The sequence below is a fragment of the Solanum pennellii genome, chromosome 7, assembly GCF_001406875.1.
Source record: "Solanum pennellii chromosome 7, SPENNV200".
Lineage (NCBI taxonomy): Eukaryota > Viridiplantae > Streptophyta > Magnoliopsida > Solanales > Solanaceae > Solanum > Solanum pennellii.
The window spans coordinates 78,798,379-78,938,878 of record NC_028643.1 but is presented as its reverse complement, the minus strand read 5'-3'; the positions used below and the strand labels follow the sequence as shown (position 1 = coordinate 78,938,878).

At 32.6% G+C, this 140,500-nt stretch overlaps 21 protein-coding genes across 32 annotated transcripts in view; 9 read left to right on the top strand and 12 right to left on the bottom strand.

The window, feature by feature from the left end:
* The window catches only part of LOC107024267 (receptor-like protein kinase BRI1-like 3), a 4,196-nt gene extending 3,384 nt beyond the window's left edge, over positions 1-812 (top strand). The window contains exon 2 of the mRNA XM_015225215.2: positions 1-812. This exon is cut by the window's left edge and continues 3,156 nt beyond it. Coding sequence (XP_015080701.1) covers positions 1-591 — 591 coding nt within the window. The 3' untranslated portion in view covers positions 592-812.
* An 8,735-nt stretch (positions 813-9,547) lies between these two features.
* LOC107026015 (probable WRKY transcription factor 2) lies at positions 9,548-14,885 on the top strand. 5 transcript variants are annotated; one of them, XM_015226835.2, is made up of 6 exons: positions 9,548-9,708; positions 10,656-11,153; positions 12,684-12,872; positions 12,949-13,811; positions 13,914-14,072; positions 14,168-14,885. In XM_015226835.2, the coding sequence occupies exons 2-6, from the start codon at positions 10,701-10,703 to the stop codon at positions 14,718-14,720; spliced, it is 2,217 nt and encodes a 738-aa protein (XP_015082321.1). In that variant the 5' UTR covers positions 9,548-9,708; positions 10,656-10,700; the 3' UTR covers positions 14,721-14,885. The 5 variants fall into 5 exon arrangements, with proteins under 5 accessions (XP_015082321.1, XP_015082324.1, XP_015082322.1 ...); XM_015226838.2 differs by having other exon boundaries at positions 12,961-13,811; positions 14,168-14,781; XM_015226836.2 differs by having other exon boundaries at positions 9,560-9,730.
* Positions 14,886-15,625: 740 nt separating this feature from the next.
* LOC107026330 (chloride channel protein CLC-f) lies at positions 15,626-24,399 on the bottom strand. Of its 3 annotated transcripts, XR_001457564.2 has the most exons (10): positions 23,852-24,399; positions 22,740-23,142; positions 21,725-21,919; positions 20,108-20,562; positions 19,910-20,014; positions 17,702-17,932; positions 17,329-17,541; positions 16,929-17,179; positions 15,968-16,165; positions 15,634-15,889 (listed from the first exon to the last, which is right to left on the bottom strand). XR_001457564.2 is itself a non-coding variant. In XM_015227261.2 (9 exons), the coding sequence occupies exons 1-9, from the start codon at positions 24,185-24,187 to the stop codon at positions 16,084-16,086; spliced, it is 2,253 nt and encodes a 750-aa protein (XP_015082747.1). In that variant the 5' UTR covers positions 24,188-24,393; the 3' UTR covers positions 15,626-16,083. The 3 variants fall into 3 exon arrangements, 2 of the variants coding, with proteins under 2 accessions (XP_015082747.1, XP_015082746.1); XM_015227261.2 differs by having other exon boundaries at positions 15,626-16,165; positions 16,947-17,179; positions 23,852-24,393; XM_015227260.2 differs by having other exon boundaries at positions 15,634-16,165.
* An 8,172-nt stretch (positions 24,400-32,571) lies between these two features.
* On the top strand, positions 32,572-39,183 carry LOC107025948. Of its 2 annotated transcripts, none has more exons than XM_015226754.2 (4): positions 32,572-32,745; positions 33,669-34,074; positions 34,461-35,604; positions 36,016-39,183. In XM_015226754.2, exons 2-4 carry the CDS (start codon positions 33,923-33,925, stop codon positions 38,908-38,910), a joined length of 4,191 nt encoding a protein of 1,396 aa, XP_015082240.1. In that variant the 5' UTR covers positions 32,572-32,745; positions 33,669-33,922; the 3' UTR covers positions 38,911-39,183. The 2 variants fall into 2 exon arrangements, with proteins under 2 accessions (XP_015082240.1, XP_015082241.1); XM_015226755.2 differs by lacking the exon at positions 32,572-32,745 and adding an exon at positions 32,770-32,979.
* Positions 39,184-48,630: 9,447 nt separating this feature from the next.
* On the top strand, positions 48,631-49,707 carry LOC107025369 (PRA1 family protein G2-like). Its single transcript, XM_015226160.2, has one exon. The coding sequence runs from the start codon at positions 48,774-48,776 to the stop codon at positions 49,353-49,355; it is 582 nt and encodes a 193-aa protein (XP_015081646.1). The 5' UTR covers positions 48,631-48,773; the 3' UTR covers positions 49,356-49,707.
* A 311-nt stretch (positions 49,708-50,018) lies between these two features.
* Positions 50,019-54,136, bottom strand: LOC107024147. Its single transcript, XM_015225058.2, has one exon. It carries the CDS (start codon positions 53,070-53,072, stop codon positions 50,172-50,174), a length of 2,901 nt encoding a protein of 966 aa, XP_015080544.1. The 5' UTR covers positions 53,073-54,136; the 3' UTR covers positions 50,019-50,171.
* Positions 54,137-57,568: 3,432 nt separating this feature from the next.
* On the top strand, positions 57,569-62,037 carry LOC107023957 (WPP domain-interacting protein 2-like). Its single transcript, XM_015224807.2, has 3 exons — positions 57,569-57,696; positions 57,951-59,030; positions 60,664-62,037. Exons 2-3 carry the CDS (start codon positions 57,953-57,955, stop codon positions 61,365-61,367), a joined length of 1,782 nt encoding a protein of 593 aa, XP_015080293.1. The 5' UTR covers positions 57,569-57,696; positions 57,951-57,952; the 3' UTR covers positions 61,368-62,037.
* Positions 62,038-63,539: 1,502 nt separating this feature from the next.
* On the top strand, positions 63,540-65,192 carry LOC107025500 (zinc finger protein ZAT2). The gene has a single exon (XM_015226289.2). The coding sequence runs from the start codon at positions 63,875-63,877 to the stop codon at positions 64,877-64,879; it is 1,005 nt and encodes a 334-aa protein (XP_015081775.1). The 5' UTR covers positions 63,540-63,874; the 3' UTR covers positions 64,880-65,192.
* Positions 65,193-67,787: 2,595 nt separating this feature from the next.
* LOC107026325 (photosystem I reaction center subunit V, chloroplastic) lies at positions 67,788-68,478 on the bottom strand. The gene has a single exon (XM_015227252.2). The coding sequence runs from the start codon at positions 68,346-68,348 to the stop codon at positions 67,908-67,910; it is 441 nt and encodes a 146-aa protein (XP_015082738.1). The 5' UTR covers positions 68,349-68,478; the 3' UTR covers positions 67,788-67,907.
* Positions 68,479-69,431: 953 nt separating this feature from the next.
* On the bottom strand, positions 69,432-71,670 carry LOC107025331 (uncharacterized WD repeat-containing protein C2A9.03-like). The gene is made up of 9 exons (XM_015226115.1): positions 71,461-71,670; positions 71,158-71,328; positions 70,994-71,080; positions 70,760-70,894; positions 70,559-70,669; positions 70,353-70,444; positions 70,141-70,246; positions 69,940-70,026; positions 69,432-69,845 (listed from the first exon to the last, which is right to left on the bottom strand). The coding sequence occupies exons 1-9, from the start codon at positions 71,668-71,670 to the stop codon at positions 69,432-69,434; spliced, it is 1,413 nt and encodes a 470-aa protein (XP_015081601.1).
* A 1,491-nt stretch (positions 71,671-73,161) lies between these two features.
* LOC107025624 (uncharacterized WD repeat-containing protein C2A9.03-like) lies at positions 73,162-78,531 on the bottom strand. Its single transcript, XM_015226389.2, has 13 exons — positions 78,449-78,531; positions 78,226-78,331; positions 78,047-78,133; positions 77,646-77,964; positions 75,083-75,141; positions 74,821-74,991; positions 74,631-74,714; positions 74,392-74,526; positions 74,200-74,310; positions 74,040-74,125; positions 73,827-73,932; positions 73,649-73,735; positions 73,162-73,566 (listed from the first exon to the last, which is right to left on the bottom strand). The coding sequence occupies exons 1-13, from the start codon at positions 78,529-78,531 to the stop codon at positions 73,162-73,164; spliced, it is 1,839 nt and encodes a 612-aa protein (XP_015081875.2).
* Positions 78,532-81,092: 2,561 nt separating this feature from the next.
* Positions 81,093-83,012, bottom strand: LOC107025623 (uncharacterized WD repeat-containing protein C2A9.03-like). The gene is made up of 8 exons (XM_015226388.2): positions 82,860-83,012; positions 82,676-82,759; positions 82,408-82,542; positions 82,212-82,322; positions 82,051-82,136; positions 81,838-81,943; positions 81,630-81,716; positions 81,093-81,560 (listed from the first exon to the last, which is right to left on the bottom strand). The coding sequence occupies exons 1-8, from the start codon at positions 83,010-83,012 to the stop codon at positions 81,144-81,146; spliced, it is 1,179 nt and encodes a 392-aa protein (XP_015081874.1). The 3' UTR covers positions 81,093-81,143.
* Positions 83,013-85,615: 2,603 nt separating this feature from the next.
* Positions 85,616-91,996, top strand: LOC107026085 (actin-related protein 8). The gene is made up of 12 exons (XM_015226935.2): positions 85,616-86,091; positions 86,264-86,349; positions 86,521-86,591; positions 86,753-86,820; positions 87,420-87,481; positions 87,808-87,905; positions 88,742-88,823; positions 89,282-89,424; positions 90,113-90,261; positions 90,705-90,838; positions 91,014-91,132; positions 91,542-91,996. The coding sequence occupies exons 1-12, from the start codon at positions 85,742-85,744 to the stop codon at positions 91,617-91,619; spliced, it is 1,440 nt and encodes a 479-aa protein (XP_015082421.1). The 5' UTR covers positions 85,616-85,741; the 3' UTR covers positions 91,620-91,996.
* A 526-nt stretch (positions 91,997-92,522) lies between these two features.
* On the bottom strand, positions 92,523-94,106 carry LOC107026084 (pentatricopeptide repeat-containing protein At5g66520). Its single transcript, XM_015226933.2, has one exon. It carries the CDS (start codon positions 94,104-94,106, stop codon positions 92,523-92,525), a length of 1,584 nt encoding a protein of 527 aa, XP_015082419.1.
* Positions 94,107-94,625: 519 nt separating this feature from the next.
* Positions 94,626-97,406, bottom strand: LOC107024049 (GPI-anchored protein LLG1). Its single transcript, XM_015224929.2, has 3 exons — positions 97,000-97,406; positions 96,858-96,914; positions 94,626-95,232 (listed from the first exon to the last, which is right to left on the bottom strand). The coding sequence occupies exons 1-3, from the start codon at positions 97,079-97,081 to the stop codon at positions 94,871-94,873; spliced, it is 501 nt and encodes a 166-aa protein (XP_015080415.1). The 5' UTR covers positions 97,082-97,406; the 3' UTR covers positions 94,626-94,870.
* Positions 97,407-102,108: 4,702 nt separating this feature from the next.
* Positions 102,109-108,461, bottom strand: LOC107026507 (phosphatidylinositol/phosphatidylcholine transfer protein SFH13). 2 transcript variants are annotated; one of them, XM_015227491.2, is made up of 15 exons: positions 108,108-108,461; positions 107,124-107,236; positions 106,720-107,017; positions 106,351-106,450; positions 105,995-106,261; positions 105,424-105,501; positions 105,216-105,320; positions 105,059-105,108; positions 104,865-104,964; positions 104,645-104,743; positions 104,451-104,564; positions 104,186-104,345; positions 103,027-103,415; positions 102,850-102,924; positions 102,109-102,497 (listed from the first exon to the last, which is right to left on the bottom strand). In XM_015227491.2, exons 2-15 carry the CDS (start codon positions 107,128-107,130, stop codon positions 102,477-102,479), a joined length of 1,863 nt encoding a protein of 620 aa, XP_015082977.1. In that variant the 5' UTR covers positions 107,131-107,236; positions 108,108-108,461; the 3' UTR covers positions 102,109-102,476. The 2 variants fall into 2 exon arrangements, with proteins under 2 accessions (XP_015082977.1, XP_015082978.1); XM_015227492.2 differs by having other exon boundaries at positions 107,124-107,233.
* Positions 108,462-115,928: 7,467 nt separating this feature from the next.
* On the bottom strand, positions 115,929-119,158 carry LOC107024501 (ubiquitin-conjugating enzyme E2 28). The gene is made up of 5 exons (XM_015225488.2): positions 119,035-119,158; positions 117,758-117,849; positions 117,234-117,361; positions 116,347-116,451; positions 115,929-116,256 (listed from the first exon to the last, which is right to left on the bottom strand). Exons 2-5 carry the CDS (start codon positions 117,825-117,827, stop codon positions 116,113-116,115), a joined length of 447 nt encoding a protein of 148 aa, XP_015080974.1. The 5' UTR covers positions 117,828-117,849; positions 119,035-119,158; the 3' UTR covers positions 115,929-116,112.
* An 885-nt stretch (positions 119,159-120,043) lies between these two features.
* On the bottom strand, positions 120,044-126,740 carry LOC107026148 (KH domain-containing protein At5g56140). 4 transcript variants are annotated; one of them, XM_015227012.2, is made up of 8 exons: positions 126,502-126,712; positions 125,005-125,090; positions 122,944-123,089; positions 122,775-122,798; positions 121,968-122,087; positions 121,767-121,895; positions 120,850-120,993; positions 120,044-120,739 (listed from the first exon to the last, which is right to left on the bottom strand). In XM_015227012.2, the coding sequence occupies exons 1-8, from the start codon at positions 126,606-126,608 to the stop codon at positions 120,584-120,586; spliced, it is 912 nt and encodes a 303-aa protein (XP_015082498.1). In that variant the 5' UTR covers positions 126,609-126,712; the 3' UTR covers positions 120,044-120,583. The 4 variants fall into 4 exon arrangements, with proteins under 4 accessions (XP_015082498.1, XP_015082499.1, XP_015082501.1 ...); XM_015227013.2 differs by having other exon boundaries at positions 121,767-121,883; XM_015227015.2 differs by lacking the exon at positions 122,775-122,798 and having other exon boundaries at positions 121,767-121,883; positions 126,502-126,740.
* Positions 126,741-129,741: 3,001 nt separating this feature from the next.
* Positions 129,742-135,401, top strand: LOC107026158 (THO complex subunit 3). The gene is made up of 11 exons (XM_015227023.2): positions 129,742-129,887; positions 130,028-130,123; positions 132,180-132,309; positions 132,879-132,970; positions 133,241-133,309; positions 134,040-134,097; positions 134,204-134,303; positions 134,619-134,705; positions 134,800-134,878; positions 135,013-135,145; positions 135,227-135,401. Exons 1-11 carry the CDS (start codon positions 129,825-129,827, stop codon positions 135,259-135,261), a joined length of 942 nt encoding a protein of 313 aa, XP_015082509.1. The 5' UTR covers positions 129,742-129,824; the 3' UTR covers positions 135,262-135,401.
* On the bottom strand, positions 135,299-136,952 carry LOC107026159. Its single transcript, XM_015227024.2, has 2 exons — positions 135,973-136,952; positions 135,299-135,882 (listed from the first exon to the last, which is right to left on the bottom strand). The coding sequence occupies exon 1, from the start codon at positions 136,769-136,771 to the stop codon at positions 136,097-136,099; it is 675 nt and encodes a 224-aa protein (XP_015082510.1). The 5' UTR covers positions 136,772-136,952; the 3' UTR covers positions 135,299-135,882; positions 135,973-136,096.
* A 2,723-nt stretch (positions 136,953-139,675) lies between these two features.
* LOC107025845 (proteasome activator subunit 4) overlaps positions 139,676-140,500 on the top strand; it is a 20,531-nt gene continuing 19,706 nt past the window's right edge. The window contains exon 1 of the mRNA XM_015226610.2: positions 139,676-139,967. Within this exon, the coding sequence (XP_015082096.1) occupies positions 139,807-139,967 (161 nt within the window). The 5' untranslated portion in view covers positions 139,676-139,806. The remainder of the gene's footprint in view (positions 139,968-140,500) is intronic.

The window sequence follows — 140,500 nt, the reverse complement described above, 5'->3', positions numbered from 1 at the left end:
GCAAGAGGGTTAGCATTTCTTCACCACAGCTGCATACCACACATAATTCATCGCGATATGAAGTCCAGTAATGTACTTTTAGACGAAAACTTTGAGGCGCGAGTTTCTGATTTTGGAATGGCAAGGCTGGTAAATGCTCTGGATACTCATTTAAGTGTGAGTACACTTGCTGGTACTCCAGGTTATGTTCCTCCAGAGTACTACCAAAGTTTCAGGTGCACCGCGAAAGGGGACGTGTACAGTTATGGTGTCATACTGTTGGAGCTTCTTTCAGGGAAAAGGCCAATAGATCCCCGTGTATTCGGTGATGATAACAATCTTGTTGGATGGGCAAAGCAACTTCATAATGAGAAAAGAAGTCACGAGATTCTTGATCCTGAGCTAATAACAAATCTATCTGGTGATGCTGAACTCTATCATTACTTGAAAGTTGCATTTGAATGCCTCGATGAGAAATCTTACAAAAGGCCAACAATGATACAAGTGATGACCAAGTTTAAAGAAGTACAAACTGATTCAGAAAGCGATATTCTTGATGGCATTTCAGTGAAAGGTTCTATACTCGAGGAATCGCAAGAAAGGGAACCGTAAATCAATGATATTTGATCTTTTTGTGGTTAGAATTCTCTTCTTTTTTTCTCTTTTTCGCCTCATGGATAGTAGTAAAAGCTTTTATCTTTAATGGTTCTTCACCATTGAGATCGATAAGAGTTTATACTTCAGATTTTGCCTACTGTGTAAATATTAGAACACGACTATGAATGGGAGATGTGAAGATGTTTTTATATGAATGTCCAATGAATTTCCCTTTATCTGTTCTGTTTTCATTGATAAAATTTGACATTACTATTTTGTCTGCCTTAACAGTGTTGCTCGGAACCTCCAAAAATCGTGCAGGCTATTGTATTGGATACTCCAAAGGATCCAACACGAGTACCATAAAATTTTTGGAGGATCAGAGCAACATAGTCGTAACTTGTAACCAACTGATATGTAGCTAAAGCTCAGATTTAAAACCTTTTAAAGCTACTCATCTAATGTTTAACCTATACTTCCAATATTTTTGTTTTCTGTTGGAAAAAAAAAACAGCATATAGATATAACAACCAAGAAGCCCTTTTAGATGTCTACCATAACGCAAACTTAAGGCAACTTGTCTATATATAACAATCATCGAAAGTCGTAATTAGTAAAGTTATTGTCGTGACATAGATCCTAGTGGTCCGACCATGCACTGACTGCCCCTTTTCTTATTCTCTGTAATAACATACACATATAACAATCAAATTTTCTTTGAAATCGACTTTTCATGATATGTTAAATAATGTATTGTCTACAAACAATATTGTTATGGAGAAATTCGATTGTATTAAAATGGTAAATTATCAAAATAATTTCTTTTTCTATTATTACTTCCTTAAACTTCAAGAAAATAACTTGGTTTTGTAAAAAGACTACTGATTATGCTTTTTTTTGTTCTTATTTGGACAAAAACTTTGGATAAGCTGCTTTTTACAGCTCATCAAATTGCTTATCCTTTTTGTTTAATCATAATTCATAACTAATAAAGTCATAAAAACGCCGTCAATCGTGGTTATGATCAACATTTTGATTCCATTTTTTGTTTGTTTATAGTCACAAGATCCTTTATCTAGAATCAATCAAGACATTCATAACCAAGGGGCAATTACACGATTATCGGTAAGATTCGATAAAATTCAGTAATTGTAATTTAAATAGGATATACGCATAAATTTCAATTTGGGAATTCGCACTTCCATTTATAACTTTTACTTTCTCTTTATTAAAAGGAAAGCTACAAACATGTCTACAGATTCATTAAAACTCAATAATTTTGATCTAAACTATAAAAAGTTTGCTTAATATATTACTTTTTAAAAATGTAATTAGGCAGGTATAGAAGATATCCCATTCAATACTGTGGATGAATTATCCTTAGGAGTAAGTTATTGACTTTATTAGGCTTTTATAGCTTATTTGACTTTAATGGAAGGTAGTTCCATGATTTTGGCATATGATATTTTTAAAATGGATAATTTTAATATAATAAATTCATGTTGGATGGCATTATTTTCAAAAAAGTGTCATTCAAAAGTTACATATTTGCACTCATATATCTTTTGAGATTTTTTCTTATAAATATTTCCAAATAAGAAAATATAGAATTTTACATCTTTTTCTATTTTATTTTGTTGACAACTTAAATCTAATTGGATTCACGATCCCAAGTTGATGAAACTCTAAAGTAATTTGTAAAGAAATAAAAATATTAATATCTAAATTCTTAGTCTGCGTTGCAATTTCACATAATCACATTGTATCAAAATAGAGCAAAGGTCAAATCTCATTAAAGGCTTGCCTCTTCCTTCTTTTTTCATCTTTTTATCTAGGTCCGCTCCATTTTTCAAAAGAATTTCTACGATATTAATTTCAAATAAGTTAAGATTGAATATATATGTATATATATATACACACGGTTCTTCAGTTAAGATCATTTCATATCATTATAATGACAAGATAAAAATGACAATAAGTTAAATATACATATAATTTTGTATGTGTAAGCTTGCTCATATTGCTGATTCAAATATAAAAAAATTTATTAATAAGCTAATAAATCAGTATAACTTATCGATCCATAATGAATTTAACTGACCACATTAATGTAATGAAAATATCACATGGCTAGGCCCCAATTTCCAACACTAAAGAAACAAGCTAAGAAATTTGAAGAGATTTGGAGAAGAAAATGTAGGGGAAAATTGATCAAAGTTATAATGACACATGAGTATCATTGCAATTGCCAATTGGTGGTCCTAAAAGGAGTTTCATAGATGGTCATCATTAGCTAATTGACACTAAAGTTCAATAGTGGTGTAATCCATTCTATTTTGTCCTAAAAATAGTGATTAAAAGTTTTGATTTGCCATATCAATTATACAAGCTTTGACTTTACCTTTATCTTACTTTTACGTTAATTGATTGAATGATAACTATATCTTGTCACGTAAATTGATCGTTAAATTTTACTTATAACTTTTAACATAAATTTCTCAATTGAAATAACAAAAAATTGAATTGAGATAAAGATAAAATAAGAGAATGGATACAAATTATATTTATAACATATGATCTTGATCTTTTGGCTCGTCTTCATAAATTAATTTTTCCGGTAAAATAGAAGTTTGAAATATCTCAATATAATAACATTACTAAATTGTTCACAAGTCAATATAACTAAAACTCATACCCGATAAACATTATACATCATCTTCATCGTTAGTAACTTTTTGAAATCCCTCAAACTCTTGCGATGTAAAATTAAGTTATGCTCACATAAAAACTTAAACTTGTGTTCGATAGTTAACACTCGCCATATTTTAGAAACTGAGTTAAATGGGATCATAAATTAAAGATCACCCTTTATGGTATCCTTTTGGTAATCAAGCCCATTAACAAGTGGGCTTATACAAACATTCGATTTCGATAAACAGTTTGGGCTTACTAACCTTAATAAGCCGGCCCACTAGAAAAATGTGAAGCTTCAAAATTCTTCTTTTCACCAAACAAGTTCATAATAAAAAAGGTAACTTTCACATATAGCAAATAAAAAATTCATATTTGTATGTTATAGCAAAGTTTGCATAATTGCGCTCCATAGCAAACATAGAAACTGTATAATTCGCTATACATATACAGTTGAAGCAAATTGTATAAAACAAAGTGTATAAAACAAGAAAAAAAATGACACTTGGGCAGGGAACTGTATAAAAATGAAGTGTATAAAACGAATTGTATTATTATAAGTGTATAGGACGAAAATATATGTACTTGCATGTGTATATACAATTTTCTCATGCTTTATACAAACAGAAACGCAATTTATACATATCGCTTCTGTTTGTATAAGTGAGAAAGGCGAGGGTGGCGAGCGAGATTTGGGAGAGTGGCGAGCGAGATCTGAAAGACGGGAGAGAGGGGAACAAAAATATATGTATTTATACAATTTTCTCTGCTTTATACAATTAGAAACAATTTTTATACACTTGTGTTTGTATAAAAAGTGAGAAAGCGAGCGAGAGATTGGAGGAGAGTGGCGAGTGAGATACTTGGGAGAGAGGCGCCTGACAAATTTTTGCAAGCGTTTGCTATGGAGCACAATTAAATCAAACCCTAGCTACTCCATTTATTTTATGTTATTAATTTGCTATTATATACAATTTTCCCTAATAAAAATCATTTGTTTAAATATTAAATTCTAACTCATAAAATCTAATTTAGATATGTTATATCAAAATAATTAACAAGTAGGGAGGAAATTGTAGCTGGAAACATTAAAGGCTATTTTTTGGATACAAATAAACAAACGTTTGACAATTCATTTAAGAAAGGGAAAAGGGAATAAAATTACCCTTCAATAATAGAAAATGAAATAATTTTTCCTTCCATTTGAATTTGATCCAAAATATGCTTTTATTGTTAGTAGATCGATTCAAATTTAAGATATATTCGATTTTAAATAACTATTATCAACTCCAGTCTCTAATAATTTAAAAATAGCGGAAAACTGCCGGTGGGCATTATTTATTTTTACTATTTAGAAACATATGTTTGTTGCGTGTGTTTATTAAATCATTGTCAAGATTTAATTGTCTTAATCATTTTTGGAAGATTATTCTATTAGAATTGAATTAAAAATATAAAAAATATATACCTCTTTAATAATTGTGTACTGCTGTACAGTGGAAGGATAGAGTTGTGTGAGTATAAAAAAGACAAAGAATTGGTCTAAAATAAATAACCTCTACTGACTGGGTCTACCAAATGCCAAACATTGGACTGCCATTCAATAAACAAAACAAATAGGTACTCCAATAAATAAAATAACATTATTGCATCATGCTTTATCGAAAATATTCTATTTATCTATAAAATATAAATAAGATATGAATATTCACTATTTTTTCACATCTCATTGATTAAGTTATTGTTGTTGCTGTTCTAAAATGTAATGTCCTGTGACACTGTTTATTTATAGGGAAGGAGTCGAATTCAAAATCTTCAGTTCAAATTTTAAATATATATTTAAATTCATTCAGTATATATAGATAGTTTATTCGTAATCTTGTAAGGAAAAAAATATGAGTCTTTATTTATAAGTCAATAATCTGTTCTAGTATATCGTTTGTTCATAAATCAGACTATTCTGTTGTTGTTTTTGCTCCGTCTTGATAGGGTTCGACACTGTCTTTTTTGTTACTTACTATATTTCTTTCATTGTCTCCTTCTTCTTCACTTAGATCGACGATCTTTCAAAAATAAATCCATCTTCCTTCATAAGATAGTGGTTATATTTGATTATATTTTATGTACTCTTTCCAAATTCCACTAGATATATTATATTTATTGTTATTGTAGTGATAAGTCGTAATTAAATTAAATTTTTAACTCTGTCTCTGCTTATTTTGAAGGAATAAAGGTCTAAAAAAATATTTCAATTTTGATCGAATTTGCTGTTACGATACTAATTTTTTCATGAGGATCTATTACCTCCCTAGACTATTCAATACCGTATTTTAAATGTATATATTTGTCCACGTAAATATTAAAGATAATATAAAATTATAAATAATATTATATCCACATAGACGTATATATATCTTTAAAATATATTATTAAATAGTTCAAAAAAATAATATAACATATTTTCTAGACCCTTATCCCCTATTTGAATTTTGAAGTGTCTCCGCAGATGATGGAGAGGTGACAATCTGCACATGACATTAGGACTTTGGAGATGATTAGTACTACATATAAATTAAGAAATCTAATGGCCTAATTGTCAGTTGTTAATGATAATGCATCCTAATTAGTACTAATTATAAAATTATATGTCAGAAAAATAATTCGACTCATTGTTTGGTTCCATAATGAAACCCCCAATTGTCATGTTATTATCACTAACAAACAAAAATGTTAATTTTGCTTTGTCTTTTCTTTATTTAAACTATACTTACTCTAATAGATTCCACTAATTAATTAGTTGTATTATAAATTTCCTTTTCCATGTGATAATCCCTAGGTTAATACTACTACATACACTAATTTATTAGTGCTACATCAATCTATTCATACATACATTAATTGCTTATCTTTTGTTTTTGTTTTATTACTTTTTTTCTTTTTCTTTATCTCTATTTTATTTATATTTTTATTGGACCGTCTATATTATAATCCTTTTCAAAACTTTATTAACGTATAATATTTAATACGTTAGATTATTTTTTTTATTTCTCACTACCAATTCCAACTTTTCGAGTAGTGTTTGGACATGATTTAATTGAGATTTTTTTAAAAAAATATTCTCTAAAATTAAAGTTAAAAGAATATTTGAAAGTTGAAGGCACATTTTAAAATAAAATAATTTCTATATAGCAAATTGAAAATTGAAATCATGGATTAGTTCGGTAAATGATTAGAATAATTTTAAAAATTTGAAATTTCATTCGTGGACAAATGCCTCTTAGAGTTTGCTTTTTCGACGAAATAAAGAGTGTAATAGAAATCTAGTTTGAAAAATGAATAATATATCCTCACTACCCTTATATGCAATTAACAATTTTACAAAAAAGTATTTTGTAGTCAAATCTCTATTTTTAAACAAGTTAAATTAATTATTTGGTTTTCGCCTCATGTAAAAATAAATAATTTTAAACATTAATGATCGTATCGGAAGGTGTTCACATGTTATTTTTAAAGAAATCTTTAAAGATGATTAAAAAATAATACTTAATAAGACAATTTAGTTTAAACCTAAATACAAAATTGTAGAGCATCAAATAATTAAATGATAATTGACACCAAACAAATGGATTATGCAAAGCCATCGAAGTGGAAACAATTTGCTTAATTAATGTCAAGCTTATTAATGGATTAGGCAAAGCTATCGAAGTGGAAATAATTTGCTTAATTTATGTCAAGCTTATTAATGAAGAGAACGTACACTATCATAAACTTATATTGATTATTAAAGATTGTCAATATTATTAAATGTCATTGTTATATTTCATTATTTTTATATTATTCATGTCTTTGACATACAAAATAACAATAAAAGTAAAAATGAAAATTATAACATAAGTGAAACCAATATAATAGGAATAAATTCGATAAACTCTACTATTTTACTTCAAACCCTATATTTATATTAAACGTTCTAATTTTATAAACTGGAAATTCTAATTTTTCTCCGATAAAGACATCATCAGTTATATTTGATTCTTTCCCATTAGCACTAAATTCCACTAGTTCTTCTTTTAATTTATAAAACTGGAAATTTTAAAAACCTTTAGGGAATATTATTATTTTTCCTTTTTCTAAACAGTGTGAATGAAAGTTTTATTTCTGTGGTAGAGAATAAAATAAGCAGTTCATTATCAATCATTCTATATTTGATTAGAAAATAACGTATTATTAATTATTACACTAAAATAAGTCAAATGTTCCCCACCACCCACCTCCTCAAATGATTCCAAATAAATGGTCTCAATTACGTTCTTCCTATTCTTTACTTAATTATATATACTATACCACGTAATACATCTGTCCACAACACCCTAAATTTATATCGGTAATCAAATATTTTTCTTTACGAAATAATAAATAATCATGATTACAGATCTAAAATGTATTTGAAAGGTCTACATGAATAATTTGTTGTTGATCAATGATAGAAATCTTGCCTAGTGGCATTCTTCTTTTTCTATTTGTTCTCGGTCTTTAATCCATGTATATATATATAACATAAAGGCATTTGTGTTACGTTGGAATATAAGATTATATGTTAAATATTCACGACATTTTACTCCAACTCAAATAAGGTCGCCGTTATTTAGTTCTATCAATTAATACATATTTATATATATAAAATCCACATTTGATGATATTCCACAACAAAAATATATTATCTTTAAATAACTATTAATCATTTTTTTCTTATATATTTATACAAGTAGTATAAAATAAAAATAGTTATTTCATAATTATTACGTTCACCTATTTTTAAATGAGGTAAAAAGTCTTTTTTTTTAACGTAAAACTCTCCTTTCATTTTGCCAAGCTACTTTTTCTACTAATAATAATAATTATAACTAGCCGCACATTAACAACAACTAGCCACAAAAATAATTACAACAACAATAAATTGAAAAATTAATGTAAAGTGAATGCAGAGACTAAATAAATTCTTATTTGTACTTGTGTTTTACACTAAAGTGAAACTACAAGCTATATAAATATTAAATATGAGTATATTTGCTTCTTATTCACAGAGTTATTCAAATCACAAATAATAATACACTTCAAAAAAATATATAATAACTAAAAATACGTATATCTAAATACATAAGCATAACATTATTAGTAATACTAGCTAGTTTAGCTAGTACTTGCTAAAAATAAATTACTTCCTCTTAAATCATACTTTTCAAATTAGCTTTTTAAAAGAAGTGAGTTTGATTTATTCTTATATTTATATCAAACTCTAATAATTAATTATTTAAAGAAGTACTTTCAACAATGCATTAAAATTTATTGTTGCCAAAAAGCAAATAAAAATTAAGTGCAATTACTATTGTTTGGCCATTTGTCCATTTTTATGTTAACATGTTAATCCCCAAAATTAGCTCATCAGTCAAACTACTCTTCCACGTGGCTTTCTATTATTGGCTGGTCAAACTTGGATAACATTTGGAGACCCAGTTTTTCCATCTAGCCCGGCCCATCAAATCATTTTTTTTTAAAAATAATTAAGATGAATATTAAATATTGTTTAATTTATTTTAATTTTAATTTATAGATTTCTTTACTAAAGATAAAATACATGAAATGTATTAGAATATCTTTCAATATTTTTATCGAACATGCAACATAAAAAAAGTTATAATGTTGAAAAAAGAAAAAAGATATTTTTTTTAAATAAACTAAGAAGAAAAGCAAATTGTAACGTACGAACTAGAAAAAAATAGAAAATCCAAAGTGGTATCTTTTAATATTTTAGCCTTAAACATTCAATGTAAAAGATTACAATTATAATATTGACAAAAGAAAAGAAGATATTTTTCTTAAATGACCTAAGAAGAAAAATAAATTGTAACGTATAAAAGATTAAAATTATAATGTTGACAAAAGAAAAGAGGATACTTTTCTTAAATGAACTAAGAAGAAAAATAAATTGTAACGCTCAAAATAGATATAAATAGTATGTTTTCCATGCATTTGTATCTTAATGGTAAATGATCTTTCAAATTATTAATAAAAAATAATAACTATTCTATGAAATTATTCGAGATATGAAAAAATTAGTTCAAATAAAAAAAATTAAAAAATTGTGTGTTAAAAGTCTCATAAAAATCCTCAATTTGATTGTTCACTCTTTCAAAAGATACCAAAACATTTAGAGGTCCACCATAACATCCAAACAAACCCCACTCCAATTTTTATTCATATATTCCTATAATAATTTTTCTTTTGGCTAATCAATCATAATCTTGTACCCAATCTAGCCCTTTTTCCATAGAGAGAGAAAAAGAGAGAGAAAGAGGGAGAAAGGATTGCTTTTGCTTTTTCCCATTTGTTTCTTGGAAGAAAGTCTGTGGGTGGAGTTGGGAAAAGAAAATAAATTCTAAGGTGAGACTAATCTGTGTTGAAGGTCAGGCCAAAGGGTCTATTTTCTTCCATTTTATCATTCTTTTTTTTTTGACTCTCTCTTTTTTTTATATATATATATATATGTTTGTTCAGGTAATTTTTTTATTGTTATTCTTTGATCATCATTTCTAATGATTGATTTATGCTCCTGTGATTTTAATCTGTGTGTTTTTATTTGTTTTGGGTATTTTTGATGACCCCTTTTGCCTGAAAATGATTTCTTGTTTCTTTTTGGCTGTTTCCTTTTTTGTTAGATCCTGATGTGCTTCAAGATTTATTAAAGTTTCAATCTTTACCTTGTATAATCAGTTACAGGTAGGAGAAGTGAAGGAATGACATGTTTTTACACCTGCCCTAGATCAAAATTATGCTTTTGTGGAATGTAATTAATTTGTGTCTATTTTGTTTTCCTTTGATGGGCTTTTTTGATAACAAAAGTAAAAATGATGGAGGGGTATATGTGAGTACTGTTATGCTGTTGTATCCTGATTCCTTGATTTGATGACAATCTGAGGGGAATCTTATTAGCTCGGTTAGTTGGTTGGCTACTTGAGCTTTGATCTTGTTGGTGAGTGTTGGATGCCTCACCTTATAATCCCTTCCCCTACCCCAATTTGAAAATAAAAAATGGTAATCCAAGAGTAGTTCGTGTGTCTGGTGGATATAGAAGGAGAATTGATTAATAGAGAGGTTGGTTTGAGATCTTTGCTCTATTATATCTGGGAGAATCTACTGTAAGAATAAGTTACCTTAGATGATTATGAGTGGAGAGCTAAGTGTCTTATGTCGGAAGTAGCTTTAATGTCTCGAGTATCATTCCTCCTTTGTCATTATTAAAAAGCACTCATGAAATAGTTGTTTTAAATATTGTAGTGGTTTAGAATCTTTGTGGCTTTATATTCATTTCATGCTACTCCTCATTGCAGTTAATTTGGCATTTGAGTTGCTCATGATACTAGTATCAACAATTGATGGGTGGATTTGATGATCATGTTGCCATTATGGGAGATTGGATGCCTCCAAGTCCAAGTCCAAGAACGTTTTTCTCTTCACTGCTAGGCGATGATGGTGGGTCAAGATTATCTTTTGAGGGCACCAAAGAAACTAGTGGAAACTTAACTTCTGGTCCTCAAGAACATGTTGGCAATTCCGATGGAGTTGATAGAGCACCAGCTGCGATCAGTGAGCCACAACCGGTGAAGTTGAGTGCGCCGTCTGACCAGAAAATGAACTCTCGCGGAGGAGGACTCTTGGAAAGAATAGCAGCTAGAGCGGGATTTAATGCCCCAAAGCTGAACACGGAGAGCCTTAGACCTGCTGATCTGAGGCAGAATCAAGGAGTTCGCTCTCCTTATTTAACTATTCCTCCTGGTCTTAGTCCAACAACCCTGCTAGAGTCTCCTGTTTTTCTCTCCAATTCACTGGTATGAATACAATTCGTGTATACCCTTTGCCTCCCATCACATAATTGATTTCCCAGATTTTAGGTTGCTTATTATTCGTTATTTCTGAACTATGCTATAATGGTGGAAGTTTAAGAAGCACACCAACAACAAATGAAAGGGACATAAAACTCAAGTTTAAATAGTAATAGGCTATCGATTCTGCAAAGTGACAAGAGGAGTTGTGACTATGATTAGAGTTTCTCTTGGGTGATATACTGGATGAATCAATTGAAGACTAATATTTGTATCTTTTTTAATAGTTCTACCTAACCAACTTCTTTGATTTTTTTAGGTAGAGTCCATGATTGTTCTATGCTGCGATTTGTGAAAATATACTATCCCTCTTTTTCAATTTGCTTGGCTAGTTTTAGAAAGTAAAGATGACTTTTGAATCTAAGATATTTATATTGTACTGAGATCCGCTTCATCTTAACATGTCATGTGGGAAGTTAGAATTAAAGAGATGCAGAAAAAAGGGAAGAAATATTCTTTCTGATACGGACTAAAAAGCAAAGAAATTGAAACAGGAGTTATATATAATGCTGTAGAAGGATATAGGTATACTTGCTTAGATTGCTATTTGTTGCAACTAGTTATTCATTTTCTTTTTAGAAAACACTAGCTCATATAAAAAATTCAGATTCTTGTACTTATTCATGAATCTTTTTATGGTGTGTCGCAATCACGAGCATTCTTTTTTTAAAATAGGTAACTTTACAGTCATGACCATTCTCTTTACTGGGTCTGAATTCTTGCATTTTATCAAACTCCATGCAATTCTTTTCTGCATTTACTGAATGAAGGGTTTCATCTTCTGAGTTTATAGCATAAACATCATAAAATAATTTTTTTACCTGCGGTATCTTACTTCAAGTTTGCCTGCTTTGCAAAGTTTACCTGCAACTTGTCATCCGTCCATCTTCCCCTTGCTTTATATTATACTAAAGCAAAACCAATTGTCAGAGTTTAAAGAAGTTGTGAGTCCTAATTCCACATCATGGTCCATGTATTGGTTTTTACTATTGATTTAATCTTCTAATTTGGAGTTTTCAGAACCCAGAAAAGAGCTTCAAGGTCTGTAGTTACTTATATAGGACAACTGTTAATCTTGCAAGATCTTGTTTCTGATACATATTCTCCATCCGTTTCAATTTCCTTTTTAGGCCATTTAAAGAAGAATGTCCCTTCCCATTTTTGGTAACTCTTTAATTCTAACTTTCCACGTGGCATGCTTAAGTCCTTAGGATTAAAGAACATTTTGGTTCATTTTACATGTCTTTAATTTAAGACCACAGAACTCAAAAGTATTCTTTACTTAAATTTTGTGTCAAGTTCAAACCAAACAAGAAAATTGAAACGGAGTATCATTTAGAGGCACAATTTGCTTGGATCATTTTGGCTCCTCTTTTGGGCGCTTGTACATTTTTGTGAACTCCCATTGTTCTAAAACTGAAGTATTCTTCTTCAAGGTTCTCTTTTCATGTAAAATTTTCTATTAATGTCTTGCAGGTGCAACCATCCCCAACAACTGGAAAATTTCTATTTTCCTCAGGCATTGACAATAGAAACTCGGCATTGATGATGGAGGATACAGATAAAAGGAAAGATAATGCTTTAGAGAGTATCAATTCATCATCCTTTTCTTTCAAGCCAGTTCCAGAGACTGCTCCATCTCTTTTTCCTGGCACGACCAGCAGAGTAATCACTCTCAATCTCTCAAATGCACTCTGCACAGATATTCTGTTTGTTTCCAATCTCTGAGCTTGTTTGTTAGTCTTGGTTGCAGGTGAACCCGTCCAATTTTTCTCAGCAAGGATTTCCAAACATTGAAGTTTCGGTTCATTCCCAGAATTCGCTTGTATCTCACCGTGTGGAAGCTACACAAAACCCGACTCAGAATGGAACGCTTCAGCAATCATCTGATTTCCCTAGATTTTCTGCTGAGAAGGATGTCATGGCTAATAATGTTACCCTAGATTCTAGGACTTTTCAGACAGTTGGTAGTGCTGTGGACCATTCTCCACCTCTCGATGAACCGCAAGATGAGGACATTGATCAAAGAGGAGGTGGAGATCCAAATGTTGCTGGTGCCCCAGCTGAAGATGGTTATAATTGGCGAAAATATGGGCAGAAACAAGTTAAGGGGAGCGAGTACCCCCGAAGTTATTACAAGTGCACACATCCAACCTGTCCAGTCAAGAAGAAAGTGGAGCGATCTCCAGAGGGTCATATTACTGAGATTATATACAAGGGAGCCCACAATCACCCAAAACCCCCACCTAACCGTAGATTAGCCCTTGGATCCACAAATTCACTTGGTGACCTACAGGTGGACGGTGCAGAACAAGGTGCAAGTGGTGTTAATGGTGATCTCGGTCAGGCAAACTTCCACAAAGCACCTGGTGGTGGAGGAGGTTTTGATTGGAGGAACAACAATCTTGATGCAAACTTGGGCTCCGAGTACTGCAACAGATCTGCCCCTTTCTCTGCTCAGAATAACACTCGTTTGGAATCAGGTGATGCAGTAGATGTGTCGTCGAATTTTTCAAATGATGAAGATGAAGATGATCGTGGAACTCATGGCAGCGTATCACAAGGTTATGAGGGTGAAGGAGATGAGACCGAGTCTAAAAGAAGGTTTCTATATCATCGCTAGTCTTAATGAATGAGAATTCCATAATTCTATCAAATTTACCTGAGTACTTAACTTTTTATTATCTCTTTGGTAAATATTACCAGGAAGCTTGAGACCTACTCTGCAGATATGACTGGTGCTACTAGAGCCATCAGGGAGCCAAGAGTTGTGGTTCAAACTACAAGCGAAGTGGACATCCTTGATGATGGATATCGCTGGCGCAAGTATGGGCAAAAGGTTGTCAAAGGGAATCCAAATCCAAGGTTAGTCACATCAATAAAAAAATTTATGACACCAGAATTCCGAATTTTGACTTGTAAAGTTGTTTGCTAAAAATGATGGATTTTCCTTTTGGCAGGAGTTACTACAAGTGCACAAGTGCTGGCTGCAATGTCAGGAAGCATGTTGAGAGGGCCTCGCATGACCTGAAGTCAGTGATTACCACCTACGAAGGGAAGCACAACCACGACGTTCCTGCAGCTCGCAACAGTAGTCATGTTAATTCAGGTGCCTCCAACACTCATCCAGCTTCAGTTACTGCCCCTGCTCAAAACCATTTACATAGGCCCGAGGCTGCTCAACTTCAGAATGCTATGGCGCGATTTGACAGGCAACCTTCATTGGGCTCATTTGGTCTGTCAGGGAGGCCCCAGCTTGGACCTAACCCAGGATTTAGCTATGGAATGAACCAGCAAGGCGGCCTATCCAGTCTAGCAATGGCCGGATTTCATCCTAATCAAAACAAGCCAGGGGAGGTTCCTATGCATCCATATCTAGGACAGCCGCGACCCATGCATGATATGGGATTTATGTTCCCAAAGGAAGAACCAAAGGTGGAACCTCTGTCAGAGTCTGGCCCAACAGCTTATCAGCAATTTTTGAACAGTTTGTCGCTTGGACCTCAGATGTAAATTTACAGTTTTTGTCTTCTCTAAAGAACAGAAAGTTAGAGATGCTGATTTTGGTACTTAATGGGCATACCTCCCTACACAAAGTCCTATAATACAACTTTTTGAAGCTATATTGTCTTTGTTTTAACTTCTAAATACCATATAGGCCGCCACTCATTTGATGTTTGTGCTTCAGCTTCTTGCTATACTGACAACAGTTTCAGGTTGTAACATGGAAAAGTTCCATGTCCTATGGAGGCTAAGGTTTATGTCCTCCTCCGTGTATTTGTTCTTTTGCCTAAAACTCACAATGATGGTCCTGCTCTTATATTTAAGAAAAAAAGTTCCAACAAGAAATTTATGTCTGTTCTCATCAGTTGGCGTATGCATGCAACTTTTGCTGCACTTATCTCTTGTCTGAGAGTTGAAAGTACAGCTAATTTATATGTTTAGTTGGACATCAATGGTGTATGTATATATCCAATTTACTGTATATTGAGGTTCATTGTCGGGCTAGTCATTGCATCTAACATTTCCATGACTTTAACCAACAACCAAATGACCCCTACATAATTTACTAAACGTTACATTGCTAATATCTGCATAACTTTAACCAATTCAAACGACAAGCATTGTGCTCTTTATTTGAGATGTTTCAGAGAAGTAGTAAGTTGGTGCATTGTGCTCTTTATTTGAGATGTTTAAGAGAAGTAGTAAGTTGTACCAATGCATATTTTGTAGTAGTTACGGCACAAGTCTCATACCAATAGAACTACATAAATAAGAAGTTTTATGGTCGAATATTTTCATCATGATTACATTCGCTGCAACGAGGCGACGTAGAGCATCTGCCGGCTTGTAATAAATTTCACAACACTTCCATCAATAACAACAGGTGTAAATGGATAAAAAGGGAACCCACCCAATAGTAAAATTAATGTTAACATATCAAAAGATATATATATGAATAGAATTTCGGCTAGTTACCTCTCAATTTGTGTGTATATATATTAGTCCATGACGATTTCACATTTTGGTGTTACCTTGATCTACCAAGCATATGTTTCATGTACAAAATGTCAAATTTACACTGAAAACTGCCTTTCTGATAAGTACAACCAAAACTATTTGAGGAAAACTCATGCTATTACGCTCTCGGGCTCTGTTGGCAGCCTGGTGCAGCATGTTCGCTCCAGAAACAAACAGGAAGGAACCTCAACTTCTGCACACATAATTAAGTCAAAAATATACAGTAAATTGGATATTACCTATACTGATGACCAACTAAGATCGTAATTTCTTGTTGAAGCTTGCTTTCCAGTCTCAGATTGATGCCAAAGTAGAACAAACACAAATATTCTTGTTGAAACTTGCTGGTGAGCAATTAATGGCCATTCGTTATGATCTGCTTATCTTTTTCTTCTTCATTCTGCTGGTAGACTGACTTTCGGTGACTTACTTCACGCCTGTAGGATGAATTACATTCAGAAAACACACTAACACAAAACCCAAGCACGTCTAAACAATTCAAAATCCACAAATGAATAGTCTATTAGTTATCAGCACAAAGGCTGTGCTGGGAGCCAATTTACATTTTAGAACTATGTTTTTGATCATCTTACAAGGATTCGAAAAACTCTTGTAAAGTTCAGCTCCACCTGCATAATCTTGATTGAGTCACTTCTGTCTTTAACACGTACTTCTCTCCTTTTTATTTACTTTCTTTGATAATATTGTTCTTTTGCAAATGACAGGTGGTATAAGAAGCAAGCTAACACAACCAAACTCAGGCAAAGACTAAGATCAGTTTCACCTCTTGAGCTTTAGCTCCATATGAGTGTTCAATCGAGCTACAGCTTTATTGTCATTCAAACCTATTTTACCAAGCTGTAGTTTAGCGCCAAATATCAAAAGAACCCTATAACTATCACTTAAGTTCACATCTTCTACGAGTTCCATTCATTTACAGGCCCTCATAAGATAAAGATTTCTGCTCAATCTCCAAAACGTCTAGCAGTTTAATTCCCTCTGAATAAAGCTACAGAGTAGGATCTACAGTTAATGGAAGAACACATACCATAAATCCATTTTTACCTTTTCTTTTTACTCCCAAAAGAAAAAAGAACTTCCTACTCTTGTGACTTGCATACCACATAGAAACATATGGAACACTTTAAACTTGGATCAGAGCAAAACGGAGCAACATACAAGCATAATATGACATATTACATAGAGAAGCTGCAAAACCTGATCGTCTCCTCTACCGAATCATAATGCAGAAGAGCAATAACTCTGCGCTTTCTTTCTCTTCTGAATTCTCCACCACGCTTGACCACAGGCAATTGTTTAATTCCTTTGGCCTCCATTAGTTGCTTTGCAATTGCTAGATCCGTATCAGGATAACAAGTTAGGAGTCCACAATCTTGGCCACAATAGCTTATCCCTTTTGTGCATATAGAGGACACAAGACAAGTATTTGCCTGTAAATCAAATAGCTAAAGTAAGAAAAGAAAGGAGGTGCATGGACTGAAACTCCTGGAGACAAGGATGGAAAAGTGACACTAAATCAGGGAGAAAAAGAAATTAACACTAACAGACATTTGTCATGATGGCAATCTAAAGCACGTACATCTGTGACTGACAAATCTTTGTTGGAAGAATCCCCGTGGTTCTTAAACAAACTCCTTTTCACGTCACCATATGTTAAAATTCCTTCCAAGTAACCTTCAGCATCAACCACAAGAACGCAACTCTGTCGGCCGTCATGCATGCATTCTAATGCTTCTTTCACAGTTTGGCTTGGAGAGACCTTTAAATAATCATTTGACATGGCCTGAGAAACCTAATAGAAGGAAATACAAATTAGATTCTTGGAAGTACCTAAATCACAAAATAAGTCTCCTAAAAGAAAACAGGTGGTGTTTTGTTCAAAAAATTGAAAACCAAGATCCCATAAAATGCAAACTTTTCCCACATTCTAGATGCCAACGCAAAGATAGTACCTTTAGATCTTCTAAAATGAGACCTTCATCAAATGATTCATGACTGTTATGAACCTCCATTAGTTCCAAGTTATTTCTCTCACCAGATTGCCTCGAACCATTACCTTCATTTTTTTCATCAGTTGGTGAAAGAATAGAGTAACCCTTTGATGCAAACTTGGCTTCTGATGACTCCGCTTCATTTGGCTGGTCGGTAACGGAAGGCACCCATATTGCCAGCCCAACAGCACCCTATTAAAGAACATTTAAAACAATTGCATGACTTAAAGTGCAAGTTTTACACCATTTATCATTTCAACAGCAACCTACAATAGCAAAAAACATCTATGCGACTATCTAACTAGCAAACACAGATGCAAGTCAGATTTGTATAAGTCCGATAAGGATAAGTCTTAATATAGTACACTATAATGTAATGTTATGTGCGTAATGTAATTTAATATAGGCTTAAGTCATCAGCGGACCCTTAAATTTGTTTGCATAATTCACTTAGACACCTTAACTAGGGGTTGTACCTATTGAACACCTCTACCCTTTAATACATGTACCTATTTAATACTTTTTCATGACATGGCATTGTAAGTGTAATACACATTTAAGAGGCGCGTGAAGCCAAAAAAATCTTTTTTTGGACCAATAAAAAATTAACATGTCAACAAAAGAAAAATCATAATATGAACATAATTTTTTAAGAAAAAATTGCTGGCAGTTCTTCCCCAGTTCATCTTTCCCGGTGGGACTTTTCAATTCAATAGTATTACCTAGAACCCTCGTCAACCATTCCTTTCCCACCATCGACACACCCCTTTCTCAAATAATCCCTCATTCTTTCTTTCTAGCATCATTCCGTCATAATCAATATTATCGTTGTTGTTGTGGTCATCGGAGAAACATCAATTAAATATATAACCAGTCAAAACACAATACATTAAAAGAGTTTGTTGATAAAGATATTCATTTAAGTTATGGAAGAGAATTTCATCAAAAACAAAAATCATTGAGTTTAAAATAATTCCTGCGAAATTCCATTTTTTCCGACAAAACTTTTACCAATATGAAATTATTTTCTTTGAAATCGTTAAAGATTCATAAGGTGGAGTGAGGATGATTATCGGAGTGCACGTAATTTTGACCGGCGACGATTGTGTTCTAACAGAAAAATAATGGAGAAAAATGGACGTCGGGGGTGGGTGTGTTGTTCTGGGCATCTGTAAAGAAGATAAGGGAAAGAAAGCCTTTTTTTTTTCTTTTTTCTGAACACATAGCTTTTAAGTATTTCCTAATTTATTTTTACTAATTGTTATTATGGCCCAATGCCGCGTGTCAATTTTTCATTAGATATTATGCCACGTTAGTGGCGATTGTATTACACACCATCTCTACTTTTTGTTTATTGTCAAAAAATGTTCGATAGGTATTTTTTTTAACTAATAAAGGTGTTCAATTGGGACAAACCTAAGATAAGGTGTCCAAATGAAATATGCGGATAACTTTAAGGGGCCGCAGATGACTTAAGCCTTTAATATAATAGAAGGTTTCCTTATTATAGCAGCATAGTTCCCTAGAGTTTAGCCCTCTTACCTCTCAAATGTAGAGAGGACAATAGTCCAACGTGTTAGCATAAACTTATGGCCAAAAGTTACAGAGATTAAATTAACCAACCAAAAAGGTTACCAAGATCAAATTTACCACCTGAATACACAAACTCTCCCTCAGGGTGATTTCAGCACAGAATTCCTCGGAGAATGTTCAGATAGTAGCCAAAAGATCCACTTAATCCAAATTTTGGAGGTCAAACACAGCTCAAAATTAAGTTAAAGATCGATACATGCGAACCGCAATACTGCCACAGTTAAAAGTCAGGAATATACTTAATGATTACCTAAGATAAACTGGTAAAGAAACACCAGAAATGTAGCAAAGCAGGGAAACCTTGATTTCAGAATGTGAGTAACTCAAAAATTAGCCAACACAATTAAAGGAAGTCCATTGCATACTCAAATTATGAAGTTAACCTAGGATGACAACAATTTTTCACAAAGAAGACTTGAGTTACTCAGAAAGTAAGAGATACTATGTTACGGACTTGAGTTACTCAGGAAGTCGGAGATTAGATAACAAAGATAGGTGTTTATATCAAGCATGGGAGCTTTTAGTAACACACATGAAACAACTAGAACTAGTGAATTTTTGTTCAGCAAGACTAACCATGAGAGGAAGCAAGATTCTATAATCTTTTGTCAACTCAAACAATAAAAGCACTGACGTCAAAGGCACTGAGCAAACTGAAGCTAGTGTAGCAGCCATCCCCACCTGCATTGTTTACATTTATCCATTAAAAAAGTTTACCACCTAAACGGCATTGGAGTGTAATAATTGTTTGGGGAAGGTAAAAGTATATCAGACCAGTGCATATGCCTGCGGCTGGGCAATAGCAGCATTCCCTGGAATAGCTGAATTAATTAGTTCCCCGGCTAACCCTCCAAATACAGCACCTACAGCAGCACCTATCATTAAGCTTGGTGCATACAATCCACCAACAAGGCCAGACCCTTTGCACAAAGCAGTGGCCACGACTTTTGCAGCAACTAATTGAGCTAGCCATCCAATTCCAGGTGCAGATGCGGTTTTCCCAGTATGTAGGATTTCATCAACATTAGTGAAACCCCAATAGAGAATTCCAGGATATCTCAGAGCTATTACACCAGCTCCTAAACCCCCCAAAGCAGGGCAGACAACATCAGAAAGTCCAAACTTTTCCTTGAGGAACTGAAACCCCTTGGTGAACCACGACACCAATCGAGTGAAAACAACACTTACTACTCCACACAGCATCCCCAGTATCAAATACAATGGAAGCTCTACAAAAAGGTAGCATTCTCAAGTATTCAGAAAGACATCCATAAAAAAATAGGGTGAGAATCAAGACAGTTTAATACGTAAAGCATGAAGTAACATGATACCCAGTCATCTAAATCGGACATCATATTATAAATTCTCTCTTAATGTATCTTACGACACGCCATATCCAAGGTGAGGTGCCGTGGTGTCTGTTGTTATTTCCAAATGACATAGTACCGATTGACGAGAATAGCGGTGGAGTTAACCCTGGACTGGAGGTTTGGAGACAAACAATACTTGGATTGCAAGTTCAGTGATGAGACACGTGAGGTTGGCATGGAAGTGAGCCTTGATACATGGCTCATTTCAAGTATCTTGGGTCTTCAATGCAAGGTAATGGGAGATCAACAATAATGTCACACATCGTATTGGTGTGAGGGGGATGAAATAGAGGCTCACCTAAACTTAAAGGTATGTTCTACAAAGTGGTGATTAGGCCGACTATGTTATATGGGATGGAGTGTTGGCCTGTTAAAAACTCTCATGTTCAAAAAATTAGAGTTGTGAAATTGAGAATGTTAAGGTGGATGTGTGGGGTTACTAGGAGATATAAGATTGAGAAAGAAGATATCTGGGAGAAGGTGGGAGTGACCTCTGGGGTAGATAAAGTTGAGGAAAGTGAGATAGAGATGGTTCAAGCATGCTAGGAGGAGATGCCCAGATGACCCGATGAGGATGGTATCCATGCCAAAAATTACAATAGATATTGACTCTATGTTACGACTATAACAATGGAGACAAGATACAGTACACTCAGATGTTACTTTAGACATATAGGAGAAGAGAGAAAAGCGTATTTGACGTTGTCCATTCCTTTTTTAGCAAAAGTTAGCATGTGAATGACAATAGCAAGTATGAATACCATCGGGAAACATTCTCACGAGAAACGATACAAGTATATCAGAAATGCATATGCAAAATCCCCTGACTACAAGAATTTCATTCAACAATGCAACATGAACACTGGCGAGTGCAGCCAAACTGTGAAAGGGCAAATACCCCTCGTCATTGACTCATGTCTGCTATAGAAATTATAAATAGAACAACACCAACGGAAATACTCATGCACTATAGTAGTAATGCTTTAGCCATAATAAAATAAACTAGAATTAGATCAAATACCAGCAGCAGATTTCATATCATACGTGGGCACTGTGAAAGCCTGTTTTTCCCCAAGTACTGCATTTGATACAGTTGATGATATAACAGAAGCCAATATGATCATCGCAGTTGTAAAAGGGGGTGAATTTTCAGCACGGAGTGGTCTTAAAACTGTTTCAATTGCAAAGAAAGAGCCAGCTACCGCTGCATTGAAACCTGCAGAACAAAAAATGTTAAACCTAACGATCCATCAACCAGCTGAGGCAAGATCCAGAGAGGTGCAAAGCCACAATTCACACAGACAAATACACGCCCATGGATATGAACGTATCAGAAGTGCACTAAAGAAGACTATCCGACTATGTATTTGACACATCAACAAAAATAATAACCAAGTATTTCTCCCTGCAATGATAAACGGCCTCTCTATAGGGTGAGGTCTGCATACACACTCCTCCCAGACCTCACTAGTGGGATTTCATGTTGTTGTCGTTGTTGTTGTAAATAATGGCATGTGGGACCCACACAAAGTCATATTAGCTAGGGGGAACAGTTTCTACTCCTTTGATATTGAGACCCACATTGAACCTAGCAGCTCAAAGGACTTGTCGGAAATTTGGCTCCAAGGTGACTGCCTATTTTGACAACACAGTTTCATTTTTTGGGAAAGAGAAAACAGAGAAAAAGAAGTCTTTTGGGAATGAAGAAAGGTGGGACGGCATGAGAGTTCTCTTCTTAGCGTCACTAGATATGCATTAAAGTCATAATCCATACAAGCTATAACACACAAAAAGACTTCCTTGCAAGAGAAATTCACAAAAGCATCCACTCATAATGGTTTTGAGATTGAACAAACAATATCTCATCTTTGGCAATGTCTCTAGAATATCTCTGAGAGATATCATCTCAGAAATTACATACAAACTAAAAAACTTCCAAACATATAATTCGCTAAGGGCCTAATACTCTGCATTACTTTGAAAGTGAATAAGAAAAATTTCCTGGTTCAGATACTTCTTAATAAGAAAAAACATACCTGAAGAAATTCCAGCAGCTGCACCAGCTGCAATGAGAGCTATTCTTCTTTCCCGGTTGTTCTCCATCATCATTGAGCATCCATAGGCACATGATTTCCCTATATCTACACTAGGACCTTCAGGACCCAAGGAACAACCAGTGCCCAGAGTTATAGCAGCTTGTGTGGCCTTCACTGTAGGGAAGATTCCAGCAATCAAATCAAATCCTTGTCCCTGAGTAGAGCTAAACTGTGTTATTTGGTCCAATATTCCGAGCAGACCATGCAACATGCCAACAATGACTCCACCCAAAACTGGTATTAAAAGTATCCGATGCCAAGTATCAGCTAGCCTTTGCAAACGAAGCCAAGCAGCACCGTCATAAGGAGTACCAGCCCATGCCCACTCGTGTATTACATGTACCTAAACAAATATCCTCGGTGTCATCCAATATAAAATAAAAGTTACAGTTCAAAGACTACTGGTTAACAACATAAGAAATACAGTACAAGCAACTCTCCAAATTCAACACCTTTAATCAACAAAAATGGTCAGAAAAGCTTGCAAGTCACAAAAGCAGACCCTCAATACGCAGATTCCCCATACCAAAAAGGAAAGCAAACCACAGGAACTGCCGTTACTCATTAACTGAAAATCTCTACTTTGGAAAAACTGAAACCCCAGGAGAGATACACACAACTAAATAACAGGAATAATATAACATGCAGATTTCATAAAGCAACAGCATTTTGCTGTTCCCAGATTCACAATTCACAATTTTCAGATTTTGGTAGTGATAGCAAACCCTAATATGCTTTAGAAGATAAAATGCATGTACTATTGCACTGAAACGGACTGGAATAGAGTATTCGTCGCCACTAATTTAGTTTACAATTAGGTGTAATGAAATCAAGTGATTAACTGACAACATCTATCTGAAGCCAACTCAACAAAATCTCCACACTAAGCATCTTATAATCAATCACTATTATGTGCAAATTGAGATAGGAAATAGAAATGACACAACTAATTGCCAACATAGGCAAAAAGCAATGAATCTAGCTAAATTCGTCCAGTTATTGAACAAAAAATAAGCTTTAACAAAAAATGCAAGCTATAAGCTGAAACTAACCCCTCGATTAAACCCGGCAACACAAAGGCCAGTAGCAAGGCCAAGGAGACATCCAACAAGCAACATCGCCCATTCCGGCGGAGCACTATCCCCTAGAATTTCATCCGCAGTAGATGAAACACCGCGGCGATTAGAAGGCGAATGCGACGAGGAGTGGTGATGATCCCTATCCGATGATCGCCGACCAGAAAATCCTCGATCTAACCGCTTCAATAGATCCTTAATGCTTCTGGTATTCGTTCTCCTCGGCGATGACTGGCTTTCCACATCGCCTTCCGACGCCGATGAAGTAGAACGTAACAAAATGTTGTGATCCCCGTACTCCCCTCCCGACATTTCTGAGGAATTTTTCACCGGCTTTTCGTCGGAGGTTAACCGGCGATTCCACCAGCATGCATTACGAAATTGAGTGTAAATTTAACAACTTTCTTCTCAGTAGGTTAACTTGTCGCCGTCGCTATCGGAATCGAGTTTTTTACGACTTTAAGCTACTAACGACGGGAAGTGGAGGACAAAGTGCGGTTAATCCCCAAAATATCCCTATCATTGACCAACAAAGTTTAATCCTTATATACTTAGCATTTTTAAATATTTAAATACTAGTTTTTTGTCCAATTTTTTCTATACTAATATTTCAACCAAACATTTTTTTCAAAAAAAAAAAGACTAAGTACACAATTTAAAGAAAAAAATCAATGTGGTTTCAAATATCATGATGCTTTCTTTAATTTTGAATAATTTCTTTTATTTGTTGATGTGAAAATTGCTTTTACATTCTACTTTATATATATTGATATTAATGTAACCGTTGATTATAGTCTGAATTGACAAGAAAACGTTTACCTTCTATATTTTCAAATGGGTTAGTCCAAAATTTTAATTTGTGAATGTGGAGTATGTTTCAATTACGTCCTTCATAGATACTTTGTCACATTGGACCTAATAAAAATCATTTTGATTTTTGAATGATGATGTGACAAAAGGAATCTAATTAATTAAGGTACTTCTTAACAAATCTCTAATCCAGATTTAGTCAGAGCAAGTCTACTGTGTTGTAATCTAATTTGATTTAGTGAAACCAATTAATGAATCTCATCCTCTCATATGAAGATTTTTGGCGTTTAACTATTCTAAGAAATTCATATTAATTGAAGCAGCAGGCATAGTGTGACATTATATTTATGTCAGAAAGGACTAGCTTATATTTGAAGGTGTCAATAATTTTGTCTTATAAATCCATTTTGTCAAAGAAAAAACAAAGATGTAGAAAAAATAAATTTAGAAAAATCAGCAGCAAAAATAATTATATATATAACATGTAATAGTTAAAGATACATATAAACTGATTATTAGCATATCACTTTTAGAAAAATCAAAAGAGTAGAAGGTACGATTTAAAACGAAAAAAAAGGTTTTGCATCTATATAATAAATTTCGATTATAAAATTCATTAATCTCAAGTATTTGATAAATAAATTATAAGAATTTTTACCTTTTACAATAGTGTATAAAATTATAGTCAATATTAATGTGCTAAAAATCAAATCATAAAAATACGCTTATATAATATACCACAAAAGTTTAATCAATATATATTATATTAAATAATTATATATTATTCGATAGGCCGTAATGTTACAAACTATTATGATTTATTATATAATAAAAATAAGCAAAAGTTATTTCAGTTAGCTGACTAAAATATTAAAATCACACGATGTAGGGTCACAGTCATTTTCAATTTAGGTAAACATATACGACTAATTGTGCTTTGCTTTGTAATGGTGTTGAATGAATTAATTAATGGCTTTAAAATTAATTACATTTTACACTAATTAACAGATTATAATAGTACTATACTATTTTTTAGCCCTGCAATGAGACTATGATTTTGGAAGTTTTACGTGATAAATTATTACACATTATTTTAGAATTTCTATCGAATTTAATAATTTTAATTTAAAAAATTTATTTATATATAATTAAAAAAAATATTGAATTATATTTAATTTATTAATTTAAAATCAAATAATTTTACTGAACTAATATTTTAAGCTCAAAAACTTCATATTGTATTTCTAGCTATGATATTACATTGTGCATATCTAGTGAATGATACATGATATATGCTTGTATATAGATCATTTCATAATGGTTATTTTTATTTTATCAAGAAATAAATGTTCATTTTTGTTATTACTAGATAAACAAAATCTCTTGGGTAGGAACATGCCACGTATGTTACTTTAATCATAGAGTAAAATATAGTAGATATTTAGATCTTTCAATGTTAATAATGTCTAGTATTAAGGATACTAGTTTAACTATATGGAGTAATTAATTTGGACCGCCATTGGACCACGATACAAAAGAAACTAATGCACATTTAAGTTTCTTTATACAAATTTGAACATTTTTTTTATATCAATAGATCGATAAATCATGCGTAAAATTCACTTAATAATATGATATTATAATTGGACTTTTTTGACATAGGCTCCCATATTGATAACGAAAAGAATTAATCTCATATCAGTTGATTATTCACGTATTATTAATATTATCTTATTTTTACTCCTCTCTTCGTATGTAATTAAAATTAATAAAACGAACAAAACATTGTATTATACGCATGTGGCATGCCGAATTTTTTTTTTCGACTTGTCATAAACAGTAATAGTTAGTGCGTTAGTATTTGACATGCACCCACTTTGTAAAAATCCACAATACTTTTATCTTTTTTTTTCTCTTTGGTAGCTTTCATTACGATGTATATTAAAGATTAAAGATTGTATTCAGATGGAGTCAAGATATTTAATTTATAAATTTTGAATTTTATATATATATTTTTTTTGAGTTATAAATATTTTAGTATTTACATGCATTAAATAAATTTCTTAATATAAATATATGACTTTATCGATTCTCCAATCATATTAATATCGATTATAATGTTGTTCATACTAAAAGATTTTATTTGGAGGTAAAATACTCAAAGATCTTAAGTTATGGATTCTGAATCATAACTCGTTTTATATATTCAAAATACGTTTCTAAATATAAAGAATTTGAGTTTTGATAATATTACCAAGTTAAAATTTAGCACATTTCTCGAGAGTTTTTGGATTGAGTATTTTGAGCCCTTGAATATATGTCGAATCATATTCTTATATTGATATTATTTTAATTTTTACCTAACTATCAAAAAAAATTTAAATCTTAAATTAAAAATAAAGATATACTTATTATTTCACAAAAAACCCGATGATTTTTACGGAAATATTGGAGAGGAAGATTGTAAAGTATAGACATTAAGACATTGGTATAAACAAGTCTCTAACATTACTTGTATGATGGGGCAGGACATTATATTTTGTCAATATTGTCCATGGATTTCTTTTTTCTTGCTAGTGGGGTCTCATCTTTTTTGGCAGCCAAAGGAAACCATACTTTATTTATTATATCAAAATACACTTAACATGCCCTAAAATAATCTGCCATATGCACTCTTTTCAAAATTTCAAAAAAATAAATAAAAATAATTCCATATATTTTGGATTAATTAATTTGGAGGTTCAGCTGTATATGGACTTTATTTTGTGTGTTAAAAAGTTGTTAAGCCATCCATGTTATCATCATTTTTTCAATTTTTATTTTCTCGTTTATTATAAGGCGGTGCTGCAATTAAATTAAAATATAGAAAAAATCTACCCCTCGATATTTGTGTAAAATTCCTTTTTTTTAATTGTTATTTGTTTGATACCCCCTCAACTCTTAAAAATTGTGCAAAAAGGACCCTCAAGTTCATTATATTAATAGCTTAATTCACAATACTTTTTTTTTAAAAAAAAGAAGATGATTGATATTACGATATACTAAGTTATCGATATGCACGAGGTAGGAAGAAGAGCGAAATCATGAAATTCCACTATATGTACCTACGTTTTGTATTTTTAAAAAAAAGTTATTTTACGTCTGTCGAGCTCATAATTTTCTAATAAGACGATAATAACTACACCAATCAGATCGAGATTTCCTTTTATTTTAGTTGATTTTCTTCCGACTATCGAACTTTTTCTTTTTTTACGTAAAGATTTAGCAAAATATATAGGATGTTAGGACCAATAAATAATGTGTTAAAGGGAATTAAAGAGTGTAAGGATTTAAGAGCATTAATTTATGTTAATTTTTTCTTTAAAAGCCGAAAGACTTATATACCTACTCATGTTAATATTATTTAAAAAAAAAAAATTGTAATAGCTAGGGTTCTATGCTAAACAATGCACATAAGTCATAATGGATTAAAGATTTTTTTTATAGTAGACAATTCAATTATATTAATTGAAATTAATTAAATAAGCTTTAGATGTTATAGGAAAACGTTGAAATTTAATTAATGACGACACACTTGATGATGAAAAATCAAAGATTGTAGGCCACCATATATTCAACTAAGAAGTAAGAACTAAATAACAAAATACTTTTAAAAATCCTCAAGTAGGTCTAAACTTTAATTAAAGACATTTTCAGGCAAAATATGTTGTAAGCTAACTTTTCCCACTGAAAATAAACTATACTAATAAATAAATAACAAAGAGAGTAAAAAGATAAATTTATTGGTTTGATTGGTAAGAGAGGTAACTATAATTAAGAGCATTAGTTTAATGCTTGTAATTACTGTTTCCGTCTACTATGTTACCTTTTTCAAAAGTTAATTTGATTAATTTTTAAAGTTAAATTATATTATATTATATTTTAAATAAAAAAAATTAAATTATACGAAAAATACTATAAATTGCATTTTTTTAATATCAATATAATGAAAAAATACATCATAAAATATTGATCAAAATTCTTATCGTTTGTCTTAAACAAAACTATAACAGTGAAAAATGGACGGATAGAATAACTTCAAACTGAATAATGATGAATTTAAAACATAAATTATGGTGTCGCAAAGCGGAAATAATCAATTCCCGTCTCTCTTCCTCTCTCGAATCATTTTATTTGTTCAATTTGATTTGACATGAAGTTAAATATACATAAAAATTTTGAGATGTTAAATCATAGATATGTTAAATATAATAAATTATCATTTAATCTTATGATCTAAAATTTATCATGTGAAAGGTCAAAATTAAAAATTACCAAAAAAATATTTTGTTAAAAATAAATTATAAAAAAAATCAGAAAAATAAATTAAAATGAATCGTGTAATAGATATTAGGGATTTCTTTTATTTGGATATTTATGTGGTTCTCATCTTATGAAGGAAAAAAACGTAGGCCTATATAAATCCAATAGTACTAGAAAACGATTGATTGCTACTTGCTATAATAATGAAATTAAAGAGAATAACTTACAATTAAGCTATTTCTATAAAGTTTTGAGATATTTGAGATACTATCATGAGAAAAGAAGTCTAGTTTCTTACTAGTTAGGTTAATTATTAACGCAAAATTAAAAATAATATTTTTTAATTACAAAATAACAAAGAAACTCACTTTTTTTCGTTCTTAAAATAAACCATCAAGAATTAATGATAAATATTTAATATAATTTCATAAAAAAAAAACACTTGAATACAATTTAAAAAAGAAAAATATAAAAGTAAGAAGCGGTAACAATCATAACAACAATATAATCCAATAATAAAATTATAAAAAATAACATGTAGGTGATAAGAATAAGAAAATAGTACTAACATTACTACATTAGCACTGTAAGATAAAAGGAGAAGTAGATCGATACGATAGTTTTAGATTAAAAAATAAAATAACTTTTGAATATCTAATAACCGTATATTTTAATTACGATTTTCATATTTTCTTTTTTAGAATCACGTCTTCGATAAATTAAAATTCCGACATATCTTGTCAATTATTGAAGGCAATATTAACAAAAGAAAATGAAACCGTACGCCCAAAAGGATTAAGACCAAATCTTCCAAGAAATTATATAATGAAGGAAAAAAAGATAAGACTCACTTTTAGTTTCATACGAAATAAAATAATACATGAAGTATTTAACGTGCACCACACTTTATATATATTAAATAAAATTATCATGGTTAATGAAAAATTGTCTAGTAATTAACTCATGTACAAAAGGTTAGTGAACTAACTAATTATTTAAAAAAAGTGAACTAATTAATCAAGATTGAATTGCTTACAAAAAATTAATCACATGTTACTCAACAAATTCTTCGTAATAATCTAAGGACAGTCTAACAACAAATTATTATCTTATGTTTATGTAGAATTTAAAAAATTATCATATTTTTAAAAAATATGATATAAATATAGTAGTATTTTATGTAAGGTAGAATTAGTTTAACTGCAATTTCCTTGTGTTTTACTAAAAAAACAAACACAATAAAATTGTGCTAGCTTAGTGTGAATCCCTTAAAAATATTACAGCGAAAATACCAAACAATGAGATGATTTATTACAAGCAACAACTTAGCAATAACTTTATTTTTACATTTATTCAATATAATAAGTATATGATAAGTTTTATGTATAAACTTTATTTTAATATTAATTAACTATACTCATTTTCATTTTAAATTATATTCCCTCCGTCTAGTATTATTTGTTATGGTTTCTATTTTTAGAGTTAAACTATAAAAACTTTGATCAACATTTTAAGTTGTATTTTTTCATCATATTAATATACAAAAAATGGCAAGTTATAGTACTTTTCATATAGTTTTAGAATATTTAATTTTTTTGTTTAAAATATCGAATTAATATGATCTGATTTAACTTTAAAAATTAGTTAAATTAACTTTCGAAAAGCACAACATCAAATCATGCCGGATGCGGGGAGTAATAAGTTAGAGGATACTAAGTTTAAAATACTTTTTAATTCATAAATATGTTTAAATAAACATCAAAGTGCTTACCAATTACTAAAATTGATCACTTGTTAGATAAATTCTTCTTGCTAGATCAATATTTTACAACTCCTTCAAAAAATGAGTAGAAAAATCCATGCATGTCTTTCCAATTCCTAGTTCCTTATGTTTTTAATTCACTTCAATAAATAACTTCATGTACGTATTAGTCATTTGAAATTCCACAAACAAACTTTTCAATATTTGAAATTTACTATCAAAATCTATAGTTAAAAAGTTGCGTAATATTACTTATCAACTACACATGACCTTTTATATAACAAAAATTGCTCATTGTATGATATCATTTGACAACATCAATTAATTTAAAAATAATATATGAGGTAAAATAAAATAAAATTTCACTCAAAGTACAAAGAAGGGTAAAAGTGAGGTGATAGAATTAAAAAAATGACAAAAGAAAAGACTTAGTACAAGTTGAATGTTATATTGTTGTCATCATCATCATTAAACACATAAATAAGAGAGAGAAAGAAATAAAAAAAAGTTGTCGTGTAGTGAAGTGGACAATTGGAAAAAGGCAGTGTAGCGGTGTGTAATTTCATAAAAGATGTGGGACCAAAACTGACATTCTAGCACAAACATGATGAAGGGGAAAAAAAATCAACAATAAACAATTCATAACAAAAAAATAAAAAATAAAAAAATCAAATAAGGGCCCCACACACACCACCCCACCACCCTCTCTTAATAGGGTAGGTAGTGGATAGGACAGCTTAGTAGAGTAACACCACCATCTCCTTTTTTACCATTTCTCCACTTTTATTACTTACTCGTTTTAATTTATTTGTCTTGTTATAATTAGTTTAATAAATAAAAAATAATTTTATATTTTATAATTATAAATTTAAAAAGGTATAAAGGGTATCAAAATGTAATTAATTTTATAGTTTTAAATTTATAGACATTTTGAATTAGAGGATTGTTAAAAAAATACAAAGAAGTATTTTTTATAAAAAAATAAGATAAATAAATTATAACGGAAAAGTAACATTTGCCTTCTTAGTTTTTTTTTTCAGAAAAGGAATTTGTTTTTTCTATTTTATAAAATTATTTTATGTTTTGTTTGATTTTACTCTTAATATAATATACTTTTATTTTTTTTATAGTATATAGGTTGATTCATGTTTTAGTTATACATAAATTTTATGTATGAAATTGTGTTGTGAAAGTAATTTATTAATAAATCAATTGAAAAATCTGAAGAGGATGATATGTATATAATATTATTCTATCCTATAAAAATAAAAGTATATATTTTTTTAGATATCGATTCAATTAAAATACAATAAATACAATTAAAGAGTGTTATTTTATGAAATTTTTTTGTGTTGATACTAATCTTATCAAATAACCAACCAAAATGACCCTTAAGAAGTGTTTATTGTATGTGTTAAAAGACTCATCCTTTCCAATCTTATGTCAATCAAAATTTATAATTTGAAACTAAAGATAAAGTAGTAGCAAGAAAAACATTTATACAAAAGGATGCAATGTATTAGATGAGATTACTTGTATTATTCTTCAATATGATTTTAGTGTAATATAATAGAAATTTTTTAGTACTGGTTATGATATAATAGATATGGTTACTCTTATAAGTCCTGATTTAGCGCAAACCTAAATAAGTCAGACTTTAGTATAAATATCAAACATATATTTAGCACAAATATAAAATTAGTGAAATTTTAGTACAAAAACATGTGAATCCAAAAAAAAAAAATTCACCATTTTTCTATTTCTCACTTAAGGAGGGTGGGGGTAAAATAGGGGGTAGGGGGTGATTAATTGTCCAAACCTGCTTTTTGGTGGAGAGAAGAACCTGATGCCCTCTTTTGATGTATGAGTGGGTGGTGCTCTTTCTCTATATCTCTTCACTATTCTTCTTTCCTTTCAATCTTCTCTACTCTATACTCTCATCTCCTCTCCATCCATACAGCCAGCCAGCCCCTACTACTACTAGTAATACTTTTTGGTATATTTCTTGTCATTCTCATTTTATCTTCTTGAAACTTCTCAGTTTTTGTCTTGAGAATCAACTAAAGACTCTATTTTTATTTCTTTTTTGGGGATTTCTTCTCATACCCACTTGATCTTTTTCCATTAGTTGCTTGTTTCCTCTCTTGGGTCATCTTTTTTTTCTTCATTTACATCTGGGTTTTGCTTAATTTCTAGAGCTGTTGTTTGGGGTATATAATAGTGAGATGAGGTTTGATTACTTAGATTTTTCTTGATTTCATGATCTGTTTTTTTTTTTTGCTTTATATTTTCAAGGAGTTTTAACTCTTCTTTGATCAAAACAAGCAAATCTGGTCTTTAGCTAAAAAGTTTTGAACTTTGGTCATAAACTCTACTGTTCATTGAAGACCAAACCCAAAAAAAAAAAGATTTAATTTTGATTTCAGGGGTTTCTTCATCTCTATCTAAACTTCAATGCCCTTTTGTTTTCTTGTTCAGTTTTCCACTATATCCTTGACCAAAAGACTCAAAGTTTTTAATATGGTTCATTGTATACAGCAAAAACTTTTGAATAAAACCATCCCTTTGTTGTTAAGATTTAATTAGATTTACTTTGTTTGGTCTTTGATTTTTTGATGTGTAATAGTGCTTAGTTGTACCCCAATAAGCAAAACTTGATAAATTTTATGTACCTTTTTCTTGGTTTTTGTCCACATAAAATAACATTACATGAGTGTTGATCTTTCTTCACATCTTTGCTTGTGGGTTTCTTTCTTTCCCAAAATTGGTTCTTTTCTTGTTCTACTAGTCTTTTAAAGATGATTCAACATAAATAGATGCTTCAGATTTACTTCAAAACACATAAAATAACATTGTACTTGTTGATTGCCTCTTTAATCTTTGTGGGTATTTCTTGATCTTCTGTTTTTATCTTTGCAGGTTGATTTTAATGAAGAAAGGGTAAATCTTTTTGTTGGTGGTGGGGTTTTGTTGTGTTAACAGTAAGTATTAATATTATTTTTGTATATGTGGAGAGGCCTTTAGGCTACTGTTATGCTGAGGGCTAAGTATAATAAGGAGATAAGACTAAGTAGTAGTCTTGGAAAATATAGCTACAGTAGCAGCAGCAGCAGTTCTTGTGACTGTTGGGAAGACAGCACAAGAAGAAGAAGAAGGGAGAATTTTATCAGCAGATGTTATCCATTGAAAACATTCCACCAGATCCTTGTCATATCTCTCTACTGAAAAGTAGTAGTAGTGATGAAAGGCCTTCTTCTGATAACAAGATAGTAGATCTGTCCAACTCTGACCTTGATGATAATAACAACAACAAATTCTCCATAAGGTAAAAAAAAAGAAAAACTCTGCTTCTGTCTTGTTATGGTATTTTAGTTTCTAGTCACCTCTTCAATGTTTTACTGTTCAAAGGGTTTTTTAGTCATCTGAGAATTTTCTTTTTGTTGGTCAGATCCACTGTTTCTCATTGATTTTTGATATTGGGAAACAAAAAAAAAATTAGTCTTTTTTTAGGTTGTTGTCTTTTACCTCCAGTCTTGGTTAAGATTTCATGTAACTATATTTATTATGGTATACATATGTAAATGTGTATGAGATGAGTTTTATGTTGCTTCTTCTTCATGTGATATAGTAAGCGACTAAAGATTTGTTGTGGGGGTTCTTTTTGCTATTTTGTTTTGAGGTTATTGACATATGATATGAAATGTTTTGTAGGGATTATGTTTTCAGAACCAGAAGAAAGGACATCAAGACCAATTGGCCATTTTCTCAGAAAAATTTGCAGCTTTGTTTGAGGCATGGCGCAGCGACGGATTTGTTACCTCCTTTTCAATCTGATAAGGAATGTGCTGTAGATAATCGTTCGACTGACAAGGACAATATAGTCACTTCTGAGGAGAAACATGTTGAGCTAGATGATGATCCTGTGCCCACTAGTTCTAGCAGTGGTAGAATATGTATGCCAAAACTAGCTGTGGATTGTAGAAATATCAATTCAAGTGGATCTGATAGAGAAAAGGTGTTTCGTTCAACGTTAACGAGTCGGTCTTGTTCTGAGATTGATTCAGTTCCAACAGCTGAAACAAGGAAACTGCGTTGCTCGGGAGCAGAAGCTGTTAACTTGCTGGAACCTGTGGTCAAGAAACCTCCCATGTCAAACAAGAGTGGGAGTACAGTACAACAATCAGCGAAAAAGTGCAGATTAATGGTCAAATTTGGCAACGGCACAGATCGGAACGTAGACGAGGCAGACACTACCACAAACAGTTTCATGGTGTCTGAGGCAATGGCTTCGAAAGTATGTCCAGTTTGCAAGACTTTCACATCCTCATCAAACACCACGTTGAATGCTCACATCGATCAGTGTCTCTCTGGAGAGTCATCAACAGCCAAGTGGACAGCAAATCCCAAGGTGATTAAGCACAGGATAAAGTCAAGAAAAACGAGATTGATGGTGGATATTTATGCAACGGCTAAGAGCTGTACACTGGAGGATCTTGATAGGAGGAATGGAACCAACTGGGCCTCAAACCCGACTTTATCTATTCGAGAGATCACTGAGGTACCTGCTGTTGAGAAACTGGAAAAACCTCCTCCTGTGAACCTTGAATGCACTGCTAATGAAGGTGCTGTTTATATTGACGCCAATGGCACGAAGCTTCGAATTCTGTCCAAGTTCAACGATGAGCAGCTACCATCATCGAAGCCAGTTATTGATCCTCTCCAGAAAAAAATGGTGGATGGAGATAAAAGAAGCAAATTCATTTTGACAAAGAAAAGAAAGAAACATCACAACCTTCTGAAATCTGCTTCTCATACTAAAAAGTTTTGCTTGTCCAAGCCAGATCACTGTCCCAAGGTATGTTTTTAAAATCCTGGACATAAAGAAGTTCCCTCAGCTTTGGTTTTGTTCTTGAAACCCATTGTTTTATCAAGTACATCTCATCTTCGAAAATTTCATTGCTTCCGAAACTGTAGCACTATAGTGCAGTAATGCTACTGCAAAATTTTAGGAGTGGAAAACAAAAGAATATTGGGAGAGCAATGTTAAATATCTCTTTCTGCACTTTGCCCTTCATGTTCGCTAATTTCATGATTGTTTTGGTAAATTTGGTGGAAAGGAGGGGCGGGTTTCACTTGAAATGGGGGCGGGTGCAGGTGGGGTTTCACTTATCTTTTATCAAAATTATTTTGTTTTTACCAATTAGCAATCCTAGTATGTAATATATTAATTTGCTTTGAACTAAGTTGCTAAATATTTTATGAACAGATTAAGAGTGGTCAAGAGAGCACCTTTTGTCCAAGAGAAAATGTTGACAAAATGGATTGCCTAAATAAGGACCTCAGATCTGCGGACCAGATGCTATCAAATGGATTGGCAACCATAAAACAATGGGCATGTTCAAAGAGAACTGGCCTCACAAGGAAGATCAGTGATAAGGACAATCATCAGCTTTCTGGCGCTGAAATGTCGACTGGCGTGCAAAGTGACAATGATGTGTTGCCTCAGACTTATCCATTTAAAAAGAGAAGCGGTCTTGTGAAATCTCCAAGATCATCTGTTTGTTTGCCTGAGAGTAGCCAAAGAATGGGGAATATGCTACTTAATCAGCCTCAAGAAGAACGTAGCGAGGAACCACCTTCTCTACACAAGAAAGTGGTGGACTTTTCATCATCTCAATCTTCACTCCCATCTAACAAGAAGAGATCCCTAGTGTTACAAAGGTGCAAAGGAAAACATTTGAAGGTAGATGGCCATTCTGTAAACAATCATCTGAGAATGACTACAGGCCATGCACTTTCTGTGAAAAATGTGAGAGTTGGAAGAAACACAGATAACTCTGAGATCAACTGTGAACAGTCCACCCCTCATCCATCATTCTCCTCAAAGGCGAGGAAGTTGTCATCATTGAGAAAGAACCTTTCGTCCGTCAGTGAAGGGCCTGCTCGTGGTGTTAAATATAATTTGAAGTGGAAAACAGCTTCCTTTAAGAAGTCTAGTCGGAGCTCCAGCTCAGAATCGGAAGAAGCTGAAGTTTTCCAGACTGAAGGAGAGAAACTTTGTTTAAGAGGAAATCTCAGTGAAACAAAAATCCAAGGAAGCAAGAATCGCGATTGGGTAAATGTTAAAAGATCTGAGGTTTTAAGCATCAGGAAAAATAGAGAGGGAATCATGGCCTCTAATGTGGAAGGGACTCTGGGCTTAAAGAGCTCACAATCGTCAGCTTTGACCCATTCTGATAATGAAACTGGCAGCATTTTAGCAGGTGCATCTGATGCACTGGGATCTGTGAAAGCGAATCATCAAAGTAAGAGTGATAAGACTATGGATCCAACTGTCTCTGAACTTGCTGGGAGGGGAGATTTTACGAGTTTTAGCAAGCCTATGGATGCTGGATCTGATGAGATGTCTGGGCCTGCTAGGTCTCATTGCGAGTCACAATTGTTTAGCGAAGAGTACAAAGGATCTTTTCTTGGAACCAAAGCTGCAACATGTTCACAAGATCCTATTTTAGGTGTTGAAGGGATGATTGATGGTGATGTCCATGATGTTGCTGAATTAGGATCTAACGCTGATGGGCAAGGGAATTACTTTTTGGAGGTTGATCCAATCCCCATACCAGGACCACCGGGATCCTTTTTACCTAGTCCTGGTCGTATGAGCTCAGAAGACCTTCATGGGAGTTCATCATTATCCAGCAGCAGAATTCAATCTTCTGCAGATCATCCCGAATTCATTGATCAGGATTCTTCTGGTTCGCCTACGTCTGCTGCATCAACAGTTTCTAACTCAACAATGGCTAGAACTGGCTCAAGATATTCGGGTAATTTGTATGACAGTGGAAGGGATTCATCAGAAATGCTCAAATGCCACACTGTCTGGGAAGATAAAAGGTCTAGCTTTTCTGGAAGAACTGTTGATCTTCTGGTCGAAAATTCAGTCGCACTACGTCCGACTGCAAACACAGGAAATGATAAAGATGGACTGGACAAATTTGATGCAAATGCGTTATTTCCTGGAAAAGGAACTTTCAGATTTACAAATGATAAGCCATGTTGTTGTGTCAGGAAAGAAGGAGGAACATCTCAAGGGTTTGCTGTGAATCGTGAAGAGTCACAGCTGTTACAGCGACGAGCCATGGCCCTTTCCCCTTTTCCTGCGAGTGAGAATCAGTTGAGCCGTGATTCACTCACAAGATCTAATAATATCATATTGAAGAGCAACTCATTTTCTCTAAGTGACTCGAGTTCAGGACCTGAAACAAATGACCCCACTAAATCATCGGCCACGGCACATACTCAATTTGGTATTTCTGCTGATTCTGAGTTCAAGCTCCCAACTCGTGAATCCGAGTCTTTTAGTCCATCTGCTTCTAATCCAGTTCTCAGGCTGATGGGGAAGGACTTAATGGTCATCAACAAAGATGAAGATTCCTCACTGAAAAGATCATCGCACTCGAATTCCATGATTGACCAGGCAAACACCAGACCTCGTAACGAGGATCTCAACTCCTTCCATCAGGTGGATGCGCATAATCGTCTTGTCCCTCACTTCCCTCAAAGTGGTGATCCAGTACAGCATTTTGATGTCAGGTTGTTAAATGGTTTCAAAAGTCAAGACAGTTACTCAAGGCCACAAGTACAGCCATCCCCTACATCTCCAGCCTCGTTTTTGTGTAAGAGTAGTGGCAGTGGATTGATGGGTGCCCCCTTTGGCAGACAAGACTATTTAGGTAGGGGCAACTTACATACTGTGCGAAATGGACCAAACGAGACATGTGATATGAAGAAGTTTGTAGCAACTCCCATCTCTCATTGGCAGAATGCAACTTCAGTTGGGCCAAATGCTGTCAGAGAAATTATTGTAATTGATGATTCTCCAGAAAACGAGGCTAATTCTCCATACACCATGAACTCAGGGAAAATGCAGATTAGCTCAGGCTATACCTCAAGGTTTGTGGATCTCTATGAAAATAGACCGCGTGGTGAAACTGGAGCAGCTCAGAATGCAAATTTGCTTACTCAAGTGAACGAGCTTCCTGCTAAGACATGGAATGTCAACCCAGACGGTTGTAGTTTAGTTCATCCAAGCTCTTTCTCAGCTTCCTCATCACCTGCAGGTCCTTTTAGATCATCTTTATATTATTCTCCAGGTTTTTCATAACCAAGAAATCGTCTTTTACATCTTGACTGACAAAAGAAAACGCGGCAAAGTTGAGCAGATGAGTTTTTCTAGTTTGGGTTTTCGCTTTCATAGCGTTTGATGTTTACTCAAAACAGTACTGAAAGTTCCATAGATATATATAATATATATAAAGCAGTTTAATTACTGAAGCCAGTTGAAAGTTCCCTGGAGTGTCTGTCTAATGTATAAAATGTCCTCAAATAATGAGTTGTTCCAAAGGATATGAACTTCTAAATTGGTTTCCTATTAACATCTCTTTGCTTCCAATATAATGGGTCATATACTAATGATGCTCTTTTAGCTGTACTGCTTAGACTCATCAAAAAATATTGCCGCACTCATGTCGGATCCATAAAGTGTATTTTTGAAGGATCTGATATCCACTCATTAGCATTATTGAAGAGTCTGAGCAACAATCAGGATGGTAGAACTATTGTTGGCTTGACGCAACCACTGAATTAAGTGAAGGGTGGTTATTTGAACACCCTTTATACTCTATATAGAATTCAAAAAATTAAACCTTGATCATTTTAGCGAAATTTTTTATTTTGCCACTGACTGATTGGATTATTGTCTAGTTGAATGGAAAGATCAATTAGAACATTACAGGTTGTAAATGAGTCAGTGGTGGGAGTAGTGGAATGACAGCAGATATATATATATATATAAGTTGCCTTGCATGGCTATATATATAATGTTGATGTGACCTGCATTCACTTCACTCAGCATTTGCACGTTTGATGGTGAAACAACAATATATGCTTAGTGATATCCCTATATTTCATGTGGTAATAAAAGAGAAAGTATGAGATGGTTAAACATTTTGTAGCTCAGACTTTTCAAAATTGATCGTTGAGTGAGTATTCAGACTCTAGACTCTTTAAAAGCAACAACATTTTTGAAAAATCCGAGTTAAAATATTGCTAGAAGAGGGTGGTGGGGTGTGGTGGGGGAAACATAATAGACAATTTGTTGTTGTTGCTGCAGTGGTGTACGTGTGGTGGGTGCATTTGTATTATTGCATGCAGGGAAAAAAGTTTTAACTCATTGACGCTCCTTTCTGTCTTTTTTCTATTTCTTATAGAAGGTTTCACGATTTGAGGTGTTCAATCTTTAGATTCTTACTATTGAATCTATAATACATTACCATATCTCGTGCTGAATAGACAAGTTCATATGAATCCCTTACTTATACACAAATTAAATATCAAGTAATAGTAGTTGTTTTTACTACTAATATGAGAAATTAAACGGTTCCAACCAAAAAAAGATCCCAAAGCTACTACTAGGGTTTTTATAAGGGTGTATCACATATAAATAATCATTTTTGTGAATTTTCAATGAATTAAGATCTCTTGATCATGTAAGAAAATATATTTGGTGTTGTTTATAATATTGGTATGATGAAAATAATAATAACTAGTAGAAGAATGATAATAATCCAAATTTGTGGGAAAAGTCCTAAGTTACGTACGTAGGGTTTGTTAGATATGAAATGGACATAATAATATATGTAGGTAGCAATCAAGAAAAATAGCCGTTACAAAATTGCAAGAAAATTATGTTAGTGTGTACGACCAAACTTGTGGTTGTCCCTTTACACACTTAGTCAAAAGTAAAACAAAAAATAGAAGAAGAAAAAAAACAAAATAGATGACTAGTGTTACATGTTTTTGGGTGGAAAACATAGGTCCCACTATACCAATAATAATAATAATAATAATATATGAAGATGACCAAGTTGTCCTCTGATTTATACACGTATAAAATATGTCTTTTAACTTGACTTCAACAGATATTACATCGTCCAACTTTAAATGTGAATATATAAATACTTAAACTTTTATATAAGAGTTTGGGGTGAGGGTGAGGGAGTGGGAGCAAGTTGGCTAGCAGGGGCAGGGGCAGGGGGTGGGGTGGAGGGAGACAAACAACATGATATATATATGAAATTTGTTTTCATATTTTCTTAAATAACAATGTTTTTTTTTTTTAATCAAACATGAGAAAATTGAAAATAAAAAAACACAATCTTGAAACAGTAACTTTGTGTTCATTGAGGATTTTGGGTGATGTTCTTAATCATCTAAGTAATATTATATTAATTATAATATTATATTTATTAGTGAAGGTTGACTATATTTTATTTAATTATCCAGTTTATGTAATGATATATATGCACTTACAGCGTAAATTGATATCATTCCCACTGAACAAATCTTTATAACTTGTTCTTTATATAATACATGATATATATAATAAGTATAAACAATTATTAGTGTCGAAAGTGGTACCAATCGTCATTTAATTAAGGTCAAACCCTATATACGTATATACAAAATACACTCAAGTTAGTTGTGTTTTTTTTAAATTGTGTTCACGGTTTGATAAGTAGAGTTATCGAATATTTATATTAATGAGAAATTAATAACAAGCATGTGTCTTAAAAAATTAATCAACGCACACATTAATCCGAACATACGTTCATAGAAATAAATATATGCTTTGTATATTTTGCATGGTGATGTTCGTCATCACTTCTCTTCTCTTCTAAATATAAATTAAAAGTTTAAATTATGGCGTTGATTAAATTCAAATATTTCTTTCTAACCACAAATTGGTTGAGTAAGAAGAATATTGTGTCTATCTAGAGATTCTAGTCTTGTGTGATGAATGCACATATATATTGTGCGTTAGAATTATAATATGCTACACCTACTTTCATTAACTTAAGGAGTATTAAATAATTACAACATGATTAGGTGTGTCCTGTATCTTTGACTTTAATTTATCATGGCCTTAAGCACTTAATTTTTTTAAATGATAATAAGTGATGATAAAATTTAATGTTAAAACTTATAGCTATTATCATGTCATTAAAATGAGTGATTAATTCATCTAAAACTGTAATCGATATATTTTTATTTTTACTATACTTATAATCATAACATTAAGGTTGACGATTTTTCTCCTTAACTGATCCCATTTTTTCCACCCTAGTTCTTTCTTTTTTCCTCCCATTTTGTATATATTTCTAAGGAAAAAAACCAAAAAGTATTTTTGTGGAAAATGTTTTAATTTGTTTGATATTTTTCTTTTTAGTCTATTTCAAAAAGAATGTTTTTTTCTTTTTTAAGACACTCTATAGTTTTAACTTTCTTGCATGATTTATGACCATATGATTAGAAGATATTTTGATATATTTGATATATTTTTAATTTATGATCAAACGATTAAAAAATTATTTTTTTACTTTCTTAAATTTCATATAAGCTAAAATAAGACAAATAAATTAAAGGGAAAATTGTATATAATAGCAAACTAATAACCTAAAATAAATGGAGTAGCTAGGGTTTGATTTAATTATGCTCCATAGCAAATGTTAGTCAAAGTTTGTCAGGCGCCTCTCTCCCAAAAATGTCGCTCGCCACTCTCCCTCTGCTCGTGTATAAATTATGTTTCTGTTTTGTATAAAGCGAGAGAAAATTGTATATACACATGCAAATTTGAGCAAACTCAAATCTTCGATATGGTGCAAGATTATTTTAAAATTTTAATGATGAAAAGTTATTATTTTAATGATATAAAGTTGGCTAATAACCAATTTTTATTTTTAGTGCATATTATTTTAATGTCATTTTCTTTTATATTTAAAGATGTGGAAAATCTAGCGACACTATATAATTTGAACAGTGTTAACAAGTCCAATTAGAGTCTTGAGCCCATAGTGTGAAATCACATATAGCAAACAAAAAATTCATATTTGTATGCTATAGTAAACTTTGCATAATTGCGCTCCATAGCAAACATAAAACTGTATAATTCGCTATACATATACAAGTGTATAATTCGCTGGCCTAAATTGTATAATTCGCTGGCCTATTTCGCTGCAATTGTATAATTCGCTATCCTATTTCACTGCAATTGTATAATGCACAATTGTATAATTACTGCCTATTTCGCTGCAATATTAAGTGTATAGCAAGAAGATATATGTTTTTCTCTCGCTTTATACAAAAACAGAAACACAATATATACACTTCGGTTGTATAAAGCTAGAGAAAATTGTATTTCACTGCAATTGTATAATTCGCAATTGTACAATTCGTTGACCTTTTTCTCTGCAATATTTGAAGTAAAATATTTGTAAATTGTATAATTAAGTGTATAACACGAAGATATATATTTTTGCATGTGTATATACAATTTTCTCTCGCTTTATACAAAACAGAAACAGAATTATACACTTCTGTGTATAAAGCGAGAGAGACGAGCGAGAATGGAGAGTGGCGAGCGAGATTTCTGGGAGAGAGACGCTGGCAAATTTTAGCTAACGTTTGCTATAGAGCACAATTAAATCAAACCCTAGCTATTCATTTATTTTAGGTTATTAGTTTGCTATTATATACAATTTTCTCTATTATATTTGTGCAAAATTTCGATGATTTAGGAAGCAGCCCATAATATTTGGGCTTATATTACCCCAGGCCCATCTTACATAAATGAAGCAAGTCCAATTAGAGTCTTGAGCCCATAGTGTGAAATGAGGTTAAGACCCTTCAGGCTAAAGCCCAAATATTGACCCAACATGTTTGGATTTTTACCAATCACATGTAATCTAAAAATAAAAATAACACTACACACACATTTAAAATGATAAATATCAAGTTATAAACATACTTTTTAATAATAAACTACCTATAGCATATTATTATTAAGTTATAGCATATCAAGAAAAAATATATTATTCTCATTAATCTTTTTAAATAATAATTAACTTATTTAAATAATTGCATTTATTATTCAGTTACCTTTTTTAAACCAATGTATTTAATTAAATTAATTATTTTAAGTTACCTTTCTTAAGCAAAACTCTTTAACTAGTGTAAATTAAATTAAATATTATATAGTTACCTTTTTTTTTAAAAATTACTAAATAATAGGGATTTTATCATTCCATAATTAATAACTACCCATCAATATCTAAAATAATAACAGTTTTCTTTTTAAAACTTTCAGACGTTATTAAAAAAAAAATTTATATTCCCCAAATATATTGTTCTTTCACAAATCCTCACAAAATTTTCTTTTTGCACGCCTAACATTTAATCTTCACCAAATTTGGCTCAAAAAACTTCCACTTTTAACATTCTTCTTCACCAATTCTTCCACTTTTGCACTCAAATCTTCTATTTTTGCACTCAAATCTTCATCTTTTGCACTCAAAAAATGATATAATGTCGAAGAGAGGCAATGAAACCCCGCGAAAAAGTAGAAGGTTGAATGATGAAGCAAGATCGGAGTTTCGTGGGATAGGGTTGACGAAGTAATCATCCCAGTCAGCATCAACGACAAATTTCATTGGTTCCTTGTTGTATTCCGGATCAAACGTAGATGTCTATATGTCTATGATTCGATGATGGGAGGATCTGTTCATTCAAGAAAAGTTAAAGAAGTTATTGATAAACTTGCAACCATGATTCCTTTATTTCTGACGAGCACAGGGTTTTATGGCAAAAGGCTTGATTTGTATGTGAATAATCTCCCTGATTATCAACAAAAGTCTCATTCTGAACCTCTCAGTATCAAGAATGTTACACATGTTCTTCAACAAGAAGAAAGTTCAAAGTATGTATACTTGTTACATTATTTTTTCTTCATCTTAAATTAAATTTGCTTTATAGTCATTACAAAATTTTTATTATTTCAATTTTTTACAATGATTGTGGTTTATACACATCTCTCTTTGCCGAATACATGAGCAATGGTGTTTTTGATATATCACATATTGATATTGATTCAAAATATCATCATCAAAGATATGGTACATTACTTTGACATTATGCAAAATCAAAGAATGATGAAGGCGCAATAAGTGAAAGTGAAGTTACAGGAACAGTTGCTAGCAAGAAGGGTGGACCTCGAACTCATAAAGAATAGTTATGGACACCACCAATTATCCTACTCCAAAATTCCGTAATAGGAAGTAGAAATCTTCATGGCACAATGTACATTTTTTTGAATGACTTGTTTTTTTTTAACTTATGAACAATTTATGTAATTTCTCAGGTTTTTATTATGAATACTGATGGTTTTATATAAATTATTACTGATTATTATTAATTAAGAAATGTGTCTCACTTTGTAAAAATTTTGAACGCAACAAAAAAATATAGAAACACTGTATGAATCATGTATGAACATTATATAAATTATGAATGTCATATTATAATTTGATATATAGAACATAGACAATACTATTTTTTTTAAAAAAAATTATATAAATGACAGTCTGCTTCAATATATATTTTCTATAATGTTAAATGTGTATGATATTTGTATAAATTGCACTTTTCAATATGTAATGTTAAATTCTTATATGCATAATGTATGAAAATTATATGAAAATAGTACAGACATATGATTCAACATGACAATATGAATAAATATATAATTATACTTCAATAATTGTGTATGACTTTTGCATAAATTTATTTTGTGTGAATACTATATGAATACTGTATACTTTCAAATACAAACAGAAACAAATGTTACTTATATTACTGGTATGAATACTGTATGAAAAATGTAGAACATAAACATACATTATTTTTATATGCAATTATTGCTTGTATAAATGTATATATTTTGTATATAGTCCTCATTCATTATGCAATAACTATATGCATACTATATGATTATATGACTTATTAATGGTAACGAATGTTAATATATGAGCAGTTGTATTGTATGACATTTGTATGAAAAGTAATATGATTCAATAAAAAAATAATGTTATAACAATGTAAATACTCAAAAACACAGATGTAACAGTAGGAAATCATTGTTTTTGTACAGGATAATTAGAACATGTCTTCCTATTGTGTCCAACTTGATGGCATCGACTGCATGTGCTTTTTGTCCTCTTGAATTTCACATCAGCGAACCCCTTCCAGTGTTCAAATTTGGGTCTTCCCACTGATCTTTTTGGACCGGGTGGTATCATTTTAGGCTCTGAAATATAACTTGATATATCCCATGTACTCTTGCACGGGATAGGCTCGACAGGAATGGCATAAGCATCTCTGAAATTCTTGAGGCTATAATATATTTTATCTCAACAGAATTTATATTTTCTTCTATATTAAGTTGAGATACTATAACATTAACTAAACCAATATAAAGAGTAGAAGTATCATATAGGATGCCCTCCATCTCAAAGTCGACGTATTTTCCTGTGTTCACAACATTAAAATTACATTTAGTGCATCACATAATACATACAAAATTCATACACAATTCATACACAATTTAAATACAATTCACTGATATATACACAAAAAAAATCCAATTTAATACACATTTAATACAATGTTTATACACAATTCAAACATATGAAACATATCAAGTATGAAAAATCAATTCATACACAAATACTATACAATTCACTGCTACATACAATCTAAAATGCACTTTTCATACACAATTTAATAAAAATTATATACACAATTAATCCAACCTTTATACAGAATTCATATATATATATATAACAAATCAATCACTGATATATACAATAAAAAAAATAGGCGTTCATACATATTTCATACAATATATTGATACATTACATACATAAATAATACAGTATTCATATTTCACCAATATACAAAATTTTAACATCTGACAATTTAAATATAATATGGAATAGCTTTTACCAAAAATTCACATTTCATATAACGTTCAAACAATATCAATACAAATTGTCAAATTTTGTTCATAATATTTTCATAATAAAAATTGCAAATTGATTCAAAATCGATAAATTTTTGTATTTTATCCAGTAATCAATTATCACATCAAACTTCATTTTAATTACACATAAAAAGAAAATTACTATTACGTAATATTTATTATCAGAAACACATCGTAATTGTATCACAAAAAAATACATCAAATCAACATCTGCAATATAACAGAAATAAAAAAAACGACACATTCCATACACGACAACAAAAAAATATATATAATTACAACCAATAATTTATAATTAAAACATAACAAATCATAAATAAAAACTAACCTGATGAATTCCATTTGCCACCATGTTTAATTAAAATTGACACAATTTTCTCCATCAAATCAAATCTAAACGTTTTCAACCTTCAATTTTAATTATTTTTTAAAAAAAAACGAAAAAATATATCAATATTCAAATATAAGAATAATCCTCACTTTCTGAAAAAAAAACCAAACAATGCACGTTTATGGAAAGAAGATAACAGATTAGAGTTTTTTAAGGATAAAAATCACAACTTATTAGCATTTAAAACAAATTGAGACATTTATGGTGTCTATCTATTATTAAAATATTTTCAAATCCCTTAAAATGTGCACATTAGTTATCAGTTAATAATAATAAGTAATTTCACGCACATTATCTAATTTTAAATTAATCCGTTTTTTTTACTATCTAATTTTACAAAATTAAAATTAACATTATTTTCTTTTTAAGAAAATGCTATAACTTGATATATTAAATGTTATAGAATGAAAATCAAACTCTTATGCCATAACTTGAGAATATGACTACATAAAATGCTATATACCTGATTTACACATCTAAAAATAAATAAAGTCAAATCATTTACAAAAGGAGAACTTTCACATATAGCCACTAAAAATAGTCTAATTACTTTTCATAACTATAGTTTGATAATTATAATTTGTAGCTACAGGTTACAGGGAGGAGAGAGGCAAGCGAGACTGGGAGAGAAAGGAGAGAAGCGAGAGAGAGGGCAAAAAGTGAGAGAGAGGTGAATTATATATGTATATTGGTTAGATAATTATATATTATACATATGTCTTTGTATACATGACAAGCGATATTGGGAGAGAGAGGAGAGAGGCGAGCGAGATTGGAAGAGGGAGGAGAGAGGCAAGCGAGAGTGAGGTGAATTGTATATGTGTATTGGTTAAATAATTTTATATAACAAATACACATGCATTTGTATAAAAAGTAAGCGAAATTGGGAGAGAGAGGAAAGAGGCGAGCGAGATCGGGAGAGGGAGGAGAGAGACAAGCGAGAAAAGGCATAGGGTGGGAGATAAGTGAATTGTATATGTATATTGATTAGATAATTGGATATTATACATATGTATTTGTATATTTTGACGAATTATACATATACAAATGTGACTAATTATACAAACTCGAAGTCAGCTCACAAAATGTATAATGTTAGTTGTGAGTGGTAATTATAGCAAACTATAAGTATGATGAATAATTAAATAGTATAAATTTGCTTAATAGCACAATTTTTTATTTACAAAAATAATAATATATAGCACCTATATTTATCGAAGATATGACCTTAAATAAGACTATGTCTATTCTAATGTTTTCTGGTTAATACTTAATATTATTAGTATTACTTTCTAATTATCTTGTTCTTCAATTTAAATATTTCCTCATATTTAATTGGCTTTATTTTATTGTTTTTCACATTGTTATTATTATTTTCTTTATTATTTATAGCATGATTTCTTTCATTGTTATATTTATTTCACATGCTTATTTTTTATATAATTTATTTGAGCATTAAAAATAACTTTCTACTTTCACAAAGATAAAAATAAAATTATACACATATTATTTTTTTCAAATTCATTTATAAAATTACACGAGACGTTGTAATTATTCAAACCTTACATTATTATTTATTATCAAAAAAGCGAAATTGGCGTCTTTTAAACTGATGATAACATCACGAGATGCAGACATGAATACTTATTGGGTATATTATTGGTCATAACACTTTGGTCAAACTTTAACATAATTCACAAATATGCCATCACCACCGACCTCCGTCACCACGGCCACCTACACCACCATCCCGATCGCCGGCGGTGATGTCATCAACCGGTCCGTTCAAAATATCTACACTTTCCTGTCCCGAAGTCGACCATGGCCGGAATTTATCGCCGGCGCAAGCGCCGTTGACATTCCGACATCCTTCTCCGATGCTGCAATTCGCGTCCGCAGGAACTTTAAGTACTTCTCCGTTAACTATGCTATTCTCATCTCTGCTTGCGCAGCTTGTTCACTCATCGGAACACCAATTTTAATGATTTTCTTCTGTTTGATTTTCGCGTCGTGGTTGATTTTTCTCTTCTTCCGGGAGGATCCTATGGTTGTTCTAGGGCATCAAGTTAGCGATCTAGCTGTGATTTCCGGTCTGGCGACTGTTTCTGCCATTGTTGTTTGGTATACCGGAATTTTAAACAGTTTGATGATTGGTATAATGATGGGAGTTTTGTTATCAGTGATTCATGGAAGTTTGAGGAATCCAGAAGGGTTGTTTGTTGATGAAGACGACGCCGTTTCTTCTGGATTGATTTCAAATGCTGAAAGAGGATCATTACACTGACTCACCAACATTATTTGATTCTTCTTTAGTTTTAATTTTTTTTTTTTGATTGAGAGTTCTGTGAATTACTGAATTAAAGCAAGAAGATGTTGAAAAGATTTGATAAATTTTTTGGTTGGATGTTGATTTTTATTTATCACAAAAGTTCTCGTACATTGTATCCTCACATGTTCACTTGTGGGACTATACTGGGTATGTAGTTGTTGTTGATTGTGAGAGTGAATTTACCGAGTGTTTTGGTTTTTGTATGTAAGGAAGAGGAGTTCCAAAAGTTTACAGGACAACCTGTTGTTACTGATCTTGTTTCTTATTTGACAATTGTTTCAATGGATTTGTTTGAATTCGCGTTGTTTCTCCTATTATGAGCTTCTTTTGATTGAGAAACTAAACTTATTGCCTTATTCTTCCAAGATAAGCTTTTCTTCACTGTGAGATAAGTTAAAAAGTCTATCTTTTTAATGGTTTAATGAGGCAGAATTGTAGTAAAGGAATGAACCAAATGCCATGAGACATGGTTCATCCAACTAGAGAAATAATACTAGATATACAATGTAGTGCACAGCATGTCTATTCTGCCTATCTGGCAGGAAAGATACTGCAGTTGTTGTAGGTAGATCATATGGTAGTTGGTTAAATACTTAAATTTGCTTAACAAAATGAATAAATTGCTGAAATCGATATGCATTTCGTATAAGTTGAACTGATGTGGTAAAAAGTACTTGATAATGGATGATTTCTATGTTACATGAACTAAAGAGGGAATAGCTTGGTGACAGTAAACAAAACTGAGCCACCAAAAAAGGTGGCTTTTTGGGATCATATTTTGCTCCTCATCCTTACTAATTTGGCTAAGGTTTGTTGAGCAGCCAAAGTTTGAGCATGGTTATGACCCAGCATTACAGTTCGGATACTAATGCAGGTTCTGCAAAGATCCTCTCCGCTGTCAAAATGACCTCCTCTTAGTAGCAGCTTTGCTCTAGTTTCCAGTAGGGTAGCTTTCAATAATGTCACCTCTTGCCAAACGTACTCGTCCACTCTTTGGTTAGATTGCAGCTTCTTTTTCCAGCAGAGAGATCCGTGGCACCAATCCTGTATTTGAGAAACAAATGACTTCTCTGCTTCTTCGAGCACATTTGTGCAGACCTTCAAGAGTTCTAAGGCCGAGTTGCATCGTGAGAATGTTGTGAAAGCGCTGATTGCCAAAGGAAGAGCTGTTTTTCTGATGAAGAAAACCATGTCCATCGCCTTGAGCTGAACAACTGGTGGTTCAGACTTGAAACCAAACACAAGGAAAGCACATGCCCAAAGATGGTCAGAATCTGTTACCGGGTTTCCAAGTTTCCTTGCACCTTGAATATAGGCTTTAGCAGCAACTAGTCCATCTTTCCTTTTCGCAAAAATCTGTGTGATGGGATGGAATTGGATCCAGCATCCTGTTTGCCTGTTGGCTTTTCGTGCCAAACCAAGTTTAACTAGTAGCAGTGCTGATTCCTCTTCGCTCTTCCATGCTTGGCTTGTCAGGCACTGGCCTGAGTAGAAGCATAGAGCAACTTTCATGCATTTAGTCCACTTTTTGAACCTGTTTCTGTTTACAGGAATTTTCTTTGCAGCTGCTGCCAGTAAATTCACCGAGATGGGTGCTGGAGCAAACCATGCTCCTACCTGAAGCATTCTTGAAGCAACAGAGTCCCTGCTATCGTTGCTTTGCTGCAAGAGGGCTGTACAAAAAACCAATGTTTTCATTAAAAATGGATTGTCTCTACAGAATTGTTGATGTGGAATGGATAGATTAGAGCAACTTGCAGTTTCTTCAACTGGAACCTGATTCACAGCTTCGAATAGAGCAGATGGCAGTATTGCAAGCTCCGATAGCAACGACCCAACCACCCACAGACCAAAGCTAGACCTTCCCAATTTCTCATCAAATTTATGGAGGAATTCTACCTCACCAGCCTGATACTCCTTTTTACGTCTTCCCCTTATCAATATCATGGCATCAGGTGTGGACAATGGCTGCAGCTGCAACGGATCAAAGTTCATTACTCGGTTGAGTTGTGTTGTGATGATTACATGGGTACCACCAGTGTTAGTTGGTATCAAATCATGAAGATCCTTCCCTTCCCACCACTCCTTCTCAGTCTCTAAATTGTCTATAATTAGTAAATATGGCATGTCGCGGAACATCTCCCTTTTAACTCTCTTGAATGCTTCTGATTCTTGCTCATCAAAACTCCTTATCCTCCCTCTTTCCTTCTCTGCATCTGCACTCACATCCAGTCCCAAATTTAAAGACAAGTTCAATATGTTCTGTCGAAAATAGCGAGCTTCACCCCCTACCCACAAGACCATCTTGTATCTCTGTGAATACCTGTAAGCGAATTCCAAAGCGAGGTCCGTTTTTCCAACACCAGCCAACCCATTTATGCATACAACACTCATACTCAATTTCTTATCCTTACCACTTCTTGATTTTCTGTACTTAGGTCTCTTCAGCGAATTTCGTTCAACCCAAGCTTCTTTATTTGTTTCCTTGTTCTTTCCTAGCTCTAGATTTATGTATTTGCCTCTGCCAACATCAGCTTCACTTTCATCATCAGCCAGACCTTCAGATTGTCCTGGTGTTCCTCCTTTGGCACTCGGGACAACACTTTCTTGCTCGAAAGAATCGCCACAGCCAAAAAGAGTCGTCTCTATATCGATAATTTCCTTCTCTCTTCCCACAAAACTTTTATTCCTTGGGAAGGGCAACTCTTCAAAACCTTCTGTACACTTTTCTACAACACTTTTCCTACCAAGCTTGGCCCTTAATATCCCAGCTGCTTTCGACACACAAGATCTCCAATTACTCTCATCTGTCTCCAATCTAAACTCATGGCACTTTAGTATTACATCCAGTGCCTCTTTACATTTCTTGGTATCACCATTGTGGTTAAAAAGACTAGCAATTTCATTGGCATCTGTGTTAAAGAACAAAGGAATCAAGTTCTTCTTTTGCGCGAAGAATCTTATTTCCTCCAAGCTATGATGGTTGAAGAAGCTACAACCAGTGACAACTATGACACCAAAGGTGACTGAGCATATAACTCTGTCAGCAATCTCATGGCTCTGATTATCTGCATACTTTGCTCTATCAGCAATAAAACAAGCAATTCCCTGAAGCTCAAGTTCTGATTTGAGCCACTTACAGAAGCGTACTAAATTCGGGTTCTGACCATGGAATCCTATATACACATCACAGCTCCTAAGTTTAGCATTGGAAGCCGGTGAAACCGACCCCTTGGCAAACGAAATTCGAGGGACAGGGAAAGAAAATGATATCCTGGGATCGGTTTCCGGTCCTGAAACTGGGACACAGGTGACAATCTTGAGCTTTGTGTCTGTAGGATCATCAGAAAAATCATATCTTTCTGGTGGTGGAGTGTAGGAGGTGCTGGGAACATCATCAGATTGCGAACCGCAGTATGAGACTGGTGGGGATGGATGGACAACTGAGGTAAGAGGAACAATGGGAGTTTCTTGATTTGAATTTGGAACTAAAGTGGCTCTTGGAGAAATGTAAGGTGATTGTAATGCTGAAACAAATGCAGAAGATGGAGGAGAAATGAGAGAAGGTGAGTTATATGCAGATGATGTTGCTGTCACTTTCTGCTGACCTGAATTTGCAATCTTGATAGTAAGGGATTGAGTATCAACAACAGGAATTTCCACTTCATCCATTCTCAGCAAAGGTAACAAAATGCTATATTTAAGTAGGAAAAAAAAACTGATCTTGATCCTGGATTCTTGATATGGTGTTTAGTCAGTAGTAATTTAATTTGTGGGGTTGATATCAAAACTCTCTTTTTTCAAGAATCAGATGAATACAACAGTTAAGACTTTTGAAAGCATATATGTGAATATCATACAACTGTGGGCCTCCTTAAGTCAGAACTCAGAAAAACTTGAATAAGAGTAAGCTAAAAGGATACATCTACATTGAAAACAAGAAAGTCTTTACCTAATATGATCCATATAACACATATTAGCTCCTCTCAAAAGGCAAAAGAAGAAGCATAAAAAAAACAACTGTTTTTTTAGTTTTACTTTACCTTGATTTGGTTCATTTGAAACCAAGAAGAAAAACATCATTTGATTTGAGTCTCCATGACCCCTCTAGCTTTTACAGAAGAGGGAATCTAGTATATGAGTTGGATCTGTGAGGTTTTTGAACATAAATATTGCAAGAAAATGCTCTCAAAAGAAGCTGCAGATTGTTTAGTGGTTAAGTGGTGTAGTATTTTATGTGCTTAGTTTAATACTTTTATCTTGGGCTTAGCCATTCTTTTTGTTTTATGTGTTGTAAGATTGCATATTTGAACTTAGTAAAAGCAATATTTATGCACATTAGTATATAATTTTCACTCTGTCACAGAGTCCAAAGATTGGTCAGAATGAATACAGAAAAGAAAAAAAAGGCATTGGGAGAGTAACCAAAGAAGAGCTGCGTAACCTTGGTGTTAATGAGGCACTAAGCTCTTGTCTGATTATAAATTTTGAAAATTAATTTAAACTCGTATTTGAAACTTATATCTATGGCTTAAAAGATATTCGAAATAAAATTTTAAAATCTATGATTAAAAGCGAAAAAGAGGATTCAAAACAAGAAATGCCTCTCTAAGTGAATAAAACCAAATATTGCTGTTTGAATGCAGGTTTGCTGCTCTCTATTCATATCTGACACTATTTTCATTATTTGCTATGGGAATTGGACCAAAGACCAGTCCAACATTGAGCACTAAAATCATCAATAATTTGAAAGCTCCTTGTCTCAATATATGTGTATTTATATTAGTGTACACTTTTATTTTGTTAAAAAGGATTCATAATAAAGTGATAATTATTTTGAGACGGAATGAAAGAAGTAAATAATAGAGTAATTGAAAAGGATATTATTTAGGAATATGCATGCACTATAAAAGAAAAAAGAAATAGGCCAACAATAGATTCATCATGGGCCCTTGTTACCAGTTGGCCTTCAGAAAAGGAACATTTATAGTTAGGTTATGCTAAGGATTCCACCTTTGTGTAATATAAAAGTTTTTCCCCTTTTACAAGATGCTACAGTATGAGGATGGGCCCTGCCATTTAAATTTAATGCTAATGTATGAGTTAGACGCATGTTATCAAATTTATTACAAATAAGAGATTAATAGTTATCGCGCATAATAGATTGATATTTAATGAAGAAGGACATATAGAAAGATGACTTATTATCTATCAAGTTTTAAACCACTTACTCTAGACCCGTCACAAGCAAAAGATGTATATAAAATCAAAACATGATACAGAGACGAGTTTATTATATCGAGTTAGGAAATTTCTGAGTTATGATTCAGAAAATTACTCTGACTTAAACAGTAACTCCTCTAGTTGAACTTCTGTCGGCAAGTTAATTGGAAGCTTTAATTTTGAGTTATATATTTTTTCTTTACAGTAATTTTTTTTTTTTGGCTTATTGTTTATTTTGACTTTTGACTAAGCAAATTATTTGAAATAATTATGATGTTATTATGATTTATGAAAAGTTTTATGAAGATCTGTCATTTTAGCATTTCTTATTCTTACTACTTGTCTGTTCCATGTGCACATAATATTTCTTAATTAATGTTGGAATTTAATATACTTCTGACCTTATTTTTTCTCTCTCTAGTAATTATGGAACCATTAAAAATATTATTTTATGTGTTACAATGTTGAAATTGCAGCCTAGTAATTTACATTCATTTTTATTACCCCAAAAAAAATACAATTCATTTTTATAAGCCATTCTCTACTTTATTTTTGTGTCTGATTATCGTAAATAGACATAAGAAAAAACTACTCATTAAAACAAAAATAGAGTATAATTAAAATTAAATTCGATGAAATTATATTTTTTTAGAGACGCTTCTATATAGAGTTAAATGTAAATGAATAATTATGAACTAGTGACTTTTTAAGTATTTGAATATAACCTAACAAATCTCTTTACATGTATATTATATAATATTTTTATATTTTTTATGATTGAAGAGAAAGTCACTATTAGACAAGCTATACAAAAGAACTCTTTTAGTAGAGCCGTCAATATGTAAATATGCATTAACCATTTAATTTATTCAATTTTATTTTATTCGTAATATTAATGGAAATGGAATTCCCCATTTTTGTTGGAATTTTATTGGATGGCAAAGTATAAATTGTCTCTCCACTACAAGACATATATATATATATATAATTTTAGGTTGATTGGAACTAAATGATTTTGATTGAAATACTTGAATAATGTTGTGTTCCTTTTTTTGTAACTAAATTCATTGAACCAATTAAAACACATTTAAATGTCTTGGTACAGCTGACATTTTTATTATTTTTATTTATTATTTTGGACTGTCTACTTTAAATGTAACAAGTTTATCCACAAATTTGACCAAAAGTAAAATAAATTTTTATATTGATCTTTTCCCTTCCCCAAAATATAAAATGTAACAAGAAGAAGAGGAGAAATATACACATATATACTCATATATATTTTTATATATTATAATAGTTACTCGTTATAACTATATTTTACTATACTGGTTAAAGTTTGTGTTTTTTTTCTTTTACAAAAAATATTATATAACATTGTTTTGCAATAATAAACAAAATGATTTAAGACAAACAATATCTTTATTGCGACTCTATTTCTATCTGTCTTTGTCCTTTTCATTTGAAAAAATAATAATTTTAGTAGTTAAATTTAGTAAACTTGTGATAAAACTTTGAATTCTATGGTCATGTATAGTCATGTCACATAGCATTAATATAGACATATACAAAAAATACAAAGTGCAATTTGATTATGACAAAAAGCAAGTCCATCAAAACTTTGCTTGTTGGACTTCACAAAATAGAATGTATCCATATTTTTTATGTTAATATTATATATCAGCTAACGATGATAAATTTAACTGTATATCATAATAAATAGTTGCTTCTTGGAAAAAATGAAAAAATTTAAGCATACATCATAATTATTTTTAACCTTTAATCTCCAAGATATCGATCGAAATGGATGTTTCTATCTTCTTAATACACGCAAGTCAATGATGCATAATTCTAGCTTCGTTTCTATATTCATCATTTATGATTTGTTATTTTCATTTAAAACAACATAAAATTTAATACTACAGAAGTTAGAACAGTTATATAAATAATTTTTGTTATTAATAAAAGTTTCATTTTAATTTTCTTTAAAACTTCAAAAATAAAAATGAACAAAAATGACTATCAAAATTATGCTTACGGGCTAGATATGGCCCAAAACAATGACTTGTTGGGCTTTGGAAGAAGAATGATTGAATTGACCATTCTAGACAACTATTTAAAAAATGACCTTTTATTTCTTTAAAATTTATCGATATTTTAGATCGTTATTAAAGATTCATTTTGAAGAAATTGAAAATTATATGAGATATACTAGATTGCAATCTAAACTTTTGTAAATAATCGCAAATGTGAGACATGCAATAATATAAATTCGATTATCAAATTAAATAATATATATATATATATATATATATATATATATATAATCCGAGCTTAACGTTATTCAAAAAGTTATATTAGTACAATTTTTTAAAATAGGAATGAATAATTTAAATAAGGATATTTGTCAAAGCCTTTTAGATTAGTCCAAATTATTGGTAATTAACAATTAAATTTACAAGTATCATGATGTTTTCCCTTTCATCATCGTGGGTTGCACTTCATGTAGTTTCTCTACAATTAAGATGAAAAATAAATAAATCATTGAGACCTTTGGGTTTTAAAATATTATAGAAATTGTTCTATTAATTTTTAGCATTTGACTTTAAAATCATATTATAAATTTTTCTCAATACGTGAAAATAATTAAAATCATAAATACTCTTTCAAAATATATATGAAGTATTTTTTAGTATGATATGATTTAAATAAACTTATTTTCTTACAATTATATACTTGAAGTTTCCAGGTGTATCTTAACTTTTTAATTGAATGTTATAATTGAATATTATATGATTGTAATAGAATGATAAATATTTTTTTATTTCAAATAACAAATCTCAAATTGAATATGATGTTCATGAAAAAATACATTAAATATGAGATTTTTCGAAATAAATTTGAATAGACGGAGATAATATACAAATTTGCTAAAAACAATAAAGACAGTTGCAACAGTTCAGGCGGCTATTAATTTCCCAAATTCGTTCCCAATTCTAGGGTTTCCATAATCTCAATTCTCTTCGAATTTATCAAAATCTCTTGGAAATCCAGCACAATAATGAATAAAAAGGTACGCCCAGTTACTTAATTGCTTCTCCATTTCCTAATTTTTTGCATCTGCAGTACAAGTTTTTACAATGAACGAATTCAATTTTGTTCAATATGATGATTTTTCAAGCTGCAAATTGTCGAAGCAATCATAATTGATTTTGTCGAGAAATTTTGTTTCAATTGTTATCCGTCAGCTGGAATGATGGTTGGTAGTTCTCGATCTTGATCTGGGTTCGTAAAAAAGGTTTTATTTTAATATATATTTGTCTCTAGTTATGGACTTGGAAGAACAAAATTCAGCTAATGATGAGGAAATGATCACACCACCAATATTTGAAAATGCTAATCAAAGCAAGGTAGAAAGTAGTGATGGGTCTAGTCCTCCTGGGGATAATAGCAGTAATAATAATTTGGATGATGTAAAAGGCAAGGGAATTGAAATTAAAGAGGTTGAGGATTATTCAACTCCCCTGGTGAAATCCTCTCCGACAACTAAGGGGTTTGGGTTGAAGAAATGGAAAAGGATGAAGCGGGATGCGCAGCGCCAGGTTGGGGATAGTAGTGTTAACAGCGGTAAGCTGTTGAAACGGGGTTTGGCGAGTGAGTTTGCTAATGCAGAAAAACCTGTAACTTTTGCTGTAGGAAGGATCCAAAAAAGTGATGGATCTGTTTCATCTACGAATGCAGTATTCATGAATCCTGGAGTTCTGAGTGATGGATTTGGTGTAATAGGTGACTCTGGTTTGGCTATGGGGCCTATCTTCATTGCTGTATCGGAATCAGAGAACAGCGAGGATCGGAGTAGTAGGTCTTCTACTGCAGCTAGTGCTCCAAAGGCAAGGTATGAAGCACCTGTGCACCGTGGTTATCCATCTGACAAGCATTGGTTGAGGAGTTTGAGTGGGAAGAGCTTGAGCACATCAGCTCAGAAACCACATCAGGGAAAAGGTCGGGCTGAAACTTGTAAAAAGCCTAGAGGAGAAAGGGTCAAAATCGAGAAGGAAAACTCTCATTCCAGCATGGAATCTGACTCGCGAAGCTCTAATTTTCTCTTTATGCAGGGTGACTTTGCTACAAGTAATGGTACAAAAGGTGAAAGGTCAATGAACTATGATGAAGAATCCAGTGATGAAGCTCAGGACAGAGAAAGACCAATTGGTGAGGAACTTCGGGCTGGTCTCGAGAGAGGGAATGATAGGGAGTCTGAAAATGTGTCACAAGAAGATCTAGCTGCTGAATCTCCGTGGGATGTTAATGAAGAGAAGAGTGAGAATCACGGTTCATCCACTGATCATGATCCTCTAACGGAATCTATCTTCAACTTCCATGCTGCTCAAGAAGCTCTTGCTAGTGGTACATCCTTCTGCTTAAATGATAATATCAATTAATCATGATTTGCCTCATAAATTTGTTCTTGCACATTCTGTATGTTGCACTAGGTGGCGTCTTTCTAGATGGATCAATATGCTTAGAGGATGGTACTTATGTTTGACACTTCCTATTTGGGCGTCATTCAAGAAATATATGCTAGCATCATCTAGGAACAATAATATCAAGTTTATTAGTCAGTGAATCTTTTTTTAGGAGGTAGCATTTATAATCCTTATATTGTGCATATCCCTAAAGAATCATTTGGAGATGGGTTATGCGTTCTCCTCTTCCAGGAGGTATTTAACTGTTTATATTTGGTTATCATGCTGTAATGTGTGTGCATATCAGACCACGGTGTTCTTTTCTTTTCTAAAAGCAGCTTTTATGTGCCTAATGTCATGTATTTTACAATTACTATTTCTTTTAATTTTTATCGGTATAATAACTTGGATTATACTGTGAACGTGTTTCTGTTAGCAATAGCGGATTTTCTTGAGAATGTATTTACAAATACAGAGGCCACTTTCAACTTAAATCATGTCTAGCAAACTTTTGATAAAGTTCGATCTCATGTTAACTGGAAACAGTCTACATAAGCTTATTAACTTTCTATATCTGTCTGAACTTGATACCACTTCCTTCTCTGACTCACCGTTCACACAAGTGCACTTAACTTTCTTTATCTGCATCCAGACCCTTTCATTCAAATCTGTTATACCTGCTATAGGATGTTCTTGAGGTGTTAGAGATTGTAATTTGAAGAATTTAATTTCTGACTGAGAGAAAATAAAATCAGGATATCGATTCCACCTCCTTTTGTTATGGAAGAATTATGCTTATTGCTGAATTTGTTATTCAGAGCTGACCTTCCAGTGTATTAAGTTAGCCTCACTGGGAAGAGAGCCATTGTCATCACATTTGGGACACATGGGTGAGAAAGGCCTGACCATTTATCAGCAAAAGAGGCCCTCTCTACGAACAAGGTACTGTTAAGATGGATAGGCTTCTAGCTCCCAGGGTTGGTGCCTTGAACTATTTTTTAGAGGCTTCTTTGGGATTTCAGCCTGCTCCCACTCTATCCAAACGCCACCTGTCCCACTAGGCTGTAGATAAAACAAATTACAGAGAAGCAAAAGTCATTTTATGTGAAGTTGAGAGTCTTGGTTAAAATAGAACTTTGTTTCTTGCTTTTGAAGCATTAGATGGACAGGTTTAGGTGCTTGCCCTCCTAGTTTAGTAGTGTAATCCGTATCATTGTCATATAAGGATAGTTGGTTATAGGTGTTGGTTTTGTTTGACGCCAGAAACACATTACAAGGGAAGTACATATAATATCATTTGAAGTAGTTGACCAGTCCGTTTCTGTGAACGGTCTTGTTTTTGGATGAGCTTTACTATGTCGTATGTTTGTACTATGCTTAAAGAACTTCTACTGATCTGTTCACTGAATAAGTATATCTATTGGTTTTTGGTTGTTCACAATCCATATTCCTTTAGCTTACCTTGTCGTTCTTTCTAATATAATCAGATAAACCATTAAATATTCTTAAAAGCTCGTTGAATTTCTTATTATCTGTGCATTGGGACTAATTTTATTGATTTACTTTCTACACAGAAATTCAGAAATTCAAAGAAATAGGGAAAGATACTAACTTTGGTCATTCACTTGAGGATGTTGGCATACCTTCAAATTTCACGTCAGATGACTCAGATTTTCCTAGACCAAGCACATCCATGCTGTCACAGAACAGAGATGGTGCTGAACATTCTCTTTACTCCTTGGAGTCTGAAGTGTATAGCCTAAAGCAGAATATATTACTGTTGCAAAACCAGGTTCAGGAGGCAGATGACCGGGTTAAATCCAAGGAAGCAAGAGTTACTGAACTTGAATCCATTATAAGTAGTAGCTCAAAGAATGAAGAAGAGACTATTGAAGGTGAGTTCGAGGGTCTCTTCAGACAGAAAATTGAAGCTGAAGTTCAGTATTTGGTATTGTCAACAACAGCCCAAAAGTTGAGAAGTGTAGCAGTAGATCAACTTACCCTCTTGGAAGAACAGAAGACACTCGCTTCAGAACAAGCACAGATGGTGCACGTGCTAGGAGATGCCGAAGCAAAGGCTGTAGTGCTCAAGACACAAACCAAGAAGTTGGAAAGTTACTGTGAAGATTTAGCAAGCACTGCCGAAAAGCTAAAGCTACAGAAAAAAGTCTGTAAGTACAGTTCGTGTTTTTTCATACAGTTGGTGTTGTTGGCTGTTGTCGTTGGACTGTTTCTGATGCAGATATCTCCTGATCATGCTGAACTTGTACCCACCTAATGTTAGAGAAGTTTCTTTCTCTCTCTTTTTTTTTTCCTCTCCCTATTATCAACATCGTCATCCTTCAATGTTGAAAGTTAGATTAGTTTGTTTTTTAGATGTCTATAAATAGCTGAAATACCTACTTCTCATTTTGCTGAGTCTGTAATTCAAGGGTAGTCATAGAAGATGATCCGTTTTTTGCTTCTGTAAAAGGCTGAGCACTTTGAAGTTTTTTAACCTGGTCTCATATCAATACGACTTTAGACATTTCTGTTTGTGTGTGATGAACTATGTAATGGTCTAATTGGATTCTTGGAGTTGCAGAAATCTATACAACTTCAGACATCTCGGTTTGAAGTTGAAGCAAAAATGGTATGCACATGAAACATTCAACCACATGGTTGTTGAAGCTCATGTAGAAAAGCAAGCCTGAACTTCAGCCATACGAAACTTGTCCATGTAGAAAAGCTCGGGTATCTGGCACATACTTGGACCTAACTATGTCTCTTATCCATGGCCTATTTTTAAGATTGCTAGTCTTTAAGTATGAAAAATATTGAAATATTAAAGTAGATAGTAAATTACAGGTAGTTGATCAGTTATGTATAATTTTCTTTCTAAGGAATTACGTGTGGTATTTTTTTATTTACTTTAGAAGGAGAATAAAATCTGGCCACTGACATGTGAACCCATTACTACAATGTTTGTTTTTGCTATCTTATTATAGTAACCTTTTCCTCTGTAATACTTGCTTGAACCACGATATATTATTTCCAACTATGTTATTTGACTGGACTGTATAGCCATTCAAATATACTTTATACCTTAAAAGGGTTCGTTTAGTATGATGGATAATCGATAATTAATTTTAGGATTAATTTAAGGGTGAATTTATTTCATGCTTGATTGTGTGATAAATTGCAGGATAAGTTATTTTGAAATAACTTGTTTTCCAACGAAACAAGCTCTAAATAAATTAGATAAATATTCTACTTCTTACTCCATAGATACCTAATGATTATTTGGCCCCAAACAAGTCTTCATCATTGATCATGTCACTCCAGTTAAAACGTTGTTATACTTAATAAAACATTTTTTTTCTTTCTATAATAACATTTGATTGTCAGATTTTGAAATTCAAAGTTTATTTTTATCCTTAATTTTTACAAGTTCAAATAGCAAAATACAAGTCATTGAGAAGAAATGTGAGGAAAATACAAACGGTCGTTCTCTCGTCACTTTTTACTTTTTAATTGTTAAACTACATGAATTCAAGTATATTCTTTTACCATTGATATCAAGAAACATTGCGATTTATAGTTGTTTTTTTAAAATTATTTTTTGTATATCTAAAATTTTAATTTTAAAAGTTTGTACATATTAATTTAATTCGATTTAGTTTTAAAGATTAATTCTCGATAAGTAAAACATGACAATTCTTTAGACACAGATGGAAATTGAAATATAGCATTAATACGTGGATTTGGGCGGTGTGAATAAGGCATGAATATGATCGGATAAAATACTACGAGTGAAAGAAATACATAACCAGTAAATGACTACTTAATTAAGGTAATAAATGACTATTTTCCATATTCAAAGTAAGAAATTAAATGCACACGGTAAAATAAAATAAAATTTTTGCAAAGAGTTTTGGTAAGTTTCATACTCTTTGACAAAAATCTACATTTAATTGGGTAAAGATTTTTAGTAAAATGAATGGGAGAATATCTATGGAGATAATTATCACTTTGAGAGTTCAAAACTATTTGAATTCACAAGAGGTTTCATTTGGTTAGGATACTCTCTTTCTTTTGTTTGATTGGTAGACAAATCTTAAAAGATTTACCTTCTAAAGGTATTTTACAAAATAAATCACCAATAATAATCTACATAAATTAGAAAATATAAAATATTTATTAGGAAAATATATATACTCGACATGTTTAATCTTTAATTAATTAAAATATGTGTTTTTTAATCACTTTATTAATTAAATAACTTACATTTGATGATAACAATATATTTAATATAATTTGTATACGCAACCTTATTCATGTTTTATTGATAGATCACTTGACTCAAGTTTAACCTAATGTATACATGAATAATTACATAATCAAAATTTTAAAAGTATAATATTTACCTCAAAAAATAATAAAAATTTACAAAAAAAAAAATAAATAAATAAAAAGAAGGTGATTCTATTTTTCCTACCCACGGCACGCCACAGTCAATGCCTCAGTTGAGAACGTGACAGTCAATTTTCCACACATTAGCAGTTTTAGAATGACTCTTCCTAATCCCTTCCTCTTCTTCTTCTTCTTCTTCTCATTTTCTCATATTAGTAATTATCTCTGCGTTTTTTAAGCTCATGAATTATTTTTTTCTCGCCATGACTTTCCTTTTCAGCTAAGTTACCTCCTTCTCATGAGCTCGTAGTTAACATATATATATTTTTTTATAATCGATAAATTTTACTGTTTAGCTACAAAATTTGTTTATTCGCTTGTTATCAAGTTGGCATGGGTACGTTATTGATAAATCAGATCTCGGAAAAGGAGGTGTTAGGAGATCGGAAAGATGATGATGATGTTATGGGATTTGGAGATGAAGATGAAATTTCGAAAGATAATAAGAGGAGGATTTGTCGTGTGTGTAAGAAAGTATTTGGTTCTGGTAAAGCATTAGGAGGTCACATGAGAATTCACGTTGAGTCTTGTTCTAAAAAGGAAAAATCGAAACCACGTGAAGAAGAAAATTGCAATAATGATGAGTTGGTACCAATTTGTAAAGTCTGTGGTAAGGTTTTTCCATCGATGAAATCGTTGTTTGGGCATATGAGATCTCATCCTGAACGGGAATGGAGAGGAATTCTTCCTCCTCATTTGAAATCTAACGATGTAAAAAAAGCGAAAAAAACAGCTACTGCTGCTACGGTACCTGGATGGTCAGTTACAGCTAAGCGAGGGAGAAAGCCCAATGCTGAAGAAGATGAACAATTGCAGGATGCTGTTAATCACCTTATGCTGCTCGCAAACGGAGATTCAATCGAGTCTGTTGTTACTGGACATGATCATACTCCTCAAGAAGAATTGGAGAAAACGAACAGTAATTCTCTTACTTCCAAAGCTGAAAATGAGGAATTTGTTTCTGAAGAATTGGATAGGAAGAAAAAGAAGAAGAAGTTGAGGCATCTGAATTCTGTACATGATAGTCCAGCTTCAGTTGCAGTTACAGCAACAGCAACGCCTGAAAAATACGAGTGTAACACTTGTGGGAAAAGCTTCGCAACTCATCAAGCACTTGGTGGACATAAATCAAGTCACAATAAATTGAGAATCGTAATTGAAAATTCCAACGATTCAATCATTGAAGAAGCAGCTGCTAGCAGCTCAAAGTTGTTGGGTGATAGCAAATTATCAACAACTGGAGGAAGAATTGCGGATTTTGATCTCAATGAATTGCCCCCTGATCATGACAATGAACTTGCTGGTAATCCTGACTACTTTCCCTTTTTTTCTATTTAACAATATTTAAGTCTTGAAGTTCGATCAATCGACTCCTCAGGATGCTTTCTGCACCAGACTGTTATCGATAGTACATTAGTTTTAGTCTATATATCAGTTTAAATTTCTAATCATTGCAAAAATACTTAGTTATTAACCATCTTGGTTACTTAGCTTGTGTTTTTTTTTCCTTGTTTAACATCCTTAGCTTAATTATGTGGTGTTTTGAAGTTGGGATTTGTTTGTTATTATCTTGATTGGAAGCATGATTGTCTAAACAAGCCTGCTGGAAAACACCAAATGTATATAAATATGCACAGGATTTCTTGGTTTATTAATTTAGTTTTGATTTCTCTCAGAATTGTTTTTGCTTGAATCGACGATCTATCAAAAACAACTCTCTTAAAGTCTGTTACAACTTCACTATCTTGGGTATGTTATTATTGTTGTTGATTTCTCCGTGATATATATTTTTAGGTTGTGTTTGAGGGCTACTTTCTCCATTAATTTTCATTAGTTTTTAAACGAAAAATATTACTATAAGTTGCATTTTAATATGATAAGAAAAATATATTTCAAAATTTTGGTCAAAATTCACGTAATTTGAAACTTCAAATCTTGGTAAATTAAAAGCCATATATAGTTTGGGTTTTCGGTCGGAAGCGGAGGTAGATATGGTGTGATTGCTTCATTTCTTTTTCAAAAATAATCTTTCTATCTCCGTTGTGAATCAATACAGTTCATATGTTATTATTGTTGTTGTAATATTTAATGAGACTAAGAAAATAATGAAATCTCGATAAATTTGAAGTCAAACTTTATCATTTTAGGAAGAAAGAGAAATTCAAGGACACATAGAAGACCAAAAGAAATCATTAAAGAATAGGACTCTAAACTTTGGTGGCAAGTATATAACTATAAAAAAGAAAGTGTAAATCCTTTTAACAAATTATTCGTTTCATCTCAAATCACTGGTGGCATTTTCAACATTTTGAAATGTACTTTTTACTATATTAATATTTGAGAATCGATTTTCTTGAATCTAGAATTTATAAAAAATTTGAGATCAGATAAATATTCATTCTTTCTAGCTTCACTCGTGAAATTATATTGAGTACGGTATTATCATATTGATATATATGGGCTATAATAGTGTCATATTGATATAAGAAGAACCACAACTTGAAATACTTTTCAGGAAGATTTTGAGTATTTAAGTTTTAAATTTCAAATATTAAATTAGTCAAATTAAGTTACTATTTATAACTCTATAATACTTTTCATGTAGTTTTTGAATATTAGTCTGTCCAATATAATTTTTCAAAAATTAGTTAAATTAACTTTTGAAAAGAAATGATATTTTGAGAGGTAGGGAAGTAATGTGATGATTGAATTGATATATTAGTTAATTTGTAAGTGTTGGCTTAGGAAGAGAAGGTCTTGTAAAAAGAGACTATAAAGGAGAAAAACCAAAAACACACAATATATATATATATATATATATATATATCAATGCGAAAATCATTTTTTGTTGATATATTTCCTATGTGGGATCAGAAATTAGATGTATCCAGTATTTACACTGATAAACTATATATAACATTTTACCATAACTAGCTAACATTTTACCATGACTAGCTAATGTAGAAACTATAGTTTAGTTTATCATAGCAAAACTATATACATATATACTTTGATTTAGAACAAGAAACTGTTTTTTTACAAGTTGAAAAATACATTTACTTTTTTAAACCTAGGCTAAATTAATTCTTTTTATATTAATTAGCCATACACAAACAAATTACAAAAGCTTTTCATATGACACCTATAGAGAAAATGAAGATGGTGACTAATTTTCCTTTTCTGAAAGATTATAATTCTGAAACATTTAGGAGGGAATTAATGGTAAAAAATATATGGTAAAGGCAAGAAATAAGTATTATTAAGCCCCAACTGTTTACTGCCCACATTCTCGTGACCATAATATATATGAAAGCGTCATTCCTAAATTCCCCACTATCATTTTTACTTTATATATTCTCATCATCGCTTGGTATGAAGTATAAAAATTATATTGAATAACGTATGTTAGAAATAAGAAGCGTAGAAAAGTTTTGTATCGTTAATATCATGATTTATTATTGATAAGAATACTATTGAACAAGACATACAAAAGTAAGATTATGTATTAGCTATTGAAAACACTATAAAAAAGGAATTCGATAATATCAGTATTATTTTCTCTAATATGTCCTACCATACGGATCACTACGCGAAGTGATGGAGCTATAATTTATATAGTCATCTTCCAGCAGTAGCTTATATTTTCTTGATCAATTAAACGTAAAGCCAATTTTCTTAGAGTCAAATGGCTGTTCTACTAGTTTAAACTTTTAGTGAAATTAAGGAGTCTTACATTTGATTTTGGCAAAACGTTTTGGGGAGATTCGATCATTTTAAAAGTACACTCTTAAAAGATGAATTTTTCATGTCAAAAGTATCAAAGAAATAGTTAATTACATCAAATTCATCAAAGTTTAAATTTTAAATTTACCTACTCATATCATAGTGCATTCATCCTCTCAGATTACTTAATCCAACTATAACGACAGAATCCCAACCCTATATTTCTCATTATGTGTTGCGACTTGCGACCAATAATTTTTTATCAAAAACGTTTTTTCATCATTATCAAACACATCCTAAAAAAGAAATTTTGAGTTTTTAACGTTGGTACGTTTATTTTATAAGCCTTCATTTTTCTCATGTACACCCCTTTAGTTTGAATGCTTTTGATAATTCTCCGTTTATAATTAATTTTTTAATTTTAATATAATGGAGTTCATCTTTTAGACCTCCAAAATGGTACGGATTCACAGGAAACCATTCATCACAGTGAAATATTTGGATGCATAGTCGAATTCAAATGCAAAAGAAAACAGAGACAGTACTAGTAATTCTTTGGCACTATACAGAAACAAAACCACATGAATTTCACATAAAATCAGTTAACAAAAACACATATAGTAATTATATTTTTGATTGATATTCAGCCAAAGAAACTGGGATCATATCCATTGCTAGAAGTAGCAAGGATATAATAAGCAACAATATGTCCAATAGATCCCCAAGCAAGCACGTCAACAATATTGAATCCAACTGGATCATTTGATTTTAACAAACTTATATATTCCTTAGCCCTAACATCTCCAGCTTCAAAGTGAGAAATTCCGTTCTGAGATGGCACCTGTTTCGCTACATTTTCTCTCTGGAAATTGAAGAAAACGAACCTTCCAAGGAAAAGCGAAAGCCCAGTGCTCAAACTGATGACAACGGATGGATTGAGTTCAGCTTTCACAGCGAGATTTCGGGTTTTTTTGGTGATAGGTTTGAAGGCGATGGGTTTGTTGAGGAAGAGGGAAGAGTCAGTGGGTTTGTTGAGTGGTCTGAGACCTTGGAAAGTTGGTGCAGAAAACAGAGCTGATGCCATTTTTTGAGTTTTAGGGATTTGGAAATTGTTGTTTGATGAAATGCAATGCAAATTTGGGTGTGTTGAGGAGTATATGTGGTTATTGGGGATTTCAATAGGATTTGATTTGGAAATGAGTGAGGGGAAATGAGGGGAAGTAGATTTTTGGAGATGAGTTGGCTTTCATTTATTGGTTCTTTCTGGATTAGAGATCCTTGTAACTTCTAACCCAACCTTTTTTTTTTCTTCAAATACTAGCAACATATTTCTAAAAGAGTTTGAGTTATTTACATCGCAAATATAATGAAATTTTTTTACGCGATTAGACTAATTTCTCAATTTATGTGAGTGTTTAATGAGTTTGGGTATGATTTTTTTTTTTGAAACTTGTAGTCTGAAATTAATTTTAAATAAATTTTAGGGATAATGTATAACTACCCCTCAACCTATGCTCCAAATATTATCCCTTTCCGATCTACACACTATCTTGTAGGCCCAACGCTGGTTGACTTCTCTTTTCAAGCTAGTACCACGTAGGCCAAAAAGGGGTAGAAAATTACTTATAAAATAAGTTCAGGGGTAATAGGACCTTAGTATAGTATAAGTGTGTCTCTGGAATTTCGAGCATAAGTTGAGGGGTACTTATACGTTATCCCTTTCAATAAAGATAAAATGAAATAATATTATTCTATTACTAAAAATACGTCATTACTTTTCACATCGATAAAAAGAAAAGAAAAGAGTGTAGCATAAAGTTGAGACCGATAGAGTACAACATTGGATGGTCAATCCCCGTTCACCACAAGTATTATAGGCAGTGGTTGAGCCGATATTTTTACTACGAATGTTCATAATATGAAGAATTTAACACACAAACTAGTTGAAGGTGATGAACCCCAACTCCAGGATGGCTCTGCCCCTGGCTTATAGCCACTTAGCTATGCAAATAAGAAACACCATGGGTTGCATTGAACTAGTGAGAATGCTTCACCCTTAACAAGAGGTCTTGAGTTTAGTTTTACCATAGATTTTTAACCGGAAATCATCTAGCTTTATGTATATCACTACACTCTACATCTTCTGTGCTTACAATTTCTTATGCCTTCATATCATTGCATCATGGTATGAATAGTTGTGTTGTCGTCCAAACTCAAAGAGGCTACCAAATGTGCGATTCCTCACACCAATGAAAAGGGATTCTGTATCGGGACTAAAAGACGCTCCTGATATCTCACCGAAGAAATCAATTTCTTGCTCCACCTCATATCCACTTGTAACATCCAAAACATGCACAAAATCTGCAGACTCTACCATAGCCATAAATCTGCCATCAGACGTGTAGCTAATTGACCGAATAGCTCCAAGGTTGCCCTTCAAAACAGTGACTGACTTGGACAAGTTCCGACAGTCCCATATTCTGCACGTTTTATCCTGGTTCCCAGTTGCAAAAGTTCGGCCATCAGGATGCCACGCTGATGCAAATGAGTAGTCCACATGTCCAGGCAAAATAGCAAGAGCCTGTAAAAATATGAATTTTGTTAGTTGACCACCCATCGAACTCTTATTATACTAATAATTCGCAGTGCAGTACGTCTGAGATGTGCAAACATACCATTCCATTCCTGGAGTCAATCAACATTCCATCGGGATCATCCCCAACTACTATGAGAAGCCTACCATCAGGGCTGACTGATGTATGCTGTGACCATTAAAAGGGGAAAAGGATTTAGTAATTAATATCTGAAACATCGTTGTATCAAGCGTACTATAAATGAAACAGGTTTAGGCATAGACTAGTCGAATAGAGACTTACATTCACTGGCCAGGGTAAATGGAAATGGTTAAACAGTCGAAATGTCTCCATATCGAAATCTCTAACTCCACAATCATTATTTGAAGTGAAAAAATGAACTGCACCACTGCAATAGAAACATATATCTAATTTAGCTTCCTCCTCACTAATAAAAGGAAGTATACCCTAATCGATCGAGAGAGATTCAAGCAATAAACAAGATGATGCAATACCTGACAGTGTTTTTAATCTCAATAGAATTGGTAACGGTATCATCATCATACGTTGGTTGAGAACAAAAGCAAACTCCAGGCTTATCTAAATACTGCACATAGTTTTAAAATATACACAAGCCTTTTCATGATTAGCATATATGACAGCAAAAGCTAAACATGTAAATTAACGAGGGCGGTCAGTTCTAAGAAAATTCATGACAAACCTTGACGATAAGTTCTCCTTCTACTCCACCAGCAACAAGCAACTTATCTTTCACAGCGAGAGTGCTTACTTCGGTGTGTGTAAATCCCTCTGAATGGCTTTCAGGATGTTTCTAATAGAGAAAGAGAAAAAGGAAAGTCCTGATATAATCAAGTTAAGACTACAAATACATTAAGTGAGTTTGATGTACAAAAATACATACCTCACATGGTGCTACATGCCCTGATAAATCAAGAATTTCAGTTTTCACGCAGGTCAATGATGACCAATGCATGAGCGAAAAATGTGATAGCAGGTACACATCATGCTTAGAAGTTGCTGAGATCATATTCCTCAGCTATGTCGAAAAAATTGAAAAAGGAATAGACAGGTTATTCTAAATGTCGTTCAATTTATTTCTAAGAAATAGAAGAGTTGACAAAAGCTCTGAATTTACCTGAGTGTGAGAGAACGTTGGTATAACGGAACATGCATTATATCTGAAATTATAGTATAAACCGTCTTTCTTTGTGGTTTTGCACTCCTGTTGACAAACAAAAGGGGAAAATGACACCAAATCAACATTGAACACAACATTTTTCATGAAAGTAATTAAAATACCATAGCTGGTGTTGCATCAGATGGAGGAATATTTTCGTAGTTCTGGTATTCTGTTAGCCTTCTTTGCCTACGTCTCTCCCTGGTTACCGTAGCCCTTTCCCAGGGGATCCCTTGAATATCTCTTCCATTCCTCACGTCAGCAGCCGAAATATCTTTCATTGATCTATAAGTCTATTCCAGCAGAATAAGAAACAACTCAATAAAGTTCAAACATTTGAAGCAGATTCGTACTAAAACATGGATATGATACATCTAAGGCATGTACAAATGTAGCAATTAGATTTTCAAAATGAATTAACAAACCATGTCTGTTTCTTCCAAGTCATCTACATAAGATTCAACATCACTGAATTCTACGTCTAGGAAGTCATCTACATCCGAACCAAACCCATCCAAGTCTATGCCTCGCCTTTTATTTACATCTGAATCAAAGCCATCCAAGTCTATGTCTTCGAACTCATCAATAAAATCATCTAGTTCTTCCAAATCATCATCTCCTTGTTGATGGGACATGTTAAACTTCAACGAAATGATCTTTAACACAACATCATGAAAGTTAACTTAAACAACAGTGTATTCCTACATGTAGGGTCAGGTGAAGGTAGATTATACGCAGACCTTACCCCCTACCTCATAGAGCTGAAGGTAAAACAAGCCATAACAAATAATAAAGAAAGTGTAACATACCATACAAAGCAGAATATGTGATAAACGAAGCACAAAAACTACGATAATAATGCTAATACTATCTATCTGCCAAGACTACCCTGCACAAGAATGAGACAACACTCGACTACCTCCAACTGTATAACACTAAATCAATTCAACAAACTTCAACGGTTCGTATAAACAACAAATTACTTGTATACATAGGTGATCACAAGGTAAATTAATTATTTATCTTTTTCTGTATAAATAAAAGTTAAAACGTCAAAAACACACATAAAGTATTCTAGTTTATTAGATATGCAATTTTTCTATGTGAATTATAACCAACTTATCTACAATAATGATATCTAAGATATAATAAGTGAAACAAAACTGATAGCTTAGATAAAAAAAACTTAAACAACTATTAGTTCAGGTATAAAACTCGAAAAATTCAATTATTTTAGATGTGTTTTTCCATCTTTCACTACAAAAAAAAAATAAAAATAAAAAAGATGGAGGTAAAAGGATTGTTAAATTTCTAACCTTGAGTTGAAAATCTAGGGTGTTTTTTTTTTTGCCGGTTGATTACGATAGATTTGAAGAGGTCCAAAAAATTTCAACTTATATATTGATTTCTTTTTTATGTTATTTCATTCATGAATCACAATGTTCGTTTGTCTGAATTTTTATTTTTTTTTTTGGTTTCCTACATGGTTTAGTATTAGTATTTGCGCCATATAAAAGCTCTTGGTTTCCTACATTGTTTAGTATTAGTATTTGCGCCATATTAAGTTATTAGGATATTTTTTCTTTATTGGTTTTTCTCTATTTACAATTTACAAAATATAACGGATATGGAATATACATTGTACACATATAGATGATAGGCGTGCATTCGATTTGATTCTATATGGAGTTTTTCAATTTTTAATTTTGAAAAAGTGTAATTCAATATTCCAAACCAAAATAAATTTGGTTTTTCTCTTTTCAGTTTGGTATTTTAGTTTAGTTATGTTAATAATTAATAACATAATCATAGTTATATTTGCAATTTGAAGAAAAAAACTATATAGAAGGAGAAAGTAATGATACTTGCATGATCTCCAGTTACAAAGGTTCTATTGAGAAATCACTCAATACTACAAGTTTCAATTAGGCGATTTAAACTTGACAATCTCATATGTTTCATAATTTTGAATTTGAAGTTTATGCAATTCTAACAAGAATGCTCTCAGTTATATCGTTCAAATAACCGGAAATTGTCTAGCTTTCTATGCTTACAATCTCTTATGAAACATACAAATAGCACAACAATACAACAAATATAATCTGCTTGATTACTGGTGCAGCCTTTCATATCATTGTATCAAGATATGAATAGTTGTGTCGTCGTCTAAACTCAAGGAGGCCACTGTATGAGACACCTATGAAAAGGGACTCTGTATCGGGACTAAAAGACATTCCTGATATCTCACCGAAGAAATCAATTTCTTGTTCCACCACATATCCACTTTTTACATCGAAAATGTGCACAAGATCTTCATACTCTGCCATAGCCATATATCTGCCATCAGACGTGTAGCGAATTGACATAATAGGTCCAAATGTATCGTTCAACACAGTGACTGACTTGGACAAGTTCCGGATATCCCATATTCTGCATGTGTTATCCTCATTCCCAGTTGCAAATGTTTGGCCATCAGGATGCCACGCTGATGCATACGAGGAGCCCACATGTCCAGACAGAGAAGAAACAACCTGTTAAAAATGGATTTTGTTAATCGACCTTTTGTTATACTAATAATTCGCAGTGCAGTACATTTGAGATGTCCAAACATACCACTCCACTCCTGGAGTCAACCAACATTCCTTCGGGATCATCCCCAACTATAACGAGAAGGTTGCCATCAGGGCTGAGTGATGTGTGCTGAGAGCAGAAAAAGCGGAAAAGGATTTAGTAATACACTGAAAGATCTTTGTATCAAGATAGGATAGATACTATTAGACTAGTGACTTACATTCACTGGCAAGTTAAATTGGAAATGGTTAGACAGTTGAAACGTCTCCATATCAAATTCCCTAACACCAGAATCATTGTATGAAGCAATAAAATGAAGTGCACCACTGCATAGAAATAGATATCACATTTAGTTTCATCTTCACTAAGCAAAAAGAAATTATAACCTTATCGATCGAGAAAGTTTCAGGCAATAAGCAACATGATGCAATACCTGGAACTGTTGTTAATCTCGATACAAGTGGTTATGGCATCATATGTTGGCCGAGCACAAAAGCTAACTCCAGGTTTATCCAAATACTGCACTTAAAGGAAGTCCTAAAACCAACTGTATTTTTTTTTAAAAAAAAACAGTTGTAAGGATATTGACAAACCTTAACTATAAGTTCTCCTTGCAATCCACCAGCAAGAAGTAAATTATCTTTCACCGCGAGTGTGCTTACTAGGGTTACAGTAAATCCCTCTGGAAAGCTTTTAGGATGTTTCTAATAGAGAAGAGAAAAAGAAAGGATTGAAAAGGAGGTCCTAACCAATTTACGATAAGTGAATTTTACAAAAATACGTACCTCGAGTGGTACTACATGCCCTGAGAAGTCAAGAATCTCAGTTTTCGTGCAGGTCAATGATGACCAATGCACGGCAGAAAAAGCAGACAAGAGGTACACATCGTGCTTAGACGTTGCCCAGACCATATTCCTCAGCTATGTTGCAAAATTTGGAAATAGTAATAGATGAATTATTCAAAATGTTGTTCAACTTATTCTCTACGTAAGCTCCTAGTTTCCTCCACACATCTGAAACTTACCCGGAGATGATAGAACGATGGTCTAATGGATCTTGCATACCATCTAAAATCGTATAAACAATCTTTCTTAATGGTTTTGTGCTCCTGTTGACATACAAAAGGGAAAAATGACACCAAATCTACATTGAACACAACATTTTCTTTTCTTCTAAACCATTTAGAAAGTAATTAAAATACATGTTTGTATTACCTTATCTGATGTCTCACCAGATTGTGGAGTATTTCTTCTACTGTTCCTACAGTATCGTAGTTTTCTTTGCCTAACTTGCTCCCTGGTAGGTCTCAAATACCATGGGATTCCTTGAATATCTTTGGCACCACTCCTTACATCAGCAGCCGAAACATCTTCCATTCTATTATTCTATGTATTCCAGCTGAAGAACAAACAACTCAATAGAGTTCAAACATTTGAAGCACATTCATACTAAAACGTGTTGTTTAATCCGTCTTACGAAAACATTTAGAACGATAATTCCCCTCAAGTATCTGAGATTAATAGTCATAACTCTTCCTAAAAGAAAAACCTCTATTTATAAACAGTAGAGTGAACAAACACTTATAGCGCCTTATCAGAAATGTCACAACGCCCTGGAAAAGTCCAAAGTGATAACTCTTCATAAAAGTCACAATCTTACGGAAAGGTCTCAACTTTTCAGAAAAAATCGCAACTCTTCAGTAAAGTCGCATCTTTTCGTAATAGTCGCAGTTCTTCAAAAAAGTCGCAAAATTTTCATAATAATCAGACCTCTTCATTCTTCATCCACACCTTTTAAACCTAACAAAACAAGGATACGATACATCGATCTAAGGTGTGTACAAACACAACACTTAAATTTCTATGTCCTCTAAAGTTAATCACCTCTTTCATTTACTTGTTCGACCTACCTCTAACCCTCTTCAAACCCACCCTTTCCAACCTCTCACACACCTCCTTCCTAGAACATCTACGCATCTCCTTTTCATATGTTCAAATCATCTTATCCACCATAGAAGTCACTCGAGAATATAAAGGTTGCGAATTAACTACATTCCAGAAACATCTTAACATTAAATATCAAAGAACATCCATTCACAGAAAAGACACATTTAATTTTGACCTCCTGTTACAACATGGTTGCAAAAAGACCATGAAAAACACATAAGATTGTTCCAACAGTACTAATTAATTAATTCAACCAAAATTTAAATGTTAGTACAAACAACCAGATGAATGATATATAACACCAAAAGGTGAATTAACAGTCAAAACACATTAGATTAGATGTGATTTTTCTATGTGAATCTTTGATCAATTTATCAACTACTTAAAAAGTAGATAGAGGTAAAAATAATTTCTGACCTTGAGGAGAAAATGTAGGTGATTGTTTTTTGCTTGATGGCGATAGGTTTGAGTAAGAGGCGGAGATAAATATAATAAACATATGTTCCCTTATATACTAAATATTCTTTATCTTATTACATTCTCAAATCACAATGTCCATTTGTCTCTTTTTCTTTCTATTTTTAATTTATAATTTACAAAATACTATTTCTGTCCCTATTTAGTTGTTCACTTTAGAAATAATACACATATTAAGATATCAATAATTAAAAACATAATGAAATTATAATTTTACCCTTATTAATTTTGGTTTCAAAAATGATGAATTAAAACTTGGAAATTTCCAAGAAGTTTAAATGAGGGTATAATAGAATTATTTTTTTGTCTTTTCTTGATTTGTCAAAATGGATAATTAAATAGGAACAACTAAAAGAGAAAATACGAACAAATAAATAGGGACAGATGGAGTATAACGGATATGGAATATGCAATGTACCCTTAGATATGGATATATAAGGAATATAATGGATATGGATATGATACTAGTATTCGCGCTATGTAAAGCCGATTTGAAAGTGTTTCATAATGATTAACCCGTAATAAGTAAATTTGCGCCTTGTAAAGTTGTTAGAGCTATTTTTTCTTATTTATAATTTACAAATTAAAAAAATGGCCAATAGCCCTCCACCTATAACCGGATTCTCAGTTACACTCTTATACTTCACGGGGTTTCTATTACCCTTCTGAATTATTTTAAAATGAAATAAGTAGCTTCTTAAAACGCCATAAATATGTGTCTTGTGGTGAAATACATTGGCTTGACACGTGTATTTCACCTATTTTTTTTAAATGGCGTTTTTTCTCTTTCTTCTTCATTCATTTTTTAGCCCTAATTATTTTGTGAGAACTTTGATCTGGAGAATATATTGGAGGTTGAATTGGGGGTCTCTTTATTTTGTCTTTAGACGACTTTGGGATGATGAGCCGTGGAGAGATTTGGCATATTCTACCATGGAGAAGAAAGAAATTAAATTTTAACTAAGAATAATAATTAGAAATATATTCGCGCCGTATTAAGTTATTATGATATTTTTTCCTTATTTACAATTTACAAAATATAACGGATATGAAATATGCATTGTACTCGTATAGATAGGGTGTGCATCCGATTTTTCGATTTGATTAAGTACTATTTGTTTTGGGTTTTGCAATTTTTGATTTTGAAAAAGTGTGATCCAATATTTCAAACCAAAATAAATTTGGTTTTTCACTTTACATTTTGGTATTTTAGTTCAGTTATGTTAATCATTAATGACATAATCATAGTTATATTTGCGAAGAAAAACTATTTACAAGGAGAAAGTAATAAATACTTGCATGATCTCCAGTTACAAAGGGCCTATTGAGAAATCACTCAATACTACAAGTTCCAATTACGCGATTTAAACTTTGCAATCTCATGTTTCATAATTTTGAATTTGAAGTTTATGCAATTCTAACAACAATGCTCTCAGTTTTGTCGTTCAAATGACTGGAAATTGTCTAGCTTTCTATGCTTACAATTTCTTATGAGACATACAAAATAGCACAACAATACAACAAATATAATCTGCTGAGTTACTGGTGCAGCCTTTCGTATCATTGCATCAAGATATGAATAGTGGTGTCGTCGTCCAAACTTAAGTATGAGACACCTATGAAAATGGACTCTGTATCAGGACTAAAAGACATTCCTGATATCTCACCAAAGAAATCCATTTCTTGTTCCACCACATATCCACTTTTTACATCGAAAATATGGACAAGATCTTCATGCTCTGCCATAGCCATATATCTGCCATCAGACGTGTAGCGAATTGACATAATAGGTCCAAACGTATCGTGCAACACAGTTGACTGACTTGGACATGTTCTGCACGTGTTATCCTGATTCCCAGTTGCAAATGTCTGGCCATCAGGATGCCACGCTGATGCATACGAGGACGCCACATGTCCAGACAGAGAAGAAACAACCTGTTAAAAATGGATTTTGTTAGTCAATCTCTTGTTATACTAATAATTCGCAGTGCAGTACATTTGAGATGTCCAAAAATACCACTCCACTCCTGGAGTCAACCAACATTCCTTCGGGATCATCCCCAACTATAACGAGAAGGTTGCCATCAGGGCTGAGTGATGTGTGCTGAGAGCAGAAAAAGCGGAAAAGGATTTACTAATATCACTGAAAGATCTTTGTATCAAGATACGATAGATACTATTAGACTAGTGACTTACATTCACTGGCAAGTTAAAATAGAAATGGTTAGACAGTTGTAACGTCTCCACATCAAATTCCTTAACTCCAGAATCATTGTATGAAGCAATAAAATGAAGTGCACCACTGCATGGAAATAGATATTGCATTTAGCTTCATCTTCACTAAAAAAATCTAAGTATAACCTTATCTGATTGACGAATATTTCTTCCAGGGTTCCAATAGTTTTGTACTTCTCTTTGCCTAAATTCCCCCCTGGTTCTTTTCGCGATTCCTTGAATATCTTTGGCGCCACTCCTTACATCAGCAGCCGAAACATTTTCCATTCTATTATTCTATCTATTCCAGCAGAAGAAGAATCAACTCAATAAAGTTCAAACATTTGAAGTATATTCACACTAACACATTGTTGTGTAATCCGTATTACGAAAATACTTAGAACGGTAACTTAGGAAATTTCCCCCCTCAAGTATCTGAGATTAATAGTCTTTAACTCTTCCTAAGAGAAAACCCTCTATTTATAGAATGTAGCGTGAATAAACGCTTATGGTGCCTTATCAGAAAGGTCACAGCCCCTGGAAAAGTCAAAAGCCATAACTCTTCATAAAAGTCACAACCTTACGGAAAAGTCTCAACTTTTCAGAAAAATCGCAACTCTTTAGTAAAATCGCAGTTCTTCAAAAAAGTCGCAAAATTTTCGTAAAAATCGCAATTCTTCATTTTTCATTCACACCTTTTAAACCCAACAAAACAAGGATATGATACATCTATCTAAAGTTGTACAAACGCAACACTTAAATTTTCATGTCCACTAAAGTCTAATCACCTCTTTCATTTACTTGTTCGACCTACTTCTAACCCTCTTTAAAACCACCCTTCCCAACCTCTCACACCTCCTCCCTAGAACATCTGTGGATCTCCTCTTCACAGGTCCAAATCATCTTATCCACCATAAAAGTCACTCTAGAATATAAAGGTCACGACATTTCATAAGAACAACTGTTCATTCTTCATTCACACCTTTTAAACTCAAAAAAACAAGGATACGATACATCGATCTAAGGTGTGTACAAGCGCAACACTTAAATTTTCATGTCCTCTAAAGTCTAATCACCTCTCTCGTTCACTTCTTCGACCCTTTCCAACCTCTCACACCTCCTCCTGTGCATCTCCTCTTTGTATGTTCAAACCATCTTATCAACCATAGAAGTCACTAGAAAATATAAATGTCGCGGATTAACTACATTCCAAAAACATATATAACATTAAATATCAAAGAACATCCATTTACAGAAAAGACACATTTAATTTTGACCTCCTGTTACGACATGGTTGCAAAAAGACCATAAAAAACACATAAGATTGTTCCAACAGTACTAATTAATTAATTCAACAAAAATTTAAAGGTTAGTACAAACAACCAGATGAATGATATATAACAGCAAAAGGAGAATTTACAGTCAAAACACATTAGATTTGATGTGATTTTTTTATGTGAATCTTTGATCAATTTATCAACTACGTAAAAAGTAGATAGAGGTAAAAATGATTTCTGACCTTGAGGAGAAAAATATAATAAACATATGTTACCTTATATACTAAATATTTTTTATGTTATTACATTCTCAAATCACAATTTCCATTTGTCTCTCTCTCTCTCTTTTTTAGTAATTTACAAAATATAACGGATATGGAATATGCAATGTACCCTTAGATATGGATATATATGGAATATAATGAATATGTATATGATACTAGTATTCGCGTCGACGTCATGTAAAGTCGTTAGAGATACTTCTTCTTATTTATAATTTACAAAAGAGAAAATGATCAAAAGCCCCCAATCTATAGCCGAATTCTCAATTATACTCATACTTCACGAGGATTCTATTACCCTTCTTAATTATTTTAGTGGTGAAACACTCTCCGTTGACTCGTGTATTTCACCTGTGGAAGAGACTCCGATTAATGTTTGTGGGTATATTACCACAATTTATTAAAGTTTGTGTGATGGAGTTTTTTTATAATCAAGAGAAGGTAATTGGATTCGGAGAATCTAAAAAACAAACTAAAAAACAGGAGGGATTAGGATCTATAAGTAAAAAATATTTTTTTCTTTTGTACGGTTCAACTGCATTTGAAACAAAACTGATTCTTTTAATTTGATTCAAATTATTTTTTGGTGATTGGAGATGGTGGATTTGATTGTTTGTTTGTTTTTTTCAATTTTTTACATGAGAGCTATTCGAAATTTACAATAATGAATCCGCTGGAGATGGTGGTAGTGGTGCGACGACTTTGGGATGATGAGCATTGGAGAAATTTGGCTTATGCTACCACGGAAGAAAGAAATTAAATTGTAAATAAGAATAATAATTAGAAATATACTTGCGTCATATTTAAGTTATTAGGATAATTTTTCCTTATTTACAATTTACAAAATATAACAGATATGGAATATGCATTTTACCCATATAGATAGGGTGTGTATTCAATTTTTCGATTAGATTCTGTACTATTTGGTTAGGGTTTTTCGATTTCTGATTTTGAAAAAGTGTAAACCAATATTCAAAACCAAATTAAATTTGATTTGATTTGTTTTTTCTCTTTTCAGTTTGATATTTTAGTTCAATTATGTCAATAATTAATTACATAATCAAAGTTATATTTGCAATTTGAACAAAAAATATATACGAGGAGTAGTAATAATACTTAATCTCTCCAATTATTGATAATAAATAATTGAAGTTCAATTATTATTATGAAGTTTACTTGCATAAAGGCTAATGAAAATTCGCATTACAAAGGGCCTATTGAGAAATCACTCAATACTAAAGAAGTTTCAATTACGCGATTTAAACTTGGCAATCTCTAAATAAAGGTGGAGGGATGTCATACAAATAGAACAACAAATATAATCTGTTTACTGGTGCAGTGCTCATATCATTGCATCCAGGTATGAATAGTTGTGTCGTCGTCCAAACTCAAGGAGGCCACAGAATTCGGAACCCTTCACGCCAATGAAAAGGGACTCTGTATCGGGACTAAAAGACACTCCTGATATCACACCAAAGAAATCAATTTCTTGTTCCACCACATATCCACTTTTAACATACAAAATATGGACAAAATCTTCCTGCTCTGCCATAGCCATATATCTGCCATCAGACGTGTAGCGCATTGACATAATAGATCCAAATGTACCATTCAACACAGTGACTGACTTGGACAAGTTACGAACATCCCATACTCTGCACGTCTTATCCTCATTCCCAGTTGCAAATGTTTGGCCATCAGGATGCCAAGCTGATGCATACGAGTAGTCCAGTACATGTCCAAACAAAGAAGAAACAGCCTGTAAAAAATGGATTTTGTTAGTCCATTCGCGGTGCACTACATTTGAATTTGAGATGTCCAAACATACCATTCCATTCCTGGCGTCAACCAACATTCCTACGGGATCAGCCCCAACTACTACGAGAAGCCTGCCATCAGGGCTGAGTGATGTATGCTGAGAGCAGAAAAAGCGGAAAAGGATTTAGTAATATCACTGAAAGATCTTTGTATCAAGATAGGATAGATACTATAAACGAAAACAGGTTCATGCATAGACTAGTCGAATACAGACTTACATAAACTGGCCTGTTAAAATGGAAATAGTTGGACAGTTGAAACGTTTCCATATCAAATTCCCTAACTACAGAATCATCGTATGAAGCAATAAAATGAAGTGCACCACTGCATAGAAATAGATATCGCGTTTAGCTTCATCTTCACTAAGCAAAAAGAAAGTATAACCTTATCGATCGAGAAAGTTTCAGGCAATAAGCAAGATGATGCAATACCTGGCACTGTTGTTAATCTCGATACAAGTGGTTGTGGCATCATATGTTGGCCGAGCACACAAGCTAACTCCAGGTTTATCCAAATACTGCACATAAAGGAAGTCCTAAAACCAACTGTATTTTTTTATAAAAAAAAAACAGTTGTAAGGATATTGACAAACCTTGACTATAAGTTGTCCTTGATATCCACCGGCAAGAAGCAACTTATCTTTTACCGCGAGTGTGCTTACTACAGTTGCAGTTAATCCCTCTGGAGAGCTGTTAGGATGTTTCTAACAGAGAAGAGAAAAAGAAAGGATTGAAAAGGAGGTCCTAACCAATTTACGATGAGTGAATTTGACGTACAAAAATACATACCTCGATTGGTACTATATGCCCTGAGAAGTCGAGAATCTCTGTTTTCGTGCAGGTCAATGATGACCAATGCACGGCAGAAAAATTAGACATGAAGTACACATCGTTCTTAGACGTTGCCCAGACCATATTCCTCAGCTATATATGTTGCAAAATTTAGAAGAAGAATAGATGATTTAATTATTCAAAAATGTTGTTCAATCTATTCTCTAAGTAAGCCTCCTAGCTAGTTTACTCAGCACACAAATCACAACAAAGCTGTGAAACTTACCAGGGAGTTGGAGAACGATGGACTAATGGATCTTGCATACCATCTGAAATCGTATAAACAATCTTTCTTAATGGTTTTGTGCTCCTGTTGACATACAAAGGGGCAAAATCACACCAAATCCATATTTTAACACAACTTCTAAACCATTTAGAAAGTAATTAAAATACAAGTTTGTATTACGTACCTTATCTGATTGAGGAACATTTTCTCTACAGTTCCTCATATGGTATTGTAGTATTCTTTGCCTAACTTTCTCCCTGGTAGTTTTCGTACGCCATTTCATTCCTTGAATATCTTTGGCGCCACTCCTTACATCAGCAGCCGAAACATCTTCCATTCTATTACTCTATCTATTCCAACAGAAGAAGAAACAACTCAGTAAAGTTCAAACATTTGACGCACATTCATACTAAAACATGTTGTTTAATCCGTATTACAAAAATACTTAGAACGGTAACTTAGGAAATTTCCCCCCTCAAGTATCCGAGATTAATAGAATATATCCTCTCGCATGATAGAATGATTTTACTCGTGTATTGGTACTTAAACCACGGTGAATAAACCACTCAACGATAGTAAAGTGCTGAATTTATTTGTGCAGAATAAGAAAAAGTTCAGAAAATTTATTGTTTGTTGTTGAAATTAAGATAAAACCCTCAGTACTGTGAACAAATGCTTATGGTGCCTTAGCGGAAAGGTCACAAAGCCCTCGAAAAGTCAAAAGTCACAACCAGAAAAGTTGCAAACTCTTCATTCTTCATTCACACCTTTTAACCCTAACAAAACACCAATACGATACATCGATCTAAGGTGTGTACAAACACAACACTTAAATTTTCATGTCCTCTAAAGTCTAATCACCTCTTTCATTTACTTGTTCGGCCTACCTCTAACCCTCTTTAAACCCACCCTTTCCAACCTCTCATACACCTCCTTCCTAGAACATCTACGCATCTCCTTTTCATATGTTCAAATCATCTTATCCACCATAGAAGTCACTCGAGAATATAAAGGTTGCGAATTAACTACATTCCAGAAACATCTTAACATTAAATATCAAAGAACATCCATTCACAGAAAAGACACATTTAATTTTGACCTCCTGTTACAACATGGTTGCGATAAGACCATGAAAAACACATAAGATTGTTCCAACAGTACTAATTAATTAATTCAACAAAAATTTAAAGGTTAGTACAAACAACCAGATGAATGATATATAACACCAAAAGGTAGTCAAAACACATTAGATTAGATGTGATTTTTCTATGTGAATCTTTGATCAATTTATCAACTACGTAAAAAGTAGATAGAGGTAAAAATAATTTCTAACCTTGAGGAGAAAATGTAGGTGATTGTTTTTTGCTTGATGGCGATAGGTTTGAGTAAGAGGCGGAGATAAATATAATAAACATATGTTCCCTTATATACTAAATATTCTTTATCTTATTACATTCTCAAATCACAATGTCCATTTGTCTTCTTTTTTTTCCCAATATTGTTTAAGTATTAGTAGTCACGTCATATAAATTTCAGTGGGAAGTATTTCTTAACGATAAATTAAATCACAATTCATATTTAAATTCACGCCATATAAAGTTATTACAAATAATTTTTCCTTATTTATATTTTACAAAATATAAAGCGGATATGGAATATGCAATGTACCCTTAGATATGGATATATATGGAATATAATAGATATGGATATGATACTAGTATTCGCGCCATGTAAAGCTGATTCGAAAGTGCTTCACAATGATTAATCACGTAATAATTAAATTCGCGCCGTGTAAAGTCGTTGGAGATATTTTTCTTATTTATAATTTATAAAAGAGAAATTGGCAAATTATTTTTTGGTGATTGGAGATAGTGGATTTGATTGTTTTTGTTTTGAACTTTTTACATAAGAGTTGTTAGAAGTTTACAATAATGAATCCAGTGAAGATAGTGGCAATGGCTTGGCGACTTTGGTTCGATGAGAGATAGAAAGATTGGCATATGCTACCATGGAGAGAAAAAATTCAATTTTAAAAAATAATGATTAAAAATACATATATTTATAAAAGAGTATAGTTGAATCAATTTTAATATTGTTTAAACTACTAACTCTCTCAAAGAGAGTAAACTTTGCCATCTAAACATTTAAGGAGATATATAATAGACACCTAGAATGAATTATTCATTTCATTTTATCATTTTAAAATTTCTTAATCATTCTATATTTTTTTTATATAAATTAATCAAAATCTCTTGCTTTAAGCAAATATAATACAAACAAAAATATCCCTAGAAGTTGTATTTATCATAATGTTTCTCTGAATCAGTTTGATTTAGAAAGGATCATGAACAATGAAATGCGGGATGCAAGCAGAAAATCTAATTGTTTTGAATTGATTTTTTATAGTGTTATTTAAAATATTGGAAATTTGTATAGAAATTTATATAGTTATATACATATTTTACATGATTATATATAGTTTTCATGTATATAAATTTGTAAGTGAGGTTTGAATTGTTGCTTTTTGGAAAAAGTCTAACATGAATATTCACCAATTTATAAAAGAAGAGGGAATAACACACAATTGACTTTCAACATGATTGCTTTAGTCGTGTGCTTTCCTCGTAAAAATGACTTGGCTTATTGGCCAAAGGATGACTTTTTATGTTGAACGTCTCAGTCTCGAACATATAAACTAATTTAGTAATTGCTAAATAAAAATACTTTATAAGCTAATTAATATTAAAATAATTTATTAATTTATCACGAGATTATCATTTAATAAAAGAAAAAATCTAAAATTCTTAAAAGTTAGATAACATAATATAAAAAGAATTATCAAAAATCATTAAATCAATCGTTCATTAGCACGCCAAATTGACCTTTTTTAACTTTGGCGGAAGATAAAATATATATCTGGCAGACGTATTATCCACGTGTTGCTCAAATCAGTGTATCTTTGCAAATATGAACACGAGTTTCAGTTTCATGAAGAGTGAGTGACTATTCAGCTAAAAACTGTTATACCCTCTCCCATTTCATGACTGGAGCCGTGCCACAAAAACCATGGCTATGTTGTTACGCAAGGTATGGGAATCCGTATCTACTCGTTCCACTTCGAGCAATTCCACCTCAACTTCGCTTTCGACTGTCAATTCCATGGATCGGTTCGACCAGATGATGATGTATATACAGACGGCGTCCACCGGAGAATTTGATCGGATTCCGTTAGATATTTTCATTCAAATTTTGAAGATTTTAGGGCCAAAAGAGTCTGCTAAGCTGACTTCTGTATGTAAATCCTGGAAATTCATTGTTTACGATAATCGCCTATGGATTTACTTTCTTCAGAATCAGCATGAGCCGTGGGATTCTACTTTTTTCTCGGAAACTCACTTGAGATCTGGTCCTCTTAGGTAAATTCCTTTTTACAATTCTGCTTTTTGAATGTCAAATTAGGTGAACTTTGCAATTGGTTTAATGTAATTTAGCTGAACTAATTTGGGACGGAGGGAGTAGTAGATGAAAGAGTGAAGTATAGATGAGGATATCATGAGTAGCTGGTTTAATAAGGTGTATGATTTGTAGGACGTTTCCAAATTCAGTACCAGAATTGTCATTCATGAGTATTTATGGTCAACGTGCTCAAGTGCCCGGTGCTATTATCATTGATGGTGCGTGCCTTTCTATGTGTTACACTCGATCTTTTAATTGGCATAATGCTCTAGTTGTTTTGTTTTACTGATTCGAGGATAAACTCTAATGAAACAGAGTATTATGTGAACAGTACAAAGAGAAATGATTTCTTTGAGCTTATTTATCTTTCTGATTTTTCTCACTAAAAGGTGGGTCTGGCTATTGCAAATTTGGTTGGAGTAAGTATAGTGCTCCGTCAGGGAGATCAGCGACATTTTTGGTGAGCTTTCTTATGAGTCAACAGTTGTAGTTGTTAATTTGTGAAAATAACTTGCATTTTTGACTATTTGAGGCTTTTTTGTTGTTTTAACTACTTGTATTGTTCCATGTGCTCGGCAAATTCTCACCCTAATCCTTCCTGAAAAATTGTACCATTGACAGGAGTTTGGCAACATTGAATCTCCAATGTATTCTAGATTGAGACACTTCTTTTCAACGATATACACCAGGTTTGTGTCCCGTTCATTTTTGGTGTCATTTTACATTGGTCCCATATGACAACATTAGAAGTCGTAAATGTACCTTTTTTCTTAAAGGTGCTTGACCACCTAAACCAACATCCATTGTTGAGCAATCTAAACAGGTTTTTGGTTCTCAAACATAATTTGATTTTCATAAAATGCTTTTTAACACCATATAACAGGCCTCTATGATATTTTTTACATTATTAATTGATTGTAATACGGACATTTGGTTGGCAAAGAAGAATATGCATCAAAGTTTTATCTATGAAAGGACTCTCTGTATCATTATGTTGTCAATGTGGCACATATCCTGATTGTTTATCATATAATTCACTAATAAGATTTCCTCTATTCATATAATAGATCACCAGTTTTACCCACTTAAGAGAGCAAAAGGTATAAAAGGCTGGATTCACAATGACTTCCAGAATTTGACTAGCACACCTCACATATTTTTTAGAGTACTACGTATAGCTCCCTACAAACCGGAACTAGAAGATAAGATATGAGCTTCTTCCTTAGACCCAAGGTAGCTGGAATCCTTTTATAAATTTCTCTCTTCTGCTGTTATGGATTCTTTGCAGGATGCAGGTGAAAACTTCAACACAGCCGATCATTGTGTCCATTCCAATTTGCCATTATGATGGTCAGTTTCTATTTGGGCGTTGCTGAAAATCCAGTCAAATTTGTGTAAATATAACCTATCAACGACTCAATTTGTTGTTTAAAGGGCAAATATTATTTCACAATATATGCATGTGTCCATTTTTACTTGATGAATCAGCTGATGCAACTCTATTTTTGAACATTCTTCCGTTTGACTTTTGAGCAAGAGGGTAAGGTGCTAAAAGATTTGAATAGTTATCTCACTCAATTAAATCTTCAACTACTAAGAAGTGAGCATAGTAAGATCTTTCGGTGTACCAAACCAAGGCCTTCCTTTTTCTTTCTAACTTCTCTTTACCTATACAGATACTGAATCTGATAAAGCAGCTAGAACGCAGTTAAAAGACGCGATCCATTCTGCATTATTTGACATGAATGTTCCTGCTGTTTGTGCTGTCAACCAGGTAGTACTTATTTATTTCCTTCAACTTCTGTTGGATTCCCTGAGGTGATTAAAGTTGTTAGTTTTGATAATCTTGGTTGTACTTTTAAAAGTTCTAAGCTCGTAGCAAAACTTTGTTAGATAACAATCTTGGTTGTACTCTTAGAAGTTCTAAGCTCATAGAAGAACTTTGTTGGATTGAGGAAGAAGAGAACATTTATGTCATTGTTGAGCGACATTTATGAACATGTTACATATAAAGCAGAATCTGTCCTTTCATAAGCTAGTGGATATCTACAGATAAGCTTTTCTTTCACAGTTATCGTGTGCCTTTCCTTAGTCAGGCATTCACTTGCTTGTTGTTGTGGCATGTCCTGGTCCTTAGGTTTATTGGATTTTATCTTTCTTGCCTTAGCATTGGGCTACTCGGGGCTGCTACCACCAATTTAATACATACCCATGTAGCCTCATCCTAATATATTTGACTTCTTTTGTTAATTACAGTAATTTCCATCCCTGAAAATTTTACTTAACATAAAATAACAGTACATATTTCTCTTATTTAATGGTCATGGACTTTGTTCAGTCAAATAGCCCCACTTCTCACTTTCCACTAATAATATCTGATACATATTTGACTAACTAATGAAGTACTTGATGCTTTCTATTGTTAATGGCAAAAACTAAATATTAATAACATGAGGAGAGAAAATGATCAAAATGTCACTAACTTGGCAAACTTTTCCTGTTCTCTTTCTAAGATTGTACTATACATTACCAAGATTCTTCCAAATTTTTAGTGATAATCTGATTTTGGATTTATAATAGTATTATGATGTCTTTCTTCAAAAACTATAGGCTGTTTTAGCTTTATTTGCTGCAAGGAAAGTTTCAGGAATAGTAGTCAACATTGGGTTTAACCAGACATCTATTGTTCCAAGTAAGTTTTTCATTCATGTACTGGACTTATGGTTCTTGTTTGACTTTATTGTATACTTGTCTCTATAGAACTCATTCATTTTTAATTCTTTGAACTGTGAAAGTTTTTTTTGTTTTTTGAGTTGCCAGTAGGATATTTTAGAAACTGAGTTTGTATTCTCCAGCTTTCTGAGTTAATCAGCGGTGACCAGACAACCCCTGAGATGAATCACAGATGGGTCCCAATGTTTCTTGTTAAACTAATTTTCATCTCACATTTGCTTTACTCCTTTTGAATTACCTTATCAAAAAGAAAGTTTGTGCTCTCTAATTGTTTATTCTTTCTGATGATTTAATTTACTCTCAAAATTTCTTCATGAACAACTTACATGGATTTCATGTTTTTATTTCTCTTCGTCTCTGCAATTTGATTGCATTATTTCAATAATTTATGTGTAGCCACTTTTTGGTCTTTTACAGTTCTTCACGGTAAAGTCATGCACCAAGTAGGTGTGGAAGTTGTGGGAATTGGAGCATTGAAGCTTACAGGATTCCTTAAGGAGCAGATGCAACAGAAGAATATTTATTTTGGGTCACTTTACACTGTGCGGACACTGAAAGAGGTATCAACTTTCTGTCATAGAACATTTGGGTGGGAAGGAAGCCGGTTTCACTTAGACATGATTCTTTGCACTATTTCTACCTTGCAAGTGAACAGTTACTGAATCACTTCAAAAATATGCCGTGGTAACATTTTTGTTACTGGAAACCATTTCGTTGTACATAAAATTTTGAATTGCCGTGTCCCTCTACTGCCACATCTAGATACTAACAATCTTGAGAAGTGCTTGGTCGGATAACCATAGCTCCAGCACTACTGCATATGCACTAGTTGCTGAATAAACCATTAAATGCATATCTTAGTTGTGTGAGTTCTTTGTGACTTTCTTCTTGACTACACATTGTCGAATTACAATAATCTGTAAGGTTTGCAAAGTAATCCAAGTTTTAAGTTTTCCAGTAATTTATGGTATCTGAAGAGGAAAATGTGATAAACAAATTTAAGAGTTATTGCAGATCTTCTGCTTCATTTTTCACTATATTTTGTTTATTTAAAAATAAAGATGTAATTAGTGTACAAGTTCTCTGTTCTTTTTATCTTAGTAACACAAATCATGTTAGATTCAGTTAGTTTTGATCCTGTGACAAACATAGACTTGAAAAGCCTAGCTGCATGAGAGTTACGGTTACTTTTAATTTCTTAGTGATGTTTTCGAGTATTTTCTGAGGTCCATTTGGTTCGTATTGCAGAACCTTTGTTATATTGCACTTGATTATGAAGCTGAACTATCCAAAGATACCAACGCATCTTTTCAGATCGGGTCTGAAGGTTGCTTTACACTTTCAGAAGAGCGCTTTAAAACAGGAGAGATTTTGTTCCAGCCTCGCATTGCAGGAGTGTACGTTCATATTACCTTATTTGGGACTTTTAGTAAGATTATTGAACAACTCCAGTTTCAATTACTTCCCTTAGGGTATAAAGGCCTTTAAAAAAAAACTGGAGTAGATCCTACACATGACAAAGTGAATTTGGACTATGTAGTCAATTGGAACCTTGTTGCATCAGGTCTTTCCTGAAACTTATTTTCTTAAATGCGAATGGAGAGAGAGATTTGTACTCAGGGCGGGTGGGGGCAGTTCTAGACATCGTATTCTCATTTTGAGTCTACACTCTACTATGGTCAACTGATGATGCCGGTTTCTTGGCTTATGTCATTTAGACAAAGTGGTGTTTTTGTGGATGTAAATGGTGAAACACAACTGACACCCACCCCCCAATTACCTCAAAAAAGAAAAAGGATCTGTAGTATGGAAAATTAGTAGATTTGTGGTTTTGTTTCAGGCGTGCTATGGGTTTACAGAATGCTGTGGCGTTGTGCATGGAGCACTGCCATGACGCTGAATTAATGGTTGATGATAGCTGGTACAAAACAGTAGTTTTGGCTGGGGGAAGTGCATGTTTGCCTGGATTAGCAGGTGAATTGCAACTGATGCTCTTTTTCCCTAGATAATGTATCTGATGGAATCATGTGTTTGTACATGTTCTTCTAATTTAGGAAAGTAAAGATGAGAAGTGTTAATAGACGAAATAAAGAAGAAATGCTATCTTCAAGGGAAGTAATGATTTTTTTTATTATGAACTTCATTGCAGAAAGATTAGAGAAGGAAGTGTGTGAACTTCTTCCTCCATGCATGAGTAATGGAATCAGAGTACTTCCTCCCCCATATGGCGTAGATTCTGCTTGGTATGGGGCTAAGCTGATTGGCAATGTAAGCTACCTTGCTGAACATAATTTGTTGCAGTAGTTTTACACTCTTACTCATGCTTATTGGCGAACTTGACTTTGACATGGTACCTTGAATTGAAAACTTAGTTATTCCGGTAAAAATCGTATATTAAATTTGCATTTTAAAAGGTAAGAGTTACTCTACCTGCTTAGGTGAACATGCCAATTCTTTCGGTTGCCTCTTGGTTAGTTGTTTTTTTGTTCTTAAGAAGTTCTTTACGATTTGACTATGATCTCTTCTTTTGAGGGGATTGGTGTGGAAAAAATGTGTAATTATCATCAAAGTGACAATTAGCATGTACTTGATTATGAATATTTTGTTCTTGCTGTCATTGAACTAATTTTTATCATATACCTGATTATGATACAAATTCTTTGTCTGTTTACTACAGTTGAGCACCTTCCCCAGTTCCTGGTGTGTGATGAAAAAGCAATTTCGTCATAGGTCGAGACGCAAGTTTATGTGGTGATTACTGTTGCAGTGGCACTGCAGGTGGTATTGCCAAAGATCAAGAGTTTTGATATGCCTCGTGGCTGAAGATCAACTATTGCATCAATGATTAGATCATTTGTTAAAGATATAAATATAAGGCTATTTATACATCACTTGTAAGACTAATTTATGTCGTTCAGTCATGCGGATCTGCTAAGCATATAATGTACAAAATCTTAGATTATTGAGGTAGTTCCAAATGGAGTGAATATCTGTAAGTTGGACTTCTAGACTTATAATAAAGGAGCACCTTTTTCAGGTTATGTGTTGATACAAGTGCTCGTCACTGGTTAGAGAGTTGTAGAACTGACTGAATTTTCAGTTGCTTCATATCCTGTTGGATCTGTTGTTGAATGATATCGTGTAAACATCAATGAGGAAATCTTGTTGGGGTCACTAAATCTCTTCGTCTATATGAATATGAGATTGCTCTTACATTAGGTTGTTTCCTTTGATGTACTTGTCCCGTCAACTTCAGGGTGCAGATCCATGCAACTGCGATTATGTCCTTAAGCCGCGTGAGGTAATCATGTGGTCCTTTTAATATTTCCTGCAGGTACTGTGATTACATTCTGCTGCACCACACACACACTGCTCTATTCTGCTTGAAGGAATGTCCTTTCTGCATCAATGTCGAACTCTCGTTTTCTGTGGGGATTGACAGCAGTGGAAGAATGTAATTTTACTACGTTGGTATCACTTGTCAGTGTCAATCAGCAGCAAGTCAGCAACTATGTTCGCATTCAGCTACGTTTTCTCAGAGTCAAATGTATCAGCAAGCTGGTAATATTTTGCATTTGCAGTAGCTTTTGCCCTTATTGTTGTGCTTAAGTTTAACCTGGTAGTGTCTTCAAATGAGTTCACCAGATTTGTTGATCTGCTATCCTCCTAATGTCTCATAGACATCTTGAGCTTTGTCATTCGCGATATCACTGACCATGAACTCATGATCAACCCCATCCACCTGAATATTGCTCAAGCCACATCTAGTTTCCAAGATCTTATCATTCAGCAACTTTCTAATCTCGTGATCTTCTCCATTATTAGCAAACAAAGACGCTGCTAGTTTATATCGATCAGGTGAGGGTTCCAAATTGATTAGTCGCTTGAATAGGTGCCTCCCTCTTTCAACATCGTTATGGATTCTACAAGCATTAAACAATGCACCCAATATGACCGAGTTAGGTTCTTCTGGCATAGACAAAATGAGCTGTTCTGCTTCTGCAAGCTTCCCAGCTCGGCCAAGAAGATCCACCATGCATCCGAAATGCTCAATGGATGGTCTTATTCCAAACTGATGTACCATTTGATCGAAATAGTGACATCCCTCTTCGACGAGCCCAGCATGAGAACAGGCAGAGAGTATAGCTACAAATACAACTCCATTTGGCTCAACTCCTGACTCTATCATCTTATCGAACAATTGGAAGCATAACTTGGCTTGTCCATGTGTCGCAAAACTCGAAAGGATCACTCCCCAAGTTACAACATCTCTCCGAGGCATCTTCTCGAACAGCTGGTAACTAAACTCAATGCACCCACACTTAGCATACATGTCAACTAAAGCAGTACCAAGATTGACACTCATTACAGTTTCCCTCTTGTTTATGATATACTTGTGTAACCATCTTCCTTGATCCAAAGCTCCCAACTCTCCACAGGATGATAGAGTGCACACAAGTGAAGCTTCATTCAATGGAACATTATAACTCATCATTTTCTGAAATGTGGCAAGCGCGTCTTCATGCATACCATTCTTAACATACCCTGATAACATCGCACTCCAAGTTGCTGTATCCTTATTTCTCATTGTATCGAAGATCTCAATGGCCTCGTCTACCAGACCCTCATTCATATAGCCGGTAATCATGGAGTTAAAGGGGCAAATGACATTGTTATGCTCTGAGAGTTCATCAAGAACTTGTTTTGCAGATGCCATATCACCAGCACAGGAGTACATAGAGATTAAAGAGCTACAAATATGGGTATTTGGTTTCATTCCCTTCTTCATTATCTGTGCATGTACTGTTTTACCTTCAAGAACAGCTTTCATATGGGAACAAGCTTTGAGAACAAAAGTATACGTATGACTATCCGGTGATAGTCCATCTGTTACTAATCGTTCAAACAAAAACAACGACTCTATAGGGCGTTTGCTAAGAATCAGTCCCCTGATCATAACATTATAAGCAAATGTATCAGGTGATTGAATTGATGAGTTGAAGACTAACAATGCATCATCAGTTTCAGACACTTCAACATAGGATTCTACGAGCTTTGCTCCATTTGGAAAACGATGAATTAATCCATTGAGAATCAGTTGGCCATGTAATTGCTTGACTTCCTTCTTTTCGCGACACATTTGAAGCAACAGAACACTGCTGGGAATTTTATTCCTCTTTCCGCGTTGCGATTCTGTCAAGTTCTGCAATGGTGCACGAGCGCTTGTTGAAGCAGCAGTCATTTATTGTAAGTTGTAACTTGTTAGAATTTTCCAGTTGTGTTTATCTTTTTCATTTCCTGAGGAACAGAATACTTAGCTGATGAAAGTGAATACACCTTGAATTGGCTTATATGTTATATCTTGTATCCTCAACCACGGAAGCCTTATCCAAACAAACAAAATGACAGCAAATATGAATACAATTTGTATACTATAAGATATACTAAATTAATTAAATATAATAGTCCAAGATAGGAGTAAGGTATACATAAACGCTATCGGTTTAGATAGCAGGTATCTATACCACTATATGGTTGCAAAACTTTTATATCTACCTACTATATTCATGGACATACACCAAAATCACATTGTCAACACGTGATTTACTACCAAAAGATGTTAGTGGGGATGCAGATACTCTTTGATCAAAGTTCATTATGATGGACAAACTGCTAATGTCAATATAATCAGCACCTGAACACATCCTAATCGTCCCTGTTCCACGGGGATTTCAACAAGGAAGAACAAAAAGAAAAAACATTTACAATCGCCCATACTCAAAATACAACAAAGTGAAATAATATTTAACAGATCCTTGGTTTAGCAAGGAGAGTCATTTTCAATACACAAGTATCAACAGTTTGCTGTTGTAATATATCAAGAATTACAAGAGGAGTTTCTTGTTGATCGTTAATCAGTGGTAACATGGTAGAAGAAAATCCGGAGTTCAAACTATATTTGAGAATAAAGAATACAGAAACTACGCCAAAACCTTGAAGAGATCTTCAGAGAAGCAACAACAAGAAGCCCGTAAGAGCTGTTGCAATCATCAGGATCGGTGATAGTCTACAGCTCATATGACTACTATTAGCACTGGCAGATTCGGATGATGCAGAATCAGGACATGGTAGCCCATTTTTGTCTTTATTGCACTCACTGGCGAAAAGACCAGGTGGGTACTTCCCGTGAAGGTTAATGTAGCTGAACATGGTAGAGGCACAATCAGTTGTCAAATCATTCACGAATTCTGAATAAGGACATGCAAACTCCGCAAGGGCTTCACAACATTGTTTGGCTGGGTATTGTGGTCCTTTGCATTGGGTAGTGACCACTGTGTAGTTTTGAAACTCGAAGCTGATAGGACAAGCTGCATAAATATTGAAGCAAAGCATTCTTCAGCAAGCATTTCAAGCTCTCAAGGTAAAAATTTTAAGCAAACAGAAATCTTCTAGGTCACTGGTGATCATCATCAGTGAGTTACAAACATGCAAAAACTATGTGCATCTCACTACAGCAAATAAACGTGTCACCAAGCAACTCAGGGTGTCAAATTCCCCTAATTAACAACATTGTTGAACTTCCCTGTTTTAGGTACATTGATGTTTTCAAATTGCTTGATGGAGGAAAAGAAGATTAAATTGCTTTAAGTCACCACACATGTGGCAACATATGAATTCTGAGAGATAAGCAGAACTTGACGAACTATGGTCTTTCGTGTTTTCCTTGATTTGACTCATCTCAAGTTTAAAAATATCCAGTACCATCTTAAACATTATCCTCATCAACGAGCTCTCTTTACATATTTCAACTCAAATAATAGGTAGTCCTAGATACTGATTCAATCACACAGTAGTTAAATACACACCTAAGCTGCAAAACTCGATAATGTACTTCACATTTATACCATTCCTTTCCATTTTCCATCAGTGGATGAACAAAGCATACAAGAAGATCCACAGCCCAGAAACAAAGTTATCATTGATATCAAGCACTATCCTATAGCTTCGTACGTAGCTGAGTATCATCAAACAGACACTCCTGGCCACAGTATCAACAACACAAACTGGAAGAAACATCTCTACCAAATCTATGCAGAACTTCAGAATGCGAAAATACGCAGCAGATTGCAGCACATCGTACTGCTTACTGAACTTTGCACAGAGCACTAAAAATGACTTGGCAAAACTATCACATGCTATCAACTACAAAATTATATGGAAATGTCACAAGTTGCTCAATTTAAACATTTCATAATCCTAAAAAAGTTTGGTTTTGTCCTTGTATCTGCAATAACCTACTAACCATAATTACAGGATAACACAACTAGTCCATGTTTCTTAAAAACTTCTTCCTTATTAGAAAGACACTCAAGCATGTTAAAACACAACCTGACTGTAAGAACATAACCAAGACATAACAGCAAAGAAAACAACAACAAACAATTCAGTGTAATCCCACAAGCGAGGTTGGTTTGTGAGGATAGAGCGTACACAAACCTTACCTCTACCCCTACCTTGAGAAGGTAGAGAGGCTGTTTCCAGCTACACCCTCAGACTCAATGAATGATAAAAAAAAAGAGGCAGTAGAAACAACATCAAGAGAATAAGATAATCGAGGCTAAAGGAACATCATGTAACAACAGAAATCGAAAAATAATGAAAAACAAGAACAATGCTAATGCATAGAGATTAACCAAAAAAGAGCCATCTTCAACTGCAAAAGGGTTCCTCTCACCTCACCTCAAACATAAGGCAAAATGACACATCCAGATCCCAGAAAACAGAAACAGAAGAAAAGAGGCTGAATTACAAGATCACCCAACAGCTATTTCAGAAATTTAGTTTCAATTTCAACAAGATATATACCTAAAGAACAAACCCCACTTCACAGATCTTTAGTCAAACCAATCAGCTACAACAAAACTTAACAAAATACACAAATCTAGCTCCAAAGACCACCAAACAAAACCAAAAATGATGATCAAGAGCTTACGTTTCTTGGCTTGAAGTAGATTCCTCCCAGTTAAACCTTCATTAACAAAAATCCCATCTGCATAACAAAATATAAAATATGTAAGAACATTCATAGCAGAAACCAAATTGGGAAAAACAAAAACAGTACAAAAAACACAAACCTGATAAATAAGCTGAAGCTGAAGCTGAAATGAAGAAAGAAAACAGTAGAAAAATACAAGAAAAACAATATCTGCACCCCATTATAGCAAAATGAGCTAAAATATCAAAATATAAAAGGTAAAAGATGAGTTCTTGGAAGAAGATTTCAACAAAGAACCAGAAAAAAAGTGATCTTTGAGAAAAAACCAGAAATAGAAAGAGATCTATCTGTTCTCTTTCCCTTTGAACAAAGGTTATCTCAGTTCTTGCCAGCTAATTGTTTACAGTATGTTTGAGTTCATATTGGAAATAGAAAATAGAAAATATTTTGAGTTTAATAGCGACATAAAATTATTAAAAGCATATAAAAGAAAAAATTGGAGTGGGTACAGCATCTACAGCTAGCGCCGTTCTACGCGTAAATTGTCATGACTCCATCCGTCTTTATAAATTAAGATTGGAAGTATTTTAAGACGGTTTAATTTATTTGGAATTGAGATTTTATTATTTGAGTTATTGTTAGAATTGCTGATCGTGAAAAGACGGAGATGATGAAGATTAAAATTTAAACTACAGATAGAGTTAGAATTTTAAGTAAAATTTTACTAAGAATTGTCGGATTAGTTACTTATTTAAGAACTAGAAGTGTTTGATCAAGGGAGTTGTTATATGATATCTTGATTAATGCGTACAATTTCTGCTTAACATTTTGTTTAATGCTGATCCCATAATTAGCATTAAATTATTATAGAGAAAGATTTGATGCTGAAAAATAACTAGGTTTCCAATTTTCAAAGGCTAAAAACAAGTTTGAACTTATAGTAATTACTAGTTCTCGAACACGTGCAACGCACGTGTATTTTATACCATTTTAAACTACACGAACACACAGTCAATATGAACCTATGTGCTCTAAACATAGTTCATGTTTACATTTCAAAGTTCAAAGATGCAAATGCATGCACATATCAACTTATATCTGAATTTGAGTTTTATTACAACAAAAAATTTTCATAAATAGATATTATACTAAAAGAAGTGAATATGCTGCTAGATTAGCAATAATACAAAAAGTGTTGGTCAATATTCGTACCTAAATCAATTATATTAAAATAGATTTACCTGAAGTAGACTCTTTTTGGAGGAGAAATCTAACCAAAGAAGGCACATGAAATAATTGAAAAAACTCACCTTATGATACACTCTATAGAGTAATTAATGAATGTAAAAAGATTGCTCAGAATAAATATCAATGAGAAGATTAAACTATGTGTGACCAACAATAAAAGAGAAATTTTATATATTAAAATATAAATGAAGAATAAAAAAAGAAGTTATTGGAAGATGAAAGAAAGATATGAGTGAAACAAATTTTAGAGTTCCTACACACAAGAATTGTAGGAAAATAAATAAAAGTTTTTCTTTGAAAAGTTAAATTTATAGAACAAAATTACGGAGACATGAAAAGACACATGAAAAATTGAAAGGTCAAATACTATTAAAATAAATATAAAAAAAATAGAAATAAAATTTAACTTTAAAAGATACATGAATCTCATTTAATTTCTTTTCTTTAAGGAATAATTACTCATTTTTATTTTTTAAAAATTGTGTGAGAAATTTGAAAGGTCAAGATTTTGAAATGAGAATAAGAAGATTAAATTTATATAATAAAAAATTATAAAAGTTTTAATTTAGTTGAAGGGCAAAATGGTAATTCAACTTTTCACTTTAGAGCTTCGTACTTATAATAATACTAGTTTCTGGACACGTGCTTTGCACGTTTGTTCCATTTGAATTTTTATAGACATGTTAGAACGACTAAAATGCTATGAAAACATATATGTGAACAACATGTAATGAATAATATAATACAAAAATCATAAATAAATCTTTAATAATATAATTAAAAAACACCAAATAAAGGGCATATTTTGATGTTTTAAATTAATTCTTTTTAAGCAACCTACTATAACTTTTGAACTTTGGTTAATAGTTAGCAATATTTCAATAAAGTCACAAGTGGCTAATTTGAGCTCAAATAAGTATTTAGACTTACGACAATAAAATATTCATAGAAAACTAAATTAAGAAGTCTAATAGAGAAAAAAATACAAAAAATAGAGAAAGAAAAAAAATACAATGTATACATGCTTCATAAGACGTTGATCGATAATAATATAAATGAAAAAATAATACAATATTAGTACATAATATTCCGAGTTCTTATCGACTCTTTCTCCAATATCATATCAAAATCAAGAGTCTTCTTCGTCTACTTTAACTATAGAATAAAATTGATAACCTTGTTAGGAGATCTGAAATGAAAAGACTGAATTTATATAATAAGAAATGAAGGAATACCAAAAGATATCTTAAAATTTTAGATTAAATATTTAGAAACTATAAATATGAAGAGATGAGAGCTATGGATATCATAAGTATAAAAATTGAATATGTAATTAGATATGAGTTATGAATATGAATATTTAAAACAAATAATGTGTCTCGCTAATTTGCAAATTTGCACCCTTTTAAATTATAAAATTTCTTTATTTATCATAAAGAATAATACTTTCTCAACATAAATTACATTGTTTATAAGAGGAGTTACGGAAAATGTTATGAGAAGAAGAAAAGTTGACTAATCATGTAAAATTTTTTGTTTTTGTTGTTATTATTATTACTATATTTATTATTAGCTACTACACATTGCCATGCTTCATGCGGTATGAAAAAAATTATTAGTTTCATGATCTTTTAAAATAACATTTTAGTTTCAATCTTCAAATAAATTAAAGAATTATAAATTCTAACACTTTTTAATATAGTCTTATAATATATACTTAAAGTAATACAAATAAATAAATGCTTATGACATGTCAATTTCTGATGCAAATGCAATTAGTGATCTTGCTAAGAAAAATATATAATTTTTTTTTAAAATACACAATTATTAGCCTTGGAACCTCTTATTTAGAAAAATTATTTGAAATAAAAGAAATATATTAAGATCCTATGCTTAGGAATTTCTTAACAATATTTTTTAATTCTTCAATTATTTTGGAAATACTACCTTTAGATTTTTCTTGTTATGGTTAATTAGTAAGAATGTAAGTACCTAAAATAGAATAAAAAATAAATAAAAGATAACAAAAAAGCTACATTGAAAAAGGCTAAGTCATTATTGTATAAACTTCACTTTAGTGCTATTTACCACGAAGGATTTGTAACATGAAATTTTAAATTTTGTATGTTAAAAATATATATATAAAAAAAACATTCTACGGAAATAATAGGTAATGAAAGGACAAAGAATTGAAAAAATAGATGAATATGAAATCATAAATCTTTTAATTGATGTCTTCTCCCAAATTTCACATTAATAGGAAAGTTGAATACCACATATTTTGACAAATCCGCAACATGATATACATAGATAACGTAAACTATTTGAACATACATCAATTTGAAAGTATCTCAATCTTTAAAAATTAGCTCATCAATTAAGAAATAAATTAAATAAAAAAATAAGATTAAAAGAGAAGTAAATATAAATTGTCAACAAACAAGATATCAAGCAGAATCATGCATGAATAATCATTAACTAAAGCTACTAAAATCTCAATACGAAGAACGAGTTACTCCATCAATAATCATAATTTTTTTGTACGTGTCTCTAAAATTCACATTAATAAAAGAAGTAGAATAATGTATATTATGATAATTCGTAAGATGATACATTATGAATTAGAAAAATTGATATTCTTAGAAAAAATGAAATTCTACACAATGAAATTCATCTCATCAATATAATTGAGAAATTTAAATTTAAAATTTAAATTAAAAAAATAACATAAGAATAGAAACTAACACAAGAATAAAACAATATACGAGAACATGGCAAAATACAATATACAAAGATCAGATTCCAAATAAATTTAAGAATTTCTTAAAATAATAAGCCAGTTGAAAAATAGTCATTATCATGAAAGTAAGATACAAAATATCATTATCAAAATCTTATTATTTTAAAAAAAAATTAAATAGTACCTGAAAATTTTGAAATAATCTCATCAAAAGAAAGCAATTGGTGAACAAAAAATATTCCTCCATTAGTTAGAGATTTATAGGAATTATGAAAGGTGACAATAATTTTACCTCTACAATTGATTTAGAGAGAGGAAAGACTATTAATGTCATAACTCATAAAGAGAAGATGAAAAGTTAGAATAATTTGTATAAGAAGACTTAATGAAATACTCATATCCAGACGTGGGAGAGGGAGTTTTTTCCTAGTCAATTTAATATAATTTAATTTAAGTATAGTAATTATAGATAGAGAATAAAATATTAACTAAACTATTTAGACATTTAAAATCTCAAAAAAAAGAGAAAAAATAAATATGAATGGATATATAGAGAGAGATATTATTTATTTATTATTTTATACATATAAATTATAGAGAATAGATATTTTAATTAGGAATTAACCTAAGGAAGTGTAAAGGTCATCAACATTTTAATTAAAATAATAGAATTTAATATTTAAATTAAATAATCAAATGATTTATAACATTTAAATTTATAATAGGAGTAAAATCGTAATTCAACTTTCAATTTTTTTTGTTCATGCTTTTAGTAATATATGATATATGATTGTTAATTATAGTCTTCTGCTTTCGATGCATGAAAAATCTGTAAATTCTTGTTCATCTTCTACCATATTTAATATTACAATAGAGGATAACTTATTTTGTATAACAGATTAGATTATGTTGATAATGTTAAAAGTTAGTAGAACTTAACTTAGGGATACGTAATGGAAAATGAGATATGTGATTGACTAACAACGTGTTGGCCACTTGCCTCAACTAATTAATTAATTAATTAGCAGGAAATTAATTGTTTATGAGCTGTGCAAGTTGAATTACAGAACTAATACCAACAGACATCCACTAGATATTTTCCTTAATGACGACTGATGTTTTCCAGAAAGGCTGATCTTTTAGACGATGTTAATAAATCAACATTTATTTTAGATGAGGCCAAATTAAAGGACACGCATAAACATATGATAAGGGAAAAATAATAGTTAAATGGGATAGAGGAACAGAATTAAGATGGTATAAATATGCCTCTAACCCTCAAAGGGCTTTCTTTTAAGCTTTTCTTTAAGATGGTATAAATATGCCTCTAAACCCTCAAAGGGCTTTCTTTTAAGCTTTTCTTTAAGATGGTATAAATATGCCTCTAAACCCTCAAAGGGCTTTCTTTTAAGCTTTTCTTTAAGATGTTTAACAGTACAGTATAATCAACATCATCTTGCAGTAACAACTGCATGTTCTGTAAAGGACATTGTACAAAAAAAAAAAAGGAAAAACTTTGTCACCACTGCTGGAGGTGCATAAGCTAACATCTCCCTTCGCAGCATAGTTAGCAGTAAAAGGTTATCATCGCGTTGTCCTGGGTACTCAAATCTCCAACCTTACAATATTCAACACCACAATCTCCGCCTCTGCAACAAAACATCAGCAGATCTCAGACTTGTATTCGCAAAGGATTAATTGAAACTATACTTTCATTAAAAGACAACCATAACAGTAAGAAGCCAACATAAGGAATTGCCTTCATTTTAGTTTTCCAATTGATCACATGACAACAACCCCCTAGCCTTTTTGCCAAACATGGGAACAATTATAAAATAAAATAAAACGGCAGACAGATAAACACAAACTATATCAAGATAAATGCAAACAGTATCAGATGACAGGACAATAAATCAGCTAAGCACATATATACTGATGGACTGTAGAGCTGACAAGATAATGATGACCAACTATATGTTCATATTGTTATGTGATGCTTACATGAAAGCTCGACTCTTTTAGGTTGTCCAATAACTCTGTAATTTCAAGTTGCTTCAATACCGTCGCATGCAATACCTGTTGAACATATAAAACATAATAAGAGAACACTGCTACTTACAGACATTTTTTTAGAAGGAAATATTTTATGTGAAACTTTTTTGACCTGATGAGCCTTACCCTTTTTGTTTTTTCTAGGTCAACTTCTACAGACTTGATCCTGTTAAGTGACTGATGAAGCATTCGATCCTTCTCTGCTGGGATCTCAGCGGGCTTTTTGTTTATTTCTTCCAATAAATTTTCCAATTTATGAAGACGCTGCATGCATGGATGGATCTCCCTTACTCTTTGAACTGCTTCATCATTAATGGATGAACTGCTCCCTTGTCGTTCTTCCAATGCATTAGTCGGAAAAACATTTGTCTGTTTCCTCCAGTACTCGAAGGGAAGACTACGAATAAATGCAAAGAGTTTAAGTATGAAAGGAATCAGTTTCCTTTCCAAACAACTGAAACAGCTGCTCAGAATCTTCTCTTGGATTCTTTCACACCAATTTATTGCCCAGGTACCTAAAAAGAACATGAATAATGGACATGAACCCCACGATATATGAATTTACAATTACCATTCTAGCATGAGTTTTAGCTGAGAAGAACTCAGAGTTCAATTGACTAGACTACATAGATATACATGGCTAAGCACATCATTGCAGAGTAAGTACACAAATGATGAAAATGAGTACCAAAAGATGGATAGAGTATAGATTTTGTGAAGTCTTCAATAAGGGAAAAAACACGGTGGATATACAAAGGCCAAAAACAAACCAGGTGAGCATACCTACCAGCCAAAGGGGACTTTTAGCAAGGCAAATAAGACTTAAAACAAGAAGTTTCTCATCTCCCACATTCCTTTCACATGCTAAAAGGAAAAGGTTTTGAGGCAAGAGAAATCCCGCTTCTGAAATTCATACACATAAAGAGTCATTCTTTCTTCTAAGGTTTCTTTTCCTTGGAGGGTGGAGAAGTGTAGTGAGGCAGCATAACTTCCTCTCAAGTTTATTATAACTTCAGACACTAATTAATCCCCTATGATTTCTACAGGAGTGGAGTTACACTCCAGACAAAAACTTGTCTGTGCCTATATCATGGAACTGAGAATTGATTCAACTAATAGAGTTCTATAATTCTCATGGTGTCATTTTCTTTTTTGAAACTGGTAACTTTGAATTCTCATGGTGTCTCTATAAACCAATCCACGTCTTACAACCATTAGTGATTAGTGAAGGTAGCTATCAATTAAAGGTTCTTTTGATGGAATTCATGATTAACAAGACAAATACCTCCAGAATGAGGCAATGTATTAGTGGACCGATTCATTGGACTGCTCACAGGAGACTGCTCTTGCCAATGCAGCAATCCATGCTCATTAGTGACACCTCGATCACCTAGGCTGAATTCATCATCACAGCTACAATAGGCTGTTGAATCTGATGACCTAGCCTACGAAACCAATGACTATAAGTCAAAAAGTGTGATACATAAAGAAGCGCAAGTGCACATGTGTACACTGCAACTACAAAAGTACATTATGCTTTGCAAACTCACTTCTTCATCTACTGGGGTCAGCCTCAAAATTGAGCTACTATTTCCTCTAATTGGTGAACACAAGTCACCAGCATCCGATACTGAATCACTTGTGGATGTGTCTCTGCTCCTTCCCTGAACACATAATAAATTGTCATACAGATAAAGACAACTGAAAAAGAAAAAAAGGAGCATGCCAAAGTGAAAAAATTTACCTTTGAAGGGCGTATCTGTATATAGGATTCAATTTTCCTTTGGTCACCAATTTTTCTAGAGATTTCCTTCACTGTTGTTGCCTCTACGTTATACACAAGCTAAAGAGGAGAAAAAATAACAGGTTATGACAAACTAGTTCACACCTCCAGGACTAGATAAAGCTTACCAAGATGAAGAATATGTCATAGAAGAAGAATACAACTGAACTGGCATGCTCACCTTCATTACTTCAGGATCACTCCATGGACCCTTGTTAGACCTGAGGCAGCCACCCTCGTCAGAACAGGTACAAGAGCCACCTAAAAAGTCAGGCAATTGACTTTTGAGAGAGAGAGAGAGAGAGAGAAAATCAGATATACGGTTGAATGATTTAATTCTTCAAAGCTAAACATACAACAAAACAAATAATGAACCTTGGGTCAATAACTTCATGTAGTTTACCCAAGGATTTGGGATCGAGCACCTATAAAAGTAAAGATTGAAACACAGTGATTCAGTCAATTGTAGTTAGAGAGTGAAAAAAAAAAACATAATTGAGCGAACAAAAAAAAAACATGATTCCTCTGCTACCTGTATCTTTGCAACAGTCTTTGCATCCAGAAATTTTTGAGCTGCTGGCCAGAGCATCTTTTTGAAGCCAGGGCCAGCATTGACAATGAACATCCGATGCAGTGTCTACAAAGAAATGTTGGAGATTATAAAGGGTATGCCATGACAATAGAGTCTAACCAAACTATTTGGAGTCTCATTTATAGATGTTCACAGTTAACAGCTATACCTCAGGATAATAGCTATTATCAATTTTTGCCATGGCCGCCAAAAGACTAGCAGCTGTCCTTGTGAAATTCTTAATCCCCTGCATTTACAGCATACCATATTACAAGTTGAACTTGAATAATAACCAATAGTAGTAATAAAACATGAGGAACAAAACTCTAAAAAAACTCGACATAGGGAAAATTCCTTGATTGTGAATGATTAGTAATGGAAACGGCGAGCACAAAATTGTATTAATGCAAGAAAATACTCATGATATCTTCATTGCTACATAAGGGCACTACTAAAAAAATTTGGAGGAAAAAATTCTGATACTCTTGTGTATGATCAAGTTGGGCAAATGATGAAAATAATTGATCCCGACCCAAGTAAAACCACCCATGGGCATGCTAGCTATTTGTAAAACCACTCAGATGTTTCATGCATGTCAATACGACCTTGTAATAGAAAAAAGAAGTCTCTAGTCAATGCATTTAAGTGTCCAAAATGATTCTGACCATGTAGATTAGAAAGATATACAAGTTAGAAACATCATCAATTAAGTAAATTAGCCACTGATAGAATTAACATACTAAGCCTTGCACATCCAAAATTGTAGTTGTTGTGCAGATTCTTTTCTTTGCGGCAACAGAACATGCAGGGAACTTTTCATGTAGTGCCCTTTCAAATTCTTGGACATGATATTTTAAGTAGCGATCAATTGTGGTTATCCGCATTAGTTTGTTCGGATTAGCTTGTCCAAGCCTTTCGATATAAACAGGTCTTCCCTCCCTATCAACCCCATGATATCCTTGTGGGTAAAACTGCAATACTTCTTCCAACTCGTCAAAGTCAAAATCCTGAGTGATCACAAGTTCCAATTAGAATCTAAATTACACAGAACAATAGTGAAACTAATGTTGATGTAATAGTATTAACTATTAAATACCTGCAATATTGTGTCTGCTCCAAACTCTTTCCTCCAGTTAAGCATTTCTTCCCACATCGGAATAGTTTTCTCAACATTGAGATCTCTTGCCTTTAAGAATCTACACAAAATTAATGTTAATAAAATTAGGTTAAACATCTGGCCACAAGATATAAGGACACAGTATGCAGGTGCAGAAAACAAACAGCAATGCAACTGTAAGCAAAGCCTCAAGAAAATTGGTAGGGAAAATCAAAATATGTTTAAGGATGCAACTTCATCAAATAATACTGCTTCTTCATCCATATTTCTAATGAAAACTGTCATTGCTACCTAGGTGTTCACACACATGAAAAATCAGCCGAATAATTTTTCAGAAAACAAATGCACCTCAACAATGTATGGTAGTCATCATGTATGGATGGCAACAAATTCCGCTCAAGCAGCCTTTGACGCAATTCACAGACAGCATTCTCCTCTTTTGCATCACGTACATCCTCTATTGAAACTGAAGGGAACCTGTAGTCCACTTTCCTTTTTCCTCTTTTCTTCAGAGAGTGAGTGAACTTGTTTGAAGCATGTAATGCCTTTTTCTTGAAAGTACCAATTCGTGAACGTCGTCTTTCATCCTCTGAAACCTCGAAGTCTGATCTTCTTTCTCTTACATCATCATATGCATCCAACCATTCTAAAATACAAGATATCACTCAGAATATGCGTATTGAGTTCTTAAATTACAAACTAAATCATCCATAACAGTTCTTAAAGTCAATTATTAAATAGCAAGCACAAACCTGACATCCTTCCAACAAAGAGGATGTAAGAATGACGAAGGAAATGTGGCTCTTAATGTTTAAAGCAATCTATGCTGTTCCGCAGGAAAACCATCCGAGCTCAAGTTTCACTACTAAATATGGGACAAAAAGCAACTCCAGTCAAAATCTCAACTTAACACAGCAGAAAGAAATGAAAAGATGACACATTAACTAATATCTGGAAGATAAGAAGAACATTAAATGATGAAAGTGACATGTATCTTCCTAAAAATTTGAAACTCATTCTTCCAATGATTTCATTTACTGGAAGTCCACTGATTTCAATGTCAGTGCTCGCGCAACACGCAACGACTAGAACAGCATACACATTATAGTGAAGTAGTGCTGTCAGGAACCAATAAATAAAAACTGGGAAACTGAAAATCCATTTCCTGCCAGTTCTCTCCCTATAAATTAAATTGCCTTCACAGATCTAAACCCAAAATGCACAAATTTCTCACGGGGTCACTAGAAAAGCTTACACATTTTCTTTCGGAGCTAATAACTTTTAATTGAGCCACCATCCGAGAAATCAACCCCACACTGTGTGCATTGTCAAACACTCTACACCCATATATCCAATTAATCAATCAACTATGCCTCAAATCACAAACTAGCTGAGATTTTCTATATCACATAACCCAAATTGTATTGACCATCATGAACATTTCTTAAACTGATAACTACATTCACGGAAATGCTAAGTTTCCATCCATCAAAAAACTTAGGTCTCCAAAAAAAGGTTTCGTAAATACAAAAATCAGCAAATTGCTGATCACATGAAAAAAAACTCAACCAAACTGTTTCAAGCCAGTAAATTTAGCTCAGATCTCACAACCCCACATCATAATTAATCCCAATTAATAACAAAAACCATCTAAAAAATCGAAACACACAATAAAAATAAGAACTTTCTAGTTTTTAACTCATATAAACAAAATCCCACAAAAAAAAAAAACTCACCTGAACCCTAACAAAACGCAAGCTAAATCAACCATTAAACGGAGCTTTTGCATTGATTTTTTTTTCTCTGAAATCATAAATTCCGAGAAAAATCTGGAAAAAAAACAAAACTTTAACTTCAAAACGTCATAAATTTCTTGAAAATTCTGTGGTCTTTGAGCTGAGAGAATGAACGAATAATGGAGGAATGAAAAAGAAAGTTTTTTTCACTGTAATCTATATAGCCTATATATACACATACATATACACATGGCTTTTTCTCTCTCTAGAGTTTCTCTCTCTATAAATATAGGTTTTCCCTCTCTATATGTATAGATGCGGAGAGAGTATCTTTTTCTGTCTCTCACTCAACCAATTTGGTGAAGTTTCTAGCGCCACTTTTTATTATTCTTATTTGCTTTTTCTATTTTTCTTGTAATCTTTACGTGTCACTTTTTAAGCATAAAAATTAAAATAAGAGAAAAAGTAAACAGCGTGCTTAAATACTTTTATTTAAATTTTTTATTTTCAATTACTCGTATCAAAACTTCATTAATTTATTTTGTACATATAAAATTTATTCGAAAGAGATATCTTTATTTTGTAATGTAGTGAGAGTATCGACTAAAGAATATCAATATAAAAAAGTAAAATTAGCGTCAATACATAACATATATATATAAGAAATATTTTTATCTAATTATATCATATAATTTGTGAATAAATAGGTATAATCAATCAAATATATACGGATCTCATATGGTTCTAATATGTATAGTTATAAATAATTAAATCATATTTGATATATAAAGAGAAAATTAAAATAGAGAAAGAAAAGACAAATGTAATAGAAAAGACAAATGTAAGCTTCCTTCCTATTTTTATGAGACAAAACGATTTAGGAATTTCATTTAAATCAATTAAAACTTGGTTAAAGTTGAAAAAAAAAAAAGCGAATTATTCTGTAATAGTACTGATGGGATGTTGATATAATAAAAGGTCATTTAAATTTATGTATTAATATTTAATTAAAGTATAAACATGACATGTTAGTACATGAAAATATATTATGAAAATGATATAATGTTTTTTAAAAAAAATAAATGTTTACTTTTTCTGGGTCAAAGTCAAAAGGTATAATTTTTTTGTATCTGAAGTAAAATAAATATTATTTTTATTTCTATTATTTTTTTTATGTAAAATAAATGAAGTAAAAAGGGGGAACAGTTCTTTACTGTTGAGCAACTATTGCCGTTATTTTCTGAATTTCCTCGTTTGACTTTTTACTATTTATATAAAATAAAACTTTAATCTGTTTTTATTTATATATTAAATATTTGCTACCAATTTATAATTTAGGAATTAGATAATGTTTCCTTGTTATGATAATTAAGTCTAGATTACGTTATCTGAAAACTTTGCCAGATTGGAAATGAAATATTTTTTTAAAAAAAAAAAACATTTTAGGCTATTAAATATAGAGAAAATTATATATAATAGCAAACTAATAACCTAAAATAAATGAAATAGCTAGGGTTTGATTTAATTGTGCTCCATAGCAAACGTTAGCTAAAATTTGTCAGCCTCTCTCTCCCAGAAATCTCGCTCGCCACTCTCCATTCTCGCTCGCCTCTCTCGCTTTATACACAGAAGTGTATAATTCTGTTTCTGTTTTGTATAAAGCGAGTGAAAATTGTATATACACATGCAAAAATATATATCTTCGTGTTATACACTTAATTATACAATTTACAAACATTTTACTTCAAATATTGCAGAGAAAAAGGTCAACGAATTATACAATTGCGAATTATACAATTGCAGTGAAATACAATTTTCTCTAGTTTTATACAACAGAAGTGTATATATTGTGTTTCTGTTTTTGTATAAAGCGAGAGAAAAACATATATCTTCTTGCTATACACTTAATATTGCAGCGAAATAGGCAGTGAATTATACAATTGTGCATTATACAATTGCAGCGAAATATGAAAGCGAATTATACAATTGCAGCGAAATTATACAATTACAGCGAAATAGGCCAGCGAATTATACAATTTAGGCCAGCGAATTATACACTTGTATATGTATAGCGAATTATACAGTTTTATGTTTATTATGGAGCGCAATTATGCAAAGTTTGCTATAGCATACAAATATGAATTTTTTGTTTGCTATATGTGAAAGTTGCCCTTAAATATATTGACATTATTTCCTTTCAATTAAATATTTGTTTGTATTTTTTCTATAAAACAAATTATATAATTTTTAGGTGAAAGGAACTGAATTTTTTTTTTAAAAAAATGTTACTTTTGGAAGTCATCAATGCAAGAAGCTCTTAAATATATTCACATTATTTGAGCTGTGACTTTAATTATATCCAACTTAATATACATGTGATTTTGATTAAGATTTTAATTTTACCTGATAATTATATAAAGAGCTACCATTTAAGTCGATTTAGATAAATGCTTACATTAATTATAAGAAACCAAATCAGTACTTTTTCTCTTTAGTTTCATTTATTGATTTTTATATTATAAAAATATATTTTTCCTTTCAAATGTTCATTATAGTGTATTATGATAAAATTATTTTTCCTTTTAACCATCAAGTCAACATAAGTTAAATAAAATGAAACGAAAAGATATATTAAATTACGCATATTATTGGGAACACCTGGGATTAATGGCAACTAGTTTGTTACGTTACCTAATAAATTCATTTGACCTTTTTTTTGTTTTTTTAATTCATTTGACCTTTGACTAATAAAAAAAAGTCTATTATAGTAATGAAGTTCCAAATGAAATTTTGCACTATGGTGTGGATGAAAGGGTTGGAATATAAAGATCACAAATAAGAAATAATAAGTCAAAATATATAACGTCAAATCTCTTTATACTAACTTTTTTGTTTGAAAATTTTTAAATTATCATAGCAAAATATTGTAATAAAAATATATTAATATAATTTAACATAGAGAATTCATTAGCTTTGTTCTGATTTTTTTTATTTAATAAATTTTTTATTCAACATAAACGAAGAATGAGAACGATCTTTACATAATTTTTACTAAATAGATTTATTTCTTCGTTAAGATTTTAAATACATGATTATTATAATGAGATCTGATTATATTTTTACCTAAATTATTTTAATATTTTATCTGAATCAAGATGTCTAGATTCACTTTTAAAATACAATTATAGAAAATTAAATATTAGGGCTATTATTTATTTGTATTTATATGGTAGTTTTGTCGAGTGCTGTCTATTATAGTACAAAATATAAAATATAAAATAGAAAATAGAAAAACAGATTGATTTAATGATGTTGGTGGGCTAAAACCTACCTAGAAGAATTTAATATGGTCATAATAGACAAAAAGCTTTTTATGGCAATCTCTAGGGGAAATGTCATTTAACTTATTATTATTATTATTATTATTATTATTATTATTATTATATATAAATTCAAAATCGGCAATGAAAGATAAAAGGAATTTTATTTATTCAATCGTATCTCATAATAGTAAATATTAGATATTAGGTCATATTTGATAAACCTTTTTACAAAATGGCATTTAACTTTTTTTATATATATATTTTTAATTATTCAATATTAATCTGTTCGCATAATTAAGGAAAAATATTTGTTAATTACCTCAAAATTTCTCATTTTCAGAGCTTAAATTAAAATGAGAAACTATACGAATCTCTTCGTCACTCAATATTTAATTAGTATTATAAATTCACTAATGCGTTAAAATAATTTTTTATTCTTGCGGATAAAAGAAAGCAAGAATATTATTTTAAGGATATTGGGATGACATGTAAAATTAAAATATATATATATATGATTTATTAATTAGTGGCACAAGTCATAAGTAGCCAAGTGGTGGAATAAAAGAGCACGATGAAAAAGGAAAACATTATCGATCAGAATTATGATAAAATGATAAATATTTCTTCATTTTTAATTTAAAGTCTCGAATATAAGGCCCCGTAAATAGAAAGTCATTTTATTATTATTGATCAGAATTGTGATAAAGTGATAAATATTTCTTCATTTTTAATTTAAAGTTTGAAATATAAGGCCCCCTAAATAGAAAGTCATTTTATTAGAAAGTATTTTATTTTTAATATAAATTTAAATTTACTTTGATTTTCGATGTGAGTTTTCGACCGTTTAATGAAACAAAAAAGGAAGAAAAGAAGGCAAAAATTTCATTAGGGGATCAAATCTTGAAATAATGTCATAACCATATCCGTCCATAAAGAAAAGTCACCACTAATTCTTCTTTTTTTATGTGAAAAAAGAATTAAAAAAAAAGAAACAAAGCTCCAATAACTTAAAAAAGGAAGAAAAAAAAAGACAATAATGTACTTGGAATTTCATAAAAGTTATTGAGACAATAACATGTGAGAATCTGAAACTTTTTCTGAAGTATAAAATCCCTATAAGATTTTGTTACCTTATTTTCCCTCTAAATCATAAAACCATATTTAGTTCAAAAAAATCCAACCTAAATCTAAAAAGTAGATTTTATGTACAAAACAATTCGTATTAATATTATTAGATAGGATGCAGCAAGATTTTCTTAGAAGCCATCCATCTTAGTAATATTTTTATCCGAATACATTTAACTTTGAAATTCTAATAAAATTTTATGTATTTTTCTATTTCAAAAAGTCTAGTTTGACTTGGAACGGAGTACAAAAAAAAAAGACTTTTTAATTTTGTGGTTCTAATTTAAAGTTATGTCAAATGTACCAAAATATCCTTTAATCTTGTTGTCTTAAACATGCCACGTGAAAAGTTAAAGTTAAAGTGTTGCCAAAAAAGAAAAGGGGCTATTCTTTTTGAAACAGACTAAAATATTGAAACGAAGGGAGTATATAAATAAGCTCTACGCGCTAGTAAGAAGTGTATCACATTCACTTCTATCATGTCAGCAAAAAGTGTCAAAATAACACAACTAGACATGACATAAGGTGTTTATAGTGAACAACTAGACCTTTATTAATCTTTCAAGCATACGATGATATATATATATATTTTATCTTTTAGACTCGATTATAAAATTATATTAAATATATTAAGCATACGATGATATATATATATATTTTATCTTTTAGACTCGATTATAAAATTATATTAAATATATTATCGCGATGCATGAGGTTCAAGAACCAAAACAAAGAGGGTAAAAGGGAAAGAAAGTCAGAGATAGACAAGTCACAATCAAAACACTACAGAAAAAGACAGAATTACTGTAAAAGAACAACCCTATCTGTCTGCTTTTACAGTTTCATCTAGTCTTTATCAAAACTTCTGCACAATTCCCCTTTTTTTACCCCTAGACATTCTTTTTAGTTTTATGTCAAACATAAATTACTACTACTACTTTATTTTTTACACTTATCATAAAGATTACTTTTGTATGTAAAATAGATATCGAACACATTTTTAACTTACCGAGAACATAATTTTTTAAAAAATTAAATTTTGAATGTTATCTCATTTGTCCTTATTTATCTATACTCTTGTTATTTTCTCTGAGTACATGATATATCGAAAATAATATTTTGAGATAAAAATAAATTTTATATATTACTATTGACATGGTAAAATACTACCTATAATAGGACAAGTTAGATGGACACCCTCACATGTTAGCATTAATTAAAATAAGAGGACAAAACACAGATCTTTTGAGCTATCTTTTTCACAAGGGGTACGGTACGGGTTTTTTACACCTTAGAAATAATTTAATTAATGTAGTGTCACTATTATAATATTTCCAATTCTTTTTAACATATAGTTTTTATCTTCTGACATAATATTAATTAAAAGGTACCTTGGTAAACTTTATTCGGAAAAAAATTCTATATTCATTGACTTTGTTTTGATCATATATTTATCATTTCTTTTTTTGGGTTTTGATGTATGGGGGGTTGGTAGGATATTGATGAACTTATTTTGGTATTAACCAAGATATTTAGTTAAAGTTTGAAGAAACCTTAGTTGTTCAGTATAAATATAAAGTAACGATATATATATTCGATAGAATAATTGAAATTTTGATTTGAATAAAATTATAATTATATATTTTAAAGGGGAATTTGTGTAGCTTTTTCAAATGGGGCAGCCAACATGCCACTCCATCCTACATCTGACCACCCATCACATGTCTTGTTTCTTTGTGACTATTTTTGATAATATTCTTCCTACTTTTACTCCCAAAGTCACTTTTCTAAATTTTTTTATCACCAAAATATAATGATTTTCTACAAGGTTTACAACAAGTTATATGGAAGATTTTTGTACTAATTAATTTGACCTTTCACAAATATTTTGTCACTTAACTTTGGTTTTCGTGTAATAGTAGAATTCAAAATGTGAGTACTATATATTATCATAATCGACAAGGTGGGGACACGTGTCTTTCATGTCTCTTTTTTTTAAAGAAGATGATAGAATCATAAATTAGTAACTACTTTCGTTTTTAGGTTGATTTTTTTTATTTAATCAGTTGATGCGCGTAATTCACTGATCTAACTAATTTGAATTCAAATGGTAAAAGTCCACTACTTCAAAACTTTCATATCTAAGATTTGTACTCAGACTTCAAGTTGTTTGAAAAGTAAAATAGCATTTCCAAGTAGTATGCATATCTTACATCTATCTTTATGAGATAGAAATATTGTTTCCACTGGAACGTTGATTCAATACAAAATAAGTCCTTTTGAAGTAAGACAAACATGAAAAGAAATCTTTGAAAAAAATCAAATGTATATAGGTTTTTTCTAGGAAAAAGGAAAACGAGAAGGGAATTACAAAATGACAAATCGTACTCTCACCAACAAGGTGATTTCAAGAGCAAAAGTATGAGATGAACTTGAAATAAATATGGTTTTACTCCAATAGAGTCTTCCTTTTGTCTCATACGCTCCGATATACCAATTTTGTGGCTACATATTTGTAATGTTGTTAGTTTGTTTCTCATATAAAGCTGGCTAAACTTAAAAATGTGGCAACACTCTGATACAGTAGAGAAGTAGATGGGGAGGACCACTTCACATTTTTGTATACATCTAACTACAATATGTACATATTCCTTTTGCTTTGTGTTAACCAGAGAAACAAGTTAAAAGATTTTTGAATTCTTTCTCCATACTAAGTATATAAAGAATAAAAAATTTGAAAGATGAAGGTGACATTTCATTTTGTGGTCCTATTCATAGGATCTTGTGAAATCCCTTTCTTCTTCTGTAATAATATAATTTAACCATGTTTGTTCTTACTCTTGTTTTACATGCTAACTTTTCCACCTTACCATGTGTTAGCTGAATAAAGTTACCTCTCTTTTTTCTGCTTAAAAAGCAAAAACTAACAAACTATATTGACCAAATTTGGTCCATTAGCCAAACAGCCAACAACTTTACCTCATTCTTAGGTGAAGGTTAACCAACTATGAACAAATAGTCATTTGTTCAATCCTTATAATTGGAAATTAACCACTATCCTCAAGTCTCAAGTTCTACATATGGAACTCTTAAAGACATTAAACAACAATGGCCGCGAATGGTTAACAAGCACATAAAATCATATTTTTCGTCCTAGTGTAACTTCTCACAAGAGATGATTACTTCTCAGAGCAAGCAGTAGTTTTAGGCTTTCAACCAATTAGTTGAGAAGCAGACCAAGACCAAAGAAGGCCTAAAGATGGCCCAAGGGAAGTTCTTTGGACTGGTACCTATCATCCATAATCCTGACTCCTGAGACTAAAAGTTACTTTTAAAAAAAAAAGCGACGAGCGAAAAAAGAGAAGACTTCACATGTCAACAAAAACATATCTTAAACTTTCACCAAATAATTAATCGTTAACCAGTCAAAAACTTAAAAGGCAGAATACCAGAGAACAAGAAACACCAATATCTATAAATTGTGCACCATGCCTAAGTTTATTTACTACTATAGCATAAAGGTTCGATGATATTCATGAAAGTAGAAACAGATGTGTTCAACCCATTGCATATTTCTGGGTCCATGATCTGGCAGTACTCTCATACTTCGGTCTATCCGTCTTGTACATGTGAGCAATCTCTGGCACTAAAGGATCATCTGGATTGGGATCAGTAAGCAAAGAGCAAATAGAAAGCAGCACCTGCAATTTCCCAGCATAATTGTCACCAAAATGTATATACATAAAGCAGATGCTTTAGAATTGAGCTAAGAAGAGCATGATGTACTTTACCTTGGATACAGTAAGAGCAGGGCTCCATTGTTCCCTTAGGATATCAAGACAAATACTACCATTACTGTTGATGTTTGGGTGGAAAACCTTGGTTTTGAAAGAGACCTACAGTATTAAGAGTCAAAACAAAGTAAAGCAGGGTTTTGCAACAAATTAAGAATCGAGAAACACAAGGGAGCGGGCATTTGCTGGTATTTACATGTAACAAGCAAAAACAATAGCACTTTCACATAATTGTCCTTGGTTATTCCAATGATACACAAGGAAGCTGAGAATGGGTTCTTCTGTATAGTGAAACGCGAGTATAAATCATTTAAGCAAGGACTACATAAAACAAATCAAAGACAAATAAAAGAATGGCAAACATCCATACTGAGGTCCAACAAGAAAAAGAATTGAACGCCAACGGTTGTCTAGGGCCAAACCCATCCTGGTAGATGCAGGATTTTGCGTCTTCTGAACAACCCTAGGTTGCTTAAAGAACTCCATTTCTGTGTTACTTGGTTTAATAATATATTTTACCATCACAGCAAATATTGGAACATTAAGTTCTATCGGACCTAACATACAACAACAACAACACAAAATCAAGTGTGATCCAACTTGTGGAGTTCGGGAGGGTGATGTGTGCGCAGCATTACCTTACCTTGTGGAGGTAGATAGATTATCTCCGATGAGACATCAGCTCAGGTAAAACATATCAAATAACAAATATGTAAAACAAATACATTGGAGTTCAAGTTTAATCTACTGGAAACTCTTGCAGTAAATAGTTGTACTCCACGGCGAGACAGAATTGCTAAGGTAAGGAATGTTAGAAATAGGAGCAAGAGAAATTTTACAAAACATACACACAAAAAAAATACTTGGCAAGACTTCGAAACTACCTTTGGGGGCTTGAATGGATAATCTGGAGGGAAATGGATAGATGCAAGGAAAACACCCCCAGAAAATGGACTGTCAGATGGACCCATTATGGTAGCTTGCCAATGGAACATATCCTGACCTACAGGGCCTGCAAGAAGCAAAACACTTTTCAGCCCAAACAAAATCCAAATTGAAAGTACACAATTTTCACAAATACCAGCACAAGTGCAGACATGTCTTAACAAAATATTAACAGAACCAAAAGAATTGTCACCTGTTACTCAGTCAATCCTACCCCAAACCGCAACCAACATAAGGGGGAAAGGGAAACAAAGAAGAAGAGGACCAAATGAACAGTAAGTAATGACCACCCATCGGATGGTAAGGGAAAGAAATCATCAGATTATTCCCAGCACATATCTGATGTGTCTCAAATATTCCCAACACAAATTCAAGCTGCAGATATTGGGAAGACTAGAGGGGATATCTATAGAGCATGGCTATAAAGAGACATTAAGCAAGAACAAGTCACACTCATATATACCGGCACTGCAGGAAGCAGGGGGGTCTTTCTGCAAGTCCTTCAATTCCTTCTGAATCCTCTTTGAAGCCATAACGAATTTGCGAGACTTATCACTGCAAAAAGAAATCCAAACCAATAATGCCAAAGGAAGGCCAAATAATCAAGAATTAGAATTTTTTCTTTAGTAAAAGATGATTACACTTCAAAAATAATTTCATAGAAGTTGTTAAGGTATGCACTTTTTTTAAGGTAAAAGTGTTGTATTAAGGAGAAGCGAACTGCAGCAATGCGTAGGAGTTGAAACTACATATACTACTAAAGAGAACATGTATTTTCCTCTCCGGTGCTGCTCCTGTAAGTGCAGAGGAGCAGGCAAGAACTATTACACTACATTGGTGAAGCTCAGGCAAGAGAAAAGACAATGAAGTTCCAGACAATGTAAAATACTCTCCCCTTTCCTAAAGAAAGGATTTTTACCATGATCAATGGCCTCAAAATATACAAAAACATTAATAACCGCAGAAACCATCCCATCCTAGTCTCTATCTAAGAGATAATGATCAGAATTTTAACTTGGAACAGGAAACCAAATAAATTAATATAACCATTAACACCAACAACAGGGACAACCATCACATCCCAGCTTTTATCACACAGATAATGATCAAGAAACATTCGCCTAGGATCTCACCAACCTTAAGTACAAAAACAGGAAAAAACAAATACACAAAAGAAGTGACGGAATTAAATATCCACTATATATATATATACGTAAAAACTCCTACATAAACGAAACGGGGGGTTCACCTTAACCCTACCTAACTCCGCCCTTGCAGTATAACATACCAACCCAAAACAAGAATCCAATTTTTTTCCAGGACTCCACAAACAAACAAAAAATAAACAAAAAAAAAAGTCCCCATTTCCTGTTTTGATGTTAAAGAAAGTGAAACCTTAAAAAATCAACCTTTTTTTAATTAAAAAATGATTCAGCACAGCAGCTCCTCAAAATAAACAATCAACTTACTGGTACTACTAGTATCTATTCAAAACTAAACAGAATCAGCTTTATAAATTCTCTTCTCATCACGCCTACATTAAAACAGAAACAGAGTACATCCACTACTTCTTTCACATGAAAACAAAAAATGGGCAAACCACCATATAAATCCAGAAAAATTACAGCATAAAGATAAACAAAAACATAACAAACATCATATAACTAATGATCAATTTTGCAAAAAAAAAAACAAAACAGAGAAATCGGTAGGTTAAAAATTCTTTTAAGGGTTACGAACCTTTTTCTTTCGAGAGAAAAGAATTTTTGTTGGAGGCTGCAAACTAAAATTTTTTTTACGACTGAATGAATATATATAAGGAATTTTGACTCAAAAAATATTATTATTATTAATAATAAGGTAGAAAATGGGCTTTGCTTAATAAGAAAATACTAATTATATTTGGAAAAGGAAGAGTCTCCTTTAGGCGGTGGACACCTCATGCCATGCACGTGTTAATACCATGCTTTTTTGCCTCTTTATTTATTTGTTTTATCTAAATAAAAAATCATGAGTTTGGTTTTTGTAAATTGTAATTTAATGTATTATTAATGTTTTGATTACTATATTATTATTATTTTCGTATTTATTGTGTTGTATTATTTTCTATATTGCATTTTTCGTGTTTTATTTGCTGTCATAAGTATATTTTTTCAAACTATTTTTGGAATGCTTATAAATTTGTGTTAAGTTTCATCTCTTTCGTACTTTACTCATGAAATTGTCTTTTAAGTATTGTTATTGATCCATTGATCAATAAGGTAACCTTATGCATTTTGTTTGTTTTTTTAAATATATGTTAGCATCTGTTTATCTATTATTTTTTCTTTTGTTAATTGATGTGTTTCGTGCGGTTCTATTGAAATTTTTTTTCTTGCGAGATAAAAATGTAAAATTTGTATAGGTCTATCCTATTAACACCCCCACTATATTTTGTGAAAATGCTTTAAATGTAATATAGTGTAAATAAAGAAGCAAAATTAATTAGACACCCTTTAAAAGAATAAAAAACAATCAAATTTAAAAAACTAGAGAACTTATTCCTTTTCCCACTCTTTTAACTTTCTGTGACTGAGTTCCATATACAATCTGTCCATCTTCATCTTTTACCCTTCCATTGATGATGGAAAAGACAAATCTAAAAGAGCTTTGACATATTTTTGTCAAAAGTCTCACTTTTTGGTAAATTTGAAGGAATAAAATAACTTGAGCTAGTTAAAGAAACTTACTCCAAATACAACAAAAAAGGTATACAAACAGAAACTGAGCTCAAAACCATAAATAAATGGTGTCAAGTGCTTTGATGTTCACAACATTAATAAAAATGCTCTCCTAAAATATTACATAATGTTCTAAAAGGAGAGCAGAAAAGCCACCAACGGCATAAAAACTGTAAACATAGATCTTCAGTTCAACTCTATTTTTTTTTCTTTTTTATCAGTACAGACACGCCTCGCTAGCATTACAGTCATTCCCACACCTTCAAATCACAAACTAGAAATTAATGGAATAATACAATGACGTTGGTAAGACACCGCTCTGACGACATCAAGCAAACCTCTAAGCGGTCCACAACTATGGCTTACTGTTACTAAATCTTCCCTGACCGGAACATAAACACACTTCATATCATTATAGAGACAAGTTAGAACTGGCACAGAACAGCACCAGTGCCCCGATGGCAGTGCTGAGGCATAAGACGTTATAGCAACATCGGTTGCATATAGGACCTGCTGGTTGGTTAGTGGTGTGTATCAATGCACAAGCTCCAAATCCCACTAGACAAAGATCACACTCTGGTTTTAGCCCTCTTCATCCCAAGACTAAGACTGTTGTGGAAGGGGGAAACAGAACCAGACATTTGAGAAACTTCTTCACGAAGAGTACCATTGAGCATTGCAAGTTCACGCAACTGCTGTTTTTTGTAGAAATCCTGTGACTCATCCTGCATTTGGAGGAAAATGGAGAAATAATAATGAACATCTCTCAACTTTGAAAATGTGTGATAGTTAGTAGACAAACAATGACAACTTGCAATCTATATGTTGAATTTACCATAGGCTTGAGCAGATCTTCCAATATCTCACGTGCTTGCAATAGCCGGGCATCAATGATCTCCACTGGCAGCTCAGCTTCCACAATAACATGAAGAGGCTCATTCAAGTGCTCATATCCCGGTTTGCCTCTCATCATTTCTTCCTTCAAAATGACGAAGTAAATTATTATGTTAAATGTTAAGAAATATGATTCCGGATGGAAAAATTGTACAATTACCACCTCAGTGTCACGGACTTGGAGTTTTCACTAAACCTCCGTGCGACCCTTGACAACTTACTCACTATTGTTTCAAGATCTCGTACAGCCTTTAGCGATGCAAAGAAAGACTTCGAATGATTTGGAAAGCTTAGAAAGATTTAAAAAGTTGAGGATGGCTTTGTATTAGCTTGGAAGACTGCTTTACACTTGAGGAGGGATGCATTGCAAATGAATGACACCTCTGTTTATAATACTTAGGGGGCTAAAGTGCAATTTAAAATTACTTTACAAGTCCCTAAAATATTTACACTTTGTTTCCTCTCTAGAAAAATCTAGATAATCTAGGATATTCTAAAGCTTTCTTGAAATATCTAAGGTGTTATAAAATTATCCGCAAGCCCCTCCTTAACTCTAGAATCTTTCACGCCTATCCGGATGTAAAATTTGACTGGGACATCAGACTATCCAATGCCACTAACAAGAGTTGCTGAAAATTCTAATGACGGAATCAAAACTTGACCTCCACCAAAAGAACTTTTGATACATCAACTTCGTACCAACCTATGGAGGTAAGGGCCCACCTTAATATCACAGATGAATCAACTAAACAAGCCAGAAAAGGGTAAACTAATCTAAATTTAATAAGAACTTCAAAATGGACTGGAATAGAGATTATTCCATGGCCACCCAAATATTACATCAGTTCATAATATTACCTTTACTGGATCTTTGATGCTTCCGCGTCCTCTTATCAGAACCCGGCATTCAGTAGTAGCTTCCACTCGCTTTAGAGAGTTCCCTCTAGGGCCCAGAAGTCGGCCCACGAAATTGTACTGCAAAGGTAACTAAAACACACATTCAACATGATGTAGAGAAATCATGATAAGCAGAATGAGAAAATAGATAATAGTACATACACTAGGATATTGATCCACCGGTATATCAATTCTGAGTGTTCGCTTCACTATGAGGCCTGATGAGTTACTTTGAGTATTAAGCCAGTTTTGAGTCGACGGGGAGTGCATTAAACCTGATATCTGGATATGATAACCACAAAATCGGTTAAACAGAGAAATCCACACCTTGTGCCCTCTCTTTTGTACTACACTAAAGATAAACCCGGAAGCCTCCTTTTTGTGAGATGACTAACCCTGAACCTCCATATGATTCAGAACATTTAAGACATTCCAAATCCAAGACAACAAGAGGAATAAGAAAACACACAGTAGATCTACACATGTTGAAACAAAATAAAGACAATAATCTACTAATCACGAATGCAACATTAACAGAGATAAGATAGACATATACTACAAGAGGAATCAGAAAGCACACCCTTAAAAACATAACAGGATCTTGATGACTCTAATAAATTTGGAAACAACCAGCTTATGATTTTCAATTTCCAGTGTTTCAGAATGGATCAAAGCATCCCATAAGTGACTCGAAAGTAAGGATACGCTCCTGTGGAGTCATAGACATCTAGCTCACATCGTAAAATAGTCTCGTGGACATCTAGATCGCATCCCGTATGTGTTAGCAGAATTCTGTGGAACAAGCCCCTCACAATCTACTGAGTTAATTATTTGAATCAACAAAGAAGGAGATGCTTTTCTGGTGTCATATACATCTAGATCTCATCGGAAAACTTAGCTGGCTGTCAGTACTCCTAGTAACTAAAAGCAAAATTCTAAATCAGATGCTCAGCTAAACTATTTATCAACCTTGTTGTTGTTAGCTTCACCTACCTGTCACGAGACAAGTGGAGATTGAAGTTAAAACACTTAATAAGAAATCAAGTTAGCATGGAAATTAGAAACCTTTGTCAGAAAAGCTTTTCAAACATATAAAATCAGATCTAAAAGAGGTTATGTTAATAGTTAGTATCCATACTTCTGATTGAAATGGTGATGCCCATCTGTCCACATTAGCTCCTCCATTTGAAAACATTCCTCCTGAAGCCAGGGGGCTAGCATGTTCAAGCCCATTTTGATCTAACACTGATGCATTCCCCAACAGTGTAGTTACACGCAAAAGTTCTGCTTCAAAAAGGTCAATTTCCAAGAATAAGACGTACCAGTTAGCAGTGGTTATAAATCAGTTAGCAGCCACCACAATATGGACAACAACACGATCCTTCATTGGTTAGTTATCTCACGGATTTATAGAAAAAAAATGAATTGTTAAAGCAATCAGTTAAATGTTATGGACAAAAGAGACTCCCAAGATGACCAATTTGTGGATGAATGGTTAAAACACGGGGAACAGTAGAGATGGGAAGCATAGGGCAGAAAATCTACGACGCAAAGGTACAATTAGAGGGGCATTAATTCTGTCACTTTAAGGCACCTTTTTTTGCAGTTGAAGATGCCAAACTTCAATATCAAGGTATATACAATATTTTCTATAACAAATAAAAAACCCTGCCATTTAAGTGGTTTGGTGTGATGCTAGACAGCAACTAGGAGCAACACCGTTTTATTAAAAGAAGTCCCGAAGATGACAACCAAACGGAGGAAGGAGGAGAAGGTCTAACCTAATTGAAGGAGAGAAGAATTTAGGCAGACAACAGTAAAAAAAATCTCATAAATGTTAGGACACTCCTAGGTTGTTGGTCATAATTAAAAAAAAAAATTACTGCTTGAAGGTTAAACTTGTCTTTGGACATATCCTCCGCCATTTCCAAGATATATTTAGAAGATATATGAAAAGAAAAGAATTTCCTTATAGGTCTAACATGTCCTTGGCCATGCAATCCACCATTGCCAAACACATTTACAAGAGGAATATAACATGCCCAGTATAACCTCTTACTATGATATAGATATTCCCAGAGTGCAGGTCCACCGCTCAAACTTGAGCGTTATTACTAATCACACAACGATTCAAACTTCCCCTTCATACTAAACAGGCTTCACACAATGCACATCATGCTTCTTATACTTCGAGGATCAATTTCATGGTCCTCATCTAATATTGTATACTACTAGTGTCGTGTTTCTTTCTATTCCAGATCCGTTACAGGCTACACTGCTAAATAGTACTTGAAAACTTCCCGGTACAGCCAAGAATATATGACAGGCTGCTGGTGAAATAAGCTGGGATTTGCATTGAAAACTATAAGCAAATTTCCCACAATCTGGCCAAAAGATGATTTTAATAACACTTTCCATCTAAAACTTAGAGGCTCACAAATAATATGTGTGGTATCACAGTTTAAATTGTCAGTGAAGCATATTATAAATGTGAAGAAAAAACCTATAGGATACTTTGGGGGGTGGGGGTGGGAGGGTGTAACAAAAGGATAGTGAAGTTCTTTTTTATCTTTGAACTGGAATGGGACAATGAAGTGTTTATTTCCAACATATAGGAAATAAACATGGATTCAATACCATGACTCTCTATACCTCTTCTCTTTCTTGCCAGGGGGTGGTTACAACATTATTTATAAACAAATTTGTGACAAGCTCCCCAGTTAAGTAAAATGTAATTCCCTTGGTACCTATTACGACATGTAGGTCTATACACTCGGTAAGCGGACCACAGCTGACCATAGAAGAAGGAATTATTTATTTTTATTTAGAAACTGCATAGGAGGAGGAAATTAGAGATACTAATACCCGTTTTATGGGACAAATATCTAGTTAAACATGAATAACAAAAAGACAATCATGGAATATACAAAAAGTGTTGGGAGTCGTCCAGAAAAAAGTGCTGACTGACTTAACATAGAAGATCCAAACTTGACCTAAACTTCCACCCAATTAGCAAAAACAGACGTATACAATGGATTTATCATCTTTGTTCAGATGAAAAGAATGTACCCATCAACTTAAAATATTTTTCAACCTCATTCTCTAATCTTTGATTTCTCTCAGGTTGAGCAATAAAACAAACTTTTTGATATCAGAAGCACAAGTGGCTGAACTAATCAAAATTCAACTTCCTACTAACCCTGATTCAGCAATCGATAGCAATGAGGAAGGACGGGCACAAATGGGCCGAGTTTGTGGCGTTCTGCAAGTAACTCTGAGAGATACCTGTTAACACACATTGACAAATTAAATACTCGCAACAAATTATGGTATAGGTACACATAAGAAGAAAACCATCAGTATCTCTTTAAAAGATGGTTGTTCCAAGTTTGATAGTCCAATGAATTTAGTTTGTGCTATTGTCAATCTTCTGAAGATCGAGAAAAAACAATGCACATAGAGCAGCGAGATCTCCTATTTTGGTCAATCACATAAGATGCACTAGAATAAGCAAAAATAAGCAGACAAGTTCACTTAAGATAGGACCAAAATGCAAATCGGAAGGACAGAGTTGCAGTATTTGGTCAGTGGCTGCAGCAAATTGAATCATTTACCAAAAGTTGCATCGACCACCACAAAGTAGTAGTGGGTGCAGTGGTACTCCACACCCGCCAACTCAAAATCCCGGATCCACTCTATCAATCAGCAAAGTAGGGAAAAAGGGATCATACAAAAAATGCTATTGCAAGGCCGAAGTGCTAGAGTCTTCTTGGGTTATAAATGCCCGAGTAATTCAAGCAAGAAAGTGAATCTTTTCTTTACAATTGCAACTCTCTTAATTTCTTATAAGAAGATTGGACCAAATGCTCTGAATGAAGGGGATAAAATAATAACAATCAACATCTGATAGAAGCAAAGATACAAACTTCTCGACACAACCAACCCAAAAAAGTATTTGAATTGAAAAAATGAACCGAATGAAGAAGAAACAGCAACAATCAACATCTGATAGAAGCAAAGAAACAAACTTTTCGAGAGCAACCAACCCAAAAAAGTACTTGAATTGAAAAAATGATCCAAAGGAAGAAGAAACAGCAAAAATCAACATCCGATAGAAGCAAAGAAACAAACTTTTCGACGCAACCAACCCAAAAAAAAGTATTTGAATTGAAAAAAGGATCCGAAGGAAGAAAAAACAGCAACAATCAACATCTGATAGAAGCAAAGAAACAAACTTTTCGACGCAACCAACCCAAACAGTAATTGAATTGACAAAATGATCCGAAGAAGAAGAAACAGTAACAATCAACTTCTGATAAGATCAAAGAAACCAACTTTTTGGAGGAACAAACCTGATCAAAGTATCCAAGGAATTCATAGAACCAATCCAGACTGTTTGAAATTGTGGTATAGTATATTGAACCTTAAACTGATGCTTTTAACTAAGTAAGAAAACAGCTAACAGCTAAACCAGATCTTTCATTTCAGAGAAATCAACTTACTAATCGTTGAACCAAAAAATGAAAATCAAGTCACAAATCACAACCACATAGTAAAATTAAAGCAACAAATTAAGGAACAAAAAACTGAAGATCGGATATATGCTTAGCCAATTTCAGCACGATCCAATGAATCAACAAAGACGAAGACTTCAAACAAAAAAATCAAAGTTGTTAGAGAAAAAAGAAAAACGCACTTCTCTTGCTCGGCGATGGCAGAGGAAGCAGAGCGAAGTCCGGCGATATGAGGAGACTGAGGAGCAGACGGAGATGGTGAGTAGGCCATGTATCTTCCGGACGACATCTTCACCGGCGGCGACAGAATCCGATGACTGCCAGATTCACCTACTTTTCACTTTCCAAAAAGGAGTCCCTCTGTTTCTTCTTTTGGACTGGCAATGACCTGTTATTAGTAGATTTAATATAATCGTCGGTGGATAAGGAATGGATTAGATATCCGCGTTAAAATTCGATTAATTTAAATTAATTTAAAAAAATTTATATTAAAAGTAAAGTCTCATCTAAATATCCTATAGTCTACATAGTAAATTGTAATATGTAAAATAATTTAAAAACCTTAAATAATTATCTAAGCATAAAATTTCGTCTGCGTTCTTAAAGAATTAAATCCTTTTATTATATTTAAGATTTTGAGGTATTAATTTCTTCCATAAGATATATGTGACTGAAGTAATGGTATTTTAAAAAAAACATAAAATCATTTTATACGTAAAATTAACATTACAAAGATTATCGATTAATCAAATTATTTGACTAAAGTCGAGTATAATGACAACACTAAACTTGTTTTCTTCTCAATACTCTATGATTTAAAAAATGTGTTTCTATATATGCAAGCACAAAATACTTTCATTTCTTTAATAGATGAATGATAAAGTTTCAATTTAAAAAAAAAATATATTAAAAGTTTTTTATTATTAATTTATATACTTACTTGATATTCAATAATCTTCATATAAATGAGATATCAAATCTATATCACTCGTCATGTTATATTGTATTCAACAATTAAATATATCGTGACACATTAAATTCATATCACTTGTCATGTTATAATTATATTCATCACTAAGTATATTATTTTTGAAAATTAATCAAAAAAAACCTCTAAGAAATTGATGATTTGCAATTTAATCATACAAATTTATAGTATGAAATATGAAAGTAAATATATTGTATATGAATTACCCATGTAACTAGTTCTTTATTTTGAAATATTTTTCTCAATAATTTATTATTCAAAATTTATTAATACGACTAATTTAAATTTATCCGCAGAAAAAAAATAAAAAGGCAAAATGGAAAAAAGTTAACAACTTTTTACTGTATCCCCAAAGACCATCCTTGTGCTTCACACCTTAAATTAGTGGATTTTTGTGGTAGGTGGCTAATAATTTCTTTTTTTGTTTGTTTAATATTTTTGTTTATTTTTATATTATATAAATTTTATGTAAGAAAATGTATTCTTTAGTATAATATTTTATCTAAATTTAAATTTAAAATATTTAATTAAGAATTAAGAAATTCTATTTATCGATCACCATTTTTATTGGTTGACTGTTGGTTCTAGTTCTGTAATGCTCCTTTCTCTCCATTACTTTTGTTCCTCAATTTTCAACCATTTATGGGACCTTTGGGAACTTTTACTTTTTGACCTAACATCTATTTTTTTATATTTTTTATTTGATATTTAATAAATTTGAGTTTTTATTGAAAATTTCATACATTAAAAATAAAGTGATTTTTAATTAAGATGATTTTATACTCAAAGCTCAAATATAAGATTTTTAATTAAAAATTAAAAAATATTTATGTTTTCATGAGTGAATTGTCTATATTTTTTTTACTAACACTTGTATATTTATTATGTAGTTTAAAGTTTTTACTAACTGTAATTTCTTTGAATTTTGTCAAAAGAAATTGTAGTTCAGCTAAAACTTTAAAACTAACACTGTAACGAATTTTTAAATTATTTTATAATTATAATATCTGAATAAATTGATAAATATTTTCGATTAATTGCATGAAGCATTTGATTTTTTCATCTGTAAATCCTTTGAAACATATCACAAATGATTGAGTGTTAAATTATTCGCTATCAAAATATCATGTTCGTTTTATATTATTACTCAAATATAATCTAAAGAACCCACTTTTAATTCATTACAAATTAAATATACTTAATCAAATATCATAGTGACTAAAATTATGAATAGTTGAGGGAATAAAAGTAGAATTATCTCTGATAGTACTCTTAAATGGATGAGATTGGACTTTCTCCACGTATTTAGGAAGTTGATTGAACCTTTTTATTTTAATATTTCTTATATTCTTTAAATTGTTTTTTTGAATAGATGGGCAAGCTACTTATTTTATTTTATATCTAATCCCAATCACATCAATTGATCTCCAGAAAAATTGGGAAATAATAAGTATTATTTGTTCAAACTTTTGAATTAAATTTAAAATTATTGAAAATGTTGTCTTGCTCAAAAGTCATAATTGTACAGTTTTGACAATTATTTGATAGGTACTAATATTTTGTTATATGTATTTTTCGATCGATAGACCAAATAAATAAATAATATAAAAGATATCATTTTGAAGATCACTTTGATTTACGCTTGTGAAAAAATAAATAGTTATTTATATTATTAAAAAAGTAATTATATGCTAGTACACACAAACATGTACAATAAATATTTATACGATTAATGTTCCTTCACAATTATTAGATGAAGAAAATATCAAAGATCGATTTCCATCATTTATATTATTATATTATTATGTCTATAAAATATATGAATTGTTTATTTATAACAAAAGAATTATAATTATGGTAAATCAATGGATCTTAAATGTTATACACCAAAATAATTTATTAAAGTTGAACACTTCTAGCTCTTGGTCATTGTTATAACACAAAATATGTAACTCGTTTAAATTTAAACCTTGAAAATCCTGTTTAGATGATTTTTTTTTTCTGTTTAAAAGAGGGCTCACCTACTTCTCACGAGGTAGTTTCAACAAAAATAACTACTAGCGACCATCATGTGTTATGGGTCCCTACCGACGCTGAGGTGCGAAAGCATGGGGAGCGAATAGGATTAGATACCCTGGTAGTCCATGCCGTAAACGATGAGTGTTCGCCCTTGGTCTTACGAAAGAAACCTCCCGCCATAGAGAAGAGATCGAAAGTCTGGGTCCCCTCGATCACCCTCCCTCTCCCTGTAGGTCGAGCTGAATTACATCCTCCTCTCACCTGAACTGGTCGAGAGAGATGAACCCGCACCACATTTTTTCGAATCGAAAGCCCAAAAATGCTCAATTTCGACAATATAAAGGACTATTTTAGACCATTCTCAAACTTAAGGGACTAGTCTAATCATTTTCTAAACAGGGTTGGCGTGAAACGACAATATTCTGTGTCGTTTTGTTCGTCTTCTAAACAAGCAAAAAAATATTCAGAGAAGTAAACGGAGCAAACAAGCAGAGAGTAATGGCGGAAACAATACCCTTCAAAAATCTTCATAGCAGAGAGTACCAGGGACACAAGAAGAAGGTTTCTCTCTCTAAAACTATTCCTTCACTTCATTGTTAACAATACAACCCTAATTTTGCTTTTCCTTTTTATGAACTCTCTGATTAGATGAATTGACTATGTGATACTTTATCTTCTCTGTTTTTTTTTAAAAATTAAAGGTGCATTCGGTGGCATGGAACTGCAGTGGCACGAAATTAGCTTCAGGTTCTGTGGATCAAACAGCTCGTATTTGGCAAATTGAGCCTCATGGTCATGTAAGCTTCATGAGCTCATCTTTTTTGTTTTCAGTTAAGTTTATATGCTGAAAAAAGGATAGCTTTTTGTTATTGCTCTGATTTTTAAATGTTCTACTGAAGTGGTGAGAAACTGGGTGTTGTAAATAAACTGAAAAAAGGATAGCTTTTTATGATATATGCATGAACTTAGGCACCTGAGATTTTCTCTAGAGTTGAGAAGCTGGTCTCTCACTTTAGTTGTTTCTGCCAAAGTCTAGTTCTATGTGGTATGAGTTAAGGAAGCTATGATAGTAATGCCTGTTGCAGTTAGGTTTAAATTTTGTTGTTACTTATCAAAGGTGGGTAAGGTAAGCGTAACCTCACTTGTGGGAGGTCATATGAATTCATGTTATAGATACACAGAGAGGTTTGAATTGGGAGAATGGGTAAAAAGATGCAGAAATGCTCCAGAGTTACACAGGATGGTAAAATATCGCATGTCCCAGCTCAACGCACCTGGTGGAGTTATAGAAAAGCTGGAAAGGTAGCAAAGGAACATTTGGGATGCGGCGGATGGGACAAAGAAGTTTCACCTTGTGGGACGGGAGACCGTGACATCTCCTAAACAGTGGTGAGGACTTGGGGTTAAAGACTTGAAGGTTTTTAACAAAGTCCTCTCGGATAAATGGCTTTGGAGATTCGAGATGGAGGAAGAAGCTTTATGGGAGGAGACTTTAACAAAAACATTTTCTTTTAAGTTTGGGGTTGGGAGGAGACTAGTTTTTGGGGTCAAAAGTGGTGCGGTGATTTGGTTAAAGAATGATTTCTTAGTGTTGTATAGCGTTTCTGGGCAAAGGGAGCTGTCTGTTCAGCAAATTAGGGGGGTGGGACCTTCTGGGATTTCCGAAATTGGGAGATGACCGATCTTCAAAGCTTTCTAGTTTTATACCATAAGCAATGCAAGCCAGTAGATAGACCTGATGCTTTGAGTTGGGAGTTGGGGAATAAAAAAATTGTTCTCTATTAAGTCCTATAAAAGCTTCATGCTAGGGTGGAAGTTAGTTTTCTGCATGACTCGGTATGGACACCTAAGGTGCTGAAGAAGGTGTATTTCTTCTTGTGGTTAGCTACTAAAGGGGTGATATTGACGGTGAAGAATCTTAGGGAATGAAAGGTGGTGTGCATAAGTTGGTGTTTCTTGTGTCAAGAGGCAGGAGAGGACATCGATCAATATCTTGCTACATTGCAAAACATCTCGAGGTTATGGTAGGATATCTTTAGATGGTTTGATATTTCTTGGGCAATCCCAAATGTCTGTTGAAGTGTTGATGTTCAGTTGGAAGAGTGGAGTTAGGATAAGAAGACACAAGGTGTGGAATGTTACTCCTCTTGCAGTAATTTGGTCATTTGGAAAGAGAGAAATAGGAGAGCTATTGAAAGGGTGGAGAACTGAAGATTAGCTTTGCTCAATTGAGGAGTAGTCTCTGATCCCTTATTTTCTTTTGGTGTAATTTTTGTTTGTATAGAGGATTGAGGTGTCTTTTGGAGAACCATATTTTGTAGGTTTCTCCTTTTGTGGTATGCTCCTTTTATATGACCAAGATAGCCTTGTTATTATCAATTAAATCTTTTGCTTGGTCATAGACCAGATAAATTTTTACTTTGTTAGTGGATCGAGTGCTCCATAACTCTATATCATTTGTCATTTCTCTGTATCAAGGCTATAAACATACTTTTATCTTGTTTCATAGTCGCAAATCCCAAGTTCCTCAATTTGGAATTTGCATGAAGATTGAATGATATTTTGCTTTTGTTGCTCTGTAGTCTGTATCAATGCTATAAATGTACTTTTATCTTGTTTCATAGTCACAGATCCCAAGTTCCTCAACTTTGGAACTTGCATGAAGATTGTAGTATATTTTGCCTTTGCTTGCAAAAACCTGAACCATTAATAGCTTGCCACCATAAAACTACCCTAAAATGATTGCGCCCTATCTATGTTTTCAATATTCTAGTCTTTTCTCATTCTTGAGAGGTGGAGTGTAGAACCTCTTATGTCTGCATACACTCCAAATCTCTGATAGCTCTCTTGCAGGGAAAGGTAAAAGATGTTGAATTAAAGGGTCACACCGACAGCGTGGACCAGTTATGTTGGGATCCAAAACATGCAGAATTGATAGCTACAGCATCTGGTGACAAGACAGTTCGATTATGGGATGCCCGTAGTAAGTTTATATTATTTTGCACCAGCAATAAGCTGCCAAAGTACTGTATGAAATAATGAGTTGGGATTTAAAGAATGTAATGCTACAAGAGCCTATGTCTGTTGGTTACTTGAGGACTTGCATTATTCCCATAAAGTAATCATCCCGAGAACAATATTACTCCTGTTTCAAAAATAATTGGAGGGGTCTAGAGTAAGTGGGTCAAACCTGTTAATTTCCGGTCTCAATTCATACATCAGTTTCTTATGTCTAGAACAATCTTATATAGTTAGAAACTGGAAAAAAGAAAAACTATAAATTACACGTTCTAATATGAAAATATTTTTGGTCAAAGAAAAGGTTATTTGACTGCTTAGATATATGTCATGTAAAGTGGAACCCGGGGGGTTGGGTATGAGTTAAGTAACTCTACATGCACTTTCTTCTTTATAACTACTAATCAAAAACTCTACGTACACTTTCACAGCCTAGTTTCCCGTCAATTGCCAGGAAGTTGAAGATATTCATATGTTTTTATTTATTGGTCAGGGTGTTGCAGATGCTAAAACATTTTGGTCTCCATTTGGCAGGTGGGAAATGCTCACAGCAAGTTGAACTCAGTGGGGAAAATATCAATATCACTTACAAGCCTGATGGGACACATATAGCTGTTGGGAACAGGGTACTCATTATTTCTGTCATTTATTAATTCCTAAAATAAGCACTTCTATCTTCTATTATCTTAGCTGCTTATAGATATGTATGTAGTCAAATGAGTGCAGACAAAAACAGAAATGTATCTTAGCTTCATCTCTTTCTATTGCATGTATTTTCTATCATTCATATTTATGATGGTGAGTTTTATTGGTGATACTCTGTGGAGTTCCCAACTATCTGCTTATCATGGAAATTAATTTTGTGCATATTCTTATTCAGTTATTTTATGGTGCAGGATGATGAGCTAACAATCTTGGATGTTCGCAAGTTTAAACCTATTCATAAGCGCAAGTTTAATTATGAGGTATTCTCTTCCCCAGCTAAGTTTACGGTGATTCATAAGCCCATGTAGTAGTTATCAAAAATTATGTAAACTTGACTTGTGCTGTACTGGGTTTAAGCCTACTGCATTTGGTCCGTATCTTTCTCTTACTGCTGGCCCTTGCTTTTGTGTTGCGAGTGTTCCAATGTGAATCAAGTTTCTCAGATGTGTTGCTGCAAGTTTTGACCTTTATCTGTTGTGTGTAACTAACTAATAGTCGAAGTAGGGATCTGTTGGACATTCTGAGAAAGGACTTGAAATCACAGAACACCAGTTCTTCCTCTTGGGCTTGATCTTTCTTCCCCTCCAAGGGTGTAGAGACAATTACTTGTTAATGCAGAAAAATCATGTGTAATGCATATATTTCTCCTGACTTGATTTTCTTGTGGTATGAGTAAATAACCATGTCCTCTTAAACTTAGAGATGCTCTTGAAGTATGGGTGAATGCTTCTGCTTCTCAGGACAAGTCTTTAACTCTAATTTGCCAAAGCTCTTCATATCTATTCGATTCATCCGTATTCTTGACCGTGCATGTAACCGGCCTCTTGTTTCTGGAATTAGTTGCAAAGAGTTCACCTGTTAAAGAAAAGTAATTAGTTGCTCAATGCATTGAGTCATATTCCTACTGGGGCATTCAGCATGATGGGTTCTATACTGTTAACACTTTTGAACTCTCCCAAGTTCCCATGGTTACAACTTTTGCTTCATCAGGTAAATGAGATTGCATGGAACACGGGTGGTGATATGTTCTTTCTTACAACTGGAAATGGTGAGTACAAATTAGTGAGTTGGCTTTGCTGGCATTCAGCAAGAAAAGGCTTGAATTTCCAATATGAACTTTTCTCAGTGTCAAAGTTTTCGTGTTTGTCATATAGGAACTGTGGAAGTCTTAGCTTATCCGTCTCTACAAGCCGTTAACACGCTTAATGCTCACACTGCTGGTTGTTACTGCATTGCAATTGATCCACTAGGAAGGTGAGCTTGATATTTTGCTGCAAGTATGATTCCTTTGTGCTATGGTTTAAATGAGACTTAAAGAGGCCTCAGACAGCTCAAGAATATGGACATTCCTTTCTAGTAATGGGAAAATTCTTTGGCGCTAGTTCCAAGTAGCTAGTACCTTGTGGCACTATAATGTCAATAAGGCTTCTGGCACAGGACCATGCATATGGTCCCTCTATGATGTCATTATGAGTTTTGTTGAAGGACCATTCATAGATTCTCTCAGACCATGATTGGGAGTTTTCATCTGAACTAATTATACCTTATTTTGATTCAATATTACACAAGATATTTTGCTGTTGGAAGTGCTGATTCATTGGTCAGCCTTTGGAGCATTAAGGAGATGCTATGTCTTCGAACATTTACAAAACTAGAGTAAGTTCTCAAGTATGTTTTCGTCCATCTTATAATTTATACGAGTTTCCTGGGTTAGGTATCTGATTTTTAATTTTTTCTTTTTGCTACTCAGGTGGCCAGTTCGGACAATAAGTTTCAATCACACAGGAGACTACATTGCCTCTGCTAGTGAAGATTTGTTTATTGATATTGTATGTTGTCAAGAACCTGTATACTCTTCTTCTACATAGAAAATCTCTTCAACCTTTCAATAACTTAGCCATTAGTCTCTTCTACATAGAAAATCTCTTTAACCTTTCGATAACTCAGCCATTATTTTGCACAGGCTAATGTCCAAACTGGACGGTCAGTTTACCAAATTCCATGTCGTGCTGCCATGAACAGTGTTGAATGGAATCCAAAACACAACTTGCTTGCCTTTGCCGGGGATGATAAGAACAAATACCAGGCTGATGAAGGTGCCTTTATGACCTAAGAAAGAACTCCTCTTCACGAGTTACAAGGCCTAATATTTTTCTTTTCTTCTTCTTTTTATGTAGGTGTTTTTCGCATATTTGGCTTTGAGAGCGCATAAAGCCCTGATGAAAGGTTATTTTATTAAAAAAGAGGCCTGAAAGAAATCTTGTATAATTATGATGAAGAAAACAAAATTTTTCAGATGAACAACTTGTTTACATTGATTTTGTAACATTTATTACATGTCATTTTGAAAAATGCTGAAAGAGACTTTAGAACATGTGCAGTGTTTCCCAAATCTGCAAACTTCAAAAGTGCTGGCTGTTAAAACTCTAGATCTCTGCTCTTCCGCTCATGCTGTGGGCAGAGCAGTGAGCCTGATAGCTGAGTCGAGACACCGCAATGGTGAGCCAATTTCCAATATTGATGTCATTGCAGCATGATTGAGATGGAGGTGTAAAGAAATTGTGTGTAGGCTTCATTGGCTAGCACCCTGAAAGGAGCTTGGAGCAAGTTTTCATGTGATGCTTGAGCTGTGGTGCCCGTCCCTTGGGGTGTGTTACTTTTCCAGATCCCTGCCTGAATATTGAAGCTGGACTGTCCTTTGTTCTCTGCTGATGGGCAACTTCCTTCTACTGTTGTTAAATTAAGGTGCCAACTCTTCTCCTGTTGCTTTTGGGTTCTTTTTCCGGCCAGTCGGCTCTATGTGGGAAACATCAGGTTTGAGACTGTATATTCCCTGAAATAGAAACAAAGGTGAAGAATGAAATGAGCTCACAAATTGCTTACTGAAGAAGGTGACAAAATCAATCTGAGAATAATCATTTACCATTTTCATTCATGTACGAATGCCTCGACTTGGATGTCTGCAAGTTCTTTGAAGCAAAGAACAACTCTTTCCAGATTCCAAATTTGCTGATTTGTGTAAGAAGAGAGATTGAAGACGAAGTACATCAAGCGCAAAGGACGAGCCTGGAAGCAGGGAAGAGCAATCCTGTAAAACAAATAAGACAGATAGTTACAGCATACTGAGATAACCAAGTTAATGGCTTCCATTTGATCTCCACACTAGAACTCTTCATCTTCTTCCCAATCTGTGGCTCTTTCGACAGGTCAAAACTCGCTCCTTTCATCCTCAACTCCGAAATGCACCTTGTCAGTGCTCTTCCATCCCCCTTCTCCCTCTGCAACTGCCTCGATACCTTCCAAAACCTGTAAAGTTTCACCTGCACCAAAAACACAATACAAAACGAAGTACAAACTGATAGAATCGAAGGAATCCACCATTTTTGACACATAACCTTACCATCAAAGTGGTCCTCAGAAACAGAGGTGAACAGAATCGTAAAAAACAGAGCATGAAATATAAAGAAAAAACAACAGATCTGAAATATTTCTCTCCTAATACTGTCCATTCGTGCCTCTTTGGCCGCAATTCTGCGGCCAGAGAGATCCTCTTCTCTTTGCCAAAGCTTGAGAAGCAAGAGATGCCCTGGACTTTTTGAGATTTCCATCAATGGATGGTTTTGAATTGCAGTTATAGTAGTAATAGCCGAAGAAAGTTTAAGCTGATGCTCTTCATCAACCGGAATTTCAACGATAACATGACAATCCTTTGATTCCGCCATTAATGAAAATTGAAATGAAAGAACAGCTAAACAAAAATACTAACAGTAAGATGAATTAGAAAGAAATGAAATTGCGGTTAGCTTAAGAGTAGATTGTGATAGCTTTTGATATCCGAAATAGAGGGGATAACCAGATATTTAAACTAGAGTTTTGCAACGGTCACTTTTTTTTGTTCTCCATTGCTGCCAACCCCAACGGTCGGATCATGGAAAGATGAATGACTATACAATAATCTACTATCACATGTAATCTCCCTAAGTCGTTTTACTTATTCAGTATTGATTTAACACACTTTCGAAAAATAATGAATAAATAACAAATAGTGTACACGTAAAAGTAAACAGATGGAAAATTATATTAATTTCCTAATCTAGATGTATTTTGATAAACAACTTTTATGTATGTTATAACCATTATCTTTTCTTGTTACAAAAGAACGCAAGGTTAGATTCGTCTTTGTTGATTAATAGTCAATTATCGACTAATGTCTAGTTCAGAAGTAAGTTTGAATCATTTTGCTTAGAGATAAATTTCGCAACACCCATCTATAGACGTACTTATTCATTATAAAATATTGGTAATCTATTAAAAAGTAAAAAAAAAATATTCAAAATATAAATTATAAACTATTTCCCAAATTTATAATATATATTCAAATTAAATTTAAATTTTTTTTATAATCAAACGAGTTCTATTGATTCACAAATTTGAGCACATAGATATTGCAACTTGGTGGAGAATTGTAAAGCAAAAAGGCTAATGGGAAATCTTTTTGGTGATATATTCTGATGTTTATGTTAATGCGCATCGAATTTAAAACTTATGATAAAAGTTTCAAAAAGTGGCAAATTTATAATATAAAATTATTTATTCAACAAGTGGCAAATGTCTATATTTGGAAATGATAAAAATACTCTATACATACACGTGGCATGCATCATAGTTCTTGTGGCTTTCTTCCACCTTGGATCCAACTCATCATATTTGTGCCAAGTGTATTCTATGCTTTAGTTACTTCACTAGAGAGTAGAGATACATCCACGCAATAGATATAAAAAAAATCACGTGCATTCGTTAGCTCTAGAATATTTTTTTATATCTTAAGAGAGCTATAAATGTATATTAATTACGTAAGCCAAGACGCAAAATTAGGTGCAATGGTCAAAATCACCCTTTAACTCTTCTTCTTGATTTGAAGGATTAGCGTGAGCAAAACATATTGTGTACAACCATCACTCCGACATAGTAAGCATTACTCATTAATTTCATTTAATTCGTAGTGTGTTTAATAAAATCATCATATGAATAATATTGTGAGACACGTTTTAACTAATGTATGAGTATATAACTTATGACTTATAATTGAAGAGACTTGAATTTGAAATCACAATGTATAACATTTGATTTTTTTAAAATTATTTTGATTTAAATAAAAATAATTTTTTGTGTAATGTCTAAATATTACACAAATACTTAAAATATCTTTTTTCTATCTCTTAAAAACATAATTCATCTGTCTCTATTTATTTGTCCATATTTTCTCTTTTAGATGTCTCTATTTACTTGTCCATTTTGACAAATCAAAAAATGACAATTTTATTTTCTATTATACCTTCACTTAAACTTTTTGAAAATTTCATAGTTTTAATTCATCCTTTTTGAGATTATATTTAATAAGGATAAAATTGTAACTTTACTATATTAATTATTATTATCTTAATATGCGTGCCTTTTATAAAGTAGACAACTAAGGGCCCGTTTGGATGTGCTTAATAAAAGCAGCTTTAAAAAAGTACTTTTGAAAGTGCTGAAACTTATTTTTAAAATAAGCAGTTATGCGTTTGGATAAAAGTGCTGAAGTTAAAAAAAAAGTTGTTGATGTGTTTGGCAAATAAGTGCTGATAAACAACTTTTTAAATCAAAATGTCTGAAATACCCTTAAAAGCTGTTAGCATAATAAAGTTAATTAATTTATATTTTACAGCCATAAATAATTATATTTTGCTATCATTCACATATTTCTTTCTCATCACAAATTATTTATAAGAGGAAAAATATTAAGGGTTATGGAAGAAAGAGATGTTAGGGTTATGTGGGTAATTTAGAGATTGTATAAAAATATTAAGGACAAAAAGGTAAAAATGTGGTCAACTTAAAACAGCTTATAAGCTAAAAAAAAGAAGCACCCCTACCCGAGCTTTTAACTTTTGACTTAAAATAAGTTTTTTTTAACTTAAAATAAGTTATTTTGAATATTAACAAACAGCTAAATAAGTCAAAAATTAACTTTTAAGTCAGTTTGACCAGCTTTTAAGCTGAACCAAATATGCTCTAAATACTTATAAAGTAAGCTAACTAATAGTAATGCCCCTGTTGTCTCCAAATAAGCCAGCCAACTAGTAGTAATGCCCCTGGCCCACCTTAACTAACATCTTAGATATCATTGTCATATTTAAGACACCAAAGATTAAGGGTACTTGTGATACTAAATAGCTAAAACAAGAGTAATTGAGAAATTAACTTAAAATGTATTATCATTGCGATTTTAGTGAATAATAAAATGAATTTCTAAATTATGAAATCTTAAAAAAAAATTATATTAAAAACAAAAACATTAAATGATATTTTCAATTTAGCAAACAAAATCTTCATAACATAAATATTGATACAGATAATTCAATCCGAACATTATAATTATAAAATGATTCAAATAATAAAATATCAAAAATATTACACATAATAAAAAAAAATAAAACACATTTTAATTATAAATTCGATAAAATACTATAATTTTATATAATAATTTTAAATTATTAAACTCAAAATTATAACTCCGCATCCCCTAATATTAGCTCAAATTAAATGAGTTGAGCCAAACTCCAAATTGGGTTATGGTCAAAATTTGTCTTGGGAAGAAAGAAAAGACCCTCGCTATAAATATCCCAAGTGAAGAAGAGGGGTTTTTAACATTTTACATTTCTCCATTGTTAACAGAATTCAATTCAGTTCTCAGATACTGTAAAAATCAGTTGAAATGCACTTGTATAACGCTTGGTTGCCGCCGCCGGTGGCAGAAGAGACGAAAAAGGAGAAACAATCCTTTGCTAAAGTACTGAAATCAGTTAAAGAATCGTACAAGTCGGATGATCCCGATTCAGTTTATGCTACCCTCAAATGGGTTTCCGTTATTGACCTGTAAGTTTCAGTTTTCGCTCCTAGTTTTACGTAATTCCTTGTGTGTATACTGAATTCATTTGCTCGTTGACTTTGATCACTCACTTGCAAGTTCAGTTTTTTATTTTGGCATGTGAGTTTGTAGTTTTTTCACCTTTTTCAGTGTGGTGTACAGTGAATTGTACTGCTTGTTCGGTTTCGTGGTCTGATGTATGTGAATTTATTGAGTCTGAGTGGACTGATTGGTTTGTTACACTGTCCGGGATGGAAATGAAAGAGTAATAAACAGGACAGGGAAAAGTTTTATCGTGTAGAGCCAGTTATTACAATCACGTGTATATGCTCCTCCTAACAAGCTAATAACAATTTGGACAGCTTACCAGGACTCAAATGGACTAAGGAGCTAGTTATGGATACTAATAGATAATATTTAACTACTCTCATTTCATATTTTAATGGTTAATGGATATGTTCAGACCTAAAATGCTTGAAGTACCATCTCTGGATGGTACATCCCAGTTTCCTTCTAAACATTAGACTCTATTACTGAGAAG

What these genes read in the sequence shown, in the direction of transcription:
- LOC107026084 (XM_015226933.2), bottom strand. Translation starts at nt 94,106, where the DNA reads ATGACTGCTGCTTCAACAAGCGCTCGTGCACCATTGCAGAACTTGACA.
- LOC107026015 (XM_015226835.2), top strand. Translation starts at nt 10,701, where the DNA reads ATGGGTGGATTTGATGATCATGTTGCCATTATGGGAGATTGGATGCCT. An exon ending in TTTTTCTCTCCAATTCACTG is followed by an intron (nt 11,154 to 12,683) that starts GTATGAATACAA and finishes AATGTCTTGCAG; the next exon opens with GTGCAACCATCCCCAACAAC. An exon ending in AAAGGGAATCCAAATCCAAG is followed by an intron (nt 14,073 to 14,167) that starts GTTAGTCACATC and finishes TCCTTTTGGCAG; the next exon opens with GAGTTACTACAAGTGCACAA.
- LOC107026085 (XM_015226935.2), top strand. Translation starts at nt 85,742, where the DNA reads ATGGCTATGTTGTTACGCAAGGTATGGGAATCCGTATCTACTCGTTCC. An exon ending in ATGTTTGCCTGGATTAGCAG is followed by an intron (nt 90,839 to 91,013) that starts GTGAATTGCAAC and finishes ACTTCATTGCAG; the next exon opens with AAAGATTAGAGAAGGAAGTG. An exon ending in GGGCTAAGCTGATTGGCAAT is followed by an intron (nt 91,133 to 91,541) that starts GTAAGCTACCTT and finishes TGTTTACTACAG; the next exon opens with TTGAGCACCTTCCCCAGTTC.
- LOC107025948 (XM_015226754.2), top strand. Translation starts at nt 33,923, where the DNA reads ATGTTATCCATTGAAAACATTCCACCAGATCCTTGTCATATCTCTCTA. An exon ending in AACAACAAATTCTCCATAAG is followed by an intron (nt 34,075 to 34,460) that starts GTAAAAAAAAAG and finishes AATGTTTTGTAG; the next exon opens with GGATTATGTTTTCAGAACCA. An exon ending in AGCCAGATCACTGTCCCAAG is followed by an intron (nt 35,605 to 36,015) that starts GTATGTTTTTAA and finishes TTTTATGAACAG; the next exon opens with ATTAAGAGTGGTCAAGAGAG.
- LOC107024501 (XM_015225488.2), bottom strand. Translation starts at nt 117,827, where the DNA reads ATGGCTTCAAAGAGGATTCAGAAGGAATTGAAGGACTTGCAGAAAGAC. An exon ending in ATCCATTCAAGCCCCCAAAG is followed by an intron (nt 116,452 to 117,233) that starts GTAGTTTCGAAG and finishes TTAATACTGTAG; the next exon opens with GTCTCTTTCAAAACCAAGGT. An exon ending in CTGCTCTTACTGTATCCAAG is followed by an intron (nt 116,257 to 116,346) that starts GTAAAGTACATC and finishes GGGAAATTGCAG; the next exon opens with GTGCTGCTTTCTATTTGCTC.
- LOC107025623 (XM_015226388.2), bottom strand. Translation starts at nt 83,012, where the DNA reads ATGGAAGATGTTTCGGCTGCTGATGTAAGGAGTGGCGCCAAAGATATT. An exon ending in GAGATTAACAACAGTGCCAG is followed by an intron (nt 81,944 to 82,050) that starts GTATTGCATCAT and finishes ATTTCTATGCAG; the next exon opens with TGGTGCACTTCATTTTATTG. An exon ending in TTGACGCCAGGAATGGAATG is followed by an intron (nt 81,561 to 81,629) that starts GTATGTTTGGAC and finishes CATTTTTTACAG; the next exon opens with GCTGTTTCTTCTTTGTTTGG.
- LOC107025369 (XM_015226160.2), top strand. Translation starts at nt 48,774, where the DNA reads ATGCCATCACCACCGACCTCCGTCACCACGGCCACCTACACCACCATC.
- LOC107026148 (XM_015227012.2), bottom strand. Translation starts at nt 126,608, where the DNA reads ATGTCGTCCGGAAGATACATGGCCTACTCACCATCTCCGTCTGCTCCT. An exon ending in GCCATCGCCGAGCAAGAGAA is followed by an intron (nt 125,091 to 126,501) that starts GTGCGTTTTTCT and finishes GTGTGTTAACAG; the next exon opens with GTATCTCTCAGAGTTACTTG. An exon ending in CATCACCATTTCAATCAGAA is followed by an intron (nt 122,799 to 122,943) that starts GTATGGATACTA and finishes GTCTCGTGACAG; the next exon opens with GTAGGTGAAGCTAACAACAA.
- LOC107026158 (XM_015227023.2), top strand. Translation starts at nt 129,825, where the DNA reads ATGGCGGAAACAATACCCTTCAAAAATCTTCATAGCAGAGAGTACCAG. An exon ending in TCGATTATGGGATGCCCGTA is followed by an intron (nt 132,310 to 132,878) that starts GTAAGTTTATAT and finishes TCCATTTGGCAG; the next exon opens with GTGGGAAATGCTCACAGCAA. An exon ending in CTTTCTTACAACTGGAAATG is followed by an intron (nt 134,098 to 134,203) that starts GTGAGTACAAAT and finishes TTTGTCATATAG; the next exon opens with GAACTGTGGAAGTCTTAGCT.
- LOC107026507 (XM_015227491.2), bottom strand. An exon ending in TACAGATACGCCCTTCAAAG is followed by an intron (nt 104,565 to 104,644) that starts GTAAATTTTTTC and finishes TTATGTGTTCAG; the next exon opens with GGAAGGAGCAGAGACACATC. An exon ending in TGACCCCAGTAGATGAAGAA is followed by an intron (nt 104,346 to 104,450) that starts GTGAGTTTGCAA and finishes TTGGTTTCGTAG; the next exon opens with GCTAGGTCATCAGATTCAAC.
- LOC107024147 (XM_015225058.2), bottom strand. Translation starts at nt 53,072, where the DNA reads ATGGATGAAGTGGAAATTCCTGTTGTTGATACTCAATCCCTTACTATC.
- LOC107025624 (XM_015226389.2), bottom strand. Translation starts at nt 78,531, where the DNA reads ATGGAAAATGTTTCGGCTGCTGATGTAAGGAGTGGCGCCAAAGATATT. An exon ending in TTATCGTTCTAAATGTTTTC is followed by an intron (nt 74,992 to 75,082) that starts GTAAGACGGATT and finishes TGGAATACATAG; the next exon opens with AATAATAGAATGGAAGATGT. An exon ending in AATTTAACTTGCCAGTGAAT is followed by an intron (nt 73,736 to 73,826) that starts GTAAGTCACTAG and finishes TTCTGCTCTCAG; the next exon opens with CACACATCACTCAGCCCTGA.
- LOC107026325 (XM_015227252.2), bottom strand. Translation starts at nt 68,348, where the DNA reads ATGGCATCAGCTCTGTTTTCTGCACCAACTTTCCAAGGTCTCAGACCA.
- LOC107026330 (XM_015227260.2), bottom strand. Translation starts at nt 24,187, where the DNA reads ATGTCGGGAGGGGAGTACGGGGATCACAACATTTTGTTACGTTCTACT. An exon ending in TGATATGAAATCTGCTGCTG is followed by an intron (nt 20,563 to 21,724) that starts GTATTTGATCTA and finishes ACCTTTTTGTAG; the next exon opens with AGCTTCCATTGTATTTGATA. An exon ending in GAATCTTGCTTCCTCTCATG is followed by an intron (nt 17,933 to 19,909) that starts GTTAGTCTTGCT and finishes GTTCTTTAATAG; the next exon opens with GGTGCTGTTGGGCTGGCAAT.
- LOC107025500 (XM_015226289.2), top strand. Translation starts at nt 63,875, where the DNA reads ATGGGTACGTTATTGATAAATCAGATCTCGGAAAAGGAGGTGTTAGGA.
- LOC107026159 (XM_015227024.2), bottom strand. Translation starts at nt 136,771, where the DNA reads ATGGCGGAATCAAAGGATTGTCATGTTATCGTTGAAATTCCGGTTGAT.
- LOC107023957 (XM_015224807.2), top strand. Translation starts at nt 57,953, where the DNA reads ATGGACTTGGAAGAACAAAATTCAGCTAATGATGAGGAAATGATCACA. An exon ending in TCAAGAAGCTCTTGCTAGTG is followed by an intron (nt 59,031 to 60,663) that starts GTACATCCTTCT and finishes CTTTCTACACAG; the next exon opens with AAATTCAGAAATTCAAAGAA.
- LOC107025331 (XM_015226115.1), bottom strand. Translation starts at nt 71,670, where the DNA reads ATGTCCCATCAACAAGGAGATGATGATTTGGAAGAACTAGATGATTTT. An exon ending in CTGATGCAACACCAGCTATG is followed by an intron (nt 71,081 to 71,157) that starts GTATTTTAATTA and finishes GTTTGTCAACAG; the next exon opens with GAGTGCAAAACCACAAAGAA. An exon ending in CAACGTTCTCTCACACTCAG is followed by an intron (nt 70,895 to 70,993) that starts GTAAATTCAGAG and finishes TTTTCGACATAG; the next exon opens with CTGAGGAATATGATCTCAGC.
- LOC107024049 (XM_015224929.2), bottom strand. Translation starts at nt 97,081, where the DNA reads ATGGGGTGCAGATATTGTTTTTCTTGTATTTTTCTACTGTTTTCTTTC. An exon ending in AGCTTCAGCTTATTTATCAG is followed by an intron (nt 96,915 to 96,999) that starts GTTTGTGTTTTT and finishes TTTGTTATGCAG; the next exon opens with ATGGGATTTTTGTTAATGAA. An exon ending in TCTACTTCAAGCCAAGAAAC is followed by an intron (nt 95,233 to 96,857) that starts GTAAGCTCTTGA and finishes ATATTTATGCAG; the next exon opens with CTTGTCCTATCAGCTTCGAG.